Genomic DNA, 135,123 nt, shown 5'->3' with positions numbered 1-135,123 from the left:
ACTGTTGGACTCTGAAGAGAGACCTCCCTGCCGCTGAGCATTCCAGGAGTTCCAAGAAACAGAAGTTCAAGCCCTGAAGTTTGAAAAATGGTGAAGCAACATGCAGTTTACGTGTACTTACCTTAATCAATGCCCACCACTCAGTTTACAGTAAACCTGACCTGATGGAGAGAAACGGATGCCATTTCCTGATTCAGCAGTGCAAAAATACCCTAAATCAGTTGTAGAAATCTAGACAACATTCAAAAAGTAAAAAATTGTTGCCCAGTGTAATTTTACACAGCAACAATGAATACCAGCCTTTTTAAAAGCTTGGATTGTTTTTCCCACACTGAAAGCACAATGAGATTGTTGCTCCTTCAGTGGGAGCTTCATCTTACCTGTCTTCAGACACCCACTTCCAGGGGCTTGTGGGAAAATGCAGGGCTACCTCTACTCCAAAGATGCCACACAAGTGAGCTACACAGTTAAGCTGAAGACCAATAGGCTGAATCTGAAGGGGACCACCTTCATTGCACATAGGACTGCCAACCTATGGATGGCCACTCTGATCACAGGACATCAAGGTTGAGCTGGCTTATGATCTCTCAGGCTCCTCCATGAAGTTAACACCCAAAGATGGCTATTTCCAACATATTTTGAATGCCCTTCCTTGGGGGTGAAAAATAAGAATATCCCCATATTTTCTGATAAAAGGCCAAAACTAGCTTTGAAGTTCATTAGAAATGGTTCAACATATATTTCTCAGCTCATGTTCTGCAAATTAAGACAGCAGATACTTCTCTTAATAGAGCTTACCTCCACAGCAGTGCAAATTTCACTCACCAGAAGCAAGAGCTGCTTCTAAGCAGTTAAGATCCAAGATAACTGAACAATAGTGGAATCCAGACTCAGCACAATAGGATAGGGTTTGAAGCTCCCCATTTAAAATACCACTACGGACCACAAACAGAAACAAAACTCCTAGGATGTCAAGGTGTTATTGTTTTTTTATTTAAAGAACAGCATATTTTTAAAGGATGATTTAATTCAGAAAAGAGAGCTTGTTTATTGTATATCGGGAAAAATAAAAATATTTCTATATTTCCAAAAGGTTTGATTAACCAAGTCTAGAATTCTAACACTCTGCTCTTGGCCTTTTACTGGCAGAACAGTGCATCTCAGGGCAATCAAGAATTCAAATTGAACTTCAACTACTTTAACATGTTGTGCCCCATTCTGAGGCACTTGTAAATTCTTGCAAAGACTCTCCTCTATTTAGTATTTTTTTAATATATAAAAAAAATCCTAAAGGGCTGATGAATCTGCTCAAACACAGACCTAGGTTGCAAGAGTAGACCCATTGAACAAATAAAAAAAATAACTCCTGCACAGCAGAATAAAATGAAGAGAATTAATGGCAAATTAAGAAGAGGATGCACACACAAAAAATGGGAGACTTGGCCTTGAGTGCTTATGGAGGCATCTGCACAACCAGAGCAACGAACTTTCGCTTTCAGGATGATTTCCTCAAAGACAGGCATGTGAAAACTTCTTGCTGCAAGAGCTCCATGTCACTTCAGAACATATGCAACATACACATTTAGGAAAGTTTTAAACAGTGTTTACTTGAAAACAGGATGACATGGAGAGTATAGAACCTCTGAACAATATTACTTCAGTACAAAGCTAGTTTAATACCCAGCAGTGGAACCAATCCTAGAATAAAGTTAGCTGACGGGTTTTCAGCAATCTCTATTCACTTAGTAGCCCAGAAACATTTGAAAGAAAAGTTGAACTCAACTCAAATTCCTGAAGACTCTTAACAGAATCTTATTATCAATGCTAAGAAAAGCCCAGTTCCAACACGAGCACCAAACTGCAATTCTGACCACTGTGGACAGAAAGGCTGTAAAGAAAAGGTGATTGTTAACTATATGGTCTTGATGTGAATTGTTAAGGAATTATTTTCTTAGTATGTATCAAGAGCAGCTTCTGGCATACTTTTAATATTTTATTGTAAGGCAAGTGCTTGAGGAACCTCTAGCCTTGCTGCTCCATCCGTGTTAAAAGGTAGCTTGACAAGACCTTTATATGTTTGCTGCAGTTGTTTAAAAATAAATAAGTAAATGGAGGAGAGGGAGCCTGAAAAGACCTGCCATGTTGCTAAATAATTTCTTGTTACCGGTAGATTCCTGTAACAATGTGGCAACACAACCCGTTAAAAATTCATAGCCTAGATTTTGAAAGTTTAATTAAACATTCTGCACTTCTTGGCCTTTATTACAGATAGCAATTAAGGCACCAGCATTAGGCTTAGTGAACAGTTTTATCTGCACATTTCATGGTTCAGAATTCTTGGTTCAAAGCAGGGTTGCAACATTTAGCCAACTGACCTCAAAGATGCCCACAATTAATTGCCCATTTTATGTAAACTTTTTCTCAGTGTTGACAATAGGCGCCATCTTAAGAGATACATCCATCCTTTTGACACAAAGATTATGGTTACGAGGGGTGCCTGTTTGAACAAGAGTAATTTTAGAAGAGGCATCTTTTTAAAATTTGTTCCTTTAGAAAAAGGACTGCTCTGGTAGGAAGCTAGTCTGGCAGAGGCTTGCCGGGATTTTAGGGTCAGTTTCAGTTGTTGTGGCCCGAGGGCAAGGTGCTGATAGGTGTCCAAGCCTACCACCTCTACCCTTGTCCACCATAGCAAATAAAAGCTAGTTGGGAGGGCCTTATTGAGTGAGGTCCAGGAAGTAGTTAATGCTTCACTTAGGAAGGCCATACTCAGTCCTCAAAAAGGCAGTGGTGAGGCCTCTTCTCAAGAGACCCTCATTGGAGCTGGAGGTATTGGGTAACTGCAAATAAAAATTTATTATCAAATAAAAATTTATTAATATTTTAAGATGTATTTTAATTAATTGGTGTCTGTTTTTGTGCTTATTGTGTTGTTTTTATGTTAGCTGCTCTGAGCCTGGCCTTGGCCGGGAAACAAATATTATAATTATAATTATTAAAGGTAAAGGTAAAGGTAAAGGTACCCCTGCCCGTACGGGCCAGTCTTGCCAGACACTAGGGTTATGCGCTCATCTCACTCTATAGGCCGGGAGCCAGCGCTGTCCGCAGACACTTCCGGGTCACGTGGCCAGCATGACAAGCTGCATCTGGTGAGCCAGCGCAGCACACGGAACGCCATTTACCTTCCCGCTGGTAAGCGGTCCCTATTTATCTACTTGTACCCGGGGGTGCTTTCGAACTGCTAGGTTGGCAGGCGCTGGGACCGAACGACGGGAGCGCACCCCGGCCACGGGGAATCGAACCGCCGACCATGCAATCGGCAAGTCCTAGGCGCTGAGGTTTTACCCACAGTGCCACCCGCATCCCTATTATAATTATTACCTAGCCACAAATGTCTTTTCGGGGCAAGTGATTGAGAGGGTGGTGACTTGCCAGCTTCTGCCCCATTTCAGTCTGGCTTTAAAAATTATTTCAGCTCTGAAATGGCCTTGGTCATCTCACATGACCTTTATCAGAAAAGGGGCAATCCTGCTGGTTCTCTTCCTCTCCATGGCCATTTGATACCATTAACCATAGTATGCTCCTGAATCAGCTCTGTGGGTTGCGAGTCAGAGGCACCATATTATAGTGCATCTGCTCTTAACTGCAGAACTAATATTCGAGAGTAGCACTGGGAGACTCTTGCTCTGTCCCCTGGCAGTTATGCTGTGGAATCTGGCAGGGCACAAGTCTGTCCCCATGCTCTTTACTATCTCTTGGAAGCTGTTATCTGGAAATTTGGAAGTAAAATGGCATTAGCATGCCAATGACACACCACCTTATCTCTCCACTTCATCTGAATCAGAAGAGGCTGATTCAGGTGCTGGACAGATGCCTGGAGGCAATGGGCTGGATGAAGGCCAATAAACTGAAGCTAAACCCTGGCAAGACTAACTGTTTGGGAAGATTGCCGGTTCTGGATGGAGAAGGGTCTTGGGGTCAATGTTACCTTGAGGCCCAGGTGGCGCAAGTGCCAAGGAATACCTATGCCTAGCTACAGTTCTTTTTAGCTACAGTAGTACTACATGCATCCTCTCAAATAGACTACTGTGGTGTTCTCTGTGTGGTGCTGCCCTTGAAAATAGTCCAGAAACTGCAGCGAAGCAGGATCCTGCAGCAGTGATTCCTTAAGGATCAGCATGGTCTGCCTGTTTGCTATCAGCCCAATTTAAGGTGCTGGCTTTGGTTTAGGGCACAAGTACTATTAAAGTACAGGATGGCAGGAAGGATCTGCAGGAGAGGCCCTGCAGGGTCTTCTCTGTTGTGGCACTCCAGGTGTGAACTGCCTCACCAGAGATATGGCACTGTCCCCTATTTTAGGCATTATGTACGACATTTATTTGCCCTGACTTGTGGATTTGGATTACTGCTTGATTGTCAGAATTTCTATTTCTTGATATTTTGTTTTGATATCTGTTCTATGGTTCCTGTACTAGTTTGTGAATTTAATATATTGCTATGCACCTCTTTGCAAATCTTCAGATTGAAGGCTGAATGTAAACTTAAAAAATGTTGATGTTAATGCTACTTATATACAAATTTGTTCTAATTTATTCAGTGAAAGTTATGCAAACAGACTAAGATTTCTTCAATCAGGTAATAGCTGTAGCTAAACAAGTCAACTGTTTTTGAAGTTGAACTTTTATCTGCTATTCTACTGGTTTCCTATCATTCCCTAGAGAGATTGAAAAATGCATCACAAAGCTAGACATGCCATACATTACCCATGGTCTCTGCAGTATAACCCATTTCAATCATTTCTTAATTCTTAAGCAATTAAGGAGCTTTTGTTCAGTCTGCATTTTTTTAAAAGGGAAGGTAAAATGCCCAACTCACTTAACTGAGCTAACCTGCATGTACCATACCTGTACATAACATTCCACAAATTGTTCTTAAAAGTAGACTATGCATTTTGAAAATGTTCTTGTTCACATGACCATAAAATACCTGAAAATTCAATTTGTGGAAAAACAACTGTTCAAGAGCTTCAGTGTCGCGCATAATATGCACTGCAACCCAAACATGTAACAGGTCCGAAAGTCATAAAAACCATGTACACAATAGGCATCTGGCAGAATTTTCAGACAACTTTTAAAATTTATTCTGACATGCTATAAAGGAATAAGTTACACTGTTAGACGAATCACCAGCAGTAAGAGTATCTTTTAGCTGGATTAGAGTGAGGATAGCCTAAGGCAGTAACCCATGTGAACACTGCACCGACCGAGATGCTGCCTGAGAACAAGAGTAAATCTGGTCATATCCACTTCACAAGAACTTGAAAAGAAAATTCCTTCTTTTAAAATCCTCCACACACTTCCATTTTAAATCTTCAAAGCTACTTTTGCAAATTAGTCCAGCCAATGCAAGACAACGGCAAGGCTTGTGAGCTGCTGTGATGGGTCTGAAAAGATGCCTTTATTTTTATCCAGTCTCTTGTTACAGTGGGCTGGGTATCGATGCAACAGATTATAAAAATGCAAGAGCGCCCCTCCCCATCAAGAAAAAAAATACAAAATTTATTGAAAAACAAAAGTGAGGAAGAGTTACAACACTAGATCTAAAATGATTAAGAAATAGGACTTTTGCTTTAACAAATGGCCTTGTAGTTGCCCATTTTAAAAAAGGGTGGTGTCTAATTTAGATTGCAAATTATCAAGGCAAATTAAAAAAAAACCTCATTTCCTTACAGAAACAGTTTAGTTTTTAATGAACTTGTAAACAAAAAAGCTCCCGTTTCCAAAATAAAAACAAAATTCGTTCATATAGATGTTTACAGTGATTACATTTATCTAAACAACTTACATACAAGTTTCAGTTGTAAGATGTTAACTAAATTTGTGACAAATATGCTGTTTCTCTTTTTATACCAAGAACATTATAGTTAATGCAGAGTCCTAAAGATAATCTAGTAGTCGCTAAGTTTCTCTTAAGTCTTCACTTTAGATGCTGTTACTTCTAGCACAGGTAAGCAGGCAGAGTCTTTCATATGCTTAAAAACTGGAATCTTTGGTTACTACCATTGTCAGCTGGCTTATGTCACTCAAGACACCAGCAATTTTAAGAATGTTTTAAGTGTACAGCTTTCAAAACCAGGGAGGAATACCCAGAAAGAGTGCACAATTGTGAGCATTTACAATTTACCACAACTGTTCCTGAAGACTTGTTCATGCCATTCTTCCAAAACAATGAGATCTCATAAGCAGTGTAGTTCAAAGTAAAAAGGTTACAAAAATTGGCATATGCACAATTCTTTCCACCACTTGTGTGTCAACCATTCAGTTAAACTTTTCCACTTGAAAAATGCAATAGAAAACTGGACACCATGTTTCACTATCTCAGAAATATTCACAATTACAGCTGCTACAACTCAAAGCTGCAGCATCAACGGCGCTGCCCAGAGCCAGTTTATACTGAAATTAAGTTCTTTACATCAAGTAGATGGTTGCCCACAACCACCGGCAAGTGTGTTTATGAACTAAAATTCCTAGGATTTGGGGAGTGATAGATCCTGCTCCATTCTGCTCTGCTTCATCTGTTCTCTTCTTCATGCTCAAAAACCTGGAAGGCAAACAGAACACTTTGATATTTGGAAATAAAAAACAGCCACTTGAGTGGGAGGCTTTAAACAAACATTATGGCCTTCGAAGGAAAATGCTACTCAATTCAAAATTACAGACTTAAATCCGTGCTTGATTGAGTTTGCTTGATAGCAGCCTTGCCCCATGTAAAAAGAGTCCTACTTGTACACCAAGAGAAAGGCATGCAATAATTCACATTTTCCTTAAGGCAATGCTACTATTGGCCGCCAGTCTTAGCAACACATCGCTATTCATAATCCAACCACCATTAGTGAAGTATGATATTTCTTGATACATTCATGCTAGGGCTGCTTACAATTAAGTTTTAGCTCATTAACCACTTTTCTTTTAGCCAATTATATTTAAATAGAGTTGCATGTTTAGGATACCGGAAACTGGTCTGTTAGAAAGGCCACAAGAAGTGGCCTTCTCTCATATTCTACATTAACAAAAAGTGGCCCTTGAAATAACTAGCATATTCTTAACTCAAGTCCAACTGATTCAAGTTGCTGCCTATCCACTGAACGAAGCTTGCAGCCCTGATTCATGAATGTGCAAGGGAACAGACTGTAGAATTAAGAGCAGCCGGTACACGGCTTATGATGCAATCCTATGCATGTCAACTCAAAAGCATGTCCCACTGAGTTCAATAGGGCTTCCTCCCAGGGAAGTGGGTACAAAAGCTGGAAACTTACAAGTACTTGCTCTCTACATAAGAAAAACATTGTCACTTGAGATAATTGTTTTATCTGTGTTTGAAACTGCGGCTATATAGATCTTGCTGTGCACAACTACAAATAATCCAAAATGTGGGTCTAAGAAAGAGACTCAAAGGATGGTTGCCACCTGCAACCAGGATTGAGAGACTTGCTTAAACAGCCAACATCTGCAATAAAACAACCAGTACAGATTACTGTAAAATCAAGCCATGGTGTGCGCCTGCAGCAAAACAAAAGTGAACAATGCTTTTGCTTTTCTACCATTCATATACACATTTATCCAGCAATTTCCAGCAGCATCCATTCTTTCAGAAGGAATGTACAGTCTGGTCCTTGCCAATGAGCTGAGTCAGAGAGATCTCTTTTCTGAATGAAAGGGAAGGTATGTCGCATCAATGTACTCGACAAACGTTTCAAATAAAGAAATTTTAGTCTGACCACAAGCAACCCATTTAAGAGTTTTATTTAATAGTGATTTCTCATCTAATGTAGCTTTGTGGCTTCTCAAATTGTAAGAAACACTACTGGGATTACCAGCACAGAATGGCAGTTGCAGACTGCTGATGAACATTTAGCAGCATTAGGTTAGGCTTAATAGTCCTTACAATTACGTTGCAATACTGCTAAATGATGCAAAGTTTTGTTTGACTGCAGCTGTTCAAGTTAGGATGTTATGAAACTTAATTCTGCGTATAAACCCAGTAATGTTTACTAAATCACATTTATTCTAAATCCAAACTGTTGACATCTATTTAAATGCCCTGCATAGTTTCCATAAGGAATCTGCCCAATCCAAATATATGAAAGAAGCCATCAAGAGTAGACAAACTCTAATATCAGACTAGGGAAGGATTTTTATGAAAACACTGATGCTAAGCTTATTCTTGATGATGAGTTACTTTTTTATCAGTTCCACTAAAAATATGAACAACTCACATATATTATACGCATTATTATACACATACATGCTCAAGGTTTCCTAAAGTAACCAACACAGAGATACATACAACAATGCATATAGCTGTATAAGAATACATGTTAATAAAATTATGCTGCAGAAATATGGTACCACATAGGACTTGTGTGCATTGCAATTACAATATACGTCTTTGTGTGTATAATTCTGCGTATAATTAGGCTTTAAAAATAACTGTTAATGGATATGTGGCTCAGACATAGGCAGGCGTTCAATACCTGAGACTACCTGATGCAGGCAAAGCTCAATTAGGTTGGAACAAACAATTTCCACGTATAAATCCATTTAAAACCAATTTTTCCTCCATCTCTATTTCTATCTCCATTGACATTGAAGCAGCAATCATTTTATAAAAATAAGCTATATACACTGTTTCCCTTCATTCACAAGCTCCCTTCATAACCACTGTTTGTACTGCTGGTATGCCAGAGAATGAATACCTACATTTTAGCAGTTGATGGGACTCAAACACAAAACACAAAACACTGACAACACAGCTTCTATGAGGGAAGTGAAAAACCACCTTTCCTTTTCCAGAGAAAGGGATGGGGTGGTAGTGCAAAAGCAGGGTGAATTATGAGACCAATCAGCAGTAGTATGGGTTTTAAAAGAACGATAAATTATAGAAACAGATTCCTCTAGAAAACAAGAGGAAGTTGGGGGGGGGGCAGAGGCACAGCAAACTCTGTTACTGAAAAACAAAGGTTTTGGGAAGGACTTTATCTCACATTCATTTCAAACAAATATATATATCCATGGACAAATATTCAGTACCACACAAATAGGCCTTGAAAGTTTTTTGGTGAGCCTTTTCTTATTTGGAATGAGGTGGATTTGTGTTCTACTCAGAGGCAACTTCTTTCAAGCTATTCCTGAATTACATTTTAGCAGTCAGTAACCTCTACATTTTCTCTCCCCCATTCCTTACTGGGACTGAGTGGGAAACGTACTTCCTATGGCTATTTTTTTCTCCCTGGGTTTGGAGAACTGGTCGTCCCCATGCTAGCTGCTTTCCTGGGGGAGAGAATTTTTCCGCTTCTGAATGCAATGTTGTGTCCTGTTGCTATAGAGCTTCAGTATCAGCAAAACAGAACTGCCTGCTTTGGTGACCCACCATAGCATCCTGCTTCATAGGCTGAGAAGCAGTTGTCAAAGAAACTCCCAATAGTCTGTATAACCAGGCAAGGACAGGATCAGGACAAGTGCAGAAAAGGACCGTCCAGTAAAATACAACTGACTGGAAATTGCTGGTAAGGTTTTTTCTCACAGCTGGAAATTTGTTCTCCCAACTTCCATTACAGATCTTGAGTAATATATGAAGATTGTAAACCACTCAGAAATAGATTTTCAAACCTACAACTACACAGGTGGATTCAGTGGCAATTTTCAAAGTTAAGGACACTGCGCCAACATCCATGAACCAGTATGATGTTTAATCTCCAATAACTCTTCATTTTAGTTTGCAGCCACAAAGGTTATGTGAGGGAAGAACTTCTTAAAAGAATTTTTAGCTCAGTATTTCCTAGATAGTCTGGAATTCAGCATGATAATTTTAAAGTGTGCAACTATAACCTTCTCTTTTATTCAGGTAGTATTCTAGCAGAACTTATAAACAGTCACATTTTACCAGTAGATTCACAATTTAAAAATTACTAAAATCCATTTTAAGTTAAGATGTCTTAATGTAAGCCATAGTTAACTACCCCATTCCCAACTTCTTCAGTGTTGGCAGTTTTTCTATTCATTCCTTAAACTTATAGCTTCTTTAATCATAAGCATGTCTTGGGCTCCTCCACACAGCTTCTGAGAAACTTTTCTATGTTCAGGAGATGATCTACTATGCTAATATTTCTTTGGGGAGCTGAAACCCAATAGAAAAATCGTTAACAGCCATGTGTGGGTGGAAAAATCTCCTGATTGTTTGTGGAGATCTTTGGAACTAGCTTTAAATATGCTCTATTCCCTTCTGGGATTGTGCAACAAGTAAGATAGACTAATGACACACTAGAATTCCTTTCACCTCTGCAGAAAGTAAATATTCTTATAATCTAGGTCAGAAGATTTGGGGCAATCGTTTCATGGCTTTCAAGACTACCACCTACAAAACTTTTAGTCTGAGTAGAGATTGGAAGTTTTCAGGTTTTCTATCATTTGCCCTCTCTACTTTTCTGCACATTTGCATGTTGCACACCTGAAGTCACTATTAATCAGAAAGTTGGCAGCAACCCACAAGCCCACTGTCTGTTGGTCTAAATTAGTCACTTAATTCTGACTGTCCTCAATATTAAACTCCTAAACTTCAAAGGACTAAAAAACAAACACCCTTTGCATAACAAATATAGCTGGTGTGCATTTTAAAATATGCAGCCAGTTCATAGGCCTTAGCATTAGAGGTCAGGTATGATACAAGGGATATGAGATACCTAGGTATTAATAGCAGTACTGATAGAAGTCTTCCCTCAGAAATAAGTTAGATGGTTTCAATTTACAATTTTAATACTCTGGGTTTAACTCCGCTCTTCAGAATTAAGTTTGACAGAATCTGCTGGAGGAACCATCACCAAGACAGTTAAACAGCTATGACATTTATTTTTTGAGAATGTGCTTTCCGTTGCTCAGAAATTAACACAACTAAAGTAACTCAAGACTTGACAAACCGCATTAAAAACAAAAGTCTACTTAAGTGTACGAAAACATTTCAAAATTGTTTTATTAATGAAATTACCTTAAATGTGTTGATTATACGTAAGACAAAACTTGAACTCTGCGCTAATCTGAAACCAAAAATAATAATTAAGGCAAAAGCTATTCTGAACAAAAGCATCTATATGTACTAACATTAGGAGAAAAGCATTTACTCTACAGTAAAAGCTTTGAAGTAATATTTCTACGCTCCTGTGGATAGTAGAGGGTACAGGATAAGAGTCAACATCAGTTGTACGACTCATTGTTCTGCAATAACCCATGCTTGACTTGACATTATGCAGTTAGAGACTATAGACCACTAGCTCCAGGCACACTGGCATTTAATATATACAGTAGTTTGTCATCTTCACTCAGTGAGGAAAAACTGCAGAGGCACAAGCCCAGTGGTATCAAAGAAAAAAGAAAAAAGCTTTATTTAGTTCAGGTGACAGTCTTCCAGTTTTCAATTACAAGTTTAAATTGATAGTATAATGCTGACCAAAACTTAGCAATTGGCCCACTGGGTTTCTATTTTGAAATTAAGGAGGCGACCTCTTGACTGTACTATAATTAAGGTTACTGAAAGGGAAGAAGAAGAAAAAACCTCCACTGAAATGTAAATATACAGAAGGAGTGACCTAAATTCATCATTACCACTCACTGGGCCTGGCCTTGAATACTATGGAATTAGCAGTATATGTATACTGCAGACACAGACATTTAATAAGTTAAATATGGTAGAAAACACCATACGTTAGATCTTTTAAACATCAGAGTCTGGTAGTGGTTTAGTACATAGAAGCCTTCATTTAAAGATTTTACCTTTTCCAGAAAGTCGTCCCCCACCCCCAAGTTTCAGATTTTCAATGATATTGCAACACAAGAACTGGTGTTCCAACTGCTCCTTGCCCAAGTGCATTGCCACTGCCTTTCCCATTACTACCAATGTGAAAAACAAAGGGAAGCCTACTAAGTAATCACCAAAGCAGCAGGTAGCACAATATTTATGTCCAAATTAAGGCTGACTCCCAGTGGTATGCACATCACTGGCTTACTGCTAACTGTGTGAACACCTCCATTGAAGAGCACAGTCTGAGTTGAAATTAGAAAACATGCAATTTCTATAACTGTACATGTGCATGTCATCATGAGATGTTGCAGTTAAAGTGATGTCACCCTTCAATACCCCTCCCCTTACTGTTCACATTCAGAATCCCCCCTTTCTCACCCACAAAAAGAAAACTGTCTAGAAAGGTAATATTGAGAGAAGAGCTTGTTATTGTGTTATTAGACGCTACAATTCTATTAGCTTTCTTACTCTGATAGCTCTTAACACATTACTTCAGCACAGCCTTTACTTTGCTCCTGCTGCACTTAGCTTTTCCTCAAGAAGCAGTGCACATCTCAGTTTCCCTTCTCAACTGAGCAATACTTTCAAGCAAGTTTCCTTAGTTCTACCTAGAAAAAGCATCCCTGCACCTCAACTGGTTGCTTAAATACACTTAGTGGTGGATATTCACAGAATATACTGACTCACTTTCTAGTCTGAACTGAACTTGTGAGACATACTCCAGTTATAGTGTATAACCTTTATTAAACCCTACAAATTTCTTCGAGGTAAACCTGCTACTTTCAAATCACATCGGAGTGGCTATTGTATAGGACCTAAAAGGGGTTAAACACAAACACTGTCTCTAAGATTTTGTATCTAGGATACTGATGTCCCCATAGACAAAAAAGTTTTTTGTTTAGCAAACCAGGCTTCCTATGTTTCCATGACCATCTTTGTCTGGCTACATTCGTATTGTTCTACAGAGGGTACTGAGCCAAACTAAACACTAGCAAAATCAGAAGTGAAACTAAATACTCCTCCAAAGGTGCATACATTTTGTTACATTAAGGGGATTCAGCTCCAGTCTGTAGTGTTATTTTGGAGATGGAAGTTTACCAGTCGAAACAATTACTAGTCAAGAAACAAAGCAAAACAAGATGAAAAAATACTGTCAAGGCCAACTCTTCATGGCCACAGTAGTGTCAAGGTGTTTTAGGAGTTGGGTTTGATAGAAATTTCATCTGACAATTGTGACAATTCCACTATCTAAATATATTAACGGAATCCTTTCATTCTAAAATTACAGTAAACCACAAGTCTGTGGCTGTGATGAACTAAGCAATATTGAACTAAACAGAACCTTCAAAACTATATAGGTAGATATGAAACTTTCCATATTATACTTTTTAACAAGTGGCTTTTGGTACAGTGCTTATTTAATAGATTAACTCTTTGCTTACAATGTTTAAAGATAACATAAAAAACGAAGACTATTATTTTATTAAAATACAAACTCAAATAGTGTATAATTTCCTATTTTCAATGTCCTTCAAATAAAAACCATCAACTTATTTATAGACTGGAAGAAAGAAAAAATTGCTTTTTCATTTCCTAGTTCATTTTTCATCTTTGACTGCCGAATTTCAAATGAAGCCAATAGCACTCTCTCTACCTGCTGAGGCGGCTTTGCTGTGAAAAGCTGGTTTAGTTCTTGGGGAGGGGGGACTTGTGTCTCCAGATGCTTAACAAAAGCTTTCACCAGTTCACTGGAGTGGCCTTCTTTAAAAAAGTTAAGGAACAGGTATGTACCTTGAATAGCCAACCTCTAGCACTGAGGTTACAGGCGAGTTTACTGAAGAAAGCTTATGTCACAATGTCTTACTCATCAGTCAGGCATCTAACCTGCATTCAGGGTTAAAATATAGGCAAGGAAGATTAAGTTAATTTAATGCTTGATTTATATTGCAACTGAATCCTGTTGGCACATTTTTCTTCAAGATCGTGGTCTTCTTTCCAAATTTTTGACAGCATCAGTAATCTTTGTGTAACACAAGTGATGAATTAGATTTCAAGATTCCAAGCAGTCTACCTTTTTTTCCTTCAGGAAATGATGAAAAGTTGCTAATTCCATCTGTGTGGTAATTGTTTTCTTCAAAACGTTCATTAGAATAGGCCAGTTCATAAACAAACTGTGCAACAGGTCAGAGCAGCTGACGTCAGCTGTATCTTGGGGAAGAATTAGTTTAAATCCACCTGCTCTCTTCATTAAGTCAAAGCAAGTTGGCTGTAGAAGTATTTTGAAATTTCAGTGTTTTCTTCATCTCAGACACTCTTCTCTTTCATCAACAGCCTGAACCTATGCATATTTGCTCAGTAGCCCTACTGTATTCAATGTGGCTTATTTTTAGTAGGCTAAAGGATCCATTAAATAAAACCTGTGGCATTTCATGTTTCTTCCATCATGCAGATCTTATGCACTGTACATTTGCAGAATTGCTTCTGGCTGCTGCAAACTCTTAAGTTTTCACCCCTGCCTCTCCCAAGTTGAGTTCCTTATTCTGAAAAATAAATCCAACATCTGCTTTCAGCTAAAGAGCTTTTTGCTGAATCATTATGTTGCTCCACCCAGTAAGACAAGCTAGCAAGTTTCCAATCTTGTTTTTGTTTTTTTGTTGTTGTTGTTTTGCATACTACTCACACTCATATTCAGTAACTTTTCAGCAATGGCTATTTTGACTTATGAAATAAAAGCCTGGTCATAATTACTGACCTGTGCCAATAAAGATTTTATTCTGATCACCCACAAAAGGGTTAGTTGCACTAACAAACAGAGCATTTTTCATCAACTACTATTATGAAATCATCCATGGTTCCAATTGGATGAAGATATCTTGTTTGAAGCATGCAGTTTATTGTCCAATATGTATTTAAGTTGCAGCACTGCTGGTTTTGGTGGCACCAGCAGATGACTATGAAGCTGTAGATGTTGCAAACGGATAGTTATAACCTCTTATATGGACCCTGAAACAAAAACAATGAAAAGTCAACTTCTGTAATTGAGTACACTTGCTTTAATTGTAAAATTTGCCAGACCCATTCTTTAAAACACACACACACACACACACACACACACACACACACACACACACGTGTCCATAGAGCTGGGATATGCTTAATGCACATAGGAATTGTGTTTATGGGAAACTATTACATTCTGTGGAGCTGTTTTGCTCTAAAACAAGGAATGTTTGCTATGAATACGGGATGTGACCATCCTTTAGGACAACAATGTTTGCATTCATAAATTCTTATTCAGAGACTTGGTCTGCTGTGGATGTCACTTCAAAATATTTACAAGGAAAAAGCCAAATATAAGCTCATATTTAACAATGTGTCAGCCCTCTCAAAAGCAAATTAAATAGTGATTTTTTTTCACTATGGTGTAACAAGTGTTTCGCAATCTTCAACCAGAGTATTTGCTTATGCCGAACAATCAATAATATGAGAAGTCCTACAGCAGCAGCAAGAGTGCAATTAACATATTCCCATAAATTCAGTAATTAATTGTACATTGAAACTCCAAAACAATCCACCCCAATATGCTCTGCGTATATTAGCACAGCAATATGTGGGTACAATAAATAAGAAAAGTGCAAAAATGTTTACTAACCAGTTGATCCAGAGTGTTCACATAGGTCCACATCATTTGAAGTCATTTCTTCTTGAGAAGCATTTCTTACATTTCATTCTGAAAACCAGGCCTTGCTTCTTTGTCCCACTGTTTCCATTTAATACACCTCCCCCCTGATTATTTTGTTTAACACTGGAAGAATTTATTTTCCAGTAAGAGCCTTCTATTTGCCAGAAAGTCGTGTAACAGCTAATTGTGACCAACCCTAGATGCTAAGAAGAGCAAACAAAGCTGTCCTTTCCCTACCTGCCTTGAGTTTCTTCTCTGTGTTGCATCCACTCCTCTGCCCCACCTCAGAATAACAAAATAGCCAGCAATCTCAAGTTTTGTTCAACTCACACTCCTCTCTCTGGCCCTACAGAATTATTTGTACTTGGTGGAGAAATGCGAAATTAGTGCTTTCTGCTGTCTTGTCTCCCTCTCCTCGTGTAAAGGCACTGATCAAGATTATCTACTTTAAGCAGACTTTTCAGAAGCATTTGCTTATTACTGGACAGACTATTTTTTCCATTTCATGAAAAGTAGTAATTCAAGTTCAGCTGGTAAGAGTAATAATGTTTACCATTTGTGAATTGAACAAATTGCGGTATTCAAGGACTTGAGACTACAAAATAGGACTTACAAGGCAACTCAAGTGAACTCAGTGAATGAATATGGTAAAACATAGGTTGTTTGTCTGCTAAAGCCAAGAACTGGATGCTCAAATCTATGAAGACTTGTAGTCCCTTTGGCCCAGACCTCTTTGTTCCATTCTATTATCTTTTGACCATGTCTGCCCCACGGATACCAGGATGCAAACCAATTTCAGCAGGTAACTTCACTTTATTCCATGTTAAGTACAGATAGTACAATCATCACAGTCTTGTCTCAGATTGCTTCACTGAAGGCTTCTCTTCTCTTCAGACACCCCAGTTTCTGGCATTTTTGGAGACTCTGCTTCTCAAGAAGAGTGAAGTCTTCACTAACTCATAGACCTTCATTGTCCCCCTTCCCCCTTTAACACCTTATTCAGAAGACAATAGTGAATGGCTATGCTTCAAATGTGTTAAGCGCACAATAAAATTTGAGAGATTTTCTACTATTTCCTTCAGCGCACTGTGAGCTCCACCTCATTCTTTCTTGTCTCGAATAGGTGTATTCCACCCCCCCCCACCCACACTAGGATTGTTTTTCAGACTCTTTATTCAAGGGCTGGCATGATGGTCCCCTATGACAGGTACAACCCTATCCATTCCCACCACAGGTTAGCAGCAGGCTCAGCTCCTAGCTATCTTACTGTCCACCTTCCTGCTGTAAAATGGGTTCCGTTTAAACCTGAATTACTGCAGATGTGGCATCCACCATTTGCAATTCTGTAGATGTCACCTCATGAAGCTGCCTCATGAAGTGCATCACCCTGAGAGATCTTGGAACCCTCATTCTAGGAAGGAGCAGCGTGAGCTCCTTTGTGAGTAACAAGCCAACCTGATAGAGGACATGGCTCACCTATAGCCACAAAAGCCCAGGATATACAGTACTGGGCTGTATTTATTAAGCTTTGGACAGAAGTTCTCCCATGGTTTGGTCTTCATAGAAAACCAGTTTAAGAGGTGTCAGTGTTGAAAACATATTAAATTCAGTTTTCATTTGAATCCACATTTTAATAAAAGCAAAAACTTAACGTAATGGACAGTTAAAATTCAATTTAAATTAAAGAGTCCCCTTATTAGTTCACCCCACAGGATAATCCATGCCTGGATTTGTAATTGAAGATGGAAAATTAACACTATCTATGCCAAGGAATAAAAATCCATCACACAAGTGCTTTAGGCAGAACTCCAAGTGAGATCATGCCTACTTTTCCATCTTCATTTTGGATGCAAGAATAAAGGTACCCGTACCAAAGCTTCTAAATGCTGACCCAATAGAAAAAGTAAACAGAAGGCTTTCATCTTAAAAAGTGTTAGGTCTAGGATTTTGGATCATACTGTTTGTCATGTTCCCAACACCAAGCCAGTTTTGAAGAGGGGTTAATGCGGGAGCAGAAGATGCAGTGGTTAAAATGACCCAACATCCCCAAAGAAATGATATGAAAAACAAGGACACTTGGTTTAAAGTTAGTAGTCAAATTTTCCAAGGACGTCCGTTTTCTTTAATACTAAATAGCCAAATGTATGTTTTTAATGGCCTCCTTGATCTAACACTTAACTTCACCGACATCCAAATTAGTGTTTATTATTTTTGGACTGTAACGTCACTTGGTTCTTGGCTACTAACCTTTCATGTTACTCTTGGATTTGTCAGTTTGCTTGCCTGTGGGGGTTTGGGCTTGCTGCCCCTGCCCACTGGAAGAGGCTGCCTGCTGTGCTGCTTTCTGCTTTAACATTGTCCAGTCAAATGTGTAGTCATATTGGTGATTCAGAGTCCTAGTGAGCAGAAAAAGAAAAAGCAGAATATTCACTGCAATGCAATACCTACATTGCCGTTATATAGCAGACAAATTTTACTGAAGCCTAAAATTAATAATGCTTTGTAAAACACTTGAAGATTGAGTAGTGTGGTGGATTAATAATTAAAAATCTGTTCGCAGCAAGTCTGAAAGCCACTTAGCAGTCATTTACAAAGTATTGGCCAAGATCCAAAGAGCCCCATACATGAAGTGTAAAGCACTTCACATGTAGTGTGAAGTGGCTACCTATCCATGCTCTGAGGTAACCACCTGAAGCTTTTTGGAGTACTCAAAAAAATTGCATGACTGTGCAGACCATCACATGTGACACTTGGGATCTTGGTCATTTTCTATTATAATAGTCTGCATTAAAGCTGTAATCCATTTTGAGCAATTCAACATTTATAAACATTAAGGACTGCTTACATTGTAATTAATGTACAACTTACACATACAAACCAGCTTGAACCTTGGGTAGTAACATGAAATTTCAGATACAAAACCATTTTAGTATACAAGGACCATTCCCCTTCCCAGTATGTCCATATTCTTTCTAAAACACAAGGCCTACGTTCATCCAACCAGCTTGTAAATTTGGGGTAAATTTTGCTTACAACCCCATTGCCCTGGGAAATGTGACATCATGAACTGTGTTTTATTGCAGCCATATATCTTTAAATGTTGCTTGGCTTTCCACTCTTGACAAATCAAGTTAACTGAAGTGGTCAATGAAATAAAGGTAGTTTCTTCTGCTGAAATACTAGATTTGATATTTTATAGATAATTCATGCAAAACAAAAACTGACTCTGATCTGGGTGAGCGTTTGAAGATAACGCATGTTATATTTGCTTTCAATGCTGCTGGTGACAGGCTAATCCTCAACCAGATGAAGAGATTAAGGCTATCCTGGTGAGGGCTACGGGTTTCTGTTAAAGCTGATAAAAAGTCAGCAGAACTTTTTTTCCTAGTTCTAAGCACTTGCTAGTTTATCACTGTTATGCTCAAAGGTTTTGTGGTACCCTCAGCCCCACTGACCTGAAAAGGATACGGAATAACTGCCTCAGATACATGTAGTCAGGAGCCTCTTCAAAGCGCAAGCCACGACAGTAGTTCAGATACATTGCAAATTCTGCAGGAAAACCCTGCAAACAGAATTAGTCAAACAGTGACTTACAGAAAAGATTCTCGTAGGTCTTAAATGCAAGACATCAGTTCTGGATTATTGCAAGTTTTGTTTTTTAAGAGCGGAAAAACAAGGAAAAGAATTTATATTGTGTCTAAGAGTTCTTGGCTACTTTACTAATGAAAAGATAGCTCCTTGCCAAAGCAGTTTACGTTCTTAACAACAGCTTTTCTCTCACCTTACACAAAACTTCAACAGGAGTAGACATCTTCTTTTCACTAATCTTTTCATATTTCTGTTTCTTTGTTGCAGCCTGTGGGACACATGGATAAATATATGGGACACAAGGACAGCTGCAAATATCAGATGGACAGAACCTTGATGGAAAAGGCTTTATATGAAATCTCCAAGTACAGTGGTACCTCAGGTTACATACGCTTCAGGTTACAGACTCCGCTAACCCAGAAATATTACCTGGGGTTAAGAACTTTGCTTCAGGTTGAGAACACAAACAGAAATCATGCAGCGGAGGCGCAGCAGGAGGCTCCATTAGCTGAAGTGGTGCTTCAGGTTAACAGACCTCCAGAATGAATTAAGTTCTTAACCCGAGGTACCACAGTACCACAATATATTGCAAAGGAAATGAAGGTCAATCTGGTATTAAGTTTTGAATGTAGCTGAATGCCATTTATTGCAGTCTAATGCCTACATCATATGGTTATTGTGCATTAAGCATACTGTGTTTGTTTTATTCAAGGTATGTGGAGAAAACATTTGACACCATGGAGTTATGAGGACTTTTTAACAATTGAGCCAAGTATACAGTACTATGTGTAGCAGTGTTCTCTACTACACTAGTGGGAGTGATGGATTGGGGGCAGAATATAAACCTCAAGTAAAATTTCATGACATACCTTTAATCCTTGCCACGGCAGGCTGGTTCTGTTAAAGTACATCAATACGTATCCTAGTGACTCCATATCATCACGACGACTGTGGAGGAAGAGGCAGGGGTTTTTTGTGTGTGTGTGTGGTTGTTTTTTTTAGTTTATGCTTAAAAGGTATAAAAGCACTTGCCACCTGAGGACTCAGCATGGTTTGAAAGGAAGCTGGTAGTCAATAAAACTGCCAACATACCAATACATAACCTGAGTTATAAACAAATTTAGTTGTTTGGGTTCAATGAGATTCTACATTTGATTTTGGGAATGAGGACCTAGAAGTCTAGAAGCAGAATAGTACCACAAGATAGGAATGTGCTCTAAGCAGAGTTTAGCATTTTCAATGAGTCATGGAAATCTACCTAGATGATATTATTCAGCCATCTTTCTAGAAGCAAGAACTAGGCAACTAAAATTTAAACAACCAAAATAGTTTTAAACATAGTAAGAGCAAGCTCTCCCCATTCAAAACAACTGGAATACATAGAAACCCAAACACTAGCAGTATAATACTTTACCAAAACTACTGAACAGAATCTGGGTTTGGGGAATTTTACATTGTGTCATCCAGATGGAAAGAAATGGATTGTTTTATTTGTAAAACAGGCTTTGACAGATCCTAGTTTACTGAAATTGTTGTGAGGGAATCATTTTAACAAGAAGATACTAAACCGTTGAGAACATTTAATCCACCTTCATTTCTTAGCTAATTTCTTTAGCTAGAAATTAAAATTCATTTAGGTTGTGTCTATTCAAGATCCCAAATATTTACAGCTTCTAGCATCATTACAGAAATTGCTTGGACCTTACCTCTGTTCAATGCCGAGATGTGCATTGATGCTGGCGTATCTGGCTGTGCCAGTGAGATTTTTGTCTTCTCTATATGGTATATGTTGCCTTGTCCTGTTGTCCCGGTACTTTTTGGCCAACCCAAAGTCAATAAGGAATAACTTTAAAAAAGAGAAAGAAACGATTTAATGGATTCCAGCCAGTGCGTGGAAACTACACCCATGTCTTTAAAATGCATTTGTTAGAAACGTTGGATCTAACAAAATCAAGTTTAGCTATAATTAAGCCTAAGAGGAGCACTGTCGTATGTATCATAACTAATCCAAACAAAGAACACTCATATTCCTAAATTGGCTAAGGAAAAACTTCATACTATACAGAGTGAGAATTAGGTGGCAGATTCTGCACGTATTTTACCTAGCAGCAAGCCCCATTGAACTGGATGCTTACTTCTGAGTAGATTGAGTCATTGGTCTCAAACCTAGGTATTAGGTAAAAAAATTATGAACTAGGAAAAAGAGAGGCACAATTTTATTCATTATATTCTGGCGTTAGTTTCTCAAATAAATTTGCTTTTCTGCCATTTACTTATTAGCTCACAGCTAATCTACTCAGATTTTTCAATTTGCTTCCCTGATGTTTTTGTTATTATTTTCCCAATCAGTCACTAAAAATTATAGCTTACAACTTGAACCGAAGTTTGTTTGTTTCTTCCACTCTTTCCTTTTGTTTTGTCTTTTTAGGCTGTAAGCTTGAAGGCAGAAATTATGTTCTTTTTAAAGTCATTTATAAGCTGCTCTGGGTACCTTTTTTGCTGAAGAGCGGGATTAATTTTTTTTAAACCACTACCATATTTCACCGCGTAATGGTCACCACTGCATAACAGTTGCACCACCCTTTTGGGTACCTTAACATTTGTTCCAAAAGTATTCACCGCATAATAGTAGCAGGGTATAACTCTGGTGCGAGCCAAGGGTCAGCACAGCAGGCTCCTGAGGGGGTGAGGGTGCGAGTCCGGGCCCTCGTTGGCTTGCCAGCTGGAGGAGGACAGGCAAAGCCAGGCCCAGGCTGCTGTTACTGCCACCAACCTGAGCTTGCACCCTGGGGCCACCCCAGCCAAGAAGAGGAAGCAGCAGACGAGCAACCACCTCCACCGCCCATCCGTGATTCCTTCCTCCACCTCTGCACGAGCGAATAGCATTGAAAGGGAATGAGAAACCCAGGAAGAAATAACTTTAATCGACAACTGAAGCCGCCTCCTCTTTTGACAGAACTTCGCACAGGGAGAAGGCAAGATCTCGAATGGAAAGGACAATGTCTGTGCCGTTTGCTTTGTATTGCACCACTGCCCTCTTAAAGAAACCGGAGTCCATAGCATGTTGTTGCTTCTTACTGTTATTTCACCGTGTAAAAGTCGCCACAGTGTAATAGTTGCACCCTCACTTTTTAAAAGAAAAATCGGCATAAAAATGTGGCAATTATGTGGTGAAATACGGTAGTTAAATACATCCATGGTACAATTCAACATTTGACTACCACAGGATAAACCTCTTACCAACTTTTCTATACCAAAGCAAGATGCAATTCCTGAACTTCGATTCATCTCATCACAGACATCTCGACTAGTATGTAGGAAAGGCCCTTTATATACAGGCCTTTTCTGGGGTGTATCCTCACTTGTAGAATGATTTCCTCAGGGAGGCTCAATATTTAGGCACCAGGCAAAAACATTCCTGTTCTCCCGGGCCTTCGGCCAATTAAACAATCTAAAAGGTAGAAGTAAAGGTATAGGACGCATGGACGGTTAAGTCCAGCCAAAGGTGACTATGGGTGCGGCACTCATCTTGCTTAAGGCTGAGGGAGTTTGTCCACGAACAGCTTTCCGGGTCACGTGGCCAGAATGACTAAACTACTTCTGGCACAATGGAACACCGTGACGGAAGCCAGAGTGCACGGAAATGCCGTTTAACTTCCTGTTGCATTGGTACCTATTTATCTATTTTGGTGTGCTTTCGAACTGCTAGGTTGGCAGAAGCTGGGACAGAGCAATGGGAGCTCACCCCGTTGCACAGATTCAAACCACTAGCCTTCCTATCAGGAAGACCAAGAGGCTCAATGGTTTTGATCACAGCACCACCTGCTCCCTTTTTTAAACAATCTATAGCCTTTTAAATGGGGTGGAGGTGATTTTGTTTTTTACTATGGCAAATTTTTTTGTATTTTTATATTGTAAACCACCCTGCGATCTTCAGGTGAAGGGAGGTAGAGAAACTTAATAAATATAAATAAAAATAAAATAGAAATAAAGTAACAATAATTTATCAGCTTTGGCTCTATGGAGAACAAGTTAGAAAAGACCTATAGACCTATACAGTTGCAGCAATATATGTTTAACCATACTTAACTTTTAAAGTGTGCAAATTATTTAAATTATACTAAGTTTTTAAGTCAGACTTCTATACCAAGTAAGCAGCAGATTAATGGGGAGAAATAATTCTCCTAAAAACTCTTCAGAAGAGAACACCTGATAGAAAACTAAGTTCTAATATGCAAGTTTTTACTTTAAAAAAAAAAACCAAAAACTAGTTCAAAGCAGTTGTCTTTTTCAGGTTGCCAATGCCTTTACGGATATACTTTGTAATTTATTTTCCTTGGTTTCTACACTTATCACAGTTCAATTGAGGCATATAGAACCAAGAATAAGGACAGCAGCATTTAAAAAGAATTAAGAATTGTTTCAAGCTATGAGCAGATGCAGACAAAAGTTCTCTAATCGTCCATCACAAATGAATAACTGGAAGCAACTACATATAGAATGAACTACTGACCCAAATGAGTAATTGTCACAACTTGCAATTTCCACAGTTATCAAATACTACTCTGAATGTCCTCCTCACTACTAGCATAAATGACAGACTGCTTCACTAAAACTTGTTCAAATGTTGTGATATACAGGTACCAAGACAGGGTCTTCAGAGACGCATTTATGATGTAAATCAGGCATCCCCAAACTCAGCCCTCCAGCTGTTTTGGGACTACAACTCCCACCATCCCTAGCTAACAGGACAGTTCAGGGATGATAGGAATTGTGGTCCAAAAACAGCTGGAGGGCCGAGTTTGGGGGTGCCTGATGTAAATGATCAAAATCTTATCATTAAAACTTCTTTTCTGGACAACAGTTTTACTGATAAATGCAATGGGGAAAAAATGTTCTTGATCTAAATGAAGATGCTATTTCAGACCAGCAGTTTGGGGCTTTTCCAAAATGCCTCTTTCCATACTAGCACAAAATAGGTGGTCTTCATTTCCATGTGAGTTTTTAGGGGAGAACTCACTTAAAATTACTCTCATAGGAACCTCAATCTTTAGTGAGGCTAGCACACTAATATATGGCAGACTGGAATACAAGACCCTGCATATTTTTCATCTGCAATACATTCCTTCATTTCTGATAATTTTCACTAAGAGAGTGAAGCAATATTTTGAAGCAATATGCATTAGCAATTTGGATCATGTGAGGCACCCAATTCTGGAGATGAAAACACCCCCTCCCAACCATTTCTGAAAGAGTATGACCCAGTGGCAAAAGGCAGGTGAATGAAAAAACATGGACTTGTTTTCCACACACCCTCTTCCATGGCAATAAACCTTCTGAAGCTCGTTTGCAAAGTTTGGCTCTCTGCTGAGGAGGGTGTTGAAAAGGAATGTTACCAGGCAAGGAATAAGGCTGTGGAAGCCAAGCTGCTTCAGTTGCAAGTGGAGTACTATGGGCCAAATTAGACACGGCAATGAATGAATAGTGTAGGTTTTTATTTTTTTATATTTTGTAGAGAAAGTAGCAGGCCGGGGGCTCTTAATTAGAATCAACTTTGTCTACTTCTCTGGTCCCAGTCCAGACCAGAGACCGACATCACCTATCTGCACTGGAATAAAAGTTCCCACCAGAGCTAAATTTTCCTGTCCAGCACCAGCATCCTGACACAAAAGCATCACTAGTCATAAGTAGTAATATTCATGAGTAGCACCATACTTAGGCCCAACTCCTCCTTCCCTTTTCAACAACTAAAGTAATTTTAGAGAAAGCTAAGAAGTTAAAACTCTTAAATTGCACAACGCCCAGGGCTTACAGTGTAGCTTTAGAAACTAAATAACATCCATTTGAAGTAGATGTTAATGCTAGCCCAAGAAGAGACATCATCAAAAGATAATCCATTTTACTTACTGCATTTTCAAAACTTAGGTCTCTAAAGAAGTGGAATAAGGTTCAGCCTTAAAAAGCAAATGAAAAAGCTGCTTAAGACACCTTGTGCCCATTTTCTGGGATATAGCAAAGCTTTAAAAAATACAAAACTACCAGTGATCTATGATCAAATAATTCTGTTTAAATGTACCACTGGCAACAAGATGACCCTTGTCACTTATTCTACATTTGAATAAACCATCAGAGCTACTAATACACAAGGAAGAAGTAGAGTTTGTCTTGAATGTTTCCAAACCCGAAATTCATTTTTTTCAAACAAACATCATGCTGTCAATGAACGGGATAAGAGGCCTCCTACATCCAGATACAGACCATGTACATTTAAGCAGGCATATGCGATTCCCTCACAGCACATCCTCCTTGCTGCTGCATTTTTGAACACAGGGCTTTCTCTCAAGAACAAGAACATTAGAGTAGTTAAGTGATACTTAACTTTGTTCACATTTTAACAGACAGCATAAGAACCTTATAGTTTAAACAAGCGCCACAAGGAAGACGTCTTAGTAATGTTACATGTTTGCCAAGTATGTCTGAATAATATGCCAACAAAAGGTGCTTTTTGCAAGTCTACATGTTTTCCGAAACAAAACAAAAAAGCATATGAGTTTGGGATTGAGGTTGGAATAGGAGACAGTTTCAGACCTGGTTTAATCCTGAGAAAGATGGGTCCTGAGAAGTACTAACAGTCATGCTTCTTTTCCTCTTCCCCACTGGAGATTCTAAACACTGAACAAACAATAGAGGGTGGCAGTGCATCAAACAGTATTGCTTACATTGCAACAATGGCTGGCGCAGACAGGCAACACCGAGGCGTTAGAGAAAGAATAGGGTAGCCAAATGCCATCCTTCTTCCACCAAGCACTATAGTTTTCCAGAAGAGATAATGTTATCAGGAAAAATTTAGAAGATGTGGCAAGTTAAATTTTGATCATGAGCCACTTCAAAATGACACTGCCTTGAATAAGGGATAGCAATGGCAACATTTGGCTTTTATAAGAAGGAAATTTGGATATAATGTACAAAAGAATCCTTTGACTCCACAAACTGCCCTTCCCCCAAATGACATGTAGGACGTAAATCTTCAGTAAGGAAGAGGTAGAAGGCATTTAGTCACCTTAAGTTCACTATCATAAAGCATGCAGGGCTTATTCTAGCACAGCTCAGAGATGATCTTATGCTAGAAGTGAAATCACGCCTAAATATGTAATTAAGAACAAATTTGAGAAATGCAGCATTCCAATTTTAATCACTACATTTTAAATTCATTTATAATGAAAAAAATCTACTGGAACAAGATTACCATAACAAGCAATCCTACGGCAACTGGTGTGTTTTGAAAGAATTCATGAAAGACACAAAATGTTTACCTCAATTTTTGCTACAGGAAGAAAACTGCATACTATATCTAAAACCAAATTTCAAAAGAGAAAGAGAGAGAGCTCTGCTATTTACACAGACCTAAAGCAAAATTTTATTTAAATTCTGCTTAGATTAAACCAAGGGATTTAGACTCCTATGTCCAGCATTATTTGAAATGTTAAATAGTGGGCATCTGCTTTCCATTTAAGTATTTGGTACAGACTCCAAGTGCCTCCCTGGGAATGAGAAACGGGATGCGGTTTACATCTTCCAATATGATCCTAACAAGCTCACCTAATAAAAGCACAACAGCATTTTCCAGGCTATTCTTTCACTTCAAAGAAAAACAAGGAGCTACAATGCCAGCCCACTACAACTGTCAAGAGTGTGGAGAAAGGGACTCAGAAGAAGAAAAATTGCATTAACTGGTTTAATTGTTCTTGCTATATTTCCAGTTCTTGCCAGAAAGTTAAAGAATTGGATTGCATTAGGGAAATAGAATGTTAAGAGTGCAAAATTTAGAGATAAATGAAATTTAACAGAAATAGGATTACAGGAAGGCATTTTACCTTACTTTTGAGTGCTGCTGTTTTTTCTCACCCCACCTCCCCAATGTTCCTAACTGGTGTACTGTAACTCCTTTAAAACAAAATTCAACAGTGATGGTGGTTGTTTTGTGTTTTGGTTCTAAAGTAATGGTCCCAAGTTGGCATCCATACAGGCAAACAAAGGTAACATTTTATAGCTAGTAGTATCTGAAGAGTCAACACTGAAGGCCTATAAAGAACCAGGTGGGTATCTTGCTCCCAATAAAATAATCAATCACATACATTTGTCCTGCACTTAAGAATTTCTATCCAACAGCATGCTTAATGCACTGCCAATGCTGCCTGTCTGTCCAAGCTCAGTGTAGTTTAATGAATTTTAATCCCACAGTCTAGTCAAGAAAAAAATCCAAGACATGCATCTCCAGCTAAATTAATAAATCATCCCCTTCTAGTAAAAAAAAAAAGTTACAGTACTTTAAGTCTGTGACTGTTATTCTATATCTACACTAACTGCACTTTGAACTTTCACAGGCTTGTGAAAGCAAAGGAAGCAGTTAAGTCAACAGGCTTGTGTTACTACTAGAAGTCAATGGTTTCTCTATAGATTGGTTACAGCCAATTTTAATATCTAGGTAGCTGGTAGTAAAGGCTTCGCCATGCTGGCCTAAATGCAGTTGAGAAAAAGAAATCGCAGTTTATGGTAAGCGGTGCTATTGCAACTCGTGGCTTCTGAATAATCATCAGTATCACTGAACAGAGTGAACTTGCATACTCAATTATGAGTCCATTAAACAACATATTTATTTATATCCTTAAATTCCATAATTAAAATATGGCCAAAGGTTGGGGCCATAGCTCACTTCTGCATTTAGCACTATGATTGAAATTCCTATCTGTTGCCAAATAATTGACAGATGTCAGCAAATAATTGACATGTTTAGCAATGGCAAGCAATTAATTCAAGCTGCACAGCATTTCCATGAACTGCCATTTCAGCATCCTCCATTCTTTCATGCAAAAAAGTATTAGACTAACCTTATTACAGTGACGCCCGATACCCATTAGGAAGTTATCTGGTTTAATGTCTCTGTGTATAAAATTCTTTGTATGCACATATTCAATTCTACTGATCATCTGTGAACAAAAGGAAAATGACCAAGATTACAAAGCTTTTCAAGCAACAATATCTTAGGCATGAATCTAAGCATGTTTTGGCAATTACCTGCATTGTTGCTAATCTTTATGAACCCAAAGACTGCATGTTGGTGGCCAAGAGTTGGTGTGACCACACACTCTCTCACCCTCTTGTGCACATAAACACACACCACACATGGTTTGTCCTCAGCTAATCCATGCAAATCAGATGAGATTTGTGGGGGGTTTTTTTGGGGGGGAGGGTGTTATTGCCTCTTCCTGTTCATCAAATGATTAGGGAAAATGTAAAATGCACTGCCATCAAGGTACTGGGGTGTGCAAAGGGGTAGAAACTTTTCCAACTATCCCAGCACTTTGTTTTCTTTTTCTGCTGCCATAATTGTTGGAGGGTCCAGAAAAAAACTGCTTGGGTAACAAGAACAGGCCCATGGGCTTCGAGAGGGATGGTTAGTTATCCTGACCTACAACATACAAATCAAACCAGACAGTAAGACTACTAGTTTAGTAATGCTTTTGAATGTTAGCAAGTGTAAAACCACCAACAAACAAACAAAAACCCCTGCTGACTCATCTACTCTACAGAGATTGGATATTGAGTTTCTTCCTAACAGTCTAAAAAGGTTTAAAAGGCTTCGTCATGTATGGATGGCATTCATGCTGATGACTTAGAAGAAAAACAATAGACATTTAATCATGCAATTTAAATGTATACTAAAATAACAGATTTAGAATCACAGTAATACTTGTAAAGCATGTCTCCATACAAATGAGCACCTGTCTACTAAACCCAGTATGTCCATATTTCCTGAATAGGAGTAATCCATAAGAACACTTAACTTTAGCAGTGGAATACTTCACTTGCTCTGTTCAGCATGGATGAAGCTACTATGGATCCAAACTACTTCTCCCATTGTATGTTGCAAACTACTTCTTCCAAGCAGTTATTGAACAAATGACACTGTTAAAATGTCAACTCTGGAGTATTTGAGCGTTTCTTGTGTTAGTTTTTATATTAAATGGCTAGTGCTTACTGGCCCTCCAGATGACTCAGTTCAAGCTATTCTAGAAACATATTGCTATCCAATAGCCATTTTACTCTAAATGTAAGAATCTATGCCTTTGCAAATCTCTGCATTATATGCCCATGCTGCAGATCTGTTGATTCTAATGAATCTTATTGAAGCGTTCTGTGAATGTTGGCTTTACTATTTCCTATTTCATTCAGCTTCTGTTTACCATCAATTAATTGAGAAATATAGCTACAATAGGCTCTTGGCCTGAGAAATGTGAACTACTGCACTATTTTGGATGATCTTCCTAGCCAAAGATGCATGCATAACTTCAGTCTTATGAAATTAATATGAAGACTGCAAGTAAAGATATGAGGCAAAACTGTCAATATAGTTGCTTGTATGGCTCCATTAAACAGTTTCTAGAATTCTAATATTGTGTTATATACATTAAATAATCTGCTACTATCACTATTCCTTTTTCTTTCTATCATTTTTGTTTCTATATTCATTTGAGTACATGTAATAACAAGTCATACAGTCTGACCTACTTGAAAGAATGAAATGAACAGCATTTTAAGGCACTGTAATATCCATTGTGTAATGTTCGCAGATTTACATACCTGGTCTGCTAACATAAGTACTGTTTTCATTGTGAACCTTCGAGAACAAAAGTTGAACAGATCCTCAAGGCTGGGTCCAAGAAGATCCATGACTAGAACATTATAATCTTTCTCTTGACCATACCACCTATAAAGAAGCAGAAATGGTTAGGATAGATTGAATGTAACCAAACATAATGTTCATAGCTTGTTTCAGAAAATACTTGTTTTCTGAATATTGTTTTCTGAATATTTAATGAATCCCACTTTTGTAGATGTATTTTTCCGTACAACATTTTAAAATCTGACGGTTATGGTTTACAAAGCACACACAATGCCACATAATGCAGTCAAGGATCAGCACTGCTGGGTAATTTGCCAATCCCTGGAGTCTCCTGGCCCTGTTCCTCCTCCTCACTAGCACAGCAGAAGCTAGACCATAAGGATTTATATGCTGGCTTTGGGAGCATAGACCTCATAAGGCAGCAAAAAAAGTCAAGGTGAACTAAGATATGTAAAAGAATACAGATTCTTAACTATAAGGTGCCAGTGGCATTAAAAACATTGTTAAAAAGCCAGACTGGATGAAATAAATCCTCAAGGTATGTTTGAAGGCCTGTACTGAAAGCTCCCTTTCCCATTCATAGGCAGCTCTGCTAACTGCAGGGCCACAATCAAGAAGGCTTTATCCCTTGTGCCTACCATCTTAATGTCTGGGCAGTCACAGAGGTCTCCACAGTTGATCTCAAACAAGAATGATTGTTTAGGTGAAGGCAGTCCTTTAGATAAGGGACCCCTAAACTGATTTTAAAGGTTAAACCCAGCAATGAGACAATGAAAAGGAGCAGTAGCTTTGCACACCTTGACCTCCCTCTCCCACACACCCCTCTGGAAAATGGTGCTGACTAAGCCCAGAGAAGCAAGTGAATGGGCATCAACAATAGGAGTAAGGAGGACCCACTGTGAGCATCTCTCCTTAAGAACCCTCTAAAATCTAGAATTATCATGGAAATGTAGTTAGATTGCATCTAGTGGTTTTGGTTTAACCAAATCAAAACACTGATCCTTTCAACTGCTGCAGAAAGCAACAACATATGCACAGTGAAATCACTTTCAGGAAGCGCCCTAGATGCATATGTAACAATATTCAGGCATTTTATCTTTCTCCAACACTCTCTAGAATTGAGAAACTACCATGACAGCAACATTTGGTATAACAGAAAGGTCACACTGTAGAGTCACTTAGAAATGGGAACAGACAATTGATAGTCTAAAAATCTGTGTACAAAATAGTTTCAATCATTTCTTTTTTAAAACTGAGGAGTCTAACTACTTGGAGAGCGTAAATTGCACACAGCTGGGAACACACCACAGCAAAGACCACAATACAATACCAAGCTGAAATGCAATACTGAATTCTATGAAAGAGTAAAATAGTGTCTGAACACAGGGAGGCACACCAATGTAGACTTTATGAATGGGTAAAAAATAAAAGCAAGGTCAACATTTCTGAAATCACTATCTCAACTTGCCCTCTACAGACAGAAAGAGCAACAAATCAAGATGGGCATAATAAAATTATTGGCACCAGCAGAAGACAACATATACTAAGGTCAGTTGAAGGAAAATACGTAAGTGAAGGCTGCATGTTTGAAAACTGGCAAGATACAGCCAGTCAACTGACTTTTAAGTTAGACTACACAAGCGGCTGGCACTTGAGGAACCAAGAGGCTCTTTGTCTTGTGGGAATGAAGACACTCAACCCTAGATGCTCCTTAGATGCTCATGTATCTAGAGAAGCAGAGGGGGAAATTACCTTTGGGATTCATACAGGTATTACTATTAATTCCTTCTAGCAATGATTCAAAACTTCCTATACGTACTCAGTATCATGCAAAATTGCATGAGGTATTAACATATTATGTATACTACAGAAATATATCTATATAATTATTTTTTTAAGTCCAGTAGCACCTTAGAGACCAAATTTGTTCTTGGTATGAGCTTTCGTGTGCATGCACACTTCTTCAGATGCTACAGATAGATATTGGTCTAAAATTTACAGATGCTCAGAAACTCTTCAGGAAAAAACCTTAAGAGGAGAAACTCCCCCTCCCACAACTGCATGAGACCACTATGGCACAAGATGTTGAGACAGAATTGGGGGAGGGGAGAACAGACAATTGGGTGGGAGGGAGAAATGGAGTGACTGAAAAGAAAGGTGAGAGGTAGAGACACTAAAGCAGGGGTAGGGAACCTAAGGACCGGGGGCCGGATTCGGCCCAAGAGCATTCTCAGTCTGGCCTGCGGATGGTCCAGGAATCAGCGTGTTTTCACATGAGTAGAATGTGTGCTTTTATTTAAATTGATCTCTGGGTTATTTATGGGGCATAGGAATTTGTTCATACATTTTTTTCAAAATATAGTCCGGCCCACCACATGGTCTGAGGGACGGTGGACCGGCCCATGGCTGAAAAAGGTTGCTGACCCCTGCACTAAAGTATACAAAGGTTAGACGAACCATCACGTTCTCTGGGTAGGTCACTTCCAGGTTAACAAGAATAAACTATTTAAGTGTCTCAAGAGACGGAATTGAGAGCTGTCTGTAGACATCAATTGATAAATCAGTTCTAGGATTGGGCATGAGTCAATCTTTCCACAAACAAAAAACTACAATGGGGTGGGCTGTCCCAGAGCAGCCCAGTGAGGAATAAATGAAGTCAGTGGGCATAGAAGATCAACTCAGGATTCAAGGCAATGTTTAAAACATCTTAAACATTTACATTTGTGGCATGTGTTATTAGCTAAATGCAGAAGTGAGCTATGCATCCCATATATGGGAAAAGGGAAATAATATGCAGAGTAAGTTTTAACTTACACAATACTCACATCTTAAATGCATCTCTAGCAACTTTCAGACAGGCAGAAAGTGTGAATGACAATAGTGATTTCACCAGGGGTTTATATTTAAAATGCATCAATTACATATACTTCATGTTTACCTAAATAAAACACTGAAAGGGCTAGTCAAAGTAAAATGTACCCAACTGAGACCATAAATTAACACTGAATTTTTTGAAACTATTGTGATTATCCAGATACAGTGGTACGTGTAGTTACGGACTCAATCCGTTCCAGGATGCCATTTGCACCCTGAAAAGTCCATAACTAGAGCACGGCGCAATACAGCACTTCTGCGCATGTGCAAAGCGCGCAGAACGCTCTGCGCACGTGGCGAAACCCGGAAGTGTGCCGCATTTGCAAGCCAAAAAGCCAAAACATGAACCTAACGCAACACGACTTAATATATATATAACATTGAAAGCAGAAGAAAATGTGATGTTTACTTGTGTTCAAGTACTACTTCAAGCGGGACGCGGGTGCCGCTGTGGGTTAAACCACAGAGCTTAGGACAGTCGGCAGTTCAAATCCCCATGACAGAATGAGCTCCCGTTGCTCAATCCCTGCTCCTGCCAACCTAGCAGTTGGAAAGCACGTCAAAGTGCAAGTAGATAAATAGGTACCGCTCCGGCAGGAAGGTAAACAGTGTTTCCATGTGCTGCTCTGGTTCGCCAGAAGCGGCTTAGTCATGCTGGCCACATGACCTGGAAGCTGTACACCGGCTCCCTCAGCCAATAAAGCGAGATGAGCACCGCAACCCCAGAGTCAGCCATGACTGGACCTAATGGTCAGGGGTCTCTTTACTACTTCAAGCACTTTTTCTTATACTTTTAACATAACACAAAGTCTAGACAGGATAAGTCAGACGTCAAACACAAAACGCACCCAAACTCTAAGGTGTGACAACTATCTTTTGAAGGTAGTTGCACAATTAAACCACATATTTCAGCAATGCAAGCTAGTAAAGCCATACCTCATTTTGCTAAATTCTGCCTTGCAACTAGTCATCTAGCAAGAGGCAATTGTGGGTCAGAATGCATGCACAATAAGATAACAGTCATTGACACTGTTGGAAAAAACACAGTAATAAACCAGAGCAGGCTACTGTCTCAATGCATCTACAGACTAGTTCACATGAAACTTCCCTATACATTCCATCAAATGGAGAACTGACTGAAATTCAGAGAAACAATATTAATCATGGCTCTTTAGCCCATAGTTTAACTTGGAAGGAAGGAGTAGTAAAAGGCAATGCATTTCCAACCTTTTCTCCCTCCAACACACTGAGCAGCTGCTCTCATTCTGTTAACAAAGGATTTAGCCTTACACAACAGAACTTCCCCCTCCTGCACACACACCCTGGGGGAAACTCCAGAACAAATTGGGGGGGGGGGGGATGAGAGGGGGAAAGTTCCACTGTGCAAACAGAAATCCTTCCACTAACGGAATGACTGACTTAGCACTACTTTGGATACAAGTCTAAGTCCGGGGATGAGAGGGCATAGTGTGAACACTTGGTGAAACCTTCAGAAGCTAAGTTAATGCTTTGCCAAAGAAAGCAGTCTTAGGTCTGATCAGCACCTGGAACCAAGACCTATATTACCTATGTAACCCTATGTATCTACTCCAGAAATTCATGATAGAGAAGAGGAGGAGTTTGAATTTGATATCCCACTTTATCACTACCCTAAGGAGTCTCAAAGTGGCTAACAATCTCCTTTCCCTTCCATGAGGTGAGTGAGGCTGAGAGACTTCAGAGAAGTGTGACTAGCCCAAGGTCACCCAGCAACTGCATGTGGAGGAGTGGGGAATCGAACCCAGTTCACCAGATTACAAGTCCACTGTTCTTAACCACTACACTGGCTCATCATATATTTAACAAAATAGTCTTCTTCTTTTTAAAAAGGGTAACTTGAGGAAGTTAAACATGATTAATTTGCAAGCATGCTTCTCTGCTAAGGTGAATCTGGAATAGCAAAAATGCACAGTGTTCAAAACTCCCATTGTTCTAGGCACATTTTGCAACAGGGAATTTCATTAGCATGAGCCGTTTCTGAGCTCTGGGCGCAGTACTGCACCTAAGATTTCAGATTAAAACTGCATAGTGGAAGGAAAGGAGGAACTTTCGCTGCCTCCCCACTTCCAGCTACTCTCTCTGGAGAAGAGACCCTCTTAAAAATATTGGGGGGTGGGCAGGGGAAAGACTAGACCATGTGAAAAGTGAACATAATATTTTAGCTGCAGTTCATTCATTTTCAGCTTTGTATTCTTGTTATTAAATAGCGCACCTAGACATTCCGTTGTTGAGCCCATAATCTACGTTTAAGGTGCCATTTAGCTCCTAGCTTTCATATTCCAGGTTTTAACACCAGAAATGCTCTGTCTCCATCACCTGGGCTGTTTGGGCAATCTATCCCCTTCCCCTAAACAAGGCACTAGCTCAGTTTTTTAGAGTGCTGATAACACCACAGTTGTGGGCTCAATCCCCATATGGGACAGCTGCATATTCCTGCATTAAAGGGCTGGACCAGATGATCCTCAGGGTCCCTTCCAATTCTATGATTCAATTATTCCTGGAGCCAATTATTCACTTCTGCAAATGGAGATGATGCACTTTTGACCCCTCAATTTATGCATTCCTATGTATTTCACATTTGTATGACTAGGAACAGAAAAACCTGGGGCACCTAGCAGTGTTTGAAATTAGCCAGGTACATTTTGGTAGTGGTGTTGCGACTACGTGGAGATTTCTGGGTGCCAGGTTGGTGACCAGAGTTTAAAAACCTCTGCCTTAGTCCATAGTTAATACCACTTCCATTTTCAGTTTGCGCGTTTCTCCTTCTTGCATAATGGGACAAGTGAATTGTTGTAAGAACAAGCTATAGTCAAGCAATGTAGTTGAGATCATAGAATTGTAGTCCTGGAAGGGACCCCAAAGTTCATCTAGTAAAGGCAAAGTAAAGGACCCCTGGACAGTTAAGTCCAGTTGAATTCGACTATGAGGTCCGGCGCTCATCTCCGCTTTCAGGCCGAGGGAGCTGGCATTTGTCCATGGACAACTTTTCCAGGTCATGTGGCCAGCATGACTAAACCACTTCTGGAGCATGGAACACCGTGACAAGTGCCAGAGCGCATGGAAATGCTGCTTGTCTTCCCACTGCAGCGGTACCTATTTATCTACTCACACTGGTATGCTTTTGAACTGCTAGGTTGGCAGGAGCTGAAACAAAGAAGCAAGAGCTCACCCCATCACAAGGATTTGAACCACCGACCTTATGATCGGCAAGCCCAAGAGACTCAGTGGTTTACACCACAGCGCCACCAGGGTCATCTAGTCCAACCCCGACGAAAAGACATTCAGTTGTGATGACAGTAACCTAGATTTAAGGTGCCACTTGGCACCTAGCTTATATATCTGAGTTTCTAACAATGGCACCTAGTCCTCAAGCCACCTAAAAAATTGCCACTGGCACTTAAGAAATGTTTAAGAACTAGTTCACGGTCAATGAATTTGAAACATTTCATTCAAGTTGTCCTTATGACAATTTTCCAAAATTATATGGACATATGAGATTTAGAACCAATCCCACCAATGTTTTGTTTTTTTTACAAACCTATTTTAAGAGAAAAGACAATATTTGATAGCCTTCATTCAACAGCCATAAGCAAAGGTACACAGACAGTTTTTGTAATGAAAATGCATCTTAACCCAAACCAATCAAAGGTTAGATGCCATGACTCCACCTTTTCAAAATTGTCCGTTTAATGCCTTCCCTCTGGTCAGTTTGAAAGAGTACTGTACAGTCATACCTCTTCTTGCAAACGCATCATGTTGCTTTTTTGGGGTTAAGAACATGGCAAACCCGGAAGTGTTTACTTCTGGGTTTTACCGTGCGCGTGTGCGCACACACACCTGCAGAAGCGCTCTATGGCGCTTCACACATGCACAGAAGCCCCACTCTGGTTACAGACTTTTCGGCGTGAAAACGGCACCCTGGAACAGATCGTGTCCGCAACCAGAGGTACCACTGTAGTTTTGTTTCTTATGATGAAGTGGTAGCAAATAGGATAACCATAGAACAGGGCCCAATATTCAAAGGTCAGCTTAAAGACACACACAAAATCCCTAAAATGCAAATCCTTATGTTATGCGGAAGTCAGTTCCTAGAGTTTCCAAAGCAACTTATCAAACAGTGCTAGGAGCAGGTTTCAGAAAGGGATGGGGTGGGGTCATTTCAGAAATCCTTTCATACATACAAAGCATGTTGTGCAGCCTTTTTGACCAGGCCTGTAACAAGTCTGTATGTAGAAAGAAACTGCCCTGATGCTCCTAAGGACAGAACAAGGGGGACCTGCAAAAGGAGTGTTGCTGTATGGAGTGTTCCTGTTCAGGGTTACAGCCAGATATACCCTCTTCCACTATATTCCCCTCCAATTGCCTCCCAAAGATGCTCTGTGGCCAGTGAGCATGCTTAGCCGTCACTGCCCTGTTGATATGTGTGTGGACTGTCCCTCTCGTATTCCTTACGGATTGTTTGTATATCTGCAAACCCTGTGGTTTCTCTGATCATACTGATACCTCCCCTCTTGGTTATCATGGGCCCTGCTTTTGCTGAAGTCCTATCAATATTAACCAGCTCAGTTTGCTTTTAGGAGAGACAAAAGTTTCTAATAGCAAAGTTTAGTGTCTATAATCAAACTAACATGATTTTCATTCTGATATTAGTTCTCTACAGGCACTCTCTTATGTTACATAAACACATGACGGGGGATGCAAAGACAAGTCTCTTGTTTGACAATATTTTACTAGACTATGATTTAGACTTTTTAAATTTTTTGAAGTATTTATGAATACCTTTTCTGCCCACAAGTAGCTATAATTTGTAAAAACAGTATAAAGACATCAGTTAAAACTAAATAAAACTTAACACCACAAAACTACAGAGTTGAATTTAAAATCCATCAAAAGCCAGGCAAAGCAAAACAGTATTTAGGGTTTGCCTAAAGTTAGGAAAAGATGGTGCCAACCTGACCTCCAAGGAAGGCAAGTTTCACAATTGGGTGCTGGTACAGAAAAGACCCTGTCCTGGGTATCCATCAACCTAGCCTCCCTTTGTGGTGGCACATACAATACGGTCACTGATAAAGACTGTTAATTTTGGACAGGAGGCCATCTTTCAGATATCAAGTATTGGTATTTGTGAAATTGTGTTGTGTTATATTGGGTTGAAACCAGTCTAAGTTAGTTGCATTAGGGTCCTACTGAAAACTGTATGAAATGTTAGTTAAGACTTAAGTCACAGTTATTTCACTGGAAACAAAGTGCAACTAAATTTTAATCCAAGCTATCATTCGTCAAACCAAATAATCATTTGCAAAAATAATATAACAAAAAACATACTGGAAAACCTGTTCAGTTTCTCCAACACAAACTATTTGCTGCAAGAATAAACTAAGAGTGCATATGCTTTCTTGTGCTTCATGTATTTTACATGTGAGGAACGGAGCTGTCTTATTACTGATCTTCTAAGTTACTCTGGGAACTTTTGGCTAAAGAACGGAGTAAAAGTGTTTTGGATAGATAATCAATAAAATAAATCAGAAATTACAAAGCAGAGCCATAATGCCAACCAAATCAATGGAGGAATAAATAAATAAATAAATAAATCACAAATTCATTCATCCAGGTGATGTACTTCAATGTTTTTAAAGGCCATCTGGTTCAACCCTAGCTGATGAACACTATAGCATTCCATGTAGTACAGCCTGTGGAAGGAGCCCACCACTTTCCAGAGCAGCCTGTTCCACTGTCAAACTGTGCTAACCACAGGTGCAGAACTCAAACCATGATCTGAACATCTAGTTGCACATGCAGTTACAGTGGTGCCTCGCAAGACGAAATTAATCCGTTCCGTGAGGCTCTTCGTATAGCGGTTTTTTCGTCTTGCGAAGCAAGCCCATTGACAGCTTAGCAGATTAGCGCTATTAGCGGTTTAGCGGCTTTTAGCGGATCAGCTGATAAGCGGCTTATCAGCAGATTAGCTGATAAGCGGCTTAGGGCTTAGGAAAAGGGGGGGGAGGGAAAAAAAACCCTGCAGGAACTCGCAAGACATTTTCGTCTTGCGAAGCAAGCCCATAGGGAAATTCGTTTTGCGAAGCGCCTCCAAAACGGAAAACCCTTTCGTCTAGTGGGTTTTCCGTCTTGCGAGGCGTTCGTCTTGCGGGGCACCACTGTATTCCTAATGTTTAGCTGAAATCACCTTTCATGTAATTCAAACCCTTTGGTTCGGGTCCTACTATCTGAAGCAACAGGAAACAGGCTCAATCCAATCATGTGACAGCCCTTGGAAGTATTTGAAGAGATACCATATTGCCTCTTAATTGTCTCTTTTCCAGACTAAACATACCCAACTCCATTAACCTTCACCATCCAGTTTGATTTCATTTTCTAATCTCTCAGAATCATGCAGCTATAGTTTTAACTTCATATTCACAGTGCAGCAGCCTCTGGAGGCAGAGCAACAGTAACTGTCAATTTAGACATCACATCACATCCATTAGCACTGGCCATTTGGCCTGCCAACTGACTGAAATCATGCTTTTGTCAATTCAGACAATATGCAAAATTACAGTCTTCCTTTAACCATAGTTTGAACCATCTTCAGCCATTAGCTACACATGGGGTGGATAACCTGTTCCCTTTCATTTGTTGCCAGGCTCCAACTTCCATTACCCACCATAGCCAATGGTCAGGGATGATGTCCAGCAACATCTGGAGAGTCACAGATTATTAAGCCCTGAATTATGCAATGATCACAAGTGCATGCCATGGTAATCAATGTTTGAAATTTGCCAGGAGCACTTTGCACCTGGTTATCGGCCATTTGCAGCCAAATGAAGATGCCCGGGCACCAGGATGACACCTGACCAACTGGGGGTGCAAGCCTGGGGATCCTTGGATCTTGACTATTTTCATACACTAGCAACACATCCAGCAGAATTACATTGTATTTTATCTGCACAATCATAATGAATTTCAGGAACCAAATAGCTATATTGAAAAATATGACTTTTGAGGCATCTAGCCCCAAAACTGCAACTAGGCATTCTGTTTTGGAAACTGTTACCCTGGTTTAAGGAGCCATTTGGTGCCTAGCCATATCTGAGTTTTTAACACTGATGGTAATCCAACAAATCACAGTAAACAAAGAACATTCCTTGACCTATCATTGCAGTTTGCTTGGTGCCAATGAATCACAATCCGTGATTCAGATGTAACACTAAGCAGGGGATCATAGTTTGCTTCCACCCAACACAAGCACAATGGAGAAAATTAGGCACAATTGGCTTCTGCACAGGTAGCCATAGTTTATAGCTTACAATGTGAAAACACAACCAGCATGTGTAGTTAGCAACATGCAAACAAAGAAGACAACAAAAACTTCAATGATTACTTCTGAGATGAAAGAACAGTTGCCTCGGCAAACATTCCATATCCTCATAATAATTTATCATCATTCAACCAAATCAATTTCCTTTACTGAAAGAAGTCACCAATTACTTCATTATATACATTTACGGAATTGGGTGGCTAAAGTATATTCTGCATTTCCTAAAAATATACTTCCATTAATGTTTTATTATTTAAAAACAACTGCCAGGTTTAATAAAGCAAAAAGTAAAATTTAAACAATTTAAACTAAAAAATAGCTTCACTAAACAACATGTAACTTCATACAATCCAGTGGTTTTTAAATGACATCTACAGTTCTTCATAACAAAATACTGGCTTTCAAAGCAAGATCATCCAATTTTCAACCTTAGCAGCAAAAATTTAAATAATATTATGCTCTGCATCTAAGCACAGGCCTGAATAGAATCTTATCAAAAGTGAAAACTCCATCAACAGAATGCAGAACAGCCAAATCTACTACGTAATAAATGCAGCTTTATTCCTACAGTTGCACAATGTAATTAAATCCGGGGGGGCAGTTGCTTCATACAAGTATGTCATTGAATAATTCTGTATCCATTCAGTAAAGGACTTATGTAGGTTACAACATGGCATTGTAGTTTATGTAGTTCACAAACTTCCAGCAGCAGAAGCCTCTTATGACTAAGACACCAACATTTCTTACTGGTTTACAACCCAGTTTTTAACTACTTAGAGAATCGAATTGGAATATCTACAAGAAGTGCCTTTACTAAGTTTATTTTCTGCTTACACATGGTTCACTTTGATTATGAGGTACAAATGCCAGAAGTCACAGAAGTGAAATGTAAGAGTTCAGAATGTCCAACCATTTCAAAAAAGGTAAGTAGAATAACCATCCTAAATTGAAACCATTTACTGTAGTCTCTCCACTTGCCAAACTTATTACTAACACTATTCATAAGCAAAACCCAATCAGATTATTTTTTTCAGATATACAAGGTATTTAACAGTACTGCCTGATGTTTTAGAGCACTAGCAAAGAGCTGCTAAGAGTCTTGACTCAGAATCTTTTCCTTTGTATAAAGTTTTTTTTAAGTGCTTTTTATGAGCTTCACAATAGAAAAGCAGACTGAGCCGCTACTTTATTTACTCTCCCACTAGCTACTAGTTCCATCCATTACAAGACTGGGAACCTCTCGAGTAGATCTCACAATGAAATTCCATTTTCAGAAGAGAATAAAAGGAAGGAAGGTGATTTAAGCAGCAGTGCGTAATTAAGAGCTCAGTGATGCATATGTCGTCAGCAACTGTAAGGGGCTTCCACTTTCTGCACTCTTCCTTTCCTCCCCAGTCCTCAGAAGCCCCAATCTTTCAAGATACAATACTGATGGTAGAAGGGAATGGGAGCGAGGTGGGAAATTAAAGAAATATATTCCACTTCTTGGGAATGTTTAAGTACTGACATCCGCCATTTTCTGAGCAGAGGAGGAAGACATGTTGGAACAAAAACACAAAAGGGAGCAGCCATTTCCACTGTTCTATTCCAATCCTCAGAGTAACCAGTACTCCTGTTTCAACTACTGCCATATTCTCAAGTACTAGATAATTTTGTTGGTGCAGAGATGGGGAAGGGAAACAAGCAGCTGGTAGGGAAGGATCCTTCAAGATCTTTTTCTAGATGCAACTTGCTACCACTCATAATAAGGCTTATTTCAGGCAACATATATGTATCACTTCCTCCAGCAGTGAAAAACAAAATACACTCATCCTTTGGGGAAAAGAGATAATGACTACTTTATCTCCCAAGAGCTATAATTCTTACCGTATGTGAGGGATGCCAACTCCCCCTTGCAGAATCTTGTATAGTTTGCTTTCATATAGCAGCTGGGGATGTCTGGCCTTCTGAGACTCCAACTTCACAGCTACTTCCTGCAGTGAAGAGGGAATATGGGTCAGAGATCCTATTGGAGCAAGAGGACTGCATTTCTCCATTACAGCATATTTGAGGGCATGGGAAAGCCTTCCACAGGAATATCCTGGTAAGTGAGAAGCTCCGCAAACATATTCCACACAGTGCCGACTTCTGTAAATATCCATCCTAGGGATACTAACACTAATCCATTATTCCCAGAAAGTGTTTAAACACTTAGATGAAGGTGCCTTCATTGCCTCTTGAACAAGGTAATTGTGAATGCCAGAAATGAGCTTAGGTGCAGTTTCTCTACAGATCACATAAGGATCCCCCCCAAACAATACAAATGGCCTCTTTATCCATCTATTACCAGGCAGCCTGGCGTTTTATGTACTACAAACACTACTAAGCTAACGATTAAGAGAGTCGGGGGGGGGGGGAGATAACATTTTCAAAACTGAACCAAGCATTGCAGACTCATCACTGCCAAGACAGGATAGAAACCCTATTACAAAAATACAAATCAAAACCCTACACCGTGAAGGTGCTCATTATGATTTGTCACGATCGTGTCCTTTCCCCCCCCCCAAAAAAAGAACCTAAGAAATAAGTTCCAAAATAAAAATGAGGAGGGAAAAGTCCGACGCTACTATCTATAAACCACTAAAGCGGAGAGAAGGCGAAGGAGAAGTCAGAAACGGCCCTCGACATAGGGCGAAGTGGGGGCGGGCAGACTTTGTGGCAAGAGAGTCCGGGGAGCTTTTCCTGGCGCTTTCCCCCCGAGTTGATGCTCTGCCAGGCGGGGAGGGGGGAGGAGCGAGAAGCGACCCCTCTTCTCTGACGCGACGGGGGGAGCGGGGGGGGGAGAGAAGAGGCCCGGGCGCCCGCCGGCCCTTACCTCCCCGTTGGTGATATTGATGGCCAAGTATATGTCCCCGAAGGAGCCCGAGCCGATCTTCCGCACCAGCTTGTATTTGCCCCCGACGATGAACTCGGCCTTGGAGCCGCTGCTGCTCGCCATGGCGACCGAGGGAGAGCGCGAGCGGGGAGGGGGGGAGCTTGTTCACACGTCGAGCGCCCGACTGCCGAGTTTCTCCTCAAGGAGCCCCCGCTACGAAAAAGCCAGGATTTCGAGGGGTCTGTCGGTGGGAGGAAGAAGAAGAGGAGGGGGGAAGTGTATGGAGGATGGGGGGAGGGAGGGAGGACTCCAGTCCCCGAGGCTCCGTTCGCAACCAGGCCCCTTTGTAGGAAGCGGACGTCCCCCTCCACACGCTTCCGCGGCTGTCAGCGCTCTCTCTGCCCTCTCAGGAAAGGCAGCCCTGAGGGCTGGGAAGGGAGGGAGAAGCTCGAGCGGATCCGGCTGCTGCCGCCGCCGCCGCCTGGCGCTTCATTCGGCCGCCGCCGCCATCTTGTCTGTCTCTCTCTTGCTCTCGCTCTCTTTCTCTCTCTCTTTCGCTGCTGATATCCAGGACACAAAATGCCTCCAGCCCGCGACCGACGCTTCTTCACCGCGCAGAGCACTCTGGGAAACAGGGGAGGAGAAGCGTCTCTCTGCGCATGCGTTTCCCGGAGGGAGGACAAGCAGGAAGTGTGCGTGATCTTAACGGCTTGGAAGGGATCGGCTGGTTTGGCGCATGCGCAGAAAGGCGCGGGTTGTGTTTGCCCCCCCCTTAAAAGTAGACCCGCCCGTTAAGTACCGTAGGCAACTCTTTGAATTACGCAGTTTTCATCGCGCCACACACGCGGTTGGGAGGGGCAGGAGGAGACAAGAAAGAAAGAAAAGTTTAATATAGCGTATAGTCCAAGAGAGGCTTCTCGAAGTGACTGAAGCAACCGGTTCAAGCCCTTATACTGTAACTGGAATGTGCCAGGTGTGCGGGGCTTGATCGTTTGCTTTTTATCGCGTTCATGCATTCCGCCGCCTCATGTAATCCCCACAACAACCCTGCGGGGTAGGTTAGTCTGAGCTTCATGGCTGGGTTGGGATTTAAACCCTGGTCTCCCAGGTCTTGGTCCTACCCTCTTAACCACTACACCACACTTTCCACAGGGTCCACACATCTAATTATGTTAGATGCCCAAGTGAATGGGCGTTGTTGTTTAGTCGTGTCCGACTCTTCATGACCCCATGGACCAGAGCATGCCAGGCACTCCTGTCTTCCATGCCTCCCGCAGTTTGAACAAACTCATGTTGGGCATACAGGAATACAATCCAGAAAACCTTTAGAAGAAGCAGGAGGAAAATGCCCAAATTGCAAGGTTAAAATGCAGGTGGAGGGCATCTACACCTATCTGAGTTCCGGGGAAGAAAAGTGTGGCACAAATTATGTACAGTGGTATCTCGGGTTAAGAACTTAATTCAATATGGAGGTCTCTTCTTAACCTGAAACTGTTCTTAACCTGAAGCACCACTTTAGCTAATGGGGCCTCCTGCTGCCTCTGCCAGGTATTTCAGCTCTCCACTTCTCAGCATTCCATACCATTGAGTTATTATGGGCTGGCTTGGAGATATATAGAAATATTTCCATATTTCAGAATTGTTGTGCGTCCCTCAGGTTTACCTCAAGTCGGCCAGTGCTTTTCTCTTGTGCATGGCTGTCTTAAGCACAATACTCATGGTATTACTGTACAAATATTGGTGCGTGTATTTTTCAATATATGTTGGCATTTGTCCTAATAGTTATCTCAGTGAAACTGAACCGTCTCTGAGCATAATCACATAGCTTCCTTCTTACCCTAAGCAACTAACATCTCGTTTTCTCTCATTTAATGTGGCTCTTGAGTAAGCAAAAACACCTGGCTTTCAAAGTTCAGTCTGCTTGCACTTCCGCTTTTTCTCTCTCATAAGCGTGAGAACACAGGAAACATCTGCCTAATCAAGCAATAGATGACTGGTACAATGCACAGTAAATCATAAGTGCATACGGTATTTTGCATGAATATGCTAACAAGCAAAATCTTGAAACGAATGGTAGGCCTAGTACTTGAAGCCAAACTAAATGTCTTAATTTGATCTTAAGAGATATGTATAACACATAAGCTGTATTTAGCAAGTTTCTGGAGTTAGGTTTTTTTCTTTTTGAAAAAGCTGCAGTGGGATGCAAATATAATCAGAAGAGGGATAAAGAGAAGAGTCTATGTAACCTTTTTCCTGTTGGATTGCTTTCCCATCTGTTGGTGAAAGGATTAAGTCTAGGCCAAAATATGGACCAGCTTCCTACTAATTTCTTGGGACAGAAGTAGTTTCCGCCATTTTGTTTTTGAGGGAGGAGCTGTTCTTATCTTTGTTAACCTCATGAGGAGTCCAAATGTTTTCCACGTTGCTTGCTTTTTTTTTTTTTTTTTAATAATTTTTATTAGGTTTTTACATTTTATAACAACAAACACACACAAAAAGACAAAAACAAACAAGTACAATTTCATACCCTAATTTTCTTTACCCTCTTTCATTGACTTCCCCCCACCCCCTCTTCTTACATCCCAATTCCAATAATTAATTCAGCAAGTTCTTACCTAACCTCTTAAACATATTAATATTACTTTTAAAACTTAATTCTTTTTGTTTGTCTGTATTCAACTTATCCAATTCTCTTATAATCATTAATTTCGTTTTTTTTTTTTTAAGGTCGATCTAACTTCCCTTCCACAAATTTTTCCCTTTATTATATTGATTATAGGTCACATTAACCAAATAAGCAAATCGTAACATTTTAGAATTCTATTCTCTCCCCCCTCCCTGCCCCGGTTTCTGTCCCTTCCCAAACAAATGTCCAAAAAACAAACAAAAAATAGTTCTTAGCCCGGATTCCTCACTTCCGAGGCCTTTAATTCTCTGTTAGTCCCTCTCTGCCAATTATATTGGTAGTCCTTTTTGCTGATCCTGGGACCCCGAAGGAGTTCAGTCAGAGTCACATCAAAAAATCTTCCATCCAGAATGTTTGAAAGTGGTTGCTGCGAAAGGTCGGCTACTTTTCCATACTCAAGAGGGAGGTCCCAATCGTGTTGCTTTATTCTTTTTGGTTTTAATGTTCCAAGTACTCCAGGGACTTCCCTCTTCTTCTTTCTCATCTTTCACAGATTTGTAATCCAAAGGTCTTCTTGCTCATACTCTAACAGTGTGGACTCCTGATTGGTGTTTTCCACTTGTAGTGTCTGCACTCCTTCTTTCCTCTCTGTCAATTCCAAGAGCATCTCTTCCTGCTCAGCTGCAGGTTTTTTGTCAGTCATATCCTTTATACATTCAGCAGAGTTGTTTGTTTTAGAATTCAAGGTCGTAAGTGCTTTGTTCATAACCATACTTTGCTCTTGCAGGATTCCCACGAGAAAGAACATTTTTTCTATCTCCGCCAGTAATTTTCCCTCTACAGCCATTGTAATGTCACTAATTCCCCCTAGGGGGCTTTCAGTTACTTGGTAGTCTTTTTCCAACAATCTGTTACTTTGTTGTTATCACTACTTTGTTTCCAACCACCTCAGTTCAAATGTATCACCTTTAATTCAGAGAGTTATTAAATAACAAGATTCTTAACTTTGTCCACCCGTTTGACAGCTCCTTTGACAGCTGTCAAACTCCTTTCACTTTTTCCTCCGGCACACAAACAGGACACTCCCGGGTTTTTTTGGGGGGGGGATTACACACAAAGTTCCAAAGTTCCTCCCTTTCTCTCCAGCACAAAAACTTCTTCTATCAAATTTATGAAAACTTTTAAGTCATAAAAATAGTAATCTTTCCGCCTTAATTCTCCGTTCCTTGCTTTAAATCGTCTGTAAGTAGAGGGGGTGCGGACTTCCCTTTAGCACATCCCCCGCTCGTGCCGAATTCAAAAGGTAAAATTTTTTAAAGTCCAGATTCCACTACTCACGGGTTATTTTTTATCCAGTCCGAATTTTGGGAAGAAAGTCAGCGCTCTCCGGCCATGGCTCGCGGCTTCGCTCCACTGAAGTAGCGGTCTACTCTCAGCACCACGCCACTCTCCGTACCCTCTCCGTAGCCTTTAAAAAGGCTCTTCGTGGGTCGGGGAGGGCGCTTAAGGTGCCCACCGAGTCACCAAGTCCGCAGGCTTCTGCGCCTGCCGTTTCTGAGGGTCCCCGTGTCGCCGGCACGGCAAGACCCGTCTTCAGCGGAGCCGATTCCCTCCGGAGCTCGGAGGGAATCCGCCATTAGCCGTTCGCGCTGACCCGGAAGTCCACGTTGCTTGCTTTTTAATAGTGTCACAGGGCTTTCAGCACTTTATGCAATGCCTTTGGAGTGATGCAGTGTGAAAATGCCGTAGTACAGTTGGTCATGGAACTCACTAGAGGGTTGGCAGCCATAGACTTAGTATTAAGTAATGCCCAGGACCTTGTGGAAGATGTAACTAGAATAATATAATTGTAGAGCTGGAAGGGATCATGAGGGTCATCTAGTCCAACCCCCTGCAATGCAGGAATCTTTTTGCCCAACATGGGGCTCAAACCCACAACCCTGAGATTAAGACTCTCATGTTCTACCAACTGACCTATCCGGTTGTTGAACTAATTGGAAACAGTGACCATAGTGTTAGCAAGTATCTATCTAAATGGACAGCTGCAAAGGAAGTCCTAACACATGTTGCTTCCAAACGCCTGTTTATTGCGTATTCATCCCGATTTGTTTACACAGCGTTTGTGTGAAGGTTATATGATATCAGCTGCTTATTAAGCATTCATTCTGACTTGTTTGTGTGGAGACTGTACAACATCATATCAAGCAATTGTTGATATCCATCACTTTCTAGTACATTTGCATCTGTCTTTGCGACCGAAGATGTATGGCAAATATCTGTTCCCGAACAAATGTTACAGAGAATGGAGTCCTTGGAACTGAGGCAAGTTGCAGTGACAAGAGACACATTTCTAGGTCTTATTGACAAATTAAAAGCTGACAAATCACCAGATGGCATCCACCTGAGAGCTCTAAAATAACTCAAATGTGAAATTGCTGATAGTCTAACAAAAATATGTAACTTAAGAGCAGGCTCCATACCCGAGGACTGAAAAATGGCCAAGGTAACACCAATTTTAAAAAAGGAATCCTGGGGGAATCTTAAATATTACATGCCATTTCACTAAACATCTGTTCTGGTAAAACTGCTATTAAAGATAAAAATACCAAGCACATAGAATAATATGTCTTTCTGAAGCAGAACCAGTATGACTTTTGCAAGAGTCTCTCACTATCTCTCTAACTTTGTACAGTTCTTTGAGAGTGTCAACAAGTATATAGATAAAGGTGACCCAGCTGACATTGCATACTTGTTCAAAAAGCTTTTGATAAGAGTCCCTTACCAAAAACTCCTGAGTATGTTTAGCTGTCGCAGAATAAGAGGAGAGGTCCCCTAAATGGACAGTTCTCACAGTGGAGGGGTATAGAAAGTAGAGTCCCCAAAGGAGATGTGTTGAGACATGTGCTTTTTAACTTGTTCATAAATGATCTAGAGTTAGTTGTGAGCAGTGAGGTCAATGATACCAAATTGTTTAGGGTGGTTAAGCAAAAAGGGATCAAGAGGATCTTACCAAATTAGGTGAATGGGCAGTACAATGGTGAATGCAATTCAGCATAAGCAGGTGCAAAGTGATGCAGATTGGCACAAATATCTATCATCTATCTATCTATCTATCTATCTCTCATCTATCTCTCATCTCTCATCTTCCTGATTTCACATGTAAACTAATGAGGCCTGAACTGATGGTGATTCACCAAGAACAAGAACTTGGGGGTATAGTGGAGAGCACAAAGATGTTGATCCAGTATGTAGCAGCTGTGAAAAAGATGAATTCCACTCAGGTCCTGCTTGTGAACATCTGGTTGGCTACTGTAAGAACAGGATGCTGGACTAGATGGGTATTTGGCCTGATTCAGCCAACACTTTCTTGTGTTCAAATTGCATTACTCCCTTGGCATTCCAGGAAGTACAGCTGGGTGGAGGCTGCTGAATGCCTACTGCCACTTCCCACTGGCCTCACTTTCCAGAATGGCTTGGCAGCGATGCAATGTGGTGTCATTCCCATGGCATTTCAGTTAGTGCGGCAACAGGAAACTGCAGTGTGCACTGCTGTGAGCTGGGCAGGCCTTTTTTAAAGTTTTTTTTTTTAAAAAAAAAAAACCCCAAGGAAAATAATGGAAAACTCTTAGCCACCTTGTAAGGTTAACTAAGGTAAGTCACAATGCCTTAGAAATTTTGGGGAAATGTCTTTCCTCCAGTTTAGGACTCATCCACACCATCACATAAAATGTCTAAAAATCCACATTTTTCTTATCTGAATTGGTCCTGATCGCTTTGTACTTTCTTAATACTTGGATCCCTTAATACTATCCTTCTTAATACTATCCTCAATGTCCATACTTGTAGGTGTGTTTATTTCATGCTTTTCCTATTTGCCTGCCTCTAGCCCACCTCTGCACCCACCACCCCTTTTTCCTTGATCATAAGTACGCATGAATGAACCTGCATGCGTGTTTCGTTTGTCTGCAAGCATCCCTCCTTCCTCCCCTCCCACCACAGAGCTGGCCATCAAACACATTGCCAAGGATTGAAGGGGGGGGGGCAGGAGGTGAGAGACAAGAGAGGAGTCCCATTCCACTCCCCTCTGGCTGCCTGTCCGAACTTCTGGGGGATATCCTTAAGTACTTGGGGCTGGAGGCTCAAACCATAAGGGCAGATTGACAGCATGCATTTAAAAGTTCTAGAAACCTTTCACTTTTGTTTGAGTCGGGGTCATTCACTTTTTGAGAACTTACCTCTTCTGACGCCCCTTCCTTTCAATTATTTCTCACCCCTGATCTCTACCTGGACACTCTGAGCTGCTCAGTTGGCAGGAAAAAATCCAGGTTGAGGGAAGGGAAGGTGTGGGAGGCAGTGAATGGAGGAGAACGTCAGGTGAACAACAGAGAACTCATGAAGGTACAGGATGGTTACTAGCCACATTAAATGACAATATGAGCGAGCCCTTTTGGGGGTGGGGCCTGCAGGATTTCCTTTTGTCCCCAACCCAAAGAATGGTTGGAAAAGAGTTCACCAACATGTTTGACTGTGCTCTAGAAAAGATACCACTGCCAGTATTGCTTGTATGTGGAGAGATTTTGAGCATAACAGTCCTGGGGCGGGGGGGGGGGGATTTAGCAGTCCCTTACCTCAAGTTCATCATTTCTCCAAACCTTAACATAGCCTTAAATGACTGCTTGACAATAGATTAATTGATACAAAACTCCTACTTAGCAAACCTGTGTCTGTAGCACTTCAGGCTGCAGGTGGGGAATCAGGTGACTGAAATGCTCCTCCATACAAAATTTCCCCTCTCTATAAAATACTAGATGTCTGGGAACAGGTTTCCAACCTAGCCTCCTCCCTGACATGCTAGTTCTCTATATGTAGGGATTTATTTATCTTGCTATTTTTTACTGTGGAGGATTCCATCATATCAGCTCAACTGCAGTCTAAAGTACTGCAGCACTGCCCAGACATGGCTTTATTACCTCAGCGAGAATAAATCGAGTTGAAACGAGTGATTCATATTCATGACAGGTTTGGCCTACTGATCTCATCATAACTTGGGCGCTACTAACCTCTGGACTGGAAGCAATAGTTTGCTTAAGTACAGGTAAGTGCAGTTTGGTTTCATGAGCAGATAGTAAAGAGTTCAGCTTCATCGCTGAGCTAACCAGTTTTTCAAAGCCACTTTCATTTTATTCCGTTTTCATTTTATTTCTCCCCATCCTTTACAACATTGCTGTCTTTATTCTCGCAAGAAAACTACAAGATGGATTCTGTGGAGACATATAGGTAGTTCAGATGAGCCACCTTCATGCATATAGCTAACCTCTTGTGTGCTAGTGGCAAGAAGCAAGGCTTTTATTTACATGAGACAACCTTACAGTAACTTCATCATGCTTCTGACATCACCCACATCCTACAGGGGCGCCAACTTGAATAAAATATTGTGGGGGACCAGGTAAGCCCCGCCCTGCATAATCCATCAAATGACACTGTACACATACACCATTTGAATGGCAATGTCCATCAACTTTGGGGGGCCCCAGCCCAGTCAAATATTTTATTGTGGGGGCCCAAGCCACCACGGCCCCTAGGAGTTGGCTCCTATGACATCCTGTCAACATCCACAAAGTTCTTCCATATCCTAGTGAAAGGATTGCTTATTCCCCACCCCTTTCTAGAGGTAAGTCCTCATATCTGACAGAATGGTACTCCAAAGGATTCCCCGAAATGCAGGGAAAGCTTATGGCGGGGTGGGAAACACAGGGGCTGTGCTAAAGAGCAGTGGCGAAAAAGCTCTCATGCAGAGCCTGGGTATCTCTTTGAATCACAACCTACACTTCTGTTCCTCCTAGGAAATTTCAAAACTGCTTACTCAGGGCTGCCCGTGATTTCCAATCTAAGCACTTACCAGGTTCATATCCATAGCTTCCGAGATTCTACAGTGTCAGGTGTTCTCAGGTCTTTATTTAAGGCACTGCAGCAAATCCAGCTGAACTGGAACACACAGGAGGAAGTAGGTCATGCTTGCCTGGAAGTTCTTCATTTTCCTTTTTTTTTTTTTGGCACTTTAGCACCAAAATAGAAACAAGAGCAAAGTGGCAGAGGAAAATTCTTCTGGCTCTGCAGAACACGATTGCTTCCCCCAACCCATGATTGTTTCTGCCTCCCATGTATCTCACTGCATTAGTAACCAGTTTGCATGGAAAGCCTGGTTAGCCAAAGGCTACTCTTAAATATTTGGCTTCAGTTATATCTGCTGGATGATAAAACATTTTAAGCCTACCTATAACTGAGAAGCTAACTTTTTATATTTAAAAAAAGAATCACTCGTGTTTGCAAATACATAAGTGAGATAATACATAATATTATGTACAGTATATGTACAGAACACCACAGGGTGTGTGTGATACAGGGTCTCCAAGCTGAGACAGAAAATGCTCCTTTTCCAAGTCTGATTTAAAGCCTGGAGAAAACTGAAGAGTAATCAAGAACTGCTATAGCCCTTCATATTGCTATGTCTTTTACTGCTTTGGCAGCAGCCCAATTCTTTGCTAGCAGCTCCAACTGGAATAACTTGTAACTTGCTGTAACCCTGAATGTTGCTGTAACTCTGAATTTTTATACAGTGCATACCCATGCATGATTGTAGGCCTTCTTCCATCATACTCTTCCAAGGTTATTGTTAGTTCCTGCCATGGGTGTAGCCAGGATTTTTGTTGGGGGGAGCAGTACTTTTCGGGGGGGGGGGGGCAGAACTTTTATTAGTGGGGGCAGAACCGACGTGATTGGTCAGATAGTTATTTCTATTGTTTTACTTGATGGGGGGGGGGCAGCTGCTCCCTGCTCCCTTCCCCATTGGCTACACCCATGGTTCCTGCATGGCTTTATTTAAAAAGTAGAAGGTCTTCTATGGATGGCTGCTCCAAGTTTTAATATCCTTGTTGTGTCTGATAATCTTAGTCATTTTAATGGGGGCTGGATGTTTTTAATGTATGAATTTCCACCCCTTGATTTTAATGGGGGGGGTTGTATGTTTTGTAGGTTGTACTGAGTTGCACTGGCAGGAAAAAGTAACTAATCAATATATTAAATAATAAAAATATAGAACATCTGTTCATGCATCTGTACTTTTTAAAAAATCCCTTTATATGCTTCCCACTTAAATTTAGGCTTCCTTCCTCTTTGTACCTTGTCAGGTACATCAAGGAGGCTCAGGCCACAATCCTAGCCACCCTTTCGTTGGTGTAAGAACACTGTGGGACTTACTCCCAAGTCGACAAGTTATAAGATTTATTTGTTAGAGAGATTAATGTTAAGTGCCCAACTTCAGCTTTTAAAAAATACATTGAGTTATATTTGGCACCTCAGATTGCCTGCTATTTTGAGACTGCTTAATTCTCTCCTCAGAGACATAATGGGCTGAATGTGGAGTGGAATGGTAGAGGTCGTCCCCCCCCCCCCCAATTTCCTTAATACAGAACCACTTTATATTTTTCTTTGGCAGGTCTAGACCAATGTACTTTGATGTATCTTCATGTCCTTGATCAGCAACCAGCCTCTCTGGAGTGCACTGGCAATATGCATGCCATGCAGTTAACTTCTGCAGATGCATTCCTGCTGGGAGTTATCAAATCAGCTGTTCTAATTTAGCACGGCATCAGGTAAGGATTTTCCAGCCCAACTATCTTGGTTGTCGTTTTTTTATTTGTCCTCGCTTTTGCTCTCATCCTCCAGCAGTTTCTACCCTCCAGAGAATTGCTCGTTGCTGAGGAGGACTTTATATTTTTCATTTATTTGTACTTCCCCCTGCTTCGCATGTGTGCTAACTGTCCCTGATCTCCCGAAAAAAGCTGGCACAAGAATAGAGTTTTAAGAGCCACCGAAAATGGCTTTTCAGCGATGGTTGTGATATCTCTGGTACATAATCTCCCATGATAGTTATAGTTGCTAAGTGAGGTGCTCTTTTGTCATAATGCCCTCTTGTTCTTCTTTGGATTGCGATGTGCAAATGGTTTATAGCTGAGAAGCACACAAAGCACTTCTAGCTTTCTTTTATGGGTGCTTTTTATGAGAGCTGAGCCGTTTGGAAGCTTGAGTCATGCCTACTTGGAGAATCAGGAAAAACAGGTCTCCACCTAGGTGCCTGCAAGTAGACCATATATGGGTATTAAAAAGCAAGCAGTGAACATTCTTGCTCCAGATTTACAATGTTGTATAATGCTGCCACCTAATGGATACCTGCATTATTGTTTGAATGATTTCTGTTGATACACGGATAAGCAAGGGAATATAATTGCCATGAAACCAACCCTCCTTGCCCCAAGTGACTTAAATCCTTATCTAGGGACCAGGACTATAAAGAAATCACTTCAACTCAACGTTTTTGGAGTCAATGTTGCAATATTAGCGAAGTGAATCTGAGAATGAATTCAAAATCAGGTTGGCAGAATAGTTAAGCGTTTGCGCGTGTGCTTTTCCCCCACGATTCAGCCCAGAGGACAAAGATCCCACAGAATGTTGCTATGGATTGAGTGAGCACAACACATGTGGGGAAGTCCTTGAACCACATTGTTGTTCACACATGGATCACAGTCACCTGGTTCTGCATTAAAGCAGTATTATCCACGCATAACCTTATATTTACAATATTGAAACACTTCTCAGGAACTAGCTTCCTTAAAACATTTCCTCCTTCATGTATTCCCAGTACACCTCTGCACGTTCATGCAAACATTTGAAATAGCACTGAGATGATGTGGCCATGATTCTGACTTGCTGTGGAAATGTGGATATAAATTATGCTCAGACCCTCCAAGTGTCCCTGTTTTCCAGGAACAGTCTCGGATTTACAGAAGTCATCCCTGTTTCTGATTTGATCCTGGAATGTCCCACTTTTCATTAAGATGTCCCTAGTTTGACTGAAGAAATGTTGGAGGGAGTTATGCGACCTCTGATCCAAGGAGAGAAATAGTGATACAACCTTTAGAAGATATCTGAAGGCAGCTCCTGTATAGGAAAGGGTTTTTTAAATGTTTAATGTTTATTATGTTTCTAAATATTTTGGAAGCCACCCAGAGTGGCTGGGGCAACCCAGTCAGATAGGCAGGGTATAAACATGATGATGATGACCTTGATGATGATGATGATGAAATAGGACATCCCTATTTTCATCAGAGAAATGTTGGAGGGTAGGATTATGTTTCCTGAAGTGTTTATCAGTGAGCAGGTGTGTGACCATATTCCTATTTGCAGAATGCCATTGGGATGCTATACCTTGAGAGGTAAGCAACGAAAGAGAAGTTACCATTCAATGATCTCAGCAAAATAACAATAACTGGCTATTACTTCCTACCTGTCTCACAGTGGATCTCTTTGTGTGTGTGTGCATTGTTGCATCCAGTCTGGCTTTGCAGCAAACATAGGGTTCCCATGATTTGGTCCACCAACAGCAGAAGGAGTTGAGTGGAAATTCCTCCTGTCTCTTAATTTTGGGCCCTCCTTGATGAGCAATATACAGCCGGGACCTTGCTCCCCCGCCCCCACAACCCACAACCCCTGCCCTTGGAGCCTTTCTATGGCTCCCCTTTGGCATCGGTTTTCTATGTATGGTCCACACATGTGACCAATGGACCTACCTTCAAGTCATGATTGGCTTCTGACTTGGAGGAGAGTGGTCATATATTGCTCCAGTTGCTGCTGACTCCTGGAACTTTCCCATACAGAACCCCCAAGGAGATTTCCAAAGAACCTTAATGGAACACTCTCACCTCCGTGGGAATATGTTAGAGGTGGTGGTGGTGAGGATCTGTGTATCCCAAAATATTAGCCTAGAATCTGTCCTCCTAGGTGTTTGTTTTGAATAAAATCAGGACAGTGATATATGGGTCACCCAATAAAACATCTTTCTTGCTTCCTTGGGAGCCCCAGTACACTCCCAGCTGCAATTCAATTATTTCTGCCCATATGTCCAAACCTCTGCTGTATTGCTCAGAGGTCTGAAATGAGCCTAACAGAGCAAGTGGCCTACCATCTTTATAGTACAGCACTGGCAGCAGAAAAACTTGAAGAGAAACACACAATAATTATGTCTGTTTAGCACCAATAAAAGAAGGGACTTTCAGGTTTAGGCTGGCTCTTTATTTCCTCTCTAGACCATGGTGCTGCTTAAGGTCTTTATCACTATGTTTGCAATGACAGATTCAAATCCCTGCTAAACCCTTAGAGCTGGGTCAAAAGCCACAGAAGTCATGGAATCATAGAATGGTAGAGTTGGAAGGGGAACCCTAGGGTCATCTAGTCCAACCTCAAAGGATGCAGAGCCATGGCTAAAGGCCATGAAGGAATCTCAAATTGTATTTGTCATTCTCCCTTAAAGCAGCTCAAGTGTAACTAAAGGAAAAGCGGCATCTGTGTGCTTTCTTCATGTTTGTACAGTTCTGAGCATTTTTAAATAGTTTATTTCACTTCTTCTTCTCAAGGGAAAAAAAAAGATTTGGCATCCAGCGCTGCTGTTCTGCTTGCACAAGAGACTTTTACTTGCACAGCAGAACTTCCCCTCTTCTTCACTGCAGTGTGTGCCCCCCCCCCAAGAACCAACCCTCTGGAACAGCTTTTGGGGACTTGCAAGGAGAGGAGAGGAAGGGGGAATCCAGTTGCATGAGCAGATCCCTGCTCACACAGCATTGGCTACAACCCAGTATTTTTGAGGACAAGTGTCTTTCTGCTGTACTGGGTTGGTGTTCATAAAACCCTTTAAAATGCTGTAAAACATCAAAAGTGGGGTGAACCGAAGCAACTTTGTTGTCTGTGCCAAAGTTAGAACACTTCCTTTCGATGTGTGCTTGTGTTTTCGTTCCTGTGAAGGATGTGCATTTCCCATCACACACACTGGAGCATATCGCTCCTGTGCGTTTTTGTTCAAAGGTGAGAGACAGCTTTCCTCTTGCAGCAAAACTAGGTAGTCTACCTGAACCAACGCTCTTGTGTCCTAGGTTGCCTACTGTACATTACGTCTGCTCAGTGCTTTTTTTTCTTAAAAAATATTTAGGGGTACACTCATTCCATCTGAGACTCAGGAAATACCATGACAGGAAATGTGGCTGCCATCGAGGGTAGCAACGGAACTGATGATTCACCATGTTAGAGAAGAAACAAAATTTTAACTTTTTCAGTTTCTTCTCCCATTAGAGTCACAAAATATTTAGGGGTATGTGTCCCTCTGCATCCCCCGCAGAAAAAAAGCATTGCGTCTCCTATCCCAGCACCAAGAGCCCCCCCAGCTGCTGCCTTGCTATGGCCACCAAATTGTACAGCATCTCTGCTTGGATTTCTTAAGTTTCACATTTTGGAGCTGGCATAATAGGGTGAGATAATTATCAGTGCCACTGCAGGAACCTTAAAAAACACCACCGCCATGCACATGTTTTTGCTTGTGGGGCCTTGTGTTTCCCATGCTGCTTGCAGCTGAGTAGTTCTCTATAAAATTAGCTCTGGGTGACTGGATTCACAGACTTTGCAGGATATTGCTTTCAGGACACCCATTCTGTGCTAGCATGCACAAGCAACCTCTCCACTGCCCCCTCCCCCTTGCCATGCCATTATGTCAGCACTCTGCCCTTTATACAAGGGCACAGCCCCTGCTAATAGCTTCAATTCTGAAGTAGATCTGTGGCTTTCCTGTGACCTTGGCTGGTGCATTACTACAGGAGACAGGAGCTTGTTTATGAGGCTACTTTAGAGCTGCCTGTTGTGCTTTTGGCTGCAGATGAAGAGAAGGGTTTATGCTGTTAGAAGTCAAATGGTACACAATGAAATGTAGGGACAGAATTCAGAGATAGCTAAATAGTAAACGATGGACTTCAAAATTTGCAGATCTCCATACTTTTTCAGTGCAGTCCTGCAATTGACTCATCATGTGTACAAAAAGGCAAAAATTCGCACAATTTCCATATATTAGTGGAAATAAAATTATGTTTAGGGAAATGGCTTGCATCCAAAAATGTGACCATTAGGAGAAATGCGCACTAGAATGCTGACAAATTTTCATGAGGACATAAAAATAATAATCTCATACTGTTGTGGAAACTGGCTTTAAGATTGGGGAAAATGAGAAACAGAGAGAATCCAAAACTGTGTTTGAATGTCCTGCCCTCTGGTGATTTCTAGGATTCCCTCATGCCTGTCAGTCGTAGTGCATGTTGTGCCAGAGACTCCCATTATGGTGTGCCCCAGCCCACAGTTTGGGAGTCACGTCTTAAAGAAAACAGACAAAGAGGCTTGAAACTTTAAAAATGCAGCTCAGTATAAACAAAAAGCATTACACAGAAATGAAACTGGTAAAAGTTAATATGAAACAGCAAAATCGTTCAGCAGCATCAGTTGTTATTACCTGCCCTTCCCCCAGCAGGTCCCAGAGTGAGTTACAACAATTTAAAATTCAATATTAAAAAGAGTTGAAACAAATTACAGCCACAGGAATAGGGTGGGAGCTGAAAGCACATATCTCAAGTGTCAGAGGCCAAGGTAAAGCAGTGCATCTTCAGCATAGATAGTTTCCAAACTATATAACGACTGTGCCAGATTCACGTTTGGGGGGGGGTAAGCCCTGCCCCACATAATTAATTACATGATGGGCCACACCCACACCTTTTGAATGGCAATGGCCATCAACTGGGGGGGGTGCCCCCTCAAATATTTTATGGGGCGGCTGAAGGGACCTTGGCCCCTAGGAGTTGGTTCCTATGGTGTGAGGGGAATTCCATAGACCAGGAGCTGTGCAATCAGCTTGAATTTATCCCCAAAGCACCTTGGAATAAGTGCTTTGTAGTGCATATGGTTCAACTAGACCTACTTTCTACCTCCAGAAACAACAGATTATATGCAATATATCTACCCCAAATATGCAGAAAGTAGCTTGAGATTTTCACCCCTCTCTCATCCCTGCTGATTAGGAATTATTGTTAGATCCAAATAGGTAGTTTTTATGACTCTTAGACAAAGTTTCTTTTTCCAATCCATATTGCCACCCCCTTGTTTTGGAAGATCCCAGAGCATAGGTTTGGTTGCCTAACCATTTGCCCTTGAGATGTTTTCCTTTCTACCCCGCTTGGATCTTCTGTATCACATTTACACCTGGGTGTTCCTTTTTCAGGATTGCTTCTACTCTAGAGCGCTTCATGGTGGATCCCATGCAATTACCTTTAAAGCAGGCGGCACTATAGCCATAGCTGGGGGGGAAATGGCACATATCTGAGATGACAAGAGGAGGGAAGGAGAACATGGTAGTATGCTTGAGAATTAATTGCACGGCACATTCATCTCTCAACAAAAGAGAACAACAAGAACAACAGCAGACTTTGGTAAATAAAGGTGCGTGCAGCCAAATATTTTTGAAGATATAACTTTAGTAAAAGGTTTATAAAAACCTGAAGTATATGCCCTCCTGTATATCATAATTCCATACAGGAACAGAAATGATTTTGTTAATTTTATTTTGGCATTGTCGTGCTGGCTGGCAATGCGATTCTTTTGTAACTCAAGTTCCCATTTTATTCTACTTTCTTTTCTTTTTTTTTAAAAAAAATTATTTATTAAATTTTGACAAAAATATATTTCACAAACGTACAAAAGACAAAATGAAAAAGAAAAAACAGAAAAAGAGAAGAAAAAGAAAAGAAAAGAAAAAGAAAAAGAGAAAAAAAGATTTTATTCTACTTTCAATCTTTCGTGAGTATCTGTGGGTGGGTCTCCTTTTAGAACAAAATATGTTCTAGGGACATATGGTACAATGGCAGTTTAGGAGTGTCATTGTTTAGATATTATTTACCCACCACCTACAGTCGCCAGACGATTGCTACACATGTCCTTTCCTTGCCTGCCCACCCAGAGATGTGGAGGTTTACTCAGAAGTAAGTCCCACTGTGTTCATGGGGATTATACTCAGATGCACAGGATTGCAGCCTGTAATCCTATGCAAACTACATGGGAGTAAGACCATTGAACATAGTGGCAATTGCTTCTAAGTAAGTATGCATAGGATCAGATTGCAAGTTTGGATTTGCAGGAATCTCGTATCCTGCTCAAACCATTCCCCCACCACCACTGAATGCCACGCTCTCCAGCTATATTTTTTCCACATCTATTATTCCATGAAAGAAAAAGTTTCATCGCAACTGGCCTTGTGAAACATACCTGATGGGGACAGAATGGTGGCTGTCAGTGCCAGTGGCTATTGTTGTTATCTGTTTGTAATGCCACTGTATAAATGAGGTATAATATACATACAAGGCATTTCCCCCCACAGACTACTTCCTTTATGGCACTTCATCCGAAGCAAATCTAGGCAAAATGGGGTGTTCCTCTTCTTTTCCTTCACCTGTCTTCATAGCCATATTGAGCTTTTGCCAAAACAGTGCAACTTCCTTCTCATCCTGGGGCCATTTGAGATATGTCTTCTTCCTAATAAGTTTTCTCATTCTATGGTAGGGTGATAAGTACTCGCTGGGAATGTCCTCCAGAAAAATGAGAATCAGGACATCCTTGTGTTCATCAAAAAGGCGAAAGCTGGCCACCTGGATCTCCTTGGAGCACCACTCACTTTCCAGGTAGTGGCGACTTATGATACAAATGGTTTTCCTGCTCATGTAGATGTTGTTTACAATATTTTCCAGGATGGACCGTCCTGGCTCAAAGTCTCGGTGATGAAGACAGAGCTTCCAATGATACTGGTTTTCTAGCACTGGCAGGAGGTCATTTATCACCCACTCTTCATTGTGTGTGTTGTAAGAAAGGAAAGCATCATAAGCATAACCCATGACTCGCTCCTTCCTTTTTTCCCTCTTGTCAATGAAGTATGCAAGTAGTAGGTGGTAACTGTAGATCATGTGCAACCTCCACTGATAAATGAAGCAGATGAGCATCAGTAAAATTGCTGCAGATGTGTTTGTGATATACAGGATAAACCCATAGTCAATTATGCAAGAAGACGTCTCAAAGGTCCACAATTTCTGCCCCTTTTGTGTTGAAGGGGAAGCACAGATGTACTGGTAGAAATGGAGCACCTGAGTTTTAGGATCCTTTAGTGACCAGTTGAGGAACATTTCATTACTACAGGAACAGGCAAACGTATTTTCCCTGAGATCTAGAAAACGAAGGGCAGGCAAAGCTCTTATTTGTTCTTTTGTGATAACGTCTATTTGGTTTTCAGCTCCTCTGAAAAGAGTTAACTTGGAAAGGTTGCCATGGGAAACAAAGCTGAGTGAATTTAGTCCGTTTTTATTGAGGTGCAGTTCCCTCAGGTTTGGTACAGGCCAGAAGAGCATATTGCTGACATTGTTAAGAGAGTTATCACTCAAATCAAGCTCTTCAAGCGTAGGGGTATATTTAAAAGTCTTGGGATCCAAAAAAGATATTGCCAAGTTGCCTGCGTGGATTTGCACAATGGACTCCAGTCCTTGTAAGAAGTTAACTGGAAAATTTTCAAGTCCGTTATGACGTTGGCTGTTTATATTAAATTTGTTTAAGGACTTCAGCAGTTTAAAGGGAGGATTGACAAGCATTTTGGAGGACTTGTAACTGATATAATTGTTGAAAAGGTCTAGTTCTACCAAAGAGCTTAAACCTTGAAATAGCCCTCCCTGGAAAGTGTCTTTGGTGATCTTGTTGCTAGCAAGAACAAGGCTGTGCAGGCTACTCAAACCTTCAAAGGCTCCAGGTTCTATAGCAGCAATCTGATTGTCTGCCAGGTTAAGAACCAGCAGAGAAGTAAGATTCTTAAAAACGTCTTTTTTTATCGAATCCAGTTTATTTTGCCTTAGTATCAGGGTTTCCAGATTCTTTAAGCTTCCTGGGAAAGGTTCGTTGATTTCTGTTAAAAGGTTTATTTCAAGATTCAGTTCTTGCAAGCTGTGTAGGTCACCGAAGATATTTGAATGGACATGAGAGATACGGTTTCCAGTGGCATAGAGACTCTTCAAATTATTTAGATGGGCAAAGTCATCTGGAAGAATTCTATAGATCTTGTTAAAACTAAGATCCAGGCATTCTAATGATGCCATGTTAGAGGTAGCATTTGGCACCTCAGTGAACTTGTTGTTTGCCAAAGAAAGAAGTTTCAAAGAATGCAAGGACTGAAACAGTGTCATTGGCATCACTTTCAGCTTGTTAAATGCCATATTCAGATACCTTAGATGTGTGCAGTTTTCAAAGGCTCCTTCATTAACACTTGTGAACGAATTGTGCTGTAAGTTAAGAGTCTCAACATTTCCATGCCTTAGACATACCTGCTCTATAAGTCCATCTGTTTCAGTCAGGTGTAACTGGTTTAGGTGGATAGCCTCTAGCGAGGTGCAATTGATCATTTGGATCACCTCTGAGATAGCTGGTGGTTTCATAGCTATACCTCCTAAAAATAATGTCTTTAAGCCTTTTAGGAAGCAAGGGTCTTGTATAAACCATATAATGGAGATATTAGGGATAGAGAAGGATAAATCAAGTGAAGAAAGGCTTTGCAATACTGAAGTTGTAACATCAATGAGAGAAATAGGGTTATGAGATGCATCCAGTTCACGAAGCTGCTCAGGTACACTAATGATTTGTTTGGTTGATAAATTCTGCAGATCATTGTCTTTGATGTGCAGTTCCTGCAAGGATTCCACTTTAAACACAGCATGTATAGCATTCATGGTATACAATCTGTTTGAAGATAAATCAATTACCTTTAATTTCTCCAAATGGGCAAAGGCATAAGGTTCAATCTTGAGTATTTGATTGTTGCCAAGCATCAAGACCGTGAGATTTGTAAGCCCATCAAACATGGAGCTGGAGAGAAGAGTCAGCCGGTTTGCAGTGAGGTTCAAGAACTCCAGGTAGCCTGTGTGTATGAAAGCACCTCCTTCGATGTGTTCTATTTTGTTCTGAGAAATGTTCAGAACTTGAAGGTGACCCAAGTTTCTGAAGTCAGTCCTCCACAGACTTCTAATTTTATTCTCAGACAAGTCCAAAGCATCAACTTTGCCAGGTAGGTGGGTTGGGACATTTTTCAAGTTCCTGTTGTAGCACAGAACTTTTGTTCTGTTCCCCAAGACTTCATGCACCTCACATTTCTCAAATGAGTAAGGTGTCACCCTTTGGTCTTGGCTGAAGAAAAGGAGCAGTGTTGATACAAGCCTCAGAGAAAACATCCTCCTTGTTGTGTAACTGCTCCCAGTAAGTTTGAGAGCAAAATGGGTAAATTGACAATGTGAAATATGTGCATTGCTGCATCGGAAATTCAGCTACTTACAAAATGAGAAGAAGTGTTCCAAATGCGGAACATGAAAGTGCTGGCTCACTGGAATTGTGTACAGGAAGAAAACGGAACTGGTATGGCCAACTAGTTTCCACGCCTTACTATAATTCAGTCGAAGCATGTACAACTGAATCATAGAATCAGAGTTGGAAGGGACCATGAGGATCATCTAGTCCAACCCCCGCAGTGCAGGAATCTTTTGCCCAAGGTGGGGTTCAAACCCACAACCCTGACATTAAGAGTCTCATGCTCTAACAATTATTGTTGTTTCCTTGTTTGCCAGAAGCAATTTGTTTTACACGTTTCTTAGTTGCTTGATGCTGTCATATGTAGATGTGTGGTGCGATCCTATGCATGCCTTCTCAAATTCAAGTTCTTGAGTTCAGTGGGGCTTACCTCCAAGCAAGTGTGTATAGCATTCTAACCCAAGCAAAACATTTGGTTTAAGGTGCACCTTCCCAGCAAGAACCAATAATTTGTATGTATGGCAGGGACACAGCCTCTTAGGACACACGTAAACATCTTTAAATTGCATCAGCACAGGTGAGGGAATGTTTCCAGCAGAGCTTGTGCTCAAACAGGCCCAGCAAGATTTTTTCTCTCTCCTTCATAATGCGTTCTTTGCAAGCCTTCCATTCCAGACTTTTCAGCCAATCAGGAAAAACAGAGATCAGATACTGCAAACTGAGAGCGACTCCCAGAGACTGGCGTCTTAGCAAATGTGGAGTAAAACATGGATGGTTAAACAGTGGAGATAACAGAAAAGAAGAGCACAACTAAGGTAAGCATCTGCCTGTATATGTGTTTTCAAAGCTTTGGCTGTAAATAAAATGCTCAAAAGCCGCTTCCAGACTGATTGTTTTTTGGGGTGGAATTCAGTCCATAGCTGTCAACCTTCCCTTTTTTTTGCGGGAAATTTCCTTATTCCAGCGCCGTTTCCTGCTGCTTCCCGCTGCTATCCCGGAGTGTTAGCTATCCCGTAGACTGTCCCCAGGACAGGTGAGGCTGCTGATCCCTTATTTTCGAGACTGCTGATCCCTTATTTTCAAATCTGAAAGTTGGCAGCTATGATTCAGTCACATACCAGCAAACTGAGGCTGTGTAGTAAAGTTTGACTGGGAGCTTTTGCACAACAAACCTGTTTCCCCCTAAAGATGGGAGTTTTTGCAATAAGGAAAGTGATGGGAAGATGCACTCAAAAGTGTGGGATGGCGTCATCTAACTTCCCTGCAAACCAATCAGAATGAATGCTCAATAAGCAGGTTATCTGGAACTGACCCAAATTTGTGACACGTAGTGATGGAAATATTGACAGCTGCACAAATTAGAGGTAGGGGGTGAAATAATGTTTGCCAGGATCCAAGTTGAAGACAGGGATGTTCTATTAGTTCATTGCATTTCTTAAAACTTATATAATCATTGAAGTTTGCCCCAACCACATTTTACCTTTTGCAGAATAGTCCTCTACAGTTGATTCAACACCAGTGGTGTATCATCCAGACATAAGGCCATGTTGTGTATTCTGCAAAATGTTCTTGACACCATTATTGGTGGGTTTGTTCTGCTTCAGTTTGTTCTGTGATACTTTGGTGATGCTATCACACGATTGCTGTGTGAAGCAGCTATTGTACAACAAAACTGGGACGAAAATAAGCCAAAACTTTTGTAGTACAGGACTTCAGCAGGAAGTTATGGGATATGTACTGACTGGAAATGAAGCAGTGTGACTTCCCTAAAACTTTTGCACGTGCAAGTAGTATGGAAAACAGGTTTGCCTCATGAATGCACATTAAAAAGGACTCGGGCCCATAACAGTTGAGGCAAGGGAGACAGTCTTGCTGTGGTGGAAGAATGTATGCTTCAAGCAAAGGATGAGTAGATGCTTCCCGCCCCCGTCCCCCTGGAATCAGGAGTGTGGAGCTGCCAGAACACTTCCCACTTGCACATCCTGAAACAAGAAAGAAGAAGAAGAAGAAGAAGAAGAAGAAGAAGAGGAGTTTGGATTTGATATCCCGCTTTATCACTACCCGAAGGAGTCTCAAAGCGGCTAACATTCTCCTTTCCCCTCCTCCCCCACAACAAACACTCTGTGAGGTGAGTGGGGCTGAGAGACTGCAGAGAAGTGTGACTGGCCCAAGGTCACCCAGCAGCTGCAGGTGGAGGAGCAGAGAATCAAACCCAGTTCACCAGATTACGAGTCTACCGCTCTTAACCACTACACCACATTGGCTCTCAAAGAGGGGTGTCTCCAGCCTATCAAACTTTTGCAGGAGGGATTTAAGTGCATACTGGAACTAGGTTTGCACATTTAAAGTGCTCTGTCTCCCTAGTGCAACATATCCCCTTTTCAAAAGAGCTGGGTTTTTTTTGCCGTTTGGAAAGTGGAGAGGAAATACATTGAAAAGTGTGCGATGAACTAATGGCAGATAAGACATGTAAACACCCCACGGCACATGTGAATGAGGACAAATGTAGGATGGATGTTCACTGTCATATTACCATGCTTTAAGCAAATTGGAACGGATGCTCAATAAAGGTTGGCTATAATCTAACCACCATTCCATGTAAGCTTTGTGCTAGTAAATCAGGATGAAGCTCCGTAAATAGGTTGGCTGGTGGTGGCATTAAAGCAAAATGCGGCTGAAGGAGGGAGCCTAGCCTTCATTTTTAATAGGCTACATGAGCATTCACCGTCTTAGGCAGCATGGTGAAGAGCGCATTTAGTCTCCAAAGACTAAAGATGTTCAGCTATCACTTGGAGAAAAAAACAATCTTTCAACATTAATGAGCACAGCTGGGTAGTTATGCCACCTATTTCTAAGGATGTCACTACAAAATAAATAGGCAATGAACTGGCCCAGCCACATACCATGCAGCAGTCACTATCCAAACACATCAGCTGGGGAGGGGACAAGACATTGCCAGTAACAAGATGTTGCCAGTTGAACAATGGGGAAATGTGATATATTTCCAAGAGAAGCATTACTTTCAGGGGCTATCTAATTTTAATGTATAAAATAATTACCTGAATCTTTGCAGCAAATGAGTAACAATGCTTCATGTGCAAGGTAAGCATTAAATTGGCACTGGCCTGGGGAATGGTCTGATGGCATGGGACGACTTTCTTCAACCACTGAAATTAAGCTTCAGTGGCAGGCAGGGATGAAATATGACCACACATTTCACAGCGGGGATGATTGTGAAGTTTCCAAGAGTGCTATTTGCTGATTTCTTGCATATCAAATAAACAACATAGGAAGCTGCCTACTATCAAGACAGACTGTTGGTACATCAGTCACAGTACTTCCTAAACTAGCTGGTGGAGACTGTCTGCGGTTTCAGGCAGGGTTTTCCCCAGCCCTATCTTGGGACACCAGGGTTTGAACCCAGGACCTTTGTTTGTTTGTTTAATTATTTTACAAAGTTGTTATTGTAATTCACCAGATCTTAACCTACAGTGGTACCTCGGGTTAAGAACTTAATTCGTTCTGGAGGTCCGTTCTTAAACTGAAACTGTTCTTAACCTGAAGCACCACTTTAGGTAATGCGGCCTCCTGCTGCCACTGCACAATTTCTGTTCTCATCCTGAAACAAAGTTCTTAACCCGAGGTACTATTTCTGGGTTAGCAGAGTCTGTAACCTGGAGCGTCTGTAACCCAAGGCACCACTGTATTTGTAAGAATGGATTCCAAATATCATTGAATTTGTCCATGGCAAGTCTGTGTTTATATGCAAGTTGTTTGTATGTTGTGAGTTTTATAGGTCTTCCATCCAATCGTAGAAGGGAGCCACATTTTTATTTTTCCAATTCACCAGTATTGGTCTTTTTGCTGTGGTAAGGGCATGAAGAGTCCACTCGTATTGTCCTTTTGTAAGGTTCCATGTGCTGGGTATATAATTCAAGAGGATACTTTGCTCTGTAAATGTAAGGTTGTTCCGTACAGTTCTGTTATTAGTTTCAGTTACCTTCTGCCAAAAATCTTTCAATATAGGACAATGAAAAAACATATGTTTTAGAGAAGCATTATCCCTGTTACATCTCCAGCAGTTAGATACCTTAGATAACCCTTATTTAAACAACTGAAATGGGGTCCAGTATATTCTAAATATTATTTTTTGTTATATGAGCCTCAATTTAAGGTCCAAAGACACCCTTGTTATATCAGTTAAAACAGTTTCCCACTGTGTGGTGGAAACTGAGATCTCTAGTTCTTTATTCCAATCCTTTTTTGTGGAATATAAGATTTTCTCAGAAAGAAACTCACCAGACAAGCTGACCAGAGGAGGAGGAGCTTTCATGAGTGTGCATGGCTAAGTATTACACTGCTGCTTTTGTTTTGAAAAATTCCCAAACCCCTTTTATTATGACCATCCAAAAGCAGTGAGCAAGCTTTTGAATACGACATACTGGTACAGTGGTGCCTCGCAAGACGAAATTAATTCGTTCCGCAAGTTTTTTCTTCTTGCGAGTTTTTCGTCTTGCGAAGCACGGTTTCCCATAGGAATGCATTGAAACTCAATTAATGCGTTCCTATGAAGACCGCTTGCCAGGCTGGTGGTGCGGAGAAGGGCTTTTCTCCCCACCGCAAGCCTTCAGAACAGGTACGGGAACAGAGGGGAAGGCGCGCAGCGCTTCTCTTCTGTTCCCGGGGCTTGCGGTGGGAGGAGGGTTTTTCCTCCCCACGCCAACATTCAGAACAGCATTCTGAAAGTTGGCGGTGGGAAGGAAAACCCTCCTCCCACCGCAAGTCTTCAGGACAGCCATCCGAAGGCTGGCGGCGGGAGGAGGTCTCTCTGCCCCACCGCCAGCCTTCGGAGCAGCCATCCCAAGGCTGGCGGCGGGAGGAGGTCTCTCCGCCCCACCGCCAGCCTTCGGAGCAGCCATCCCAAGGCTGGCGGCGGGAGGAGGTCTCTCCGCCCCACCGCCAGCCTTCGGAGCAGCCTTCCCAAGGCTGCCGGTGGGGCGGAGAGACCTCCTCCCGCTGCCAGCCTTCGGAGCAGCCTTCCCAAGGCTGGCGGCGGGAGGGGGTTTCTCCGCCCCACCGCCAGCCTTCGGAGGAGGTCCGAGGACAGTGGGGAAGACGCGCTGCGCTTCCCCGCTGTCCCGGAGATTTCCCTATGGGCTTTCGTCTTGCGAAGGAAGCCCATAGGGAAATTCGTTTTGCGAAGCACCTCCAAAACGGAAAACCCTTTCGTCTAGCGGGTTTTCCGTCTTGCGAGGCGTTCGTCTTGCGGGGCACCACTGTAAGTTTTTTGAGTTGGATGTAAATGGTGTAGGGAGGATAGAGCGGTGAGGGAAAGGTTGCCTTGGTATTGAAGCCATACTGTCTGCCTTGGTCAAAAGTTCATTTTTATTGTATTGTCTTAGAAGAGGCATGACTATGGAGGTTGTCAGGAAGGATGCCTGCACTTTAGGATTTTCTCACAGTGATAGTGCCTAAAGGGGTGATCACTTGGGAACCGTACTGCTCCTACTGTGAACACTCTGGAGTCAGAACAGAGTATAAATCTAATACTTTTTTTTTTTTTTAGTGGTAAAGCTATTACAAGTAGAGGAGGAATGTTAGATGCCAAATATGTGCAAATGTTTGTCCTGACCCAGGGAATTAATGTTGTTAGAAAGTTAGTACTTTCTAACTTTTGCAGAAACATGGAGGTGGAACACTAATCAGGGGCAGGACTTGGGATAAGGCATGGGCTGCACAAGCAATAGCTGAGCTTCAGCTATATACAGTATCATGCAGTTGTTTGCTGATGCAGAGTGCAAACATACCTCAACTATCAATCAAAATGTAAGGAGTGCTGTTGTAGAGATCAAAGTACAAGGGTGAACGCATGTCAGTTTGGAGATGGCAGCAACTTCCGGCAGATATCATGGAATGCTGCTATGTATGGTGCTACATTTCCTTATGTCCTTGCAAACAAGTCTCCTGCAAATAAGCCAAACGGGTTGGATTTGTTCCTTTCTTTACAGTAAATTTGCTTTACCCAACACATCCAAAGTACTTATACCCCAATCTGTGTCTCACATATAGAATAGTGTGTGTCATTCTTTTGAAGATCTCCATAAAAGTACTGAAATAGTTCACATCCTGTGGTATCTTGATTCCACCCTACCAGAAAGCACCAACAATCTGCTAGATAAACTGAGTATTTACATCCTATAATCTTTCTTGGATAGCTGAGGAAATTGTTCTCTGCTTTCCTGATGTTGTTATATATGTTGAGTAATGTGAATGGTATTGTGCCATTTGCAATTAAGCATCATTCTTTCTAGCAGTGGCTGGAAGCAAGTGATTCAACAGGCGTGGCTGTTGGGTTGTGAGTGGGTAGCATAGAAACCCCATTATGCTTTTTCCTTTGTGTATTCATCACAGAAAGCCGTGGAAAGTGTAGAAAGGAAGAAAGTGTATTTGGGGTACAAATCAACACACTAGTGGGACAGGAAGTGGGATGGCATGGTGGGGTCTGTGTAAAGCTCCAGATCAAAAAGTAAGGCATTTTATTAAATAGACAGGAATCATGTTCACACATTTTAGCTGACAATATCCAACTTTGTACTTAGCATTATTATCCTGGCTTTTAAATATAAAAAAGATCATCATATGCAACAAGGAAATGTTGCATGGGTGGAATACTGCAGTGCTGAAATCTGTTCATCATGTTTATATGATACTGCACTTTGGCTTAGTGGTTAAAGCGTGTTGCTACACCTAGAGTTAATTGATGGAATATTTGAGTCATTATTTTCCACATGCCCAGCTCTGGCTGTTTTACAGTTTAGAGTTGTTATTTTGGATGTGCAAAGGATACCTGTTATTACTGCCATTCTAAGATGTCAAAGAATGCAAACTCTCAAGTTTTGCAGAAGGAATTTCTTTTCTTTTTTGCAAAACTTTTTGAAGTTGAGAGAAAGTGGGGGAAAGCTCATTCCCAATAGAATATTATTTCTTCTGTCAAAATATAACCTGTGTGGATGACCACAGAGAGAGAGAGAGAAAGAGAGAGAGAGAGAGAGAGAGAGAGAGAGAGAAATCTACCAATATACTTCAGGGCCTCTTTTTTTCCATTTACTACTACTACTACCATAGTGGTACCTCGGGTTAAGTACTTAATTCGTCCCGGAGGTCTGTACTTAACCTGAAACTGTTCTTAACCTGAAGCACCACTTTAGCTAATGGGGCCTCCTGCTGCTGCCGCACGGCTGGAGCACGATTTGTGTTCTCATCCTGAAGCAAAGTTCTTAACCTGAAGCACTACTTCTGGGTTAGTGGAATCTGTAACCTGAAGCGTATGTAACCCGAGGTACCACTGTACTAGTAAAGTTGTCAGCAGGTGAGCCTCCCTAGGGAGGGCATTCCGTACACAGGGCATCACAACTGAAAAGGCCCAATCTGTAGTGAAGGCACACTTAAATTCAAATGGTGAGGGGATCCAGAGGAGAGCCCTCAGATGAATTAAGCCCTCTTCATGAGAAGACCCTCCCCTGAAGAGGACATCAGTGAGGGCAGAGGAAGCCCCAAAGAGACCAGAGGCGCAGCAGGACTTTGTTTAGGCTGCTCAGCCTCCCCACCTAACAGCTTGCATGCACAGTAGCACAGCAACAGCAGCCATTTTTCCACTTCTCCTCCAGCGTCCAGCTGGCCTCGAGATTTAATTCTGGTTGTGAATGTTTATGAACACAGTGTTTTGGGCATGGATTGAAGAGAGAGTGGTAGAGAGGGTGTTTAGAGGTTGCTCCCCACTTGACGTAATTTCACTTATGTGTGTGGAGCCCCAGAACTTAACGCCTGTATATTCAATTCTCCATTTCATGCAGGATGAAGGATACTTTAAAAAGCAATGTCCTCTATCCAACCAGGTCTGGATTGGAACCAGGGCTGTGAAGATGAAAGCCTCTACATCTTTTTACCACTGTAACTTAACTGTCCAGTCTAGGCATCTTTTAGGGCTTTGTCTGTGGCTTAAAATGATTTCATAATATGAAAGCAAGAATTAAAAGAAGGAACCCGTTTAACAATGGAAGCACCTGCATCCTTTGCACAGTTTGCTGTAAGAAGGGGAAGAATAATAGCTGAGTAATACTTTCATTGTTTAGCATCTTTTAAAAGATGTGATTAAGAGGACACTGAGAGCTCAGCAGAAGTTGCTAAAGAATAGAATTCTTGCTTTAAATAATGAGAGAGAAGCAAAGCTTTCAAATGAAAAGGGAAGTGGGGAAAAGATTTATGCTTCCAGGTATTAATCATCGAGCTCTGCCTATAATTCTCAGGCTTTTTGCTCATCATTAAATTCAGACTGCTTCTAATTTAACTGGACGGGCTGTCTTCCTGCCTAATAATGCAAGACTCCATGGACCTTTCCAGGTGATCATCATTTTGCAGTGCAATGAATGTGCACTTGTTACAGCGCATATAAAAATGTCTTTCCCCTAACTAGCACCTGAGATGTGGGGGAAATCAGGATTTTCCAGCACTGAAACTGCTTTGCTGAAGAAACAGCATTTTTCACCCCAGCAAGTGCATCTACTGTGACAAATGTTACACTGATGTTGAAGACTGCTTGTGCATGGTGTTTATACCATCACAGACAGTAAGCAGTAAAATGCCCCTCATCTATGTCTGTGCTATTTTGTTTTCTTTTTCTTTAAAAAAAGGAATTCGAAAAAGAACTTTAAACGCCATTTACTATTTCTACTGACAATACAATCCTTATCTACACAACTCATTTGACTCAGGAGCCAGTCAGAATAAAACACCAAGAACAGATATCTCAGATTTTATATATTAAGAGACATGGAGCAACACCACTCCCTGTACCCACAGATCTGTGAGCATTCAAATGTATAGGTAGGGCCTGCAAAGCAAAGGGATCCAGGCCCTTGGCTGGAGTGAAGAAGAAGAAGAAGAGTTTGGATTTGATATCCCGCCTTTCACCCCCTTTAAGGAGTCTCAAAGCGGCTAACATTCTCCTTTCCCTTCCTCCCCCACAACAAACACTCTGTGAGGTGAGTGGGGCTGAGAGACTTCAAAGAAGTGTGACTGGCCCAAGGTCACCCAGCAGCTGCCTGTGGAGGAGCGGAGACACAAACCCGGTTCACCAGATTACGAGACTACCGCTCTTAACCACTACACCACACTGGCTTCCAGTGGAGAGTGGAGAGACTAGCTGTGGATTTTACATGCAGATCTGCCTACTGGTCTATGGAATAGGCTTGTTTATTCTCACTTGAATGGCACTTCCTCCCTCTCCGCCCTACCCTACCACTCTGGATCTGGCTTTGTCAAAGAGGTTTTCGCCGAATCGATAAAATGTCCAGGAAAAACCAGAGTATGACAAATAGGGTGATTTTTTTTAAAGAGAAAAGCTGGTCAACAACTTTGCCCAGATTTTCACTTTGGGGAATATGGCAACCCTGACTGTGGGAGGGGAGGGGGTTCAAGCCTCTTTCTATGGAGAGCTCCAGAGCTTGTGGCAGCAAGCATCAGTTGCTGTATTGATACACACTGAGCCATGGGAGGATCAGATAGACAAGGTGCCGTGGGCACTTCAAGGGAGTATGATCACCATGCATTAAGGTTTAGAGGTAATGTTTCCATGATGTCATCATGCATTCCTGCATGGGTAATTTGGGGGCAGTGTGCAGTGTTGTGATTGGTAGGTAATGGCGCAGTTGCCAGGGATGCTGTGGGAGTGACTCTCAGCATTGCTGCATTATCTTATGTTCATACAGTATTGACATTGTTTACTATTTTTGGCTGCGTAAGGCAACATGGCGAGAGGCCAGGATTGTTTTCTATGTCCTCCTCTCCCATCCTTCTAGATGTGAGACTGCTTAAGGATAACCTTGGGGAAATTGCAGGGAGTAAAATAAATGGAAGGCACTGGATTGGGAGAGGAAGCTAATGGAAAACATAAGAGACGATGCTCTGTTCAGGAAGCAACAACCCATTGCAGTTACTGGCAACCTTAAGAGATGGTTTCCTATCACCCTGATTAGCTGCATTTAAACTGCTCAATTGAGACCCTTCAAAGGATCAAGAGATGAAGGTTAATAGCAACCATTTCTGCCCCAGGAGAGAACAATTAGGTTTTCAGTGAAGATTTTCCATTCTTTTATAAAGTTCAGATGGGAGGAGAGAGATGTAGGACAGAGGATGCATTAGGACTAGATCGAATTGTGTGGGTGGTGGTGAAATTAGAGGGAAGGTTGCTTAAAATTCTGAAAGATAATGTTCTGCTGAGTGCAAGCCTGATCACCGAAGAGACCTTTATCCTATATTAAATGGGCAGACATCAGAACAGCCAAGCCTATTACAGGCTCCCAGCCCATAAATACACCTCTTGGAACTAAAATGCTGACATTTAATATGTTCTGCTCACCTCAGGCCCCCTATGCTGATATTCATTGACTTCTTAATTTTTTTTCTTTTGCTGTTTATGCTGTGACCCACACAATTAAGGTGGTTAGAGAGGCAGTACCACATGATACAGACTTTCCCCTATCTTTCAGTAATTTTTTATCTATGGAATGAATGATAATTCTTTGCTATAACAGTTATTCTGTGTATGTTGTTGTTGTTTAGTCGTGTCCAACTCTTCGTGACCCCATGGACCAGAGCATGCCAGGCACTCCTGTCTTCCACCGCCTCCCGCAGTTTGGTCAGGCTCATGTTTGTAGTTTCGAGAACACTGTCCAACCATCTTGTCCTCTGTCGTCCCCTTCTCCTTGTGCCCTCCATCTTTCGCAACATCAGGGTCTTTTCCAGGGAGTCTTCTCTTCTCATGAGGTGGCCAAAGTATTGGAGCCTCAACTTCACGATCTGTCCTTCCAGTGAGCACTCAGGGCTGATTTCCTTAAGAATGGATACATTTGATCTTATTGCAGTCCATGGGACTCCCAAGAGTCTCCTCCAGCACCATAATTCAAAAGCATAATTCTGTGTATAGAGCCTTTATTGTGCATTAAGTAATATTCATTGAAACAGAACAGTTATGTATATTTCTCAATTAGGGTTCTGTAAGCATTCAAAATTCAGAAGCAGGTGTGAAAGCTCATTATGACTAAGTCAATAGATTAACCATTCTGCAGCTCAGGCCATATGCCGGCTTACTCATAAGTCCCATTGAGTTCTGAGGTGCTTACTCACAAGTGTGCATAGGACAGCATTTGAAAGCGGGGAGCCCCCAGATGTTGTCAGCTCCAGCCAGCATGATCAGGAATAATGGGAGTTGCAGTCCAGCCACATCTAGAGAGCCACAGGTTAGTTGCCAAAATTGAAAGCTTTAGCTAAATAGTAGGTGAAGAACATTTGTTGGGGCTGAAGGTTAAAGGCAAACTTGGCTTCTCAAACTATTTTGGTTTGGGTGTGGCACTGTAACAGGAAAAAGTAAGATGCCCTTTCCTCCCAATAATGAATGGTAGTGTTTGCTTATTAAAATAAGAATAAGAAAATTGTAGAGTTGCAGGGGACCCAAGCATCATCTAGTCCAACCCCATGCAATGCAGGAATCTCAACTAAAGCATCTATGACAGATGGTTATCCAAAATCCTCCAAGGAAGGAGAATCCAGCCCCCCAAGGGAGTCTGTTCCACTGTCAAACAGTTCTTCCTGATGTTTAGTCAGAATCTGCTTTCTTGTAACTTGAACAGTCAGGGTTGCATATTCCCAAAAGTGAAAATCCAGGCAAAAGAAACAGCCTCTGGAGCAGGAGAAAACAAGGACCAAGTTACAATGAGTCTTGTGGTTTGCCATTAAGTGCAGGATTTTACTTTTAGAAATAGCCAGCACATACCAGGAGAGGGGAAGATCTGGATCAGGACCGCAGCAGTGAGCAAAGGGTTAAGATCAGGCCCCCATGCTGGGAAATCATGAAAGGAAGATTCTACACTGGGGCAACACCCAATTTCACAACTGATTACACTTTGCAGTACACACTAAACCTTAATAGCTACCACTTTCCTTAATATCTCAGAAAAACTCAAAATAAGTTTTGGCTTGCTTGCTTGTTTAAAAATATCGGTAGTTATTTGATAAATAGAAGGTGACATGTTTAATTAACCAGAAGTTGATGGACAGCTTTATTTAGAGGTTGATATCAACCACTATCTAAATGAACAAGGAATCATAGGGTATTTTAGCTGCAGCTATGTGCCCTTGTTATCTATCTTAAGGGTTTCATAAGCAGATAAAGGTAAAGGTAAAGGGACCCCTGACCATTAGGTCCAGTCACGAACGACTCTGGGGTTGCGGCACACATCTCCCTTTATTGGCCGAGGGAGCCGGCTTACAGCTTCCGGGTCATGTGGCCAGCATGACTAAGCCGCTTCTGGCGAACCAGAGCAACACACAGAAACACCGTTTACCTTCCCGCCAGAGCGGTACCTATTTATCTAGTTGCACTGTGTGCTTTCGAAGTGCTAGGTTGGCTGGAGCTGGGACTGAACAACGGGAGCTCACTCCGTTGCGGGGATTCGAACCACTGACCTTCTGATCATTTCTGCAAATTCCATGGATCAGAAATAAGAAATAATGAATGAAAGGGGTTCTTGACTCAGAATCACTTCTGACAATCAAGTGCTTATGTTTAAAAAACCCAAAAAGCTTTCTCTTGCAAGTAAAGTAGTCTAGCGTTGTAAGCAGTGCAACATAGGAAAAATGGACTTGAATGAAATTGTGACACAAAGTATCACATGAATTGGATCTCTGTTTCAACTCACTTAAACATATACAATATGTATCACCAGTCTTACTAGGTGATATTAAAACTTGTCTGAAAGTGAAGGGGAAATGGAAGTGTTACATCCTGCACCACTTTAATAACTCCACATCTGTGGCAAAAATGACCTGACCATTGGTGTATGTTATAGGCAACTGATTTTTGTCCCTTCTTCCTGCTTACCTTTTGTTTGTTTTTATTCCTGAATCAGAACATGGGCTTGACAACAGATTGAATTTCCAGTCTCATAAAATTTGAGTGCATTGGAAACTGAGTACAGCAAGTGACCAAAGCCCCATGTGGTGGCATGATATTCCATCATTAGGATGATGACACCAAATGAACATTAAATGGAATATCACCTAAGAGATGTTAAGACCCTACTTACCTTGTCTGGGCACAATGTGCTAATGACCTCGCTTCTGTGATTAGTTACTGCTCTTCTATCACACTTCACATGTACTCATCTCTCTGTGAGGGAGGTCATTTTAAATGATAGTTTTCAGAGCAATCATTTTGCAAGCCAAGCATCTCTAGATCTTGATGTTCTTTCAAATCGTTGGTTATTTTACCATTAGATCATGTGCACCGTAACAGTCTGAACAGCATGATTTACTGGAATAGAAGCAATTTAATGGAGACAAACAGACGGAATTGCTAAGATTTAAACATTTAAACATTTAATGTTTAATTTAAACGTCTTAAACCTTTGCTGAGTTGGGTGTGCACAAAATACTGCATGCTCCCCTTGAAGCTTATATGGAAATAGTCTGAAACAAAACCATTGCTTTGTGAATAGAGGCAACCTAGTGCTGCAGGACTAAGGAGATCAGTGAGAGATAATAAGAATGTCAGTGCTAGATAAATTTAAAGAAAAATAATAAGATGATGTGATAATGCTTTTGGAAAGCTCGAGAGCATTTGAAATAACAGGAACAATCTCAGTAAAACTATAAAGGGAAAATATTCATTTGGTGTTGAGCCCAGTAATGCTGGGTTGATGAGAAAATGGGACAAAAAGATTGATCACAGAGATGGGCTAGTGGGGGAACATATTAGGGGCAAGGTGACCAGATGGCACAAGCTATGAAATTAAATGGAAGGCCTGAAAATTTGAAGGAGGATCAATAAATAACTCAACAAAGAGGACTACATTGATCTGGCCTCATAATGAGAATGGAGTGTCAAAAGACCGCAAACATGAGTTTTTAGATTTCATTGTGTGGAAAAGGCCAAGACCAAGAAATATGTAGATTATTGTGAATAAGGAGGCAAGCAAAAACCGTGAATATTATGACATTATATGGCTGTTCCTAATGTAATTGCTGGACAGCTGAATAGGATAGATAGCGGTGGGTGGTGATTAAAGAGGCAAAAAGTAACTTCAGCTGACCTGGAGGAAAAAAGTGACAGTGATAGATTAGGCCTTCTGAGGAAATGGCGCAAGCTTCGTAAGTTGGAAGGTTTAAAATGAGAGTCTTACCCAGCATACAGCCTGCATAGCCAAGGTCTCTTTCGAGCCCAAGAACATACAATAAGAAAATAGGCCTGTGGGGCAGCCTACATTCATATCCTGGCTATCCTAACTTACCTGTACTGACTATCTTGAGGTTTTTTGACCCAACTCTAGAGCCCCCTTCAATTGCTGGGCACTGTCAACCTTTGTATCCCGACCTGCCCTTCTCTTGGTTCTTTTATGTGACAAACAATTCTAGTATCACACCAGAGGTTAAATCACAATATCTTACTATTGCGGGTTCCTATGTTCAGTTAGATTTGTCCACTGAGCATTCATTCAAGAATCTGTTGTCTAAAAACAGGTACACTTGGAATCTAATCACCAGTGTGGGAGGCAATGCCTTGGATGGGGAGGGGATAGCTGTACTATTCCTGCATGGAACATGGGAAGCTGCCTTATATTGAGTCAGATATTGGCTGAGTAGTGTCTATACAATGACTGGCAGTGGTCCCCTAGAATTTCAGACAGGGTGTCTCCCACCTAACCCTATCTGGAGATGCCAGGGATTGAACCTGGGACTTCCTGCATGCAAAGCAGATGCTCTGCTGTGGGGCCACCTACCCCAGCTGATACGGGTCATGCCTACAAGCATTTTGCAATCCTGTATGGGCTCGTCCACAGTTCTGCTTGTCCCATGCATAGGAAGCATGGATCTGAGCAGTTTTCTGCTTGTTCCATGCTTTCTAGGAATGGGTCTGAGCAGTTTGGCCTTTCCCTCACTGCTTTCCCCTGGAAAACCTACTCTTTTGTGCTGAATCGGAACAAACAGCAATCCACAGAAAACCTGAGTGTCATTTGTGCCAATTCAGCACTAATGATAGGGTTTTCTGGGGGTCGGGTGGGCAGTGGGGCAAAAGGAGTCCCATCTTTCTGCTTTTTTAGATGTGGAAGTCATTATGCCATGCTCACAGAGCAGACATTTTATGGCTAGCACGACTGAACATTCTCAAAGTTCTATATGTGTCTATTGGTGGGAAACAGTTGGCGATCTCTGCTTTAAAGTATGCCCTCCTGGTTGCCCAGTCCCCTTTTCAGCCCTTGGCTGTTTTTTTGTGTCCTGTTGACAGTGCTCCAGTGTCTCCTTCTGGACCTGTTTTGGGATTTCCTCAGCAAATCTAATTTTTAATCTGCAGGCCTCCATTTGCATCATCCCAGTATACAAGGCTGCATCTAGTGCTAGAACTATTAAAACATCAACATGTTCTTATAAGTTGCCTTTCTGTAGAAACCTTTGCTTAAAGCAATTCATCAAAATAAAATAAGCAAGCAGAAGTAACAGCACAGTTGAAAACCAACAGCCTAAAAAGTAAAACAGCTACCATACAGTAAAGAATGGTGTCAGGCTAGCAAATCCCACCCCTTAAAAACCCGCAAGCTAAGCTTTGTTAAATGTTGTTGACATTAGATTTGTTAGCAACAAGAAGACAAATTTGGGAAGAAGATGCAAGGCAAATATGCTGAAGCCAGTGAATTATAACAGATTCTACTGATTTGACTGGTAGAACTGGCTGCTATGCCATTCCTTCTTCTCAACCTTCCCAGGTCACCTTGAGGAAACCTACCTACAGCCACAAAAACTATCACAAAACCGCCAAGAGAGCCAGCTAGGCCACAAGAAAGTCATGCTATCAAATCTGAGAAGCCTGCCTGGCTGGCTGCTGCTTTTTGGAGTCATCGCCTGTGCCGCCCCCGGCATGATTATAAAGATGTGAAATTTAATAAACATGAATTAAACATTAAACCTCCCTCCTCCGCTGGTACAATTTGTGCTCCTTCCCAATCAAATCTGTTTTGATTTGGGGCTATTATGGTGCAAAAACCTGTAATTACCAAATGCTCAGAAATCAGCCTCTAGGGAGAGCTTATGTCCCCACCTGTCAAGCATAGCGGCAGGAATACAGACCACAGTTTATATACTTTCCGGGGCATCTTTTCTTTTTAAAGCAAAGCCTGTTTGCTCATGGCTGTCATAAACCTCCAGACCATGCTTGTTAATAAGAGTAAATGAAGCTGCCCACGGGACGTTGCGCTGATGCTGGAACATGCTGAGGGTTTGCCAGTTAGTAAACAGGCTTTGAGGGAGTGCCTTGGACTGAGAGGTGGCCGACAGCCAAAGCTCAGTCAGCTGAGTTGCTGTTTGTGGCCTGCACTGCTCTCCGCTCCCCACAGGATTTTCCTATTGTGTGTGAAGGTGTTTCTTTTTCCCTGCAGCTGCCCCCCCTGCCAGGCCGCAGGGCCCATTCATTTCCATCTAGAAATCTCTACAGCTGGCCTGCTGCCACCCTGGCAGGGGTTGCCTTGGATGCATATTCTCTTGTTTTGGAGCACTGTGAGCGAATACACTCATCTGACTCCCGCCTGGACTCGCGCAGAGCCTGTATGGCTGCAGTAAACAGAGCAGTGAGAGAATGGCAGCGAGGGAACGGAGCCCGGCCTGGCTCACAGACACTTACTTGCACACAGCTGAGAGGGCCAGCCAGTCCTCTGCACACATAGACACAAACAAGCCTGTGCTTCTGCAGCTGGAACGCAGTGGGTTGATCATTAACTCAGAGGCGGCAGCGGCACCAGCAGCAGCAGCAGCAGCAGCGAGGCAGCTTAAACAAGTCGAGAAGTCCCCGGCTAATTAGCAGGTAAGAATTAAGAGGCAAAAAAGCCAAGGAGAGCTGACAGCAAGCGCTTTGCTGATGGAGGAGATGTCCTCCGAAAGGGCATGGGCCAAGTCCTTGGAATTGTGTGCGTCTCACAAAATCTCCCGGGCAGCCATTAATCAGGGACGGCTGTCTCTCCCTGCAAGGATGAGTGGGAAGGTTGCATAACCACATTCCAGATCCTGCACATTTACTGACTTCTGCGGGGAAGGGCAGGTGCCTGTCACAGGAGGCGGTAAAAGGGAAAGCTGCTTTTTCCATAGTTTTTAGAGAACCAATATGTTTGCCACTTTTTTTTTTTTTTTTTGCTTTGCTTTCTGGCAGCATCCCTGAGCATTTAACAGCTGCATGGCAAGTAGGGATTCTACAGGTGCGGTTGAGTTGTGAGAAGCATCACCTGTTTTTAATCTCCCCCTCCCAATTATTAACAGTACAGAAGCCCTGCTTGGGTGGCAGCAGGACTCCTTCAGCAGGTACAGAAAGGGACTGTGGATGATGCAAGCTCCTGCCTGCCTGGTTTCTGTGTGGTGTTTGTACATGTTCAGAAAGTCCCTGCTGGGACTGTACCACTTCAGAGTGAAGGTGAGGGGTGGCATCTTTCCGCAGGGCCTGCAAGACAGAGCTGTTCCACCTGGCCTTTGGTTTAGACTCAGTCTGACCCTTATGTTTCCATCCCTTTACGGTTTTGATTTATGGGCTACTATTAAAATGAGGCTGAATTTTAAATTGTATTTTAACCCATATTTTAATTAACTCCCACCCCTATTATGTTTTATTGGTGTTAGCCACCCTGAGCCCAGTTCTGGCCAGGAAGGGCAGGGTATAAATAAAATTATTATTATTATTATTATTATTATTACTACTACTACATACTTTCCAGCAGCATGTGGAAAAATATGTGTGAGAGAAGGCTACATTCAGAGACCCAGACACGGTAGAGTTTTGCAGGCAGATGAGAGCCCTCAGTCATGGAATTCTCTGAAATGGCACGTCCCAAAAGAGTCATACCACATGCTTTTTCTGAACATGCAGATAGGTTCTTCTATTGGGCCCAACACAGAGTACTCAGCTTACTGTCATTATTCAGTGCTGTCACTTGTTTGCATTGGGCCTTCTCTCCCTCATTTTTGCCATATGTTGATTGGAAAATTTGGGAGTTCTATAAAGCAGGCTGTCTCTCAGGTATATGTAGGGCCAGTGACTTGCCCAAAATAACAGACCAGTTCAGCAGGAAAGGTAGTATGAGTTCTTCCCTATTGACTAGCTTTTCATGCGCCTCCAGTACTGTCAAAGTTATGCACTTTCAAGTCCATGTAGAAGCCTTCAGCCAAAGAATGGCCTGGTTAGTTCAGATCAGTAAGTGAAATTCAGTTTCCCAACATCGTTTTGCCCTTTGCTGCCCTCCCTATAGGGTTGCCATGTCACAATGTTCTGTTTTCACTGTCAGAGGCAGTATGCCTCTGAATACCAGTTGCTGTTGTGCTCAGGTCCTGCTTGTGGGATTTCCATAGGCATCTGGGCCTTTGGCCGGATCCAGCATCACTCTTAATGATACAGTGACAGTAGAAGCTGCAGCTGGATGCAGCAAGGATGAAGTTTTTTGTGTCCAGATTCTGGACCCAATAGCTCCTGTTTCAATGACCCAGAGTCTACCAGAACCATCATTATCTTTTCACTTTCTGTACCTGTTGTCTTTACATCAAATGAGAAATTTTGGCCCAGGCCTACTGTTCTCCTTATCTTCCTTCATTCCTCCTGTCCCATCACTTACAGTTTCCTCATGTGTAGGAAAGAGATGTCATTAGCTTCTTGAACCTTCTGTGGAGAGACTGCTATGAATCCCAATTAAAAGAAAAAACAGTTCTTCTTACAAACATTTTAAGAGTACAACTCCAGATTCCTACAAAAAAGAAGACCTCATAGTCTCCTCTCCAAAGGCCTCTTTGGCAGTCATCAAAAATATATCAGACATTTATGCAACCTGTAAAAAAGCTCAAATTCAGTCACTTAATTTTGTCCTTAAGTCCACAACTAGATAGTTAAAATTCCTGCAGCATGTTCAAAATTTCCACTGTAATTTTCTTGTTTAGCCCAGAATGCTTTGATCTGCTTGATTACCCCCCTCTGTTCATTCTTCTTCTTCTTCAGCAAACATCAGGTGGCCTCCTCAGGCCCAGCACTTGACGATTGCTTCAAAATCAATAGATGTTCCAGGGGAAAACAAACTCTTCCTGTGATGAGAACTGACACAGGTTCAACTGTTGTTTCTCTTGAAGATCTTCTTTCAGGGGGTCTTGCCTTGTGATTCTGGTTGGAACATTTTGTCTGTGACTCTCTTGCTTTCACTTTGAAACAAGCCTTATAGAGAGTTCAGGGAAGAAGCTATCAGTTTCATTTCCTTCAATTTTCTGCCAGCAGGAAAGAAATAAGACAAAGGGAGGAGGCATGCTTCTTTCAATAAACAAGTGTTCCCCACTCTTTGGCACATATTTTAAAATCAACCTCTTTCACCCTCAGAAATGTATTTCAGAAGGTCTGCTGCAAAGTTTGTAGAACTGAGGGAGGGGCAACCATTGTATACTGGGGTTAAAATCCTTAGTAGCAAAAATATTATATTTACAGATATTTGGACACATGAGCCTCTTCCAAAGACCCAACTGCATATCTTATTTGCTCACATAGCAACAATAACAATGACAAAAGACACAATCAAATTAAGCAATATCAGACTTGTAGATTTGACAATTCCTAACACACTTTGTGCTGGAGGAGTCCATATAGGGGCAGTGTTTGCACACTGCTTTAAAAAAAAGAGTCAAACTTAGGTATGGTTTAAAGGTGACTGTGCAGCATGCTGGTACACAGAGCAGAAACTTGTGGTTGTTCACCCCTCCCCTCCGCTGCTCCAGCTGCTCTTGTGCTGCCAAGATGGGCTTATAGTTTGTTTCCCCCAAAGAGTGGAACAAACCTAGGTTATGTTCTTGTGGTTTTTTTGGAGGGACACAAGACACAAGCCTAGGTTCAGACAGCACAGCAGGAGCAGGGAAGGAATGAAGTGATTGTGATTTTCACCCCATGCAGCAGCATGCAGCACATTCACCTTTCAGTCACAGTTGAGCTTAACTATGGTTTAAAGCAGGCATAGGCAAACTCGGCCCTCCAGATGTTTTGGGACTACAACTCCCATCATCCCTGACCAATGGTCCTGTTAGCTAGGGTTGATGGGAGTTGTAGGCCAAAAACATCTGGAGGGCCGAGTTTGCCTATGCCTGGTTTAAAGTGAAGCCAATATTCCCCAGAAATGCATCATTATTAATCCTTCCAGCTACAGCTAAACCTCTGCATCAACTATAAGGCAAAAATGGCTGGCATCAAAAGAAGTGTAGCACCCTGCTTGTGGTTAACGCTTAGCTGGAATGAAATATTCAACGCAGCAATAGAGAAATTAAAATAGTAATTTATTTGTCAGACAAATAAATAAGAGGCTCAGTGGTACGTGGTTACCAAGCTCTGGCCTGGCCTCCTGCCATTCTGGCCAGCACTTATATTCCCTTAATCCAGCCCCCTTTGCTCCTCCTGTGGCTGCCTCTGTCCAATCAGCCTGGTTGAAATTCCTATTGGCTGTTTGCTAGAGCCAATCACAAAAGATACACCCACAAAAGATACACCCATTTCCTTGCCCTTATATGGGAGACAAAGAGCTATATATAAATGACAAATAAGTAATAATATATCTTACATGGAATCTTAATTACCAGCTCACCTCTTGCCCTTCTTGCCCTATTGCCTTCTAAAACAAATGGTTTAATCTTACATTTTATGTTCAACAGATGTCAAGGATCTTGAGTTTCACATCAACATTGAAAGATTTCCTTCATTTAATGTTTCTAAACAAATGCCTGACAACCATATATCAAGACTGCCCGGATGGCGTCTTCTGTCTGGCAGGGGGGGCTAGGCTGGTGGCTGACTTAATTTCAGGATAAATACAACTCTTACAACCATATGAAATAAGAATCTAGCATTCCTTAAATCCTTTGCATAATTACATTTAAGCCAATATATTTAAGCTAATATATTTCATACATTTATCATAGGTAGCCTCTTAAAAGAATAAAGCTTTTCAAAGTAAAAAGGAAAGAACTCAGTAAAACAGCTTTTAAAAGAAGCCTCTTCAAAAATGTTCTCTTTTTCTGTCAGCTAAATGTTTTTCCCTTTTGCTCCTGGCCTTTGAACCTTAGAAAGAAGATCTGGCTCATTTTACTGGGAGGCACATTGGTATTATCTTTCCCCATTCCTAATGGTGTTTTCTCAGCCTTGGGGCAGCATATGTAATTCTCCCTTTTTATGACTTTGAGAATTGTTTTTCTACTATAAATCAATGGGGCCCTTCTTGTCTTAGGAGGAAAAACATCTTGCCAAGGTTCTTTTAGGCAGCTGGTCTTTTGCCTGGCATGAAACATTTGAAAATCCTTTTTTAAGCTCATTTTTAAAATGCAAGCCCTGATTAAACATATAGAAGCTTTGATAAAAATGCAGGCTTATGATTAGATGCCTCATTCCCCCCTTTCAAGCTCAAGGACCTTCATCCCAAGTGTCCTTGATAGCTTGACCTTCATCATATTCCTGAGGTAAAGCTCTGTATAGGGCCATGATATGAGGTAGAGTTTCATTTGAAACCATCTTGCTAATTGTACTTCTAAAACATGAAATGATACATGGCATCATACATAAAACCAATACTACTACTGTCAAGAAAAACAAGCAAGACAATAGTATCCCTTTGAGTCCTGTGACATTAGGTAACCAATTGGTGAGCCATCCCATATCCCATCCTTCCCATGTTTGTACTGGGACATGTGCTATATTCTCCATCTTTGTGGCCAACACACGGATTGCCTCACCATTATCAGAAATGTTAAAGCAACAGGCATTCCCTGTCAAATTCAAGACTCCACATAGGCCTCCCTGCCTGGCAAGTACATAATCCATTCCCATTTTCAGCTGCAAAATGGCGGCTCTACTTTCATCCAACTGTTGTGCAATAAGTCTCAAACTTTGGGCCGTTGCATTGGTTACAAGTTCCACTACTGCTTGCAATCGAATTATTCTGTTTAGATTATAAATAGGATCCCGTGCCCCTTGTATGAGCTCACCAGGATTCCAGGAGGCAGGATCATAATAGGCTATAATGCGCTCTGGTGGCCAATCATCAGTACCGCTCCAACTTTGGGTACTTCCTCCTGCTATATGAGAAATATCAGCATTCCTTCGTGTTCGCCTGGCCGAACTAGTGGGCATAATCCACATTGGTGGTAATACCCAACCCAAGAAACAAGTCCCACTCCATTTGGAAGGGAGTTTCTTGTATGCCCATTCTCCACATATCCACCACAACCATCGGGTCTGAGGTTTTTGGTACGGGGAATACAGAAGGCGAAATACCAAAAGGGGTAGAGAGTTCACAGTGCAGTATGTTAGATTGCCTTCTTCTGTCACAGTTATGTTCCACACCACTTTCCATGCATGAATAAAAGGAGGTGCACAGGGCAAGGCATTCCGAGTTCGATAGGTAGTACCGTGTGCCCAGGTATGACTATTCTTCTTATAATCCCAAGTATAGTGACAATGAGAAGAGCCTATCATGGGAGAATCAGCTGCATCTGATGATTTATGTACACAGAATTCCCCTTGTACAGGTATAACTCGTAATGGTTTAGTTGAGTTCCATCCGGGGAAATTCTGTATTTCAGTTTGGTGTGGCATTTCGCTTACCATACCAATAGCATCTAATGGTATCGGTAATAACGGCATACCTCCCTCTGAATCATCTGGCCCAAGAGAGCAAACAAGGCAATTGGTCCTATTTGCAACATTAGCTACCATTTCAGCTAAACCTACCCACATATTGTGGTCATGGCTGAATCCATATTTAGCCAATTTGGTCAGATTCAAGGACCCTTCCCCTTCCCAAGGGATCAGGATTAATAAAATCATGTTGATGTCTAGTATATGCATTCCTTCCACAAAAGATTACCTTATTGTGATAGCAAATAATTATTAGCCCCAATATAATTCCCCCAGTGACAGAAATGGGGAACCACCAAGACCAAAACATATATCCCGAGGATCCCCAATGAGTAATATCTCTGATAATTGTTCCACAAGGGGGGGCAGTCAATCAATTGTATTAGAGAATCTTTCCGTTCACAGTCGCTGGTTCAGACGCTCCTCAAGCTTCAGGCGTGCGCAGGTCAGCCAGCTTCCAGGTTGTGGCTGCAGCAGGCCGGTCGTCAAATGTTGCCCGTGACCTAGCCCGTTCCCGGTAGGGCTAGATACAGGGGTTTTTGGAGAGAGTTAGTTTTAAAGGATTAGAGGGGTCACCTTTGCACGTCCAACTGCCTTCAGACTTCTTCAAACGAGAGTGATGAATCCAGGGGGTCACCTCAGCTACCTTCACCGCTGTTGGAGTAGAGAGCAAGACGGTGTAAGGTCCACGCCACTTAGGTGCAAGTGGATCGCGTTTCCACTCTTTCACCCATACGCTATCGCCAGCCTGGAACTGATGAATCGGCTCGGCAATGCTGCACGGCGTGCGCTCGAGGGCCCACCTGTTAAGAGAAACAAAAACACGGGAGAGAGATTGCACTTGTTCCTGTGTCACATGGTCTCCTATTTGTTTAAGGTCAGCTGGAATATCCTGAACAAAGGAGGGCGGTCTCCCATACAGGAGCTCAAAAGGTGACAACTTAAGTCTTTTTGTGGGTGCACACCGAACACGAAACAGTGTTATGGGTAACACATCTACCCATCCCAATCCCGTTTCCTGGGTTAATTTTGCCAATTGGGTTTTCAGAGTCCGATTCATTCTTTCAGTTTTCCCTGAACTCTGAGGCCTATATGCTGTATGCAGTCTCCATTTTACTTGTAGGACTCGACATACATCTTGTACTACTTGATCAATGAACGCTGGCCCATTATCACTTCCAATGCATCTAGGTAATCCAAACCTTGGGATCAATTCAGTGAGGAGTCTTTTAGTTACCTCTCGTGCCTTTTCAGTTCGGGTGGGAAAAGCTTCAACCCATCCGGTAAGAGTATCTACAAACACAAGGAGATACTTGAATCCCTTAGAAGGGACCAGCTCTGTGAAGTCCACAATTAGGCTTTCCATGGGGACGTATCCCACATGCTGAATTCCAGGAGGTTGTACCGGTCCCTGCCTGGGATTGTTTTTAGCACAAAGAACACATTTCTGTGAAATGCAAGTTGCTAATTGTGATAGATTAATAATATACAACTTCCGACTGAGACTCTCTCTAGTTGCAGTACCGCCAAGGTGAGTAGATTCATGATAATTTCTTACAATTGTGCCTGCTAGATGATGAGGTACATAAATCCTATTGTCCGGCAGGATCATCCAACCGTCCTTCACAACTGCTCCTTCCTGTTCAGCCCACTTCCTCTCTTCTGGGGTATAGTGAGGTTTAACTTCTTCTGGAACTACCTCTGGTATGAGGGCTGCTATAAATCCTCCCACAGGCTTTTGGGCTGCCTCTCGGGCTGCTTTGTCAGCAGCATGATTTCCTCTGGTTATTGGATCCCTCCCTCGTCCATGACCTTTGCAGTGCATTACAGCAATCTGTTCTGGAGCCCATACTGCTTCTAACAGGATTTCTACTTCAGGTCCATATTTCAAGGCCTTCCCGTGGGCTCCGATTAGACCTCTTTCTTTCCATAGAGCTCCATGTGCATGCAGGGTTAAGAAGGCATATTTTGAGTCAGTATAGATGTTTGCCTTACATCCGGCTGCCAATTGCAGAGCTCTAGTTAAACCTATAAGTTCAGCCTTTTGTGCTGAGGTGCCAGCAGGCAAAGCTTCAGCTTCCACAACTTCCTCATTGGTGACCACAGCATATCCTGCTCGTCTGGCACCTTCATGCAGGTAACTGCTACCATCAGTATAATATACAACATCTGGATTTTTTAATGGTTCATCTTTCAGATCAGGTCTACTGGAATAAACTTCATCCATTATTTGGAGACAATCATGTGATTCCTCATCATCTACCTCTGGTAGGGGCAGCAAAGTCGCTGGATTGAGCATATTCACTACTCGTAGATGAATCCTGGGATTTTCACACAATAGGCCTTGGTATCTAGCCATCCTTGGGTTCGTTAGCCAATAACTACCCTTATATTCCATGAGTGTCAGAACAGCATGAGGTACATTCACATACATCGTCTGGCCAAAGGTAAATTTATCAGCTTCTTTGACAAGGCTCGCAGTGGCCGCTACTGCCCTTAGGCATGGAGGCCATCCTTTTGCTACTGAGTCCAATTGTTTAGACAAATAAGCTACTGGACGGTTCCAACTTCCTAATCTCTGGGTCAGGACTGCCGCTGCAATCCCATTCTGTTCATGTACATACAGCTGAAAGGGTTTTTCCGAATTAGGCAATCCAAGGGCTGGTGCCTCCATAAGTCGCTGTTTGATAACTAAAAAGGCTTGTTTCTGCTCAGGTCCCCATACGAATGGGTCCTTTTCTGCACCTCGAGTGCTTTCATGTAAGGGCTTGGCCAGACTACTGAAATCAGGTATCCATAGTCTACAAAACCCCGCTGTTCCCAGGAATCCCCTAAGTTGTTTTCTTGTGGTAGGTTCCTTGATAAGGCAAATAGCTTCTTTCCTCTCTGGTCTCAATGCTCGTTGTTGGTGTGAGATGTCAAAGCCCAAATATTTGACCTTTTCTAAACATAACTGTGCCTTTTTCTGGGAAACTCGGTAGCCAGCTTCCCAGAGCAAGTGGAGCAGTTCCTCTGTCCCTTCTTTACAGGTATCAAAATCCTTTGCAGCTAGTATAAGATCATCCACATATTGCAGAACCACCTTTTCTCCCGGTATTGAGGGGTAACTTGTTAGATCCCTCGCCAAGGCAGTGCCAAATAAAGTTGGGGAATTTTTGAATCCTTGGGGCAATCTTGTCCAGGTTAGCTGGCCTTTTGTTCCTGTCAAAGGGTCTTCCCACTGGAAGGCAAATATAGGTTGGCTCTGTGGTGCCAGCCGGCAACAGAAGAATGCATCTTTCAAGTCCAATACAGTAAAAAATGTTGCTTCTGGTGGGATCAAACTCAGCAAGGTATATGGGTTTGGTACATTTGGGTGCAAGGTCTCGATAGCCTGGTTTACGAGCCTCAAGTCCTGCACTGGCCTATATTCATCTGTCCCAGGTTTTCGAACAGGCAAAAGGGGTGTGTTCCATTCTGATTGGCAAGGCTTAAGCAGACCATATTTTAATAGGCGGTCCAAATGTTTCTGGATGCCCTCCGCTGCTCGCCGGGGTAAGGGATATTGCTTTACAGATACAGGGGTAGCCATAGGTTTTAGGGTTACTACAATTGGAGCTATATTCTTAGCCATTCCTGGTGGGCTATTTTCAGCCCATACTCCTGGTGGCACCTGTAGAGTTCGGAGGAGCTTGTCTAATTCTGTATCCAATGTGGGTTGGACTTGCAAGGCTGACATTAGGCGCCATGATTGTTCCTTAGGTACTGAGAGGGTAATTATTCCTGCTGCTTTTGATGGCAGTTTCATTTCTGGACCTCGAGGAGTGAAAGTGATTTGGGCCTGCAATTTGGACAGCATATCTCTACCTAAGAGAGGTATTGGACACTCAGGTATATACAAAAACTGATGGGTTAAACGATGTCCCCCAATCTGGCATTCCAAAGGTTGGAGGAAAGACCTCTTGGCTGACTGTCCAGTGGCACTTTTAATGACTACACTTTTGGATGCCTTTTTCTGCAATAGTTCTGGGAGTACTGAGTATTCAGCCCCAGTATCAATCATAAAGTCTATTAAATGGCTCCCTAATTGAATCGTGACCGTGGGCTCCTGGAAGCCTAACTTTATGGAGTCCGGTCGTTCCTAGTCTTGGGTAAAATCCTCTTCTGCCAGTCCAATGAAATTGTCTCTACTCCGTCCCTGTCCTAGTCTCTGATATCTTCCATCTCGGATCATTCCCCGTCCCCGTCCCTGATTTCTTGGGCCGGAGCCGGAGCCTGGGCCTGGGCCTGGGCGCACTTCTTCCAACCTCAGGGGTTCAGGACACTCCCGCTTCCAATGACCCTCCTTCTTGCAATTTGCACATTGATTCCTTCCCAGTGGTGGATTCCTTCCTCGCCCTCGCCCTCCATTTAAGGGGCGGTGGTCTTGCTTCACTGCTGTGGCTAGCATTACCATCTTTTCCTTCTGCCACTTCTTCTTCTCTTGTTTCTCAGCCTCATCCCTATTCCGATAAACTCGGCGTGCAATGGCCATAATTTGGCTCATCAGCATCCCTTCCCATCCTTCTGATTTCTGAATTTTCTTACGAATGTCAGAAGCGCACTGGGCCACAAATGTAGCAGTAATCATTCTGCTGTTTTCAGGGGCTTCAGGGTCAAAAGGAGTCCATATACGATAGGCTTCTTGCAGCCTCTCTAAAAAGTCTCCCGGACTCTCATTTGGTTTTTGTTCTACTTCTGAAACTTTAGACATATTAGTGGGCTTCTGGCATGCCCTGCGGATACCTTGCACAAGTGTCTGGCGGTAGGTGGTGAGTCTGGCCAGGTGAATTGCATTGTTTGGATCCCAATTAGGATCTTCCAAGGGAAAGTTATCTTGGAGATGACGGTCAACATTATAAATATTTCCCACTCTGGCCTGCTCACGCAAATATATCTGTGCCTTTTCAATTATGTCTCTCCTTTCCTCAGTGGTGAACAGAGTATTTAGGAGCTGGCGACAATCTGTCCAAGTAGGGCTATGAGTATTTACTATTGAAGTCACCAAGTCCATCATAGCCTGAGGTTTTTCTGCAAAAGATGGGGTGTGTGTTTTCCAATTCATCAGATCTGTAGTTGTGAATGGAATATATTGCAGGGTCGAAGTTCGAGGTGGCCGTGGTCCGGGTTGCCCATTAACCAGCGCAGGCTCCTCAAGTGCATCAAATACTCTTCTAAGAGGGGCTACTACGTGACCTTTCTCTTCACTTTGCTCTAGGGGCCTCAAATCATAGGGGATGGTATCTGTCGCAAGGCGTTCTTTTAGCAGCTTTATACGCCTGGCTGTATTGCTTGCTGACCGAGCAAGGTCTCCCTGTAACTTCTGTAATATTTCTCTGGGACTTGGATGCACAGGGGTTTGGGGTGGGCAATCAGTTGTTCCACTAAAGGAGACTGTAGATGGAGGTCTATTAGGAGTCACAGGTGGAATAACCACTTCTGCTTGGGCTTTATTATAGAACTCCAATGCCTCCTGAAGATATTTATCATAATCTATCAAGGAATCAAGCTCTGTGACTCCACTCCCATTATTCATTCCAGTTTCTTGCCTTGGGGTTACAACTGGTGGAGTGTTTGGATTAAGCTCCCTTCGATGTGGAGCATAGGGTGGAGGTGGAAGCACCTCTTCCTCTGGCCCCTCAAAAATGGGTTTGAGTTTATTTGGCAAGATTCCTTTCCTAGCTTCGGCTTTTACAGCCAATAATTTGCATCGTTTGACTTTGCATTCCCTTATCCATGGAGGATTTTTATTTAATGTGCTCAGCCAGGAATCTATATATGGAAATTGTTCTGGGCACCCTCCAGTTTCTTTGGCGATATCAGTCCAAAGTTTGCTTACTAAATTTATATCAAAGGTTCCCTGGGATGGCCATCCAGTAATTTGTTTTGGCCATTCTAGTTCACATAACGTTCTCAAGCGCTCTGGCGTCATTTTGACTCCATATGCCCCTGAGAAGGCTTTCTTAAAATTATTTAACATACACTCAAGAGGTGTATTTTCCCCCTTTGAACCCCCAACTCCCATTGTATGGCCCTGTGAAGTATCCACTCAGTCACTCACAGACGCGCTTCGTGGGTTTCCTTGCCTAGTGAAGTCGCCTTACTAGGAACCGAAGTACTGCCCACTCCACACTCGGGTCAGCTACAGATTGCTCTGTACTTTCTCACACATACAATGCGCTGGATACTTCACCACACTCTACCTCCCAATCCTTCCCTTTCCCTACACCAGATCACCATCTGATGTACCCAACCACCTAGCGTACTCAGTTTCCCCTTACTGAGACGCAGAAGTTTGATCAAGACTTCTCTTCCTCCCAATTAATTGGAGGGCCAAAAATCCCTTTGTGCACTTACCCTTGGTTGGTTCCCTGTTTCCCCCGGTCCGTCGCCGCCAGTGAGCAGGGTATCAGACAGACGAGTCTTCTGCGTTCCCCCTGGAAAAAATTACCAGTGCGCGCTTTGGGTAAGCAGTTGTCCTCTCTCTTGTACCCTGCCCAGTAGGGCGAAGGGGCTGCGTTCCAGCAGACCACTTATCCGAGTCACAGGGCACCATAAAATGTAGCACCCTGCTTGTGGTTAACGCTTAGCTGGAATGAAATATTCAACGCAGCAATAGAGAAATTAAAATAGTAATTTATTTGTCAGACAAATAAATAAGAGGCTCAGTGGTACGTGGTTACCAAGCTCTGGCCTGGCCTCCTGCCATTCTGGCCAGCACTTATATTCCCTTAATCCAGCCCCCTTTGCTCCTCCTGTGGCTGCCTCTGTCCAATCAGCCTGGTTGAAATTCCTATTGGCTGTTTGCTAGAGCCAATCACAAAAGATACACCCACAAAAGATACACCCATTTCCTTGCCCTTATATGGGAGACAAAGAGCTATATATAAATGACAAATAAGTAATAATATATCTTACATGGAATCTTAATTACCAGCTCACCTCTTGCCCTTCTTGCCCTATTGCCTTCTAAAACAAATGGTTTAATCTTACATTTTATGTTCAACAGATGTCAAGGATCTTGAGTTTCACATCAACATTGAAAGATTTCCTTCATTTAATGTTTCTAAACAAATGCCTGACAACCATATATCAAGACTGCCCGGATGGCGTCTTCTGTCTGGCAGGGGGGGCTAGGCTGGTGGCTGACTTAATTTCAGGATAAATACAACTCTTACAACCATATGAAATAAGAATCTAGCATTCCTTAAATCCTTTGCATAATTACATTTAAGCCAATATATTTAAGCTAATATATTTCATACATTTATCATAGGTAGCCTCTTAAAAGAATAAAGCTTTTCAAAGTAAAAAGGAAAGAACTCAGTAAAACAGCTTTTAAAAGAAGCCTCTTCAAAAATGTTCTCTTTTTCTGTCAGCTAAATGTTTTTCCCTTTTGCTCCTGGCCTTTGAACCTTAGAAAGAAGATCTGGCTCATTTTACTGGGAGGCACATTGGTATTATCTTTCCCCATTCCTAATGGTGTTTTCTCAGCCTTGGGGCAGCATATGTAATTCTCCCTTTTTATGACTTTGAGAATTGTTTTTCTACTATAAATCAATGGGGCCCTTCTTGTCTTAGGAGGAAAAACATCTTGCCAAGGTTCTTTTAGGCAGCTGGTCTTTTGCCTGGCATGAAACATTTGAAAATCCTTTTTTAAGCTCATTTTTAAAATGCAAGCCCTGATTAAACATATAGAAGCTTTGATAAAAATGCAGGCTTATGATTAGATGCCTCAGAAGGAATATTCAAGTGACTTAAAAAACAACAACCCCAAAAACAATAGCGTGAAAGCCTAGGGTGATAATGGAAAATAAAGGGGACTGTGTTTTGCCATCTGCCTTCATTACTATAGGAATATGCCTACCAAGTCTGGCACCAACCTGTTTTGAAAGATGTTGTCTTGTCTTATTATAGTGATGAGGATTATGCTACAGCAAATGTGGGGAACCTCTTGCACTCTAGATATTGCTGAACTTCAACTCCCATCATTCCTGGCCATTGGCCATGCTTGCTGGGGCTGGTGGGAGTTGTATTTCAGCTACATCTGAAGTGCCAAAGATTCCCACCTGTGCTGCGGAATGCAACCATTTTTTTCCTAGCAGTTTTCTGTTTCTGTAACAACTTCAAGGCAGGCAGTAATTGAATAGGTAAAGTTTCTCATCAACTTTACCTCCTGAACTTCCCTGTTGCACAGCTGTTAAAAGTACACAAATTCTGTCAATGTAGCAAACCTAGTTTATACCTAATAACCAGGGTCTCTATACTTTAAAAGGGACAGAGTTTCCCTTATGAGCCCTGATGAAGGGCACCAGCAATCAGTTGATAGGTAGTTTTGTTGTCCCCATCACTAAAATACTGTATAGCAGGACTGCATCTTTGGAACTTATATCACCTTCAGACCTTTTAACTGAGACCCTGGACTCAGCTACCTTAGTAAATAAAAAGCGTTTTATATGTGTTATAACACTCTGACACCAGATGGTGCTGTGGAGTCCAATGTTTCACCAGCGTGATTTCCCATAACAAAGTTTACAACACATTTTCCTGAAACGCTTTTTGGATGTGTCTAGATCCAGCCCCTTTGTAGTCACTGTATAGATTGGGAATTCTCAACTTTTGTGATAGTGGGTTATCTCATTACTTGAGCCTTTATTCTGGTCCCAGGCCTAGGAACCCTGGACTGGTTCTCAACTACATTAACCTATTTTAGAAATGGGCAGTCTCAGTCCATCTTTCTCTCTCTTTTGCTTTTGCTTCTTTATTCCAATATCATCTCTCTAAAATGTCCATCAGCATAATGGGATACAAACAGAACAAAAGGTTCCAGGCCTGACAAGTGCATTTATTCTCAGGTAAAGCAGCCCCTTTGTGGTTAGAATCCGGGAGGATAGAACAATGATGACCAGGGTTCCAGCTTTCTATTTGCTGCCTTTCTGTTGCATTAATAAATAGTGTTGAATTATTCAAGTGAAAGGAAGCTTCTACATACGAGCCATCTGTGGTTCCCCTTGCTAGATTCAATAGATTTTAAAGTGTCTTTTGCAATAGCTAGCCTGCAGTGAATACAATTGATCAACAGCAGCAATCAGTTAAAAATAACCCAGCACTGTGGATGTATAGCACAGACTGGCACGCTGTTCAGAATATAATACTGTAGTGTAAAGACACGGTCTTGTGGTGTACAGAAATCTTCTCTATGGTCTGTTTATTTATGTGGACCATTTCCATTCAGTTCTTAAGTCTTCTGGTTTTATTTTAGGGGTGAGGATGCTACACACACAAAAATGTGCACATTACTAATTTTTAGTAGGATATCCAGGGATCTTTTCTCAAGGTATACTGAAATTTTGTCAGTTTACAGAGAATGAATGTTTTGTCAAGTGAGAATATTATACTTTCTTCAAGCAGTGAGAAATTCTTGGAGTACCCAGGTTTGGTTTCTTTTGGAAGGAGATCACTGGAATCTTATGGGGTTCTGTATTATTCTGTATAATGCTATACTTCTGTGTGATCGTTTGGGAAAGTGCCTTGGTCTAAATCAGTTGCTTCAGATCTATTTGGCTGTATTTGGTTTCTTTGCAAATATTTTGGTTCCCTAGAAGGGTGACAGCCTACTGATTAGGGAGCTGGGTTTGACTCTGGACTCCTTAACCTTGACAAGTCCTACCATGCAGGCTGCAAGAGACTGCAAAATCCCAGCCCACTATCTGATCTCCAGTCTTAAGAAAGTCCTAGCTTTAAAATCGCCTTTAAAAATGATTTACTTGGCAACTTTTGTCACTGACTTATTAATGATAATGATAATGATAATGATAATGATACCCCACCCATCTGGCTGGGTCTCCCCAGCCACTCTGGGCAGCTTCTAGCACATATAAAAACATAACATGTTGGCAGTGCTGCTTTTGTGACCCAAGTAGTGGGTCCCAGCCCCCAGCTGAAGTTCGCTGCTTTACACTATTATTATTACTATTTATTGAATTTGTATACGGCCCTTAGTCAGAAGACCATAGGGCAGTTTACAACATTTTTGTTGTTGTTGTTTAGTCGTTTAGTCGTGTCCGACTCTTCGTGACCCCATGGACCAGAGCATGCCAGGCACTCCTGTCTTCCACTGTCTTCAGTTTGGTCAAACTCATGCTGGTAGCTTCAAGAACACTGTCTCATCCATCTCGTCCTCTGTCGTCCCCTTCTCCTTGTGCCCTCCATCTTTCCCAACATCAGGGTCTTTTCCAGGAAGTCTTCTCTTCTCATGAGGTGGCCAAAGTATTGGAGTCTCAGCTTCAGGATCTGTCCTTCCAGTGAGAACTCAGGGCTGATTTCCTTTACAACATACAACGCAAATATAACGTATAGAAGTCCTTAGTAAAAGTCATACAACATGTGTGCTTTATGGGTAAGATGACACTTAAGCACTCCAAAAGCGTTTGGGTTGCCACTTTGTGCAACAGGATTTGGACTGCATAGTAAGGGAGTCCCTCACAGAACTTCTGGCTCCATTAACCCTCTGTCTAAATCTCCCAATTTTACAACAATATGATATTTTCCAAGATAGTGCATCTGTTTTTATTGAGAATAACATGCTGAATCCACCAATTTGTAAACTTTATTTTTTGGGTTTTCTAAAAAACCCAAGCTGCACACTCCTGTCCTGTCCTGTCCTGAAGCACGTTTCCACATGCTAGTGAATGCTAAGTGGCTTACGTGGGTGGCGCCCGAACCCAACCATCAAAATATTCTGAAAGGCTATCTCACAATTCCAGGCCAACATCAAAATTTGCTCTTTAGTAATTTTAAGTATATTATGTAGAAATATATATTATCACTTGACTCAAGGATGGAGAAGTGTCATTTGGAGCAATGCAGCACAAGCCACTTCAGGGGCATCTTAGGGGAACGTTATGTGATTCTCACCTCAGGGTACCTGTTGTGTACTCATAAATGCTGCAAGCTGATTTGAGGACAGCAGTCAGAAAGTGGAATATAAATCTACTCATTCAATAAATTAAGACACCTAGTAACTTTCAAGGCACAGACAAGATTACAATAAGCAGCTTCCTGGTTCACAACTGAAATGTGATGGCATTGCTGCCCTACAGAAGCTCTCTGCCAATGGGTGGAGCAGCTAGCCTCATGGCAGAGCACAGGCAGCAGCTTCTGCCTTAAGACATTTGCAAAATAATAAACCCAGCAGCATGTTCCCACTGACGTGTACAGTTAGAATGGGCCTGAAGATTATTAAGTGGATTATGTGCCCTCATGACCCACCTTTTCCTCTTGTGTCTCCCTCTCTCTTTATAGCTCCCAATATGGCAAATGACAGCACAGATGAACTGACAGCTGAGGAGACCCCAGAGGCTGAACCCGTATATGAAACCCTGACATTCCTGGACAAAACAGAGCAGAACCAACGGCTGGCTGTGGAGGAGCTCATCAACACAGAGACCAGTTATGTACAGAACCTTCAGCTGTGCATTTCAGATATCCGTAATCACCTCCAGAAAAAGCAGGTGAGACAGATCCTCCACACCTGGGGGTGACCCCCCCAGACGATGATGCACACCAACTTCCATCATAGCCAGGATGATGGGAGTTGTAGTCCAGCATCATCTGGAGGGCACCAGGTTGGCTATCCCTCCTCTACACATTTCCATGGGAGTGAATCATGCAGCAAAATGTTTTTAAAATCTGCAACAGGCAATCTCAAATTCAGAAAACAACGATGCATTAAGGAACTTAAGAAAGCTAAGCATTTGTTCCTAGTAGTGAAATTCAGAACTTGGGGTAGGCTAAGGCCACACTATATATTTAACAATGGATTAACAGTCAATCCCTCTTCACAAGGAACTCTGTGAATTGTAGCTTGGGGGGTGAGGGAAGGTTTCCTAACAATTTGAAGCACATTTCACAAACTACAGCTCCCAGAATTGTTTGGGGGAAGCTGTGTCTGTTTAAAGTGGTATCATAATACTTTAAATATATGGTGTGAATGTAGTCTAAGAAGCTACCATGATAGTCGGTGTGTAGGCTGCAGGGTGAGATGCTTTGGGTAACAGTATGTGGTAGCTGTCTGGGGAGATGCTGTAGTTTATAGACTAAGACAAGACCTGGCTATTTAGAGGTCTGTCTACAGGTGACCACTGGGTCCTGTTGTCAGCAAGTTTTCTCCTGGTAGGCAATGACAATTAAGCCCCATTTTTGGTACATCCATTCTGCAATGATGTGATCTCTGTTTCTGCAGTCCCAGAATGCATAGGTGTTTGATTCTAGATGTACCTTTAGAAGCAACATTCGGATTACTGTTCAAACAGTAATCATTTGCTCACTCATTGACACACAGAGAAATAACTGATGCATTCTCCTAATCTATTATGCCTTTTAGCTACCTGAGATTGACCTGGAAGGACTTTTCTCCAATATAGATGATGTCCTGCACATCTCCAGACGTTTCCTAAAAGGACTTGAAGCTGCAATGAACCAGGAGCACGAGCAGCTCTACCATATCAGTGAGTGGGAATATAACAACCAGCCATCTGAGACGGATGCTATTAAGTCAGTGATATGCTTTGTGTTACATTAACTTCTGTTTATTGCTAGCAATAATTGCTGTGATGCTGACCAGCCAGATGGATGGGATATAAAGATTATTATTATTATTATTATTATTATTATTATTATTATTTCCTCCTGTGTTTTCAGTATTGATCCTACCATCTGTAGAAGCAGAAAAGAATTACTCTGAAGGTGTTTACATGGCCAAGGAGCTAAACAAACTTTGGTAACTTGTGCTAATATTTAATTCATAACCCCAAATCATGGACAGGACAAAGGTCATAGTACGGTTTCACTGGTAATACAATTACACCAAGCCATTAAGAAAGGGGAACTATAACTGCGCTGCATAGGTTGCACAGCTGGAACAGAAAAAGAAGTGCAGGGAAATCATCAAGGTTGCAACCAATTAGCAGAACATAAAGAGGAGTCCTCAGGCAACTGCTACCTGAGCCAACCATGCATTGTTTTCTAAGCTACAGTTTTCCTGGGCTTCTAGGTCATTCTTTTGTGAAGAGAAAACAGATGCCCTTTATACATTTCCCCAGCTGAATGGGAACTGCTTGTGTGTAAGGTATTCCCACATACCTGGGTGAAAGCTGACATGGTTTCACCATATTTAAATGACTGATGGACTGCACCTTTCTCATGGAATTGGCACAATGCTGTGAAAGGGTTGCTAATTCTGGGAGTTGGGGTGGGTAGGAAAAAGGTGATGTCCTAAACATTCTCACAGTTGCACAGGAGTTGCTCACGGACAAATGACTCCTGCGTGTTTAGGGAAATGTCTAAAGGGCAGTATGGTCAGTACTACTTCTTTAGGTCATCACAACATGTTTTCATGTTAGCTCATTAATAATAATAATAATAATAATAATAATATTTATACCCCGCCCATCTGGCTGGGTTTCCTCAGTCACTCTGGGCAGCTCTTAACAGAGGACTAAAAACAGAATAAAATTAACAACTTCCCTAAACAGGGCTGCCTTCAGATGTCTTCTAAAAGTCAGTTAGTTGTTTATTTCCTTGACATCTGATGGGAGGGCGTTCTACAGGGCGGGTGCTACTACCGAGAAGGCCCTCTGCCTGGTTCCCTGTAACCTCACTTCTCACAGTGAGGGAACCGCCAGAAGGCACTCGGCACTGGACCTCAATGTCAGGGCTGAACGATGGGGGTGGAGACGCTCCTTCAGGTATACTGGGCCGAAGCCGTTTAGGGCTTTAATGGTCAGCAGCAACACTTTGAATTGTGCTCAGAAACGTACTGGGAGCCAATGTAGGTTTATATTGGACCGGTGTTTAAGGACCAGTGTTATGTGGTTTCGGTGGCTGCTCCCAGTCACCAGTCTAGCTGCCACATTCTGGATTAGTTGTAGTTTCCAGATCACCTTCAAAGGTAGCTCCATGTAGAGTGCATTGCAGTAATCCAAGCAGGAGATAACTAGAGCATGTACCACTTTGGCCAGACAGTCTGTGGGCAGGTAGGGTCTCAGCCTGTGTACCAGATGGAGCTCATAGACAGCTGCCCTGGGCACAGAACTGACCTGCACCTCCATGGACAGCTGTGATTCCATAATGATTACCAGGCTGCACACCTGGTCTTTCAGGGGCACAGTTACCCCATTCAGGACCAGGGAGTCCCCCAAACCTGCTCGCCCCCGTCTGCCCAAAACAGTACTTCTGTCTTGTCAGGATTCAACCTCAATCTGTTAGCCGCCATCCATCCTCCAACCGCCTCCAGGCACTCACACAGTACCTTCATTGCCTTCACTGGTTCTGATTTGAAAGAGAGGTAGAGCTGGGTTTCATCCACATACTGATGAACACCCAGCCCAAACCCCCTGATGATCTCTCCCAGCAACTTCATATAGATGTTAAAAAGCATGGAGGAGAGGACGGAACCCTGAAGCACCCCACAAGTGAAAGCCCAGGGGTCCGAACACTCATCCCCCAACACCACTTTCTGAACACGGCCCAGGAGGAAGGAGCGGAACCACTGTATAACATTTCCCCTTTCCATTTTTAGCAGCATATCCTGTTAAGGATTCCTTACTGGGAAAGTGATGCTGATGGAATACAAAAGAGTTCTGCCATCTAATAGTTTGTAGAACTTCCGTGAGGGAAGAGAAAGTTGTCAGCTTGGCAGGGATTAAAACTTCCCACAGTGACAAGCTGAAGACTAGGAAGAGGACCCAGGTGGTAGGGAAGCTAAAGGTAGGGAGCCCAGAGCAAAGGAGATTGAAGGCAATGGGTCAGCTTGGTAATTTAGACACTGGACTTATTGATCTTATGTTTCAATTTAACTAACTTGCCAGCTCTGGATACAGGCTTTTAGTTTTTCATAAAAAGGAGAAGGGGGCCTCTTATGTTCCATAGGTAAGGATCAAGGATTAATTGTTTAGAGGACAATTATTGCTGCTGTTACTTTGGTGGTTCTGAGGGTTTTCTTAGGCACCTGTCTTGGAGATGTGATTGGTGTGCTGCAGAATCAATATTGTACCTTTGCTATGGTAGGCACCTTATTCCAAGAGCTCAAAGAGGAGATGGAGAACGTCTATAAAATTTATTGTGGTGACTATGATCAAGCTCTTCTACTGCTGGAGATTTACAGGAATGAGCCAAGGCTGCAGAAAGAGATTGTGGATACCCTGACTGTCACAGTGTAAGTAGCTCCCTTGATAGTCAGAAACATGTGACCCAGACTTCAAATGTGAAATAGAAGTAGGCTTGTGAAGTAGGCTTGTCTACTTAAGGGGGAGCCAATGTGATGCTCTCCAGGTGTTGTGGACTACAACTCCCATCATCCCTCATTGTTAGCTATCCTGGCTGGGGCTGATGGGAGTTGTAGTCCAACAACATCTAGAGGGCCCCACATTATTTCTGGTTTACTTGCCCTCCACAATGTATAGTTACTCCTCACACTCTTCTTGCTTCTGTTGCCTGTGTCATTGTTGGTGGTTAATCCGAAGGTCCACCAATGGCAATGAGGAACTGAACCAGGAACTTCTGTTTTTCAACCTATTCAGCAGTGTGTTTCTGGATATGGCTAAAAAGATCATGGCCATGTTGTGATGCAGTGCCCACTCAGAGGCCCTGCTGCAGGCAGCTATTCCCAGGCACTGTTACTTCTTCCTTCCATCTGTTGGAGAAGAATCAATCCCAGGGTGAGTTCATTAGCTAAACAAACATGACACTGTGTGTAATGAGGCAAGGACATCAGTCAGTGGCTGGCAGCATCTGTGTCCTTCGGGTCAGTCCATCACTTCAGCTGGCTGAGACTGTTATCTGAGTGACTGAGCACGGCTGTGAGAGGCGACAGTTCTCTTTTGCAAATGAGCAAGGACAAGCTCCCCAAACCAGAGAGTGGAAATCTGCCAAGGTCTACGCAGGTCAATGGAACAAAGTGTACATTAGTTAACCTCAGCTAGTTTCTAGCCTTGAATCGGGGTGTGTGGGTGTGGGTGGGTGGGTGGAATCAGTAAGAGAATGAATAGAGAATAATGGGCAAGAGCAGAGTGCAAATATGGTCTATGTTACATCTTCCCACTGTTGTTCCATTAATTTCTTATAGTTCCCAGCATCCAGCATCCATGATGTGCCATGCATATGGGCAGCATTCAGTGTTCAAGCCCGTACTGTGGCCTCCATTGCCAAGAACTAATGACCTCTTGGCCCCCCCTCCTGCAATTCTTCACATAACAATTAACAGATTTATGGAATTCACTGCCATAAAGTGTTATGACCACCAGCATAGTTCTTCATGGAGGAGATGTTAATCAATTGATATTGCTATGGGCAGCTATGCTATCCCCATATTCAGAGGCAGTGTGCTCCTGAATACCAGTGGTTGGGGAGCAACAACAGGGGACGGCTCTTGCTTTTGTGCCCTGCTTGTGGTCTTCCTAAAAGTATCTGGTTGGGCACTGCTGAAACAAGATGCTGGAAGATGAAGCCTTGCACTGGTCACGGATGGCCTCATTCATAATGTCAGTGTAACAGCAGCAAACGAATTCTCCAGGCTCTGCTGCATGGTGTAACCAGTTAACATGGCAATGATACAATCACCATGCACCATGACAGAATAACTAGGCACCAGGCAATGGTTCCAGTTTTCTTACAGGCTTCAACAAACAAACAAAATCAAACTAGTAGGGTACAATTACTGCATGGGCGTAGCCAGGATTTATGTTAATGGGGGGGGGGCCAAGCTACCTGTGACGTGATTAGTCAATTCACGGAAGTCAGGCCTATCGCTCAGTAGGGTTGCCAGCTGTGTCACTAGAATCCGCCACAGCATCGTCCAAGTGACCTCAGCAAACATTTCAATTTCAAATATTCTGATTCTTTCTACTTTTAGTTAAGTATTTTTATTTACTTGATCCCTTGGCTACGCCCATGAGCTTCTACCATAAGTAAAAGCACTAGTACTTGTACTACTAGAGAAACCTAGGGAATCACTGGGCTAGTAAGTTCTGAAGCCTGCTTAAATTTTGCTGTCCTTCTGCATCTCTTTGACAGGCCTCACATTGGGGCTTCAGACCTGAGCTTCTTCCTGGTGATGCCAGTGCAACGGGTCACAAAATACCCACTGCTGCTGCAGAAGATATTGGAAAATACCCCAGTCAGCGACAGTGCCTATGGAGCTCTCCAAGCTGCAGCTGCTGCTATGACAGACGTCAATGCCAATATCAATGAGTACAAAAGACGCAAGGAAGTAGGTGAGGGAAATGGATGCTCTCTGGACACCATCTGCTCTACTCCAGGAGCCCTGTACTGTGTGGGTGGTTTCAGTCACTTGGGCTTGTTTATTCTCCTGAAGCCACTCTGGGCATACGTTTGATGCCTCCTTGTGGGACTCTGAGGTCTACATTGAGTGGGTTACCCCAAGGATGGCTGTGTCTCAATAATGACAAGAAAAAATGCAGACAGCATAGAAAAGAAAATATTTTTTTTTTTAAAAAAGTTTGTATTGAGCTATGTTTTACTCTGAGTAAGCCCACTGAAATTAATAAACATTGCAAACTTACTTGTTTTATTTAATTATTTAATATAATTTATAAACAGTTTGAGTGTAGAAAAAAAATCCTCACAACAGTTTTCAGAAGGAATGAAACAAATTTATCAGTAAAAGCAGTTTAAAACAGACATCTGAAACATTCAAATAATAATTAAAATCAGCAATAAGCTAAACACAGATTAAAATACATGCAAGTATTCTATATATCTTGGTAGGCTTACCTAAACAAAAAGGTTTTCAGCAGGCACCAAAAAGAGTACAGTGGATGCGCTGATGTCAAACTTAGTTGAATATCATTCAGTAACTCTAACGTCAGTTCCACCTCTGCACTGAGAGTAGATTGCTAAACCAGCCCTAAGAAAATTAATAGGCTAAGAATCAGGAACCATATACTCACAATTGGATATGGATCTGAGCCATCCAAATCCAAATCATTATTACGGTCATAGACCTCCATAAGTAAAAGCACCTCCATACATAAATAAAACATCCTAGATAGGCAATTGGCAACTGCAGAAGTAGAGCGTACATACACTCATTCTCTCAATTACAGTAGACCAGCATAAGATAAAGAAACACAATAGACAGCATGGTCTCTTGATAGCCAATTTCTTGCTCAGTGTTATGGATGCCCACGCACACACAAACACAACCATGCAAACACATGAGGAAAGCATCCTTCCATTTTGTTTTGGAGCTGTTGCCCAGTTGCACCTGAGGAGTTGGGCTGAGTATCCCCTGTGAAGCTGGGAGCACTCAGCGGCAAAGTTTGCACTGAAGCAAAAGGGGCAGAGTGTGCCCCTTAACTGTGGTCTCAGAAGATGGGCACAGTACATGCTAAAAAAACCAAAGGCAGCCATTTTCTCTCATTAAAAAAACCCACAGTAGGGCAATTCCTTTTTTAGGCCAACCAAAATTTCACAAAACAGTGTGCAAGGTTTTGAGTCCTCTGCAACTCTTCACCAGGCTAGATGGTAAACAAAGCAAAGTGGAAGGGTAACAGGGAAGGGTAACAGAAAGAGACGAGTGGTGTGTGATAATCCCAATAATTAATTAATATGCTGCTTCCTTGAAAGTGGTCAACCCAAGAAATATTTTTCTTACCAATCCTTTTTGAATGCAACAGTTGTGTTAATGTTGATGTACTAATGAAGAACTGTAACAGAGAAGCAAATAAAAATAAAATAAGAATGAAAGAATGAAAGAAAGTGGCCAACTCAGCAAATCCTTCATGGCAATCTCAGGGCCAGTTTTAATTGAAAGATAGCTGATACTTCAAAACAGAACAAGGTGCTTCTCCACCACCAAAGCCATGTCTCAGAAACTATAGTCTTCTTTTTCTATTGGGACGGTGTTCTGTATCACCAAATGCCCAGGGCATTCATTTCCACCTTATGTAATGTGCTCCTTCCCTGTTTTCCTACCTTCTAACCCATGTGACATGAGAATAGCAAATAAATATAACAAGCCTGGGTATCTGACTCTGCGGGAACGCCTGGCTCGCCTCAACCCCCATTCCATTGCCAAGAAGACCACGCGACTGAGCCGCCTCTTTATGCAGGAGGCTGGAATTGTGCCTAAGGTGAGTGCTCTGTGCTTGTCTTGTCTCCACTATCTCACTGAAATGGTGGGCTGGCAGCATCCTAGAGTGGCAAGGGAGGGTGAATTCAGGACACACACACAAACCAAGACTGGCTGTTGGAAAAGCATTCTTCTATGCCACCCATAGTTTCTATTTCATCAGACTGAACTCACTGACTTGGTGTCTTCAGGCTGCTTCATAGATAGCAATAAGCTATCACATTTTAGCCTCTCTGAGCTCATGCAATTGGTTTTGGGATCATGACATCAACATTGAGGAGATCACATAACAGTGCCCACTTGTGACCTGGCCAGGAGTGTTTCTTTCATAGTTAACGGCAACACCAGTAAATTGTGCAGTGTGGTAAGAATGCAAAGCATTTTCCTGTCCTCATCGCACTCCTGCTGAGGTATCAAGCTCAGGATGGTTCCTGTTTTACAGAAGTTTAAGCCCTTTGACCCTGCTTAAGAGCAGCCGATCAGTCATTAACCACAATGGGAAGCTGGGCTGGCAATCTGAAACGAAGTCATGGTTCTTTCCATCAGCAGAAAAATTAGCAGTGTCAGGGCATTGCAACCTGGTTTATGTGGTTTCTGAAGTGTGAGAATGAACTGAAAAAATCCGGGGCGGGGGGGGGGGGGAATCCAGGAATTGCAAGGAATCCTCTTGGCCTTTTTATTTCATTTTTTATCTGTATAGTTTTAAATTTAATCTCCTCTCTCCATGTCCTAGTAGTCATAGGCGCATAAGAAGCTACTGTATACCGAGTCAGACCACTGGCTGGGTTAAGTCAGTATTGTCTACACTGGCTGGCAGCAGCTCTCCAGTTTTTCAGACAAGGGTCTCTCCCAGGCCTGCCTGGAGATGCCAGGGACTGAACCAGGGACCTGCATGCAAAGCAGATGCTTTGCCACTGAGCTACGACCCTCCATAGTTCTTATTTTTTAATCTTAATTTTTTATTATCATAATTTGAAAATAAAATGAAACCATCCCTTTCAATATCCCAACTCTGCTGTTTATGCAGCAGGTATATAACAGGAAAATGTTATCAGGCACCAGGGCACTTCAGAGGTACAGAAGAAGAATTCACATAGCAAGTCTTGTATTAGGTATTTAGTTTCCTGCTGATCTAAGGTGTGCATATATCAGGAATAATGTTTAATTTCCTGGAAGACTCCAAGGGCGACAGGTGCTTGTTTTGTGTAAATAATAATAATTCATTAATATTTTGTTCAACACTGCATGAGAGGTGCAACAGAACTTCCTCTCCTGTCCTTGTGCACCCCCAAAATCTGCTCCATGGCACCCCCAGCCCTCTTGAGCAGATTTTGGGGATGGGGCTGCAGAGGAGAGGAGAAGGAAGTTCCACTGAACAAGTAGAAGTCTGTCACATGAACAGAACGGCACTATTGGATTCAACCCATTATCTGCAATATAAATGTAAAGGAATGATGCACATGCACAGGCATCACTATGTACTGTTGCTACCATGCCAACACATTTAGCGTCTCATCTTCTCCCCTAGCATTCTGTAACTTGAGGCTAACCCTTTGCTGTCCATTGGGGCTATAATATAATTTCCTCTCTCTGGTCTTTAGACAAAGGACAAAGAGTTTGACACACTGGAAGAAAAGTTCCAAGATTTGTCATCAGCTGTAGCCGATCTGAAGGAGAATGTGGCCTCTTTCCTGAGCAACACGGAGGTATTAATATTCATTTATCTCATGTTGAAGCTATCTCATGGGATAAGTACACAGAGTACTCAGCAGGGATTTCTTAGAGTTCCCCTGACAACCCGTCATTGTCTCTGACAAAGTTTCAGTAGCTGGTCAGAAAGTACTTGGAGAATCATGACTGAGGTCTGCCCATTTGTATCAGAGTTAAAACTTTTAGTTTGCATGTAAGTGCCTGGGCCCATTAGTTCTGATTTCCGCAAGCCACAGAGAAACATCACTAATCCAAATTCAATTTGGGGAAATGAGTCTGCATGAGGGATCTAGCAGGAATATTTTTATGCTCTTAAAATGGCTGCAGATGCACATCTTTACATTGGAGAACATTTTCAGATGTGAGTCTGACACAAACACCTGGCTACACCTTTGGGGTCTTCCTTGCCATCTGTGCATTTCAGGTTCATATCTGTGGATGGGATGTTCATCCACAATTCCTCAGGTATATTAACAGGTAATTGAAAGGAAAGGAGTAAGTATGAATAAATGCTCTTCTGGGAGGCAAGCTGTAATCTTCCAGCAGGAATTGAGATAGTTTCCACCAGTAAAGATTTTGAAAGCAGATAGGGAACCAAACCTTAGGAAACACATCAATCTTTCTTCCGCTGAGCCTGAGAGATGGGCTGTGTCACAGTTTAACCTTTCATTGTGGTATTATTGCTTTATGCCCAGTCTGCTCTGGTGTTTTGCTAGAAGGAAATGAATCAGAAAGAGTGTCCTCAAAGCTAACAGTGCTTGGCACATGCTGCAATCTCCTGCTCTTGAGATTCAGCATGTCGAACATACTCAGGCTCCATGCTCTGGGGGAGATCCTGTTGGAGGTGTGAATAAACTCCTAGGATTATATGAACCAAGGGTGGAAACGACCTGACCTCCAAATGCATTGTTTGGCAGCCTGACAGCAGCTTTTAAATTGCTCTGCTTTTCTCTTCCTCATACATCTGCAAGTATTAGTCCTTGGCCACAAACAAAGAGCCCAGACTTCACCCTCAAGCACAGTCTCAACATTACGGAGTTCAGAATGCACTTCTTGAAAGAGGATAGACAGAGGGCTTAAACACACTTCCACTTGTCCCATGCCTGGAAAGCATGGGTCCAAACATTTTTTCCCTTGCCCCATTCCTTTCCCAGGGAGAATCCGCTCTTTAGCTCTAATTGGGAGCAAATAGCAATCCACAGAAAGCCCAAATTGCCATTTGCTCCAATTGAGCTCTAAAGAGCAGTTTTCCCCAGGGGAAAGTTGCAGGACAAGAGGAAGTGTGGATGAGCCCAGAGTGACCAGAAAATCCTCCCACTTTTTTTATTCTCATAACTGATTCTGATGCTTTCTTTCACAAGACTCTGTTTTCCTTAGGATGGATACATCCCCACACCAGATCTATCCCATAGGGGTACTTTGGAGCACACATTGCCATCTTAAAGTGCAGCTAGGCCACTCATTTTTCAGTTTGGATCCACTGGGATAGCAGGGCCCAATTGCCTACTGAAACCCTTTTGAATGTAGTGAGCAGCATTTGGGTGGTGAATCTTTGCTGCAATCACACACAGAGAGATGCTTGTAGGTGAGAAAATGATAATGTTATTTGTTTTAGGAAATACATAACATGGATGGGAAAGTTTCAAGTTCTGACCTAACTAATTAGCCTAGGAGGACAGGGCAGTCATGTCTGCTCCGTTGTTCTCTTAGAGGAAAGCAGGAAGATGACCCTCTTATCTTGAGGTCGAAGAAAAGAGTGTGAGGAGGAGGAGGAAGTTGTAAACAGGATGCAACATATCAGTCTAAGAAACAAGGGGATAGAGAAGAAGTAAGTTGACAGGTTAAAGGTACAGGGATAGTCTGGGAATATTTATGCTCCTCACTCTTCTTTGTGTTAACCCATGCAAATCCCTCTTCTTCAAATGCATCAAAATGCAATATTCCATTAAAAATGAAAGGGTAGATACAGAATAGATGTGGATTGTGGTTAACGTGGTGTGTACACCACTTCCCAAAGCAGAAGTGGGAGCTCACTGGATGGAGAGGAAACAGGAGTGTGCCCATCTAAAAACACACTTGCCACTGAGAATTGCTGTGAACGGCTCCATACAATAGGCTGCTTCACTCATTCTTTGAGCAGGTTATGTTTCTGAAGTAGGAGCTGGCTGAAATCAGAAAAATTAAAAATATGTTGACTTTGCTGTTAGTTACACAAAGTGGTGATCTGTGATCACAATTCGCTGCTTTGCAGATTCTATGGTTTTGGGACTCTGCAATAGATTGTGGAAGTTTTTATTGGTATACAATCAGCCTCACAGTAAGAAGTTATGAGACTTCAGAGCACCATCTAAAAATAGATTTGTTGGTACTAATGGCCCCATTCAGTCACATATTTCACTGATACTCTAAGCAGGTTATGTAACCAGAACAGAAAGGAGAAGAATGTTTGGACTTGAAGATGAAAGACCACCCAGTGCATTTTGAGGAAAGTTTCACCACAGATCTTCCTTTACTGGATCAATGTCATAACTCACGGTTCCTCTCTCATAGCATTGTTAGCTACCCAGTGTTTCAGAAAACCAGGATACAGATGGGTCAATTAATTGAAAATTAATTCCCTACTCTGGGACCGTAGGGAGCAGCTTTCTACCAGGTCAGAATACTGGTTCATCTAGTTCAGTATTGGCGACACTGCCTAGCAGCAAAAACATATCTTAATCACTTCTTCATGTAATCAGGCTCTTTTCTTTGTCTCTTAGGCGTTCCTCAGCTATAAACCGCATGAAAACGAACTAGGAACAGAAGTAGGGACTATCCAACAATATTGCCAGCTTGCAGGAAAACTCCACAGCACTGTCTTTGCTGAGTTTGTAAGTAACGTCTTGGTTCTTTCTAGTTACAGCCTGGTTGTGGTGTAGGGAGGAAGAATGTAGCAGATCTACCTTTCTCCATCCTGGCTGCTTCAGAGCTTTTCCATTTCCTGGTAGCATATTTCAGTGTTTCCCAACCTTGGGCCTCCAGCTGTTTTTGGACTACAATTCCCATCATCCCTTGCCACTGGTCTTGCTAGTCAGGGATGATGGGAGTTGTAGTTCAAAAACAGCTGCAGGCACAAGGTTGGGAAACACTGGCATATTTGATGGCTGCTTATCTCTGAATCATCCAGAACACATGTTCTACTGCTCTACAACATCTGCCTTGATTCTACAAACACTGAAAGTTTGGCTGTTTACACACTCCTGCTTACTATAAATCCAGTGCATCCCCACTGCTAGTTTAGGAAGCAGTGTGCACACAGCATTCACCACAAACCCATCTCTCTTCTATATCTACCCTGTTACTTCTTATGAAATACTGCATTCCGCCCTCCAACTTCAATTTGAATTTTGGCGGGGGGGAGACCTGACTGTATACATAGCCTTTGACTGTATTCTGACCCATGTTGCTCATTGTTGTAAAATGATGCCGCAAATCTTTGTTAGGAACTGGGTTCCTTTGGGCTTGGGCTGTTCATGTTGCATAACAGGTGAGAAGGTGGAGTCTGGTGATGGGACCCAGAACATGTTCCTTGACCTTCTGGAGCAAGAATTCCTCAGCACTTCCCTAGTGGAACCCCAAAGGGCCCCAGTCCCCGATGCCTCCCATCTGCTGAGCCAGGGGAGGCCAAGATTTCAGAACTGTATTTGATTTTCCTTGCTTTGCAGAGGAGACGACTGGAGAACCTGGTGTACCTTCCGCTGGTCAACTTGTCAGAGACTCTGAAAGGGCCTCAAAAACTGATCAAGAAGCGCTTGGACAAGCAGCTGGACTATGAGGAATTTGAGGAGAAGAGGAACGAGACAGGCAGTGTGACATATGAAGAGGAGGCTGCCATGAATACCTATCTCGCCATAAATTCACTGCTTGTGTCTGAGCTCCCAATGTTCAACCAGGTGGCCCAGCAGTGGTTGGGGCATATTCTGCGTACTTTTGTGGCCCTTCTGAGGGATCTGGCCAAGCAAGTTCTCCAAGAGGCAGAACGGGAGGCTACCCAGGTAAAAAATTGGAAGGGAGGATGAGGATGTGGGGTTATGGTGTTTGTGCCTAGAGACATCACTGTATTGCCTCCCAGGCTTAGGGACATACATGCACTGGCAGATGGAGTGGGAAAGGGTGCTTAGTGAAACTATCATCTCAGTTAAAGATGGTTCCCAGGCTCTACCTCTTGGTCATATGCATGGGTGGCCAAGAAAGGGACCCCCGGGTTTGGACTGTGACATTTGCTACGTTACCAGCGAAGCTGTTGGGGAAAGACTAAAAGCCGCTTCCCCTCTCCTCAAACAGTTCAATAGAGAGAGGAAATAGGTTTAACTGTGGCTAACAGGTGCCCACTGCCCTCTCTCTTCCTTCCTCCCTGCTTCTGATAACAATGAGCATTAAGCTAGCATCTATTAGCATATTTATTAACGAGATCTTCCATTTATATCCATGAAGCTGTATGCCTTTTCTTTGGAGAGCTGATTCTGTTCCTCCTGCCCAGCCAGAGACATGTGCTTCAGCAGTGTTAGAATCCTGCCCAAGCAGTGAGTCACCTGACTAAGACAGGCTTGTTCTCAATCTCTCGGAGACTCGCCAAATTTTAAAAGACTCAGAGTTTCAGATCCTTATATGATCCTTTCCCACACCACCAGCCTTTCAACGCCCTTTCCTGCTATGCCAGGATCTGTGCTTGCTGCTTCTGTTTTTCACCCAGATCTGGTAAGCTGCCCCACTGCCTGCTCCACAAGCAACAGTTGAACATATTTTAGTTAATTGTTTCTAATTTAGTCATGCCTATTAATTTCAATGGGTCTTCTCTGAGTAAAATTAAGTAGTATACCACCCAGTGAGCAAGACTCAGCTAATGAGCCTGTCAGCGGATGCTCTCTGCAAGGAGATGTGCAACAGGGTTGCCCTGTCTCTCTGCCCTGCAAACGTAGCTCAGGGCAGGTTGGGAGAACACCTGGAACAGGACAAGAGAGGAGGGATCCTTCCATGTGGCAAGCCAAAAGCCTTGCCCCGAAGGAACTATCAGCTTAGAGCGAGGTTGAATTCCTCCAAATATGACATCATTGCCTTGCCACTGTGTGCTTGAGGCAATGCACTATAATGTAAACCAGCAATAAAACTAACTAGTCTGTGCCCTTTTTTCACATGTTAAACTTACAAAACCACGAAAACCAACTTGCGAAGGTGCTTTTGCAGACAGCTGAAAACATGCAGTGTGGATGCTTGCTTGGGAGAGGTTCTTCCATAACATGGGCCCCACCATTGAGAAAGCCCTGCTGGATGCACTAGAAGAACGTACTACCTTAATAAATCAAAATACAGAAGAATAGCTCTTTTGGATCACACTGAAACTCTCATTTATTCCCCAGAAGGAAACTGCACAAGCAGGTTCCCCAATTTGTACCCAAGCAACTGGCATTCTGAGGTATATTGCTTCTGAACATGGAGGTTCTGTATAGCCTTTGCAAGAAATAGCCACGGATAGCCCTAATCTCTAGAAATCTGACTAATCTTCTTTTAAAGCCATTTAAATCAGGAGTCTTTACTATTTCTGGGGGCAGGAGTGTATCATACATTAATGATGCATTGTGAGAAGAGGTGCTTTCTTCACTGAGTGATACAGCACTCTTGGATTCTTCTGGGACAGGGAGAAATTATATATATATCTCCATCTCCGCACCATACATCGTTTTATAAATTGACTTACAGAGAGCAGGACTTGCCTTGCAGTCCCAATGGCTATAGGAGATTACTTCCTTCTCACAACCTCATCCCTTCCACACACAAAAGGATGCAATTCATCTCTGTCCCTCTTCCAGTGACTGTAAACAAAGAAGGAGCAAGGAAAATGCAAAGTAAGCACTGGCAGAGACATATTCTGCACACAACAGGATCGACTTAGCTTGCAAACAGGATGGATCTTTTGCATGCTTTCAGAAACCTTTGTACATAAAATCTGCTACAAATCTCATCATTATCTTATGTTATTATCCTATTTTTTAATATAAAAAGTACCTTTCTCTGCTTTCCATAATTCACCCCCACCCCCCACCCCAAAATTTCCAATTAATTATATATATATATATTTTAATAAATTTTTTATTAAAAAATTTTTCCATAAAAAACTCCAATCATATCAATTTGCACATCACATATTTTAGCTTATTGGACCTCCCTCAACTTCTCTGACAATCATTCGTAGTTCAAATCCTATCTTCACATTCCTTAATTTTAATATTGCCATTAAATACTATATTTCTGTCCTTATTTGCTTTCTAGCAATATTCCTTGTATTTTCACAAAGCTTCTTTAAAGCACACTAGCGTTGTACAGTCCTCACATACAGTTTTCAAATACTCCGTAAATTTTCCCCAGTCCTCAAAAAACCTGTGATCCTTTTGGAATCTGATTTTCCCAGTTAATTTATCCAGTTCTGCATAGTCTGTTAATTTTGTCCTCCATTCTTCCAAAGTCGGTACTTCTTCTTGTTTCCATTTTTGGGCCAACAATGTTCTTGCTGCGGTGATTGCATACTGAAAAAGTTTACAGTCTCTCCTATTTATGTCCATTCTTGTTATTCCCAGCAGAAAGGTTTCTGGTTTCTTAACAAAGCTATATTTTAGCATTTTCTTTAGTTCATTATATATCATCTCCCAGAACCCCCTTACTTTCTTACAATCCCACCACATATGCATGAATGTACCTTCTTTCTCCTTACATCTCCAACATTTGTTACTACCGTATTTTTCGCTCTATAACACGCACCTGACCATAACACGCACATCGTTTTTAGAGGAGGAAAACAAGGGAAAAAACATTCTGAATGAAACAGTGGATGTATCATTTTTGTGCTTCATGCTGTGGCCACAGACATGTGATCTGATGGTGAATTTGGGCTGACCCAATGCAAAAATCCTGAGAATCCCTGTGCATCCATGGTTTGTAACCACGTTTTTGCACCATTGCAGCCCCAGGCAACAGTGGGTGCGTGATTTTTGGGGGGCAGGCTGTAGCCATGGACATGCTATGTGCTCTGATGGTGAATTTGGGCTGACCCAATGCAAAGATCCTGAGGATCCATGTGGATCCATGGTTTGTAACCACGTTTTTGCACCATTGCAGCCCCAGGCAACAGTGGGTATGTGATTTGGGGGGGGGCAGGCTGTAGCCATGGACATGCTATGTGATCTGATGGTGAATTTGGGGTGACCCAATGCCAAAATCCTGAGAATTCCTGTGGATCCATGCTTTTTAACCACATTTTTGCACCATTGCAGCCCCAGGCAACAGTGGGTGCGTGATTTTGGGGGGGCAGGCTGTAGCCATGGACATGCTATGTGATCTGATGGTGAATTTGGGGTGACCCAATGCAAGGATCCTGAGAATCCCTGGGGATCCATGCTTTTTAACCACATTTTTGCACCATTGCAGCCCCAGGCAACAGTGGGTGCGTGATTTTGGGGGGGCAGGCTGTAGCCATGGACATGCTATGTGATCTGATGGTGAATTTGGGGTGACCCAATGCAAAGATCCTGAGAATCCCTGTGGATCCATGCTTTGTAACCACATTTTTGCACCATTGCAGCCCCAGGCAACAGTGGGTGCGTGATTTTTTTGGTGCAGGCTGTAGCCATGGACATGCTATGTGATCTGATGGTGAATTTGGGGTGACCCAATGCAAGGATCCTGAGAATCCCTGTGGATCCATGCTTTTAAACCACATTTTTGCACCACTGCAGCCCCAAGCAACAGTGGGTGCCTGATTTTTTTGGTGCAGGCTGTAGCCATGGACATGCTATGTGATCTGATGGTGAATTTGGGGTGACCCAATGCAAAGATCCTGAGGATCCCTGTGGATCCATGCTTTGTAACCACATTTTAAGTGGGGAGCGAAGGAAAAACAAAGAAGGGACATTAGAGGGGTGTGCAGAGAAGCAGCTGGCTAAGAATGCAGGAGAGGGATTTAACGGGAGGGAGGAAAGAAAGGCAAAAGTTTCCCCCCACCCAAGCCAGCCATCTCTCTCTCTCTCTCTCTCTCTCTCCCCTCCCTCCCTCCCCCTCTCTCGCCCTCCCCCCCTCTCTCCCTCCCCCTCCCCCCTCTCTCTCCCTTCCCCCCTCTCTCTCCCTCTCCCCCAGCAGCACCGGAGCTTGCCTGGAGGGGAGGGGCTTTCCCTGCTCTTTGTTCCGTTTCAGCAAACACAGCAACGAAACAGAGGAGGGTGGGCAGTAAGACCCTGAGGCAGAATGCAGGAAAGCAGCCGCTTCCTCTTTTCAGGTTTCGCTTCTCCGTGCAGCGTGCAGCGCCGCGATTTGATTTTTGCATGATTTTTCGGCTCCAGGGACCACACATTCGCTCTATAACACGCACAGACATTTCCCCTTCCTTTTTAGAAGAAAAAATCTGCGTGTTATAGAAGGAAAAATACGGTAATTTTGTACATTTTTGCTAATTTTACTGGTGTCATATACCACCTATATACCATCTTCATAACATTTTCTTTCAATGTGACACATGCTGTAAACTTCAGGTTTTCATTCCATATTCTTTGCCAATCATCCATTTCTATGTTATATCCTAAATCTTTGGCCCATTGAATCATGACCTCATCCATTGTATGCCATTCCAACAGAATTTTATACATTTTGGAAATTATCTTACAATCATTATTGACAATTTCTGTTTGAAATTTTGAGTCTTTTTCTTTGTACCCTTTTTCTTTCACATCCTTTTTAAACATTTCACTTATTTGATAGTAGTGCAACCAATCATAAACATGTTCCTTTACTTGTTCGTATGGTTTTAATCTCCACTTCCCCCCTTCCTTCACCACCAAATCTCCATAGGTAATCCAGTCACTTCTCATATTATTTTTTTTGACACCTATAACCTCTAATGGGGATAACCAATGTGGGACCCCTATTTCTAATATATTTTTGTATCTGTCCCAAACTTCCAATAACGATCTCCGGAAGATATGATTTTCAAATGATTTATAACCCTTTTTCTTTTCTTTCCAAAGGTGTGCGTGCCATCCAAATCTGTTATCAAATCCTTCCAAATCCAGGAGCTTTGTATTTTTAAGTTTAATCCATTCTTTTAACCAGCAAAGACATGATGCTTCATAATATAACTTCAAATCTGGCAGGGCAAAGCCTCCTCTTTCTTTTGCATCTGTTAATAATTTATATTTGATTCTCGGCTTTTTGCCCTGCCAGACATATCTTGAGATCGGCTTTTTGCCCTGCCAGACATATCTCGAAATCTCCAATTAATTATAAGGTTCTTCTTTACAGCTGCCACACAGACACCTCCCTGCACCTGATTTTGGGAAGATGGTGAAGGACTCTTTAAGCCAGGCTGAAGCTCAGCTCTACTCCTACTGCAAGAAATTTGAGACTGTTATGCCAAGCTCTGTTGCAGAGGTAGGAGACTGATGAAGGTTAGAGGGTGTTCCTGCAACCTTTCTTCCCCCGCCTCTCCCACAACTCCCCAGACACAATGGCTGATTGATACATTAATATGTGGCATGGGCATAGAGGGGGGAAGTTACTCATATCAGTGGTGGTGTTGCTGCTATCCACCAGGTCCCCATGACACTTGCATAAGGCTATTCTTCACTATATATGTCCTTGTTTCAGGCAGTAACTGGATTCCCACCCCACCCCACCTAATAAAATATTGGAATTTCAGTACTCAGGAACCACAATAATCCCAAGGCAAAATACCAAAACAAAAATGAAACAGAACCAACTCTTGGACAGGATCAGGCAGGCAGCAAAAGGCAGCAGGTTTCAGAATATCTTTACAGGGAAACAAACTGTCTGTTTGAACATTATAGTTTCTCACTCTTGCACACTAAAATGTATTGTGGGCTGTCTCTCAGGCAAGGTGTTTGTATCCCCTGCATTCTGTGATTAACTACTGTGCATTTATTTTTATTTAAGTAAATGTTTATAAAGGCCTTAGCACTAGCATTCCACAGCCACCCCCAGCCCAGAGGATCTCTGTGGAAGGAGTGCAGCTGTGAGTACAGAAGCAAATGCAAATAATTTCCTTCCCCTTTTCCCATCAGAGTTTTTATTCACAGCTAAATTCTGCAACAGTATAGCTCATCTTTAACCCACAAAACGTCTGCTTCCTCAGTGCTTCCCGGCTGCAATTTTAACTCTTATTTTCTTAAAAATAAAATAAATCTACCCCATAGGAAGCATATATCCTGTTAGGTTATCTGCAAAAACCCACTGTTCAATGCAGTAAAATGTAAAGAATTGGTTCAATTTGCAGGATTTGTTTCATCATCTTCTAAGATATTTTGGTTCAGATGTGGCTGCACCCTACTTATGATGACTCATCCTCCAGTGCACTAACGTGGTCGCACAGTTGACTGCAGAAAGATGTTTCTGACCCACTTCTCCCTGTGTCTTTTCAGCAGCCTCTTAGCCCTGCAGAGGAGAGGAAAGTCCATTTGCTCATGAGCAAACATGGCCCAGAAAAGCTATATCAAGTGACAAGCAACACCAGCGGCAGCAAAAACATGGACTTGGTATTGCAGAGGGGGCAGATTGTGGCTCTCTTGCATGACAGGGATACCAAGGGCAACACTAACCGATGGCTGGTGGATAGTGGAGGTACGGTAAGGGTTGCAACTACACACCTAAACCTTTTATTTGCTACCAAGGACCTCACCAGGTCAGTACTTATGACACAGATCTCCCTGCCTTAGGGTGTGACAATTGCATCTGTCATGATGAACTCCTGCACTTCTAAATGGACCGCTACACTGCTGTTCATGGTCATGGGATGCCTAGGCGCAGGGGTGCAGCTCATATAAAGTAAGGGAGCCCAGTGACCCATTGAACATACTGGAGGGGGAAAAGTCTTCAGGCACATGTGGGGTAGCTGGACTGAAGCATGCTTGATGCTCCCAGAAGGCTCCGTGTGTATTGTCTAGTGCACACATTACTGCAGAAAAAGAAAGAACAGCAAGTACATGGCCAACCCTGTCTCAGCAGCCACCCTGCTGCAATTGCCTGGGCCAGAACAACAACAAAAAAGATAACTAGCTGAAAAGTGGCAGGCCAGCTGCTAGTAGCAAGCCCATTAAGCTCAGGGGAATGGAGAGGATGGGTGGTGGCTGGCCTGCAAACTGCCTGCTTCTTGTTTGAGCCTCACTGAGAACAGGGTCAGAGAATATCTACACCTTTTCCTTTCTTCCCAAACCCTCCTTTCCCTTTTTGCTTTGTGTCTTTTTCTGAATACTGCTCCTCTCTCCACCCCTTCCTCCTTCCTCTTCCTGCACTGGTTTTCCTACCACTCTATTAATCTTTCTTTGTACTTTCCAAATTACTCCTTCCACCACTTATCCCCCCCCCCCCACACACATTGCTTCCAAATCCTCCCTTTCTCACATCTTGTTCCAAGTTCCACCTTTCTCTGTCTTTGACTTCCTTTATATAATTTGTTCCCGAGGTCAACATCCTGCACTTGTTTCTTATTCCTCCCCACCACTGTTCTTCTTTCCTTCCACTAGTACAAACCACACATCCTTTCTCTCTCCCACACAAGAGCAGTGCCTTTCTGCCTGCCTTTTCCCTCCCCACCCATTACAAATCTTTCCAATAATGCCAAACCCTTTCATTATCTTCACTGTATTTATAGTCCACCCATCAATCCAAATTATCAAAAAGAAAACTGCTGTACCCGATGAGAGGACCCTGCTGCTCAGCTTGACCATAATGGTTTTATGTGCCCTACAGGACCAAGAGGTTATGTATCACCTGGGAAACTCCAGCCATATCATCTAGTCCAAAACCCAAAACCCAGAATGCAGGTGTCAGTCCCAGGTGGTGGTGGTGAACAGATGCATCACCCTTACAACTTGCCCCAAGCTCCCAGCCCAGCACTTCATTTCAGGACACAGGCTTTACATGTGAGTAGAAAATTTCAGCAATGAATCTTCTTTTAATTCTTTTCGTTCATTTCTTCCCAGCATATTGTGGCATAGATACATGTGTACATGGCTGGGCAGTGGCGGATGGAAGGAATTTTGCAGTACTGTTGGGTAGATCTGTATTTCAGATATGCAAACTTGTGCAACCATCCCAATATAATGTGGGTATTATGTTTAAAAGATGATCTCGGCTGGTGTGACAGAAACCTGGAATAGCATAGCCTTAGAAGAACCCAGCTACATGGTTTGTGGCCAAGGCATTTTGCTGCCTGAGGCAGAGCAACCAGTGGTGAACCTTGTGTGGGGTCCAAGTCAGCGCTGCTGCCCAACAACATCCAGAAAGCACCAGGCCAAGGAAGGCTGACCTGGCTACTGCTGTGCCATAAACTTCAATATGCCTGCCTACCTCTCCATGATATTCTTACAGCTGAGACATGCACCCCAGAGGGGTAACCTAGTTTACCTCTGTGGCTGGGCAGCCCTTGTTTCTCCTTTCTCCTTTGTGTGGCATATGTATGCAGTGTTATCATTCAATCTCTGTGCTTTCCTCAGGTAGTTGCTGGTTATCCATTCGCAGCCAGGAGCAGTCATGAGGTCAGCTTGCAAGCAGGTGAGCCAGTGACTGTGTTGGAACCTCATGACAAGAAGGGATGCACAGAGTGGAGCCTGGTGGAAGTGAATGGCCAGAAGGGCTACGTGCCTTCCAGCTACTTGGTGACGGTGCCTATCCCAGAACCACCTGGATGGGGCTCACCTGCTTGGCCATATCCAGCACCGCAGACATAGCCATAAGGAGGTGCTCAATTTCAGAAGTTAGCTGTGCTGTCACACACCTGCCCTTTCCATTTCCTCCACAAGACTTTTCATATTATGCAGTGAACAAAGAGGCAGGCCAAGGGACCAGCAGTTCTGTGGATTGACATGAGTGTCAATATGTCCTGCACATACTGAAAAGGTGTGATTGGATATGGATGTGTGGCTGCTCATAGTGGCCTGATTTTTTGAAATTGGCATTTTCTTAACCTAACACTACTGATAAGATTCTTCCACAAGTATTTTGAGGGAATGTTCTCATACAGATGTAGCCTTAGGCTCATCACTGGCTTTACTTGATAAAGGGGTGTTCACATGTGTCAAGTAAATTACAGGGACAACAGACTGATGTATTCATTCCAGGATAACCATCTCAATTGGCATCAGCAGGCCACCTAAACAAAGAGATCATGTGTCACAGGGCAAGTGAGCGCCTTTTTTGCTTTTGTTGAAGTGATGTTCTCCCTTTGACACAACGTTAGTGGGGAAACAGCCAAAGAAACTGGCTCAGTGTTTTCCACTGATGTGCATGGTCTGCCAGCTCCGAAGATGCTAAGCCCAGTCCTGATCTCTGATAATAAATCAGCTTTAATAAACTAGGCAAAGGTGCTGCAATATATGTTTGCTGGAGAGAGAATCATAATGTATTTAATATGTAGCCATCCTCTGATAGGCAAGGAGAAATATCTAGAGCAAAGTCAGATAACAAAGTCACAAGCGAGAAAGCATGTATGCTCTAGATAACTTTTATCTTTGGGTGTGGAGTAGTTGTCTACCTCTAGGAGAGAATACAAAGTATTATGGGGTTGGGGGAGGAAGTCAGATGCCAGACCCTAAGGTCTGATTCGCACAAAACATTATGAATATGAGCTCTTTAATTCTTTTTAATTTGCTTTCCTTCAGAAAGAGAAGTGAAGGCGAAAAGAAACATGAACTGAGGTCCTTCTCCAGGCTTATGAGCAACATAACGCAAGGAGCAGATGCAGATTGCTGCATGGGGCAGAGCTGCCAGACTAGATTCCTGGGCAGGTGGGTCTGTTTCTTACTGAGGGAGAGAGAGAGCTGGCAGGGAGGTCAGTGTGGTGCAAACACACAGGCAGAAATCCTGGATTGGCTCCACAGGTGCATTTCTACTGTGCTGTTTTACCACAAGCATAGAAAAGAATAAACTAAGAATAATGATAAGAATATCATCATCCATTCTTTGGTGCCAATGATGATGATGATGATGATTTCTTACTTGCCCTTCTCCATAAGGTCTCAGGGTGTGTTATAATATAGAAATACAAGGGGTGGGATTCAGCTAACAAGCCCTGTAAAGTGGAAGTCCTGTGCAAGGACTTCTGCTAGTGCAATGGGCTTTTCTCCCACTCCTCTCCCTTCATGCCCATGTGCCCCCCAAAATTGTCCCGGGGGGGGGGGATCTGGAAGAAACCCCCATAGCATTGTGCAAGGGGAGAAGAGGGGAGGAGTTGTTCTATCTGGCAAGCCAAAATGCTTGTCCTGATGGAATGATCGCTTTGGTGCAGTGCTGAAGCCCTCTCAAGATTAAGAAGAAGAAGAAGAAGAAGAGTTTGGATTTGATATCCCGCCTTTCACTCCCTTTAAGGAGTCTCAAAGCGGCTAACATTCTCCTTTCCCTTCCTCCCCCACAACAAACACTCTGTGAGGTGAGTGGGGCTGAGAGACTTCACAGAAGTGTGACTGGCCCAAGGTCACCCAGCAGCTGCATGTGGAGGAGCGGAGACGCGAACCCGGTTCCCCAGATTAGGAGACTACCGCTCTTAACCACTACACCACACTGGCTCCCAGTTAAATCAGTTAAAGCAATATACAGTCAGAAGAATATATATCTCAAGTATCAAAGGCTAGGATACTGAGGTGTGTCTTCAACATAGGCAGGAGAACTTGGAGCGAGGGAAGCCATACCTGTGAGATCACTGTGGCCTACAGGTATGCCTAAATATAGATGTACTTTCCATGCCGCCCGCCAAAAGAATATGCTCATCCTTCCTACACTCATGTCCTCACGACCATCTCAGAACGCTTTTGGCACCAGCAATGAAAACTGATGTCTTCACTGACCTGAGTGATCAAGACTATGTGAAACATTTAGATGTACTAATGCTCCTGTGTGTGGCTGATAATGCAGCTTATGCTGTTTAAAAATTTAGCAGGGGCTCTTCAGGTGTAGCTCTTGAAAAATGCATGGGATTGCTCTTTGATGTACAGCATTTTATGTGAGCTGGAGGACAAAGGAAGTGGAAAACATTATGTTGCAACTCACCCTCAATAGAAGATCCCTTGGGTTCGCACTGCGCATCCCAGTGCACGGGCATAAGTCGCTCCACTTTGTGAGAGGTTGGTGGGATGGCAGCCAAGCGTGGGTCTTCCTCCTCAAAGCTTCCCTTGGCTTTTTTAAACTCCAGTTGCTATTCTGTGTTTATGTGAACCTTGGCAGAAGAAGTAAGGTCCTCATCACAACACTAATGGGCTATCCCAGTCATATGAATCGAGCGTGAAATGTCTGAATCTTACATGTGGCAGCACCTGCAATCTGTGGATGCACCTAAATAAAGTGGTGGATGCACCAGTAACGACAGACGATGAGCCTGCTCCGATTCCTGTTTGTACGGGCTGTTTCCCTCCTGCAGTTATGTTTAAGGCACTTTATATTTACAATAGCTGTTTTGCACTGCATTGATTGCAAGAAGTAAAGAGTTGCTCCTCTACTCAAAGATGGCTTTGAGTTTTGTGTTTAAATTGTGAGTTCATATTACTTGTGTTGAATCCATGCTTACAAAACTGTTTCTTCCAGTAGTCATGCCTGCTCCATGTACCAGCAAGTTCAGAGTTTCACCACCAGATGGCTCAGCTACCTCATTTGTCAAGTGAAAATGTGCCAGACAGTCCTAGAACTGGGTGCTTGCCTTACGCTTTGGGTGCTGATTTATAGAGGGCAAAATTTTCTGCTTGTTATCCATTTCCCCATAGGTAGGATTTTATTACTTCTTGAGAGAGTCTTATACTTGCTTCTAGTGAACCACCTCTTAGTGTAGCTTAAAGGCAGGTTTTCAGCTGTACAGTATCCAAATGGGAACAGAATATTGTGCTTCATCTACCTGCAAGCCGTAGGTAGTACCAATGCCTCTTGCAACAAAGCTGATGTAAATTCACTGAAAGGGAGAGCTGGGGGCTATGAGGGAAATCCAGTAGCCACTACTAACATAAGTAGTGTGAGAGAGCAGGGTGGGGAAGAAGCAGAGAGGGAGGATGCTGCATCTGTAAAGCCACAGGTGGGTGTTTCTGATAATAGATGTGACATCAGCATGCAGTGTACATGCCTCTTCAGTTGCCCCTGAATCACTACAGCAGAACAGGGTGCAGTACAAAGTCATATGTAGAGTGACCCTGGGCCATGCAAGAAAAGAAGGAAGGAAGGGACAGACAGGAGAGGAAATCTGTTGTTCAGAACACTCCGCCATAAGTAACATCAGAACTCCCTTCCCAGATGCATGATATCAGGCTAGGATGCTTTATACTGTAATAAGATTCAGTTCAGGACTATTTTGCCATCTCTGCTGAGTTATTCTTGCAAAATGCCATCGCATTTACCATTAGGGTGAGCAGACACTCAAGATATCTCTAGCATTATTGGCCAGTTCTGTGGATCAATCTACAGCTCCCAAAGTCAAGCAGATACTTGGACCCTTGCATAGGTATGTGTACCTTTCAGGCTTCTGACAAACAGGACAAGGCCTGCCAAAATGTAAGTGAGACTCAAATCTCATGTTTGTCTCAGGGCAGGGGCTGCATAACAAGTGTAGGGTTTAAGTCATCGTGCCCATTTGTCATTTTGGGGAATCTGTGATCGGGTCCCATACACACACACACAAACAGCTGTCTCTTCCACTCTGTCACCCACTTGTGTGTATCATACAGGGTTTCAAATGAAGTTGGCTCATTCTATACCTTATTATTAAAATGTATAGGGTGTTATTTATAAAAATGAATCCTACCTGACAGGAATGTTATGAAGATGGAAAATAAATACAAGTTACAATTCTCTTCCTATTGAAGGCAATGCAAAGGTTCCTTTTGTGTTTAATGGAGTAGGATTACAGCCCAAGAATGTCAAATGCACTATGTAAGTAGCCATATAAAATGGCTCGGCCACAAATGTCTGAAGGCTCCTCCTCCCACAGACCTGCCTGAGTTAAGGTCAGCAGGGAAGGGTCTGTGCATAGTGTCACCACCTGCTGTGCTTTGAGAGAAGGTGGCCATGAGAGTTCATTTCCTATGGAATGTGGAAGGGCCTCCCTTTTGAGGTGCATCTTCTGCCATCACCGAATGCTTTCTGATAATTGGCCAAGATGCACCTCTTTACCCAGGCCTTTGGTTAAGCAGGGTTTTTTTCAACCCTGATATATTGCTGTTCTGTGCTGCTCTTTTTACATTTTGCCCTTATCTTAGTTATCTTAATTGTGGGTTGTTGTTTTTTTGTAACCCATCGTGGGACCATTTGGTGAAGGGCAAACCATAAGAAATAAAGCAAATGTGTCCAGGTTGCAAGCCAACAACCCTTAAAAATCATCACGGGAGAGCGGAGCTTTCAGCACCATTGACCATAATTTGGAAAACTGTTAGCAAAGTGCTCCCTAGGATACTGGCACCACTAGGTGTACAGTACAAACATTTCTGTGTCGTCATGCTGCACTGATGATAATCTTGTAGATCCCCTTGGTCAAGAAGATGATGACCACATAAGGCATACATTTTTTGCAGTTTCCTCAATAGGGACAGTATGCTGGGGAAGGAGCAGGAGGAGAATGGAAAGGGAGCCCTTTCAGGTCCCTCTCTGCGTGGCCACCTCCTCCTGCCTTCTCTGTGCTGGTCACAGGACTCGGGTCTTTTCCAGTCCAGGCAGTTGGAAGAATAAAGGGCAGCATGCATGCCTTTAAATAGCTTGGCAAGGGCATACCCTTCCGTCAGGAATGCTCTGGCGGGCTTTACTGGAACGTGTTGTGTTTGTAATTTGGAGGGCAGGGGATGGTGCAAACAGCACTGGAGGCTGGGACAGAGCCTGGCCCAGCTGGTTCGTTCAGCTCACAGCCATCAGGACAAGGTTAAGAATCTCTTACTTCTTCACACTTAGCAGCATCTGTTGCTGCCCCCCACCCGGCTTCAGAGCAAGGTCGGGGCAAGGGTAGATCAACACTCCTTTCTGTCTCCCTCCAGCAATGTAGACTTTTAGCAGCCCAGAAGCTCTCCAAAGATACTACTAAGCTGCAAGAAGCCAAACTGTCTACTTGTCGGCTTAGGTTTGCTGCCTGACTCAAGGGCACAAGCAGAAACTTTATCCTGATTTTGTGCTAATTAAATGATGGCTTATAAGGCCTCACAAAGAAGAAGCCTGCAAGCTCATCATGGGTGAAAAGGACATAAGCAATCAACTGGGTGTGACATGGCATCTGACTGTGTAGATGGCACCTGGTCAAAGAGGGAGAATGGTGCAAGTGGTACAAGAAGGCTGAATTGCCAGTGCTAACTGCATATCCATCAAAGAAGGCAAGTATAGGCCTAGTAAATTTCTGACATGTTGGATTTGATGGACCATGAAGTCACTCCAAGTCATGTGGAGCCTACGAGCAAAAAAGAACACACATCAGTTTCCAAGCATATGGTGGCCTTTGCAGATGTTGTCCGTGCATTATGGTTCACAATACAAATACAGTGTGTTTCTTAGGGTGCTTCCACACAGGTGTTTATTGTGGGATGGGTGCTCCTCATGCGTGCCCACCTCCTTTGTTGGCCACTGGCATCCATCAGTCAAAGCAAAGCAAAATGCCATGCGACTGCCTGCCTTTTTAAATCCAGATTTACTCTTTCTGTCTCTCTCTCTTTTTAACTATCAGTGACCAGTTTGCAGTATCTGAATGACCCACTTAGAAGATGAAGCCCCCATCTGGAAGGACTCTTAATGTACTGAAGGGCACACAGGCTAAACCCAACATTCAGGACCAGTATGAACAGTTGGCATAATTGGACAACTGTTGCAGGCCATGGCTTGGCAAGGAGTATCCCACTGACCAGCACCTTTTGTTGTTGCTCCTCTTCTCTCTGCTGCTTACTTTCCTACCTACCCATAGTCACCAAGTGAGTGAGCAGTTGCCAAGGGAAAGTACCACTGTCTGTCTACTCAGTTGTCTACTCCCCCTAGATATGGCAGTATCTATATATGTAGCTAAGTTATGGTTAAATGTAGACAAGACTCATTTTTAAAACTGGAGATGGAGGGAGTCATGTTGGGTTTCCCCATCCATCACCTCTCTGCATCCTTTTTTCGTCTCCATGTAATGTTTTTTCATGGCTGCCCTCACAAAGGCCTTAGCCGACCACCTTGAGTTTTGGTATCAGGCTGTGCTTGCACAAGCAAGGGAGCAGCTCACTTCACTGAGTGGCTGCCTTCCATTCTAGAAGAAGGCTGCCCTGGCTTTCCTTATTCAGAAAGTGTCATCAGCACCTTGATGCTGACAGTGCTCAGAATGTAGCTGTGGGTAATGGCAGCAGCTATAGGGAAGAGTTTCTTTGCACTCCATGTTCTATCAATACTGATGCAACACTCCAATTACTTCTCCGGAAACCTGCTGCCCCAATCTTGTAGTTCAGTAAGCCAGCGCAAGAGGGAGTGAAGCCAAGGGAAAACAACAAATTTGTTGTAAAGAGTTAGTGTTAAGCCTGTAGCATCAAGAAGACAAAAAGTACTTTGGCACCTTAGAGACTAATTAGTTTATTGTAGCAATGTTGATTAGTGCATTCCAGGAACTAAACCGATGGCAGACTGTTTCAGATCCAGTCATTGCCTTTAGTCCTTGTATTTTTGCTTGTGCATTACCTGGGCACTTTATTTTCCCAATGCATTTATGGCATCAACAATTATGCAATAAATATGTCAATGTATTGGCATCATTTAAAAAAATTAAAAAATATTCCCACTACTTCCCCATACAACATCCCTCCAGCAAGGCAGGAACAGGAAAAGCAATGAAGACAACTCCAGTGAGCAGAGGCAGCCAGGCAATTCTGGCAAGCAACAGTGAGGAGAAGGTAAGGGGCCTCCTTAGCCTGGGCTGATCCGAGTGAAGTTGAACAATAGGGTTTACTATATGAAAGGAAGCAAGAAGCATGTACACATTATTGATGCTCCCTGATTGCCTGGGATCATGTGCTGAGGGGTGCGGGGAATGGTGTGAGATGGGCAATAGAGGGGGGGACGGGGGACGGACAGACGGGACTGGAAGCACATGCTCCAGTACAAACTGTTCCTGTATTTTGAGATATATTGAATGTTCAGAAATGTAACCAAAAAATAGCTTTTATCAACTTATTGTAACAAAATTTCACCTTTGGTCCAATCCATACATGTATATTATTAGATGACACATACCTCAATTACTCACAGCTGATCGTGCGAACTGCTTCCAATGAAAACTATTGATCCCCATTAAAATGAAGATGTATGTGCAATGTGTAGGTACTAAGTAACCCAGGACAATGGCCTTAGGGGGATTCCAGACAGTTGCTATTTTAATGTGGAATTCAAATACGTCCTGGCAAATTCAGGTTCACAATTACTTGATTTGGAAGTCTTGCACAATGAACCTGCTTCCCCCGAATACAAGGAAAGTGATAGGGAAATGCACTGTAAAGTGCACTGGAAATGCACAGGAAAGTGGGGGGATAACACTTGCTTTGATGCAACGTCGTCTAACCTCCCCATGAACAAATCAGAATGAATGCTTATTAAATAACAGCATTACCTAATCAGGATTGACGCTCAGTAAAAGGTCATCTGAAACCCTCCTCAGTTGCACACTGCCATATAGGTACATCCCCATCCAGACAACGTAGTCTTGAAAGGGATTGTATGCCGTTAATGTGCAAGAGATATAGGTGCACCTCTGCATCCCATTTGCCCTCACGATGTGCACATGCTCCAGTAGTCAGCTACAGCAAAAGCAACAAAGAATCTCCTGGCATCCAGACTGGTGAACTGTGTGTAAACCATCCTGTGGCATGCACGGATCTCAATCCAGCAAGGAGATCTGTGTGCAGAAGTTTACTTCTACTTGTGAATTTTCCCTCCCAAATTGGGGTGGCCATGTTGCTTTGAAGTGAGATGAAACGAAAGAATTGTGCTTGATTAGTGAGAGCTGTTTTACACATCCAAGCTATCCCGATTTTGCAGTCATTTCTTTCACTATCTCTCCCTGCTATTCTTGGTATGGGACTGCATGGAGAAATATGAACTAAGCTGTACACAGATTCAGCCAGCAGAGGCCAGCAGCAATTCCCATGATTGTTGTGACTGAGAAAACTGTTGCCATAACCGAGGAACTGACCACCAGCCATTTGCTGTTTGTCTCCACGTACAGCCTAGTTTGTGCTGATTCTCCTTTTGCAAGGTGGTTGGGAGGAATCATGTGGAGAAGAAAAAGCAGCCAGCCTGTGTGTGTGAATTCCTATTTTGCAGTCATAAGTAGAAGAAGGATGGACTTTGGGCTTTTGGAAGAAGCATTTAAAGCCTATGGATGGAGCAAAATTCAGAGAGCCAAAAAAATGGACATTGCTGCTTGCTCCATCTATTACTTTACAGAGCAGAACAGTTCACTGATCCCCCCCTCCATGATTCCAAACATGGCCCAAAGTGTGTGTGTGCCCAGCATACATGTAACTGACAATTAAGGTAATCATTCCCATTATGTTCCAAACAAGCACTTATACCAAAGACTAGTGGTAAAATACCTCATGTTAGTTCTTCAACAAAGAGAGGATTGTATGGGCACATTAGTTCACCACAAGGTCTCTCTCGTCTCCTCCCTGCTCTTTCCTTTCCTTCTTAGTTCTTCCAAAAATCTTTTCACTCCTTTTCTTCTCCCCACTTCCACTGTGGCTACTGAGACTCTCAATCCCCCCCACCAACCACCACAGGGAGAATCAGTGAAAGAAGCAAGGCAGAAGGTGAAGAAGCTGATGCTGCCAAACCAGGATCAAGTCCAGCAAGCTAGGCTCAGCAGCAGAGCAAGCGTGCTTGTGGGTCAGCAGTATAGCTGCAGTAAAGATGGCATTAGGGTGCAAGGGAAGCACCACGCTCTGAGCACAGACTACAAATGCTGATGTACTGGCCCTCAGCCAGGCAACACATTAACTCAGCATTGCCGACTGATTTGTAAACCAAAGGTTCCCTTTTCCTCCTCTTTCTGTCTGTGGTTGGACATATATTCCTGCGCATCTAATTCCCCTTGTCATAAATGAGGTTCGAAGCAGCAAGGAACAGAGCCAGCATGGTAGAGTGTTTAGGATAGGGGTAGCCAATATGGTGCCCTCAATATGTGGCTGAACAGTAAGTCCCATCAGCACCAGCCAGCATGGCCTGTGGCTAAGGATTATGGGTGGGTGTTGTAGGGGAGAGCCATAGCCCAGTGGCAGAGCAACTGCCTTCCATGCAGAAAGTCCTGGGTTCAATCTCTGACATCTCCAGATAGGGCTGAAACCCAGGAGAGCCACTGTGAGTCATTGTAGACAATACCCAGCTAGAGGGACTGATGGGAATGACTACGTATAAGGTAGCTTCCTATGTTCCTATGGTCCAGCATTGATTTAGGGTGAAGGTTTTAGATGGGGTGACAGCTGGGTTTAAATCACTGCACAGCACTGAAGCACTTGACACTTTGACACTTGAGCATCAGCATAGGAAGGTATTTATTTCATTTTCACCTTCCTGAGGAATAGTGCATAAAAAAATTTGGAAGGCTGGTGTTATACCAGTACTTGATCCAAGTGCTCCAAATTCCCTCCATATGGCACCCTTCTATCCAGGGCCATCACGCTTGGGGTCCCATTCAAGGCCCTGGCACCTAGAGGTCACACGCAACACCAAAGCAACTGCTTGCCTAGCAGTCCAGCCTGCCTGCTGCATCCAGACTCACAAGAAACGTGTCCAAGGCAAACTGCTGCCTTATCTGCTGAGTGACAAAGCAGTAGGGTAAAAACAACAATGTGGGGTGAGATTTATTATCCAGAAATGCATCCAGACTTGAATCCATCAAGTATTTAAACCATCTATTGTCTTTACTCAAGGAACATGACATCCAGGACATGCACTCATTCAAGAAAGACTAGAGAAGCAATGTTTCCACTTAATAAACTAGCCCACCATATCTGATTCCCCTTTCCAATAGCTATCTTCACCACTGCCAGCCTTTGCACCTGATCCTTTTCAATTGACTCCTGTAGCTCACCTTCTCAGCTGACATTCCCCACCTGTCACTCACTCTGACTCCACCGACCAGTCCACCTCCCTCTCATGCTCATGCTCCACTTCTCCTTCGCACTCACTCTTTATTCCATTGTGCCAGGGGGGACTGGTCCTTGCTCCGCCTTGAAGCTTCCTAGGTAAGCCTGAGTCAATCATTAGCTCTTAGTTAATTGTTTCTGCTACCTCACAGGGTTGTTGTATGGATCAGATGCGGAACACCCCATCTATGCTGCTTTCAGTTCCTCGGAAAAAGGGGATGATGGATGTGTTTATTTAAAGCGTACGTATCTTACCCTTCAGGCAGAAAACGGTTTACAAAATATAACAGCATGACAGTCCCAGCCCTCAGGCATACAATGCAAAAGGCACAAGGAAAAAGGGATGGGGAGCAAGCTCAGGCAAGTTATTGTTCTTATTTAAGGCAGTTACATAGTTCTGTTTATGCAAACTCCACCTGTCCTCCTAGAAAACTCTGCCCCTCCACCGCCGCCTGCAGATCAGATCCGAGAGCAGAGCAGGTAACACTGTCCAGGCTGGGTGGGCTTGACTGTTCCTGCCAGACAGTACTTCTCTGAGGCTTGACAGATGTGTGTTTTGGGTAATCTTTGGCATATGTACCAAAGTCACAGACACTTTTGCAGGCAAAACACACATTAAGACGTACAGCCTACAAAGACAGACACATATCAAGTTTCCTATCACTATGGCACACTGAGATCCACTGTGCCATGCAAGATAGTGGAACTCAGAGAAACTCCACCAAGAAGCTACATGTCCAAGGCAATTCTGGAGAGGCATAATCAAAAGTCCCAACCAAGTTCAATGGGTAACCCTAAGTGCACCTAAGTCCATGACTTCAATGGGTGTAAGCACATCTCACTGTGGCCCTTAGGTGGAATTTGATCAAATGCATATTGATGAACCACTTGAGCTTCACAGCACATTGTTTCAAATTGGGACATTTGGCTGATAACATTCTGGAAGTCTATTTCCCCTTAAAAAAGAATGACTCCAAATGTGCTCCCCCCCGCCTCCACCCAGCCCCTTTCCAGTCATTTTATATGCAGCAGCCAATTTATCACTGGATCCCATTTGGGAGTTAACTTCCTACAGATGAATTCTCAAGTACCCTTTAATGCCGAATTTTAACTACAGCGATAGTTATTTCATGCTGACGGTGTGCTAAGGCCAGGCTCTATATTCACGTTGGCTCTATATCTATCCTGACTCCCTCTCTCTGTGCTCTTCACATGCTTCAGTTCTTTGCAGAAGCGATTAGTCTTCCTCCCCCCCCTTGCTCTCCCCCCCAACTGCACTGACGTCTAGAAAGCTACCACACACACACACACACACACACACACACACACAGGTGGCTTTTCCCTCCAGGGTCATGCAATTATAGACAAAGAGATGTGCGAGCGATGAATTTCTGTCTGTGTGGATAGGACTAATTGGTCCCTACTGGGGGACCATCTACACGAGCTCGCAAGCAGAAAAGCACTGCGGGGGACACTCAAGTAGTGCTGGATGTACAATCATGGCAGAACTAGGAACGTTCCTCAAATTACACACAGCATTAAAAGTGCAGAAACAGCTTTCTGTAAATGCAGCCTACATAGAAGAAGTAAGGTAAAGCCATGAGGACTGCAGGGATAAGCCTCCTGAAAGGAAAGAAGATCAAAGGGAAAGAGCAGAAAGGTCCATCACTTTAAGGTTTCTAACAAATGAAAAATTAGAGGCTGCTCTATATGCTGGCAGAACTGTCAATCAGTCCATGGAACACATAATGTTAACTTTTATTGAGTACTTGGCCCAATTCTCATATCACAAGAATATGGACCAACTGGTGTTTCTCCCACATACTACTTTTTTGCTTGACCCTTAATCATTCCAGGGAGAAATAAGCACAGATCACTAAACACTGACATGATCTACGATAAATCTAAGCAACATCACTATTGCTATGGATCCATAATTTGGCAGGCTCAAGGCTACAGCATGGAGGCCAACCCAGCCTTAGGTCTACCTCTGTGAAATGGGGAATGGGCATTCAGTTTTACAGAGCAATCCTGTGCATCCCTGAACCATGTCTCTGGTAACAAAATAGCATCAAAGGTCTGCAGATAACCACAGATAGCATTCCTGTCTTGCCCCTTCCTTTCCCCCTTTAGAGCACTTTAGATTTGTGGTTGAACGACGTAGGTGGATTTATAGCTGGTTGACTGACCGAACCCAAAGAGTACTCATTAAAGGTTCCTCGTCATCCTGGAAGAAAGTGACAAGTGGGGTGCCGCAGGGTTCTGTCCTGGGCCCCTTGTTGTTCAAAGTCTTTATAAATGACTTGGATGAAGGAATTGAGGGGGTGCTCATCAAATTTGCAATGACACCAAGATCCCAAGGATCCTCAGATCTCCATATGGTCTCATATCATTAATGATTCCCCCCCCCCAACCCAATGGAAACCTTGCTCAGAGTTTGGTCCCCATTTCATCACAGGATCCCTCTGTCTTAATATACAGTTTCCCTTTGTCCTGACTGCCTTCCTTCTCCTTGCTGCCTTCCTGGCTTGCCACTGGGCCTAACAGCCCCAGGTCCTCCATTTCTTCTCTCCTTTCTCTGTTCTGCTCTCTTCCCTTTCTCTGTTCTCTGTTCAGCTCATCGAGGCCTGGGAATCTCCTTCCCTCCTTCCTTCCCTATAGTTCCTTCATCTTCCTTCTCAGTATCTTTCTTTCCACCTTCCTTGCTATCCCAGTTTCCTTGTCTACTTCCCTGGTGCCTATACTGGGTAAACAAAACAGGACACCCCTACACAAAAGTCCTTCCTGTATCTTGTTTTCAGTGCAGAAGATTCAAGATATATGAAGAGGGATGAAGAAAGAATTCTATCCTACACTGTCTCCATTACTGAATATCAGCTGTGAAATTGTCCTCTTTGAGGAGCCACAGGGAGCAGAGATTCTTCTGTTAGCATATGTAAACAGACGTGACTTCAAAAATTAAATATCATTGTGCTGAGCAAATGGGCTTCTCTTCATTTCATTGATCGGTCTGCTCCTATTTGTACAGCGGTTGGATTTGAAGAAGGTTCAGCTTGCAGAATTGTCTAGGGAAGGGAAAAGGCTGATATAATGATTATCTTCTTATGCCTCTTTGATTCAGGTCCTAAATAAAAGTCTCAGAAAAATTCAAGGATAGAGAGCACATTCTTAGAACCCATCAGAGCACACCTTGTACAAGGTGAAGTACTTGCAACTTCATTCACCTGCTCAGGTTGGAAGGAATAATTGCTTCCATGCAATGACCCTCAAACTGCAATCCTATGCATATTTGCTTTAAAGTAGGGAGTGGGATATCTCAGGCCCAGGGGCGAAGTGTGGTCCTCCAATGGGACTCTCCCCTCCAAGCCACACCTCTCACTGGCTCTGCTTTGCTCCTTGAGTGCTTTGAGTTGGTGGAAATATATTCAAGTCACTGTAAATTTCTTGTCCTTTTGCTCTCTTGACTTTTGAGACCTTTTTTGAGATCTCTGTACTAGGATGGGTCACTGGTTCCTGAGCATGAGCCACATGGCCATGTGTTGGCTCCCCCATTCAAAGTTCAGTATAATTTGCATGAACTTGCCCAGAGGTGCTGTGAAAAGGGAAGCTGAATAAGTATCCTTAAAAGGCTGGCCAGAATGAGGAAATATGTGGGGTGGGGAGAGGATATTATTGTTTCAGGATTTGAGCAATTGGCACCTGAATTGGCTAATAAAGTGTGAAATTGGTTTCATGCTCTGCTACCTTCTCGGAGACATGCTGTCATTAGAGTTGCTCCCCATCTCCTCCCCTGTGGTGAGCCAGCTGCTTCCAACATCCTTTCTACTGTCAGGGACTGCCAGACGAACAGGTCAATCACTTGTGTCTCCTGGGCTGCTTTAAAACCGCTGCCAGGAGGCCGACAAGGCTAAAGCGTCACTATCCCAGTGGACCATTCACTTCTACGCAGGTATACTTGGCCCGATTGTGCCTTCTTTGCTTGTTCTGGTAGCACTAGGCAGGCACTAGGAGCATGTCCCATACACACAGCTGTTTAACAATCTGTAGCAGAACATCATCCATGTGGCTTTTTGCTCATGAGCGTGGCTTTGCATTTCTCACTGTTGGCTCTATAGCTGAGGGTGAACTGTGCTGAGTACAAGTTCTCTAGGCCAGCCTTCCCCAGCCTGTCTCCCAGCACCCAGGCCATTGGACATGATGATTGGGGTTGATGAGAGTTGCAGTTCAAAACATCCAGGAGAATAAGAAGCTGCCTTCTACTAAGCCGGGCCATTGGTCCATCTAGCCCAGTATTGTCCACACTGACTGGCAGTGGCACTCCAGGATTTTCAGACAGAAGTCTCTTCATAGAATCATGGAATAGAATCATAGAATCATAGAGTTGGAAGAGACCACAAGGGCCATCGAGTCCAACCCCCTGCCAAGCAGGAAACACCATCAGAGCACTCCTGACATATGGTTGTCAAGCCTCTGCTTAAAGACCTCCAAAGAAGGAGACTCCACCACACTCCTTGGCAGCAAATTCCACTGTCGAACAGCTCTTACTGTCAGGAAGTTCTTCCTAATGTTTAGGTGGAATCTTTTTTCTTGTAGTTTGGAACCATTGCTCCATGTCCGCTTCTCTGGAGCAGCAGAAAACAACCTTTCTCCCTCCTCTATGTGACATCCTTTTATATATTTGAACATGGCTATCATATCACCCCTTAACCTCCTCTTCTCCAGGCTAAACATGCCCAGCTCCCTTAGCCGTTCCTCATAAGGCATCGTTTCCAGGCCTTCGACCATTTTGGTTGCCCTCCTCTGGACACGTTCCAGTTTGTCAGTGTCCTTCTTGAACTGTGGTGCCCAGAACTGGACACAGTACTCCAGGTGAGGTCTGACCAGAGCAGAATACAGTGGCACTATTACTTCCCTTGATCTAGATGCTATACTCCTATCTTCAATACCTGGAGAAGCCAGGGATTGAACCTGGAACTTCCTGCATGCAAAGCTGATGCTCTACCACTGAGATATGGCCCTTGCCCTGGAGAGCACCAGGTTGGAAAGCTGTTCTAGACTGAGGATAGTCACCTTGTAGCCTCATCTCACAGTGGAGTAGGTAGCAGGATAAGTCTTTTCTGCATTACATCAGGTCTTCCATTTTGTTTCTAGCTTTGTCTCTTCTACCAGCTTTATCAGTTTTAGCTGGAAAGAACCTGCTAGTGATTTCAATGGATTGGGAAAGGAAGTGGGTAAATTCATAAAGCTATACATTGTATATGGTCAATATATGAAATCACTGAAACTCAACGGAAGGTTGATCAACTTGCCTGTAAGTGGCTGTTGTGTGGCTTCGACAAACCTGCATCTCTCCCATACATCGGGCCAATAACCTTTAGTAAAATAAATGATTGATGTGAGATCCTTGCTTTCAGAGGTTCTACGTCCACTGCAGTTCACTGACTGCTGCTTGAAGGGGTAGAGGAAACTTGAACTTGATGATGTCACATCACATCCCCTTTGATGTCTAGCTAGGCCCTTATTCATGAGCACACTGGTTGGAATAATACATCATGCAGCAATCATCTCACAGAACCTTTCTTTAAGTAGTGCATTTCCATATAATGTGTC

General features: G+C 42.5%; 3 protein-coding genes across 17 annotated transcripts; 1 reads left to right on the top strand and 2 right to left on the bottom strand.

Moving 5' to 3' along the window:
• Positions 1-1,587: 1,587 nt before the first annotated feature.
• On the bottom strand, positions 1,588-43,457 carry CSNK1A1 (casein kinase 1 alpha 1; the record flags this gene model as incomplete). Of its 10 annotated transcripts, none has more annotated exons than XR_014153991.1 (13): positions 42,884-43,455; positions 41,896-42,002; positions 29,759-29,885; positions 28,006-28,104; positions 25,706-25,789; positions 20,824-20,963; positions 19,987-20,065; positions 19,311-19,385; positions 18,985-19,091; positions 17,777-17,925; positions 14,600-14,850; positions 11,038-11,086; positions 1,588-6,597 (listed from the first exon to the last, which is right to left on the bottom strand). XR_014153991.1 is itself a non-coding variant. In XM_081852142.1 (12 exons), the coding sequence occupies exons 1-11, from the start codon at positions 43,004-43,006 to the stop codon at positions 11,082-11,084; spliced, it is 1,095 nt and encodes a 364-aa protein (XP_081708268.1). In that variant the 5' UTR covers positions 43,007-43,455. The 10 variants fall into 10 exon arrangements, 8 of the variants coding, with proteins under 8 accessions (XP_081708268.1, XP_081708265.1, XP_081708267.1 ...); XR_014153992.1 differs by having other exon boundaries at positions 17,813-17,925; XM_081852142.1 differs by lacking the exon at positions 14,600-14,850.
• A 15,750-nt stretch (positions 43,458-59,207) lies between these two features.
• LOC309336400 (uncharacterized protein) lies at positions 59,208-63,252 on the bottom strand. The gene has a single exon (XM_081852047.1). It carries the CDS (start codon positions 62,678-62,680, stop codon positions 59,813-59,815), a length of 2,868 nt encoding a protein of 955 aa, XP_081708173.1. The 5' UTR covers positions 62,681-63,252; the 3' UTR covers positions 59,208-59,812.
• A 179-nt stretch (positions 63,253-63,431) lies between these two features.
• On the top strand, positions 63,432-119,756 carry ARHGEF37 (Rho guanine nucleotide exchange factor 37). 6 transcript variants are annotated; one of them, XM_081852092.1, is made up of 14 exons: positions 63,468-63,568; positions 79,238-79,659; positions 96,808-97,016; positions 97,889-98,012; positions 100,573-100,720; positions 102,577-102,776; positions 104,527-104,657; positions 106,258-106,362; positions 109,126-109,236; positions 110,071-110,400; positions 115,688-115,816; positions 116,824-117,022; positions 118,151-118,323; positions 118,897-119,756. In XM_081852092.1, the coding sequence occupies exons 3-14, from the start codon at positions 96,816-96,818 to the stop codon at positions 119,128-119,130; spliced, it is 2,085 nt and encodes a 694-aa protein (XP_081708218.1). In that variant the 5' UTR covers positions 63,468-63,568; positions 79,238-79,659; positions 96,808-96,815; the 3' UTR covers positions 119,131-119,756. The 6 variants fall into 6 exon arrangements, with proteins under 6 accessions (XP_081708219.1, XP_081708218.1, XP_081708216.1 ...); XM_081852093.1 differs by lacking the exon at positions 79,238-79,659 and having other exon boundaries at positions 63,432-63,568; XM_081852090.1 differs by lacking the exons at positions 63,468-63,568; positions 79,238-79,659 and adding an exon at positions 65,734-65,855 and having other exon boundaries at positions 116,827-117,022.
• Positions 119,757-135,123: the final 15,367 nt, after the last annotated feature.

The sequence above is a fragment of the Podarcis erhardii genome, assembly GCF_964252035.2.
Source record: "Podarcis erhardii genome assembly, chromosome: 2".
NCBI classification, from domain to species: Eukaryota; Metazoa; Chordata; class Lepidosauria; order Squamata; family Lacertidae; genus Podarcis; species Podarcis erhardii.
This window is presented reverse-complemented; position numbering and strand designations above follow the sequence as displayed.

Coding starts and splice junctions, on each gene's coding strand:
- LOC309336400 (XM_081852047.1), bottom strand. CDS start 62,680: ATGTTTTCTCTGAGGCTTGTATCAACACTGCTCCTTTTCTTCAGCCAA.
- ARHGEF37 (XM_081852089.1), top strand. Junction 106,363..109,125: donor CTTTCCTGAGCAACACGGAG/GTATTAATATTC, acceptor TTTGTCTCTTAG/GCGTTCCTCAGCTATAAACC. Junction 117,023..118,150: donor ATGGCTGGTGGATAGTGGAG/GTACGGTAAGGG, acceptor TGTGCCCTACAG/GACCAAGAGGTTATGTATCA.